This window comes from Rhinopithecus roxellana, chromosome 3 (genome assembly GCF_007565055.1).
Source record: "Rhinopithecus roxellana isolate Shanxi Qingling chromosome 3, ASM756505v1, whole genome shotgun sequence".
In the NCBI taxonomy this organism is placed as follows: domain Eukaryota; kingdom Metazoa; phylum Chordata; class Mammalia; order Primates; family Cercopithecidae; genus Rhinopithecus; species Rhinopithecus roxellana.
The window spans coordinates 34,268,197-34,412,375 of record NC_044551.1 but is presented as its reverse complement, the minus strand read 5'-3'; the positions used below and the strand labels follow the sequence as shown (position 1 = coordinate 34,412,375).

The following is a 144,179-nucleotide window of genomic DNA, read 5'->3' as shown; positions in this document are numbered from 1 at the left end:
TGCATATGCAATTACTTGTTTATTGACTCCCTTCCTCACTAGAGGGAAGGCTCCCTGAGGCTAGCGGCCGTGTCTCTCCACTTATCATGTCATCCCCAGTGCTAGGCCCAGTGCCTACCACATAGAAGGAGCTCAATAAATATTTCGTGATTAAAATAATTCAGGGAAATGTTTGAACTAGGGGAGCTGAGGTTATGTAATGCATTGAAGAAAGAAGACTGTAGTTGTACCCAAGAAGCTGAGAACGAGTATGAAAAGAGGGCTTGCTTTTCACTCTACTCCCTAAATAGTGTGAATTGTTCATTATGTGTATTTATTCATTGGGAAAAAGTTTTGGGTTTTTTTGTTTGTTTGTTTGTTTTTCTTTTTCTTTTTGTTTTTGGAGACAAGAGTTTCACTCTTGTTGCCTAGGCTGAATTGCAATGGTGTGATCTTGGTTCACTGCAACCTCCACCTCCTGGGTTCAAGTGATTCTCCTGCCTCAGCTTCCAGAGTAGCTGGGATTACAGGTGTGTGCCACCATGCCCAGCTAATTTTTGTGTTATTAGTAGAGACAGGGTTTCACCATGTTGGCCAAGCTGGTCTCAAACTCCTGACCTCAGGTGACTCGCCTGCCTCGGCCTCCCAAAGTGCTGGGATTACAGGTGCACACCACCAACTCGGTTAATTTTTGTATTATTTATTTATTTAGTTTTTGAAATGGAGTCTCACTCTGTCTCCCCAGGCTGGAGTGCAGTGGTGCAATTTCTGCTCACTGAAACCTTCACATCCCAGGTTTAAGTGATTCTCCTGCCTCAGCCTCCCGAGTAGCTGGGACTATAGGCAACCGCCACCACACCCAGTTAAGTTTTGTATTTTTAGTAGAGACAGGGTTTCACCATCTTGGCCAGGCTGGTCTTGAACTCCTGATCTTGTGATCCACTCACCTCGGCCTCCCAAAGTGCTGGGATTACAGGTGTGAGTCACTGCGCCTGGCCATTTTTTTGTATTTTTAGTAGAGACAGGGTTTCGCCATGTTGACCAGGTTGGTCTCAAACTCCTGACCTCAGGTGATCCACCCACCTCGGCCTCCCAAAGTGCTGGGATTACAGGCATGAGCCCGTGTGCCTGGCTGGAAAAAGTTTTAATCAGAAGCACAAAGAATAAAAAAATCAGATGTCCTGCCTATAAATAAGGACATTTGAAACTAGATCTTTGGACGCTCTCCACGTACCCACTCTCCCTTCTCACTGATATTTGGGAAAGTGACTTCAAAAGTCAAGTGGTCCATTACCCTAGCAGGTAAGGCTCTGCCAGTTGCTTGCATTGCTAAACGGGAAGTTTTCTCTCTCCCAAAGATCCATAGGAAACTACATTGTATTCTGATTTTTCCTTGTGCTTAAAAATGCTACAACAGTCATGGCGCGGTGGCTCATGCCTGTAATCCCAGCACTTTGGGAGGCAGAGGCAGGCAGATCACAAGGTCAGGAGATCGAGACATTCTGGCTAACACGGTGAAACCCCGTCTCTACTAAAAATACAAAACAAAATTAGCCGGGCGAGGTGGCGGGCGCCTGTAGTCCCAGCTACTTGGGAGGCTGAGACAGGAGAGTGGCGTGAACCTGGGAGGCGGAGCTTGCAGTGAGCCGAGATCGCGCCACTGCACTCCAGCCTGGGCGACAGAGCGAGACTCCATCAAAAAAAGAAAAAGGAAGGAGGAAAGGAAGGAGGGAAGCAGGGAGGGAGGGATGGAAGGAGGAAAGAGTGAAGGAAGGAAGGAAGGAAGGAAGGAAGGAAGGAAGGAAGGAAGGAAGGAAGGAAGGAAGGAAGGAAGGAAGGAAGGAAGGAAGGAAGGAAGGGAGGGACGGAGGGAGGAAGGAAATAAATCTAACCTAGCTTTGCTCACAGAATAAGGGTTGCTGCTAATTCCCTGCTCCTCTTTACCCTGGCCCTCTCCACTGGGACTTGGTTCAGGTTTCTCCAGCCTGACTGGTTCATCTTTCTGCTTCTGAGCTACCGTCATGGGACAGTAGCTTTGTAAGCCTTACCCTTACTCTTAGGATACATTTTTTTTCTGTTGCTTATGTTCTTTTCAGCTTCCCCTGTGACCACTTGTCTAAGGCCTTGCCTTGGCCACATCAGGGGATTTGGGAGCCAGGCCTAAGAAGCCTGTATCCTAGCTACCTTGGAAAAGGGGAAAGGACCTTGGTGAACAATGAGCTAGAAATAGACAGGAAGAAGTGTCTGGTGTGGAAGGAGGCAGATGTGAGCAAAGGTCATAGCTGCTTTTGCACCTCAGCTGGAGAACGTTCGCTACAGCTGAGCCTTATTAGAAGAGGCTTCAGACTGCGATGGAGAGAGAGGGAGAGATTCATTAAAGAAAGGAAACAAATCTGTTTTATGCCTGCTGCCAGCCAGGTATGATGGTATGATGCATTGTGGTTGGTTGTTTCAGATCATCTAATCTTCATACAACACTTCTTTTTTGTCTGTTTTTTTTGAGACAGGGTCTCAGCTGGAGTACAGTGGTGCAATCATGGCTCATTGCAGCTTCGACCGCCTGGGCTCAAGCAATCCTCCCACCTCAGTCTCCTGAGTAGCTGGGACTACAGGCACCTGCCACCACGCCTGGCTAATTTTTTTTTTTTTTTTTTTTTTTTTTTTTTGAGACGGAGTTTTGCTTTGTCACTCAGGCTGGAGGGCAGTGGAGCGATCTTGGCTTACTGAAACCTCTGCCTCCCGGGTTCAAGCAACTCTCCTGCGTCAGCCTCTGGAGTAGCTGGGATTATAGGCGCCTGCCACCACACCCAGCTAAATTTTGTATTTTTAGTAGAGATGGGGGTTTCATCATGTTGGCCAGGCTGGTCTTGAACTGCTGACTTCAGGTGATCCACCCACCTCAGCCTCCCAAAGTGCTGAGATTACAGTTGTGAGCCAACATGCCCGGCAACGCCTGACTAATTTTTAAATTTTCTTGTAGAGACAGAGACTCACTATGTTGCCCAGGCTGGTCTCAAACTCCTGGGCTTAAGTGATCCTCCTGCCTGGCCTCCCAAAGTGTTAGGATTATAGGCATGAGTCACCATGCCCAGCCTCATAATACTCTTGAGGGCAGTAATTATTAACCCACATAGCAGATTGAAAAATTGAGGTCCAGAGAGAGCCCCACAAAGGATAAATGATGAAGCCAGGATGTATTTTCAAGGTTACCCCCAAAACCCATTATTTTCCAGGGTTCTTGCATCTCTCTAAGGGCTAGTGCTCAAGCCATATTGCCTGGACACTCTTATCAGCTCTGCCTGGTCAGGCATGAGCTCTGTTCTCCTGCAGGTAAATCAGACTTGGCTGCTAAGTGGGTATGGCTGCTTCACAGACCGTTCATTAAATCATTCATTTATCAGCCACCCTAATATGAACTAATAGAGTGTTTAAATTTTAGAGTTGGACTGCCTGGGATTTACTGGGTTTGTTGTTGTTGTTGTTGTTGTTTTTCTGAGACTGAGTCTTGCTTTGTCACCCAGGCTGGAGTGCAGTGGCACCATCTCGGCTTATTGCAACCTCCATCTCCTGGGCCCAAGCAATTCTCCTGCCTCAGCCTCCCGAGTAGCTGGGATTACAGGTGCATGCCACCACGCCCACCTAATTTTTGTATTTTTAGTAGAGACAGGGTTTCCCCACGTTGGCCAGGCTAATCTCAAGTTTGTGACTTCAGGTGATCCTCTTGCCTCAGCCTCTCAAAGTGCTGGGATTACAGGCATGAGCCACTGCGCCCAGCCTGTATTTACCAGTTTCGTGATATTGAGCCTTTTAAGCACAAAAAAATCAGTATCATTAAAATGGCATACTGCTTAAAGCAATCTACAGATTCAAGGCAATTCCTATCAAATTACCAATGTCATTTTTCACAGAGTTAGAAAAAACATATGAATTTAAAATTCATATGGAACCAAAAAAGAGCCTGAATAGCCAAAGCAATCCTAAGCAAAAAGAACAAAGTCAGAGACATTGTATTATCTGACTTCAAGCTATACTACAAAGCTATAGTAACCACAACAGCATGGCAGTGGTACAAAAATAAGCACATAGATCAATGGAACAGAATAGAGAATCCAGAAATAAAGTCACACACCTACAACCAACTGATCTTTGACAAAGCTGACACTAATAAACAATGGGCAAATAACCCCCTATTCAATAAATGGTGCTGCGAAAACTGGCTAGCCATGCAGAAGAATGAAACTGGACCCCTACTTATTACCATACACAAAAATTAACACAAGATGGATTAGAGAGTTAAATATAAGACCTCAAACTATAAAAACCTCCTAGACACTAGGCGTGGTGGCAGGCGCCTGTAATCCCAGCTACTGGGGAGGCTGAGGCAGGAGAATCGCTTGAACCTGGGAGGTGGAGGTTGCAGTGAGCTGAGATAGTGCCAGTGCACTACAGCTTGGTGACGAAAGGAGACTCCGTCAGAAAGAAAGAGAGAAAGAGAGAGAAAGGAAGGAAGGAAATTAAAAAGTGTGCAAAGGACATGAACAGACACTTCTCAAAAGATGATTTACAAGTAACCAACAAACAACCATGAAAAAATGCTCAATATCACTAATCATGACAGAAATGCAAATTAAAACCACAATGAGATATCATCTCACACCAGCCAGAATGGCTACTATTTAAAAGTCAAAAAATAGGCTGGGCGCAGTGGCTCACGCCTATAATCCCAGCACTTTGGGAGGCCGAGGCGGGCGGATCGCCTGAGGTCAGGAATTCGAAACCAGCCTGGCTAAAAGTGGTGAAACCCCGTCTCTACTAAAAATACAAAAATTAGCTGGGTGTGGTGGTGCGCACACCTGTAATTCCAGCTATGTGGGAGGCTGAGCTAGGAGAATCGCTTTAACCTGAGAGGTGGAGGTTGCAGTGAGCAGAGATCATGCCACTGCCCTCCAGCCTGGGCAACAAGAGTGAAACTCCGTCTCAAAAAACAAAACAAAAGTCAAAAAATAGCAGATGGCGAGGATGCAAAGAAAAGGGAACAGTTTTACAGTGTTGATGGGAATGTAGATCAGTGTAACCTCTACGAGAAACCGTATGGATATTTCTTAAAGAACTAAAACAGGCCAGGCACGGTGGCTCATGCCAGTAATCCCAACACTTTGGGAAGCTGAGGCAGGTGGATCACCTGTGGTCAGGAGTTTGAGACCAGCCTGACCAACATAGTGAAACCCTGTCTCTACTAAACACAAAAAATTAGCCAGGCATGGTGGCGCATGCCTGTAATCCCCATGCCTGTAATCCCAGCTACTTGGAAGGCTGAGGCAGGAGAATTGGTTGAATCCGGGAGGCGGAGATTGCAGTGAGCTGAGACTGTGCGAATGCATTCCAGCCTGGGAAACTAGAGCAAAATTTTGTCTGAAAAAAAAAAAAAGGACCACACACACAAAAAAAACTACCATTCTCCCACCAATCCCATTACTGGATATCTACCCAAAGGAAAAGAAATCATCTTATCAAAAAGGCACCTATACTTGTACGTTTATTGTAGCACTCTTTTCAGTAGCGAACTCATGGAATCAACCTGTTTGTCAATGATAGATTGAATTTTTAAAATATGATACATACACACCATGGAATACTACACATCCATAAAAGAAAAAAATGAAATCATATCCTTTGCAGCAGCATGGATACAACTGAAGCCTGTTACCCTAAGCAAATTAATTCAGGAACAGAAAACCAAATAGGTAACAAAAAGTTAAACAAAAGGTACGCAGTGACGTACAGGTAGAAACAACAGACACTGAGGACTCCAAAAGAGCGGAGAGAGGAAAGCAAGGGATGAAAAACTTCCTACCAGGGATGGTGTTCACTCTTTGGGTAGTGGGTTCATTAGAAGCTCAAACCCCAGATTTATAAAATATACCCATGTAAGAAACCTGCACATATACCCTCTGAATCTATAATTTTTAAAAAAGTTTATCATTTGAAGAATAATTGTTTTTGTTTGTTTGAGATGGAGTTTTGCTCTTGTCACCCAAGCTGGAGTGCAATGGTGAGATATCAGCTCACTACAACCTCTGCCTCCTGGGTTCAAGTGATTCTCCTGCTTCAGCCTCCTGAGTAGCTGGGATTACAGGCAGGCACCACCATGCTTGGCTAATTTTGAATTTTCAGTAGAGATGGGGTTGCTCCATGTTGGCCAGGCTGGTCTCGAACTCCTAATCTCAGGTGATCCGCCCGCCTCAGCCTCCCAAATACTGGGATTATAGGCGTGAGCCACCGCGCCCGGCCTGAAGAATAAAATTTTTAAAAGATGAAAAAAAAAAAAATTAAGTGACCACTTTGTCTTTCTATGCCTTGGGTTCTTCACCTGTGAAATGAGGTTTGGACTGTTGGAACAATTAAGTGAGATGATACATATGAACTGCTCAGTACGGTCACTGGTGCATAGAAGAAGGTACTCAAAGATTCGGTATTCCTGACTGAGTGCCTTCTATATGGTACGCATGGGGCTTGCGTTTAGAGATGAGCAAAACAAGATGTGCTCCTTGTTCTCTGGTCTAGTGAAGACGGAAACAAGAAGTAAATAAAAATAAACACAAATAAAGCTATGTGGGAGTACATGCTTCCTATGGCTAGGTAAGGAAATTGTGATCTGAAAGTCGCTAAGGAGGTGAGGAGAGGGCACAATGTTCCAGGCGGAGTGAAAGGCATGTTCCTTGGCTCTGAAGATATTAGATCATCTGGGCTTTTGAGACCCTTCCTGTTAGAATCTCTGAGCCTAGGCCAGGCATGGTGGCTCACACCTGTAATCCCAGCACTTTGGGAGGTGGAGGCAGGTGGATCACCTGAGGTCAGGAGTTTGAGACCAGCCTGGCTAACATGGTGAGACCCCGCCCCCAACATCTCTACTAAAAATACAATAATTAGCCAAGTGTGGTGGTGGGCACCTGTAATCCCAGCTACTTGGGAGGCTGAGGCCAGAGAATCACTTGAACCCGGGAGGCAGAGGTTGCAGTGAGCTGCGATTTCACCATTGCACTCCAGCCTGGGTGACAAGAGTGAAACTCTATCTCAAAAAAAAAAAAAAAAAAAAAGGAATCTCTAAGCCTACATGCTGTTTTCCACTATTCCAAGGACAAAGTTTACATCTTGAAAGCTGATCACTGAACCAAAGCCTTCACAAAAGCCGTCAGTGGTTTTACCAAACAGACATTCTTCTGTAACAGCGACTAACGTGATCAATACTGGGTCCAGGCAGGTGAGCAGTTAAAAGGGTGAGTTTTGGATTAAGGCCTAACTGGGGCTAGGTCTTCAATTTTTGGTGGGCTTCAGGTCACCTGTGGAGACTTTTCAATACATCCCAGGGCCACATCCCTGGGAAATCTCAAGTTGGTGACTTTAAGTAGGGCCTGGTAATCTTCATTTTTCTCATGCTTAGCCAGGGATGAAAATGATAGCATTGTCATTTTGAACTCTGACTCTACCTCCCTCCATCTGGATGACCTTGAGCAAGTTATTTAACCTCTTTGAGATTCAATTTCTTTTTTTTTGAAACGGAGTCTTACTCTGTTACCGGGGCTGGAGTGCAGTGGTGCGATCTTGGCTCACTGCAACCTCCACCTCCCGGGTTCAAGCGATTCTCCTGCCTCAGCCTCCCCAGTATCTGAGATGAGAGGTGCCTGCCACTATACCCAGCTAATTTTTTGCATTTTTAGTAGAGACAGGGTTTCACCATGTTGGCCAGGCTGGTCTCTATCTCTTGACCTCGTGATTCACCTGCCTCGGCCTCCCAAAGTGCTGGGATTACAGGCGTGAGCCACTGCGCCCGGCCTAAGACTCAATTTTTAATGTATAGAATGAAAATACTAATATCTACCCATAGGGCTGTCATAAAGATGGAATGATATTAATATATAAGAAATGCTTATTGATGTATCCTTGGCATGTACTAAACATCCCAAACATGGCAGTCATTTTTGTTAGCTTTTTTGTATAACAATAGAATATTCTTTTGGTAAGATCGGCAATGGGAATGATTTATTATAGAAATCATTCTTATATCCTGCAGATTACCAAATGTTTCTTATATCCCATGCCAGGTAGACTGGAGACATTTTCAAATCAAATTCTCTTCTCAGGAAGTTTCCTTTGAACTACTGAGATGGAGTTTCACTGTTATTGCCCAGGCTGGAATACAATGGTGTGATCTTGGCTAACTGTAACCTCCGCTTCTCAGGTTCAAGCGATTCTCCTGCCTCAGCCTCCCCAAGTAGCTGGGATTACAGGTGCCCGCCCCCACGCCTGGCTAATTGTTTGTGTTCTTAGTAGAGACGAGATATCACCATGTTGACCAGGCTGGTCTCGAACTCCTGACCTCAGGTGATCCATCCACCTCGGCCTCCCAAAGTGCTGGGATTACAGGCATGAGCCACTGCGCCTGGCCTATTTTTGTCATCTATAATCTCTACAGTTTCCTGGGGGAGAGCATGGTTTTTCCTTTTTGTTTCAGTTGGAATTTGGCTCCATCACTTACTAGTTATGACATGACCTTGAAGAAACTAGATCACAGTTCTAAGCTATGGAGTCTGACAAATCAGTTTTGGAGCCGTGGCTCAGCCATTACTGGCTGTGTTACCTTGGGCAAGTCACTTCTCTCTCTTTTTTTTTTTTTTTTTTTTGAGACGGAGTCTCTCTCTGTCGCCCAAACTGGAGTGCAGTGGCTGGATCTCAGCTCACTGCAAGCTCCGCCTTTAGGGTTCACGCCATTCTCCTGCCTCAGCCTCCCGAGTAGCTGGGACTATAGGCGCCCGCCACCTCGCCCGGCTAGTTTTTTGTATTTTTTAGTAGAGACGGGGTTTCACCGGGTTAGCCAGGATGGTCTCAATCTCCTGACCTTGTGATCCGCCCATCTCGGCCTCCCAAAGTGCTGGGATTACAGGCTTGAGCCACCGTGCCCGGCCGTCACTTCTCTTTTCTTTCTTTCTCTCTTTTTTTTTTTTTTGTTACGGAGTCACTCTGTCGCCCGAGCTGGAGTGCAATGGCGCGATCTTGGCTCACTGCAACCTCCGCCTACCAGGTTCAAGTGATTCTCCTGCCTCAGCCTCCTGAGTAGCTGGGATTACAGGCATCTGCCACTACGCCCAGCTAATTTTTGTATTTTTAGTAGAGATGGGGTTTCACCATGTAGGCCAGGCCGGTCTCTAACTCCTGACCTCAAGTGATCCACCCACCTCAGCCTCCCAAAGTGCTGGGATTACAGGTGTGAGCCACTGTGCCCAGCCCATGCTTGACTTCTAACGCTGAAGGTGAAACATGCTCAGTACTAACCTTCTCCACCTCCAAATTCAAATCCTGAAGTTGCAGATTTGGAAGATGGGGAATTAGGGAAGCTATGATCATGCTGCTGCATTCCAGCCTGGGCAACAGAATGAGACACTGTCTCAAAAAAAGAAGACTGGCATGATCTCCCTGAGGGCTGAGCTTCTGAAAGTGAGCCAGGAGGTGGACAAGTCAGAAATCAATTGTGGTTGTGTGTAATGGCTCACACCTGTGATCCCAACACTTTGGGAGACTGAGGCAGGAGGATTGCTTGAACCCAAGAATTTGAGAGCAGCCTGAGCAACATAGTGAGACCCCATCTCTTTGTTTGCTTGTTTTTGGGACAGTCGCACTCTGTCGCCCAGGGTGGAGTGCAGTGGCGCAATCTCGGCTCACTGCAACCTCTGCCTCCCAGGTTCAAGGGATTCTCCTGCCTCAGCCTCCTGAGTAGCTAAGACTATAGGCATGCGCCACCACACCTGGCTAATTTTTTGTATTTTTAGTAGAGACAGGATTTCACCATGTTGGTCAGGCTGGTCTCCAAGTCCTGACCTCAAATGATCCACCCACCTCGGCCTCCCAAAGTGCTGGGATTATAGGTGTGAGCCACCACGCCCAGCTGTAACACCCCATTTCTACAGAAAAAAATTTAAAAATTAGCCTGGGCAACAAAGCAAGACTTTGTTTCTAAATAAATGAATACATACATTTTAACTCAGACATGGTAAGCTCAGACCTAAATCCTCTGTCCTGTGGGAAAGAGGAGGAAGTGGAGTGGTAACTTCTTAGCCTACCATGGTCTCCCAGGGCCTTGAGCACTGTCTGGAAGATGCAGATGAAGCGTTGGAGTGGCCCTAGTATATATAACCTTGGCCTCCACTGGATATGGGGCACTGGAGTTTTCTCTATGTGCTGGGTTCAAGCACCAGAGCTTCCTGACATTTCCCATCAGAAGGGAAAATGAGAAAGGTGGGTAGATGGAAATCTCTCTTCCATATTCATGCAGAATGAACGCAGATGTGTTGATTTCCTTTTAAGTACTTGTGTCACTTCAACTGTAATTACCTTTTCCCAAATTCAAGAACAGAGTGGGGTGAGGAGAGTGAGGAAAGGGTATGAATCTATAATAAGATTCTAGAAGAATTAAAATCTCATCAAATTTTACCCAAATGCACACTGCAATCACTCTTTGGGGCAATTACGGGGAGGAAGAATTTATAGAGAATAGGCCTTAGAGTTTATCAGATGTGGGTACTAATCCCACAGCTCCCCCTTATTAGCCAAGTGGCTCTCAGAGCCTCAGTTTCCTCATCTGTTAAATGGAGATAATAATAGCACTGGCCTCATGAGTTATACAGAACTGAATAGGACAAAGCATAAATTAGCCTAGTACCTGCAGGGTAGTAAGTTCTTAAGAAGTGTCGCCAGGCGTTGTGGCTCAGGACTGTAATCCCAGCACTTTGGGAGGCCGAGGCAGGTGGATCACGAGGTCAGGAGATCAAGACCACACTGGCTAACACAGTGAAACCCTGTCTCTACTAAAAATAGAAAAAATTAGCCGGGCGTGGGGCAGGCGCCTATAGTCCCAGCTACACAGGAGGCTGAGGCAGGAGAATTGCTTGAACACGGGAGGCGGAGGTTGCAGTGAGCCGAGATCACACCATTGCACTCCAGCCTGGGGGGGCAACAGAGTGAGACTCCATCTCAAAAAGAAATGTCAACTGCTCTTATCTGGGCAAAGCACTGTTTTGCATAGTTGACCTTTTAAATTTTATCGGTATTAAAAGTGATTTTTTGGCCCAGCGGGTTGGTTCATGCCTGTAATCCCAGCACTTTGGGAGGTAGAGGTGGGTGAATCAACTGAGGTCAGGAGTTCAAGACCAGCCTGGCCAGCATGGTGAAACCTTGTCTCTACTAAAATACAAAAATTAGCCAGAGGCAGTGGTGCGCGCTTGTAATCTCAGCTACTCGGGAGGCTGAAGAAGAAGAATTGCTTGAACCTGGAAGGCGGAGGTTGCAGTGAGCTAAGATCATGCCACTGCACTCTAGCCTGGGCAACAGAGCAAGACTCCCTCTCAGAAAAAAAAAAAAAAAAAGAAAAAAACTAATATTTTTAATAAAATAATAATAGTACATAATAATAGGGGGTTTTTAGTGACCTTACCTGGCACAATGAAGAGTTGGCATCCCCAAGCTTGTCTTTCAGGAACAAAATGTAGATAAACAATACCTTCCAGACAAAAGTGTTGTAAGAATTAAAGGAGAGAGTCTGGGCATGGTAGTTTATGCCTGTAATCCCAGCACTTTGGGAGGCCGAGGTGGGTGGAACATTTGAGATCAGGAGTTCGAAACCAGCCTGGTCAACATGGTGAAACCCTGTCTCTACGAAAAATACAAAAATTAGTCTGGTGTGGTGGCGGGTGTCTGTAATCCCAGCTACTTGGGAGGCTGAGGAAGGAGAATTGCTTGAACCCGGGAGGTGAAGGTTGCAGTGAGCCGAGATAACTGCACTCCAGCCTGGGTGACAGAGTGAGACTCCATCTCAAAAAAAAAAAAAAAAAAAGAACTAAAGGAGAGAAATATGCAGAGGTGCCCAACACAGGCTGGCTAAGCTTGAATCAGATTGTTCTTTTTCTTTCTTTCTTCTTTTTTTTTTTTTTCTGAGATAGAGTCTAGCTCTATCGCCCAGGTTGGATGCAGTGGTGCGAGCTTGGCTCAGTGGAATCTCTGTCTCCCGGGTTCAAGCGACTGTCCTGCCTCAGCCTCCCAAATAGCTGGGATTATAGGCGCCCACCACCACACCTGGCTAATTTTTGTATTTTTAGTAGAGACAGGGTTTCTCCATGTTGGCCAGGCTGGTCTCCAACTCCTAACCTCAGGTGATCCACCCACCTTGGCCTCCCAAAGTGCTGGGATTATAGGCATGAGCTGCCACGCCCGGCCTAGAATCAGATTTTTCTACACCAGCTCTGCCCTGTAGCAAAATAACATAAGCCATACATGTAACTAAAAATGTTCTGGTAGCCATATTAAAAGCATAAAAAGAAATCGGTAAAAGTAATTTTAATAATGTTTTTAATTTAATTTCATTTATTTAGCTATTTTTTGACAGGAAGTCTCACTCTTGTTGCCCAGTCTGGAGTGCAATGGTGCGATCTTGGCTCGCCGCAATGTCCATCTCCGGGGTTCAAGCGATTTTCCTGTCTGAGCCTCCTGAGTATCTGGGATTACAGGCATGTGCCACCACGCCTGGCTAATTTTGTATTTTTAGTAGAGACGCGTATCTCTCCATGTTGGTCAGGCTGGCCTTGAGCTCCTGACCTCAGGTGATCTGCCCGCCTCTGCTTCCCAAAGTGCTAGGATTATAGGGGAGAGCCACTGTTCCCAGACTATTTACTTATTTATTTTGAGACAGAGTCTTGCGCTGTTGCCAGGCTGTAGCTCTGTGGCACGATCTAGGCTCACTGTAACCTCCAACTCCCTGGTTCAAGCGATTCTCCTCCCGAGTAGCTGGGATTACAGCCATGCACCAACACACCCAGCTAATTCTTTTTTTTGTATTTTTATTAGAGACGGGGTTTCACCATGTTGGCCAGGATGGTCTTGAACTCCTGACCTCAGGTGATCCACCCGCCTTGGCCTCGCAAAGTGCTGGGGTTACAGGCATGAGCAACCGAGCCCGGCCAATAATGTATTTTATTTAAAATACAATATGTAATGAATATTTCAATATGTAATGAATATTTTAAAAAATCAATGCTTTGTTTTGTTCTGTTTTATTTTTGAGACAGGGTCTTACTCTGTTGTTCAGGCTGGAGTGCAGTGTCACAAACACTGCTCACTGCAGCCTTGACCTCCTGGGCTCAAACCACCCTCCCCTCTCAGCCCTGCAAGTAGCCAGGACTTACAGGTGGATGCTACCATGCCCGGCTAATTTTCTTTGTATTTTTTGTAAAGATGGAGTTTCACCATGTTTCCCAGGCTGGACTTGAACTCCTGAGCTCAAGCGATCCACCCACCTTGGCCTTCCATAGTGTTGGGATTACAAGCGTGAGCCACCAGGCCAGGCCAATGAGATATTTTGAAATATTTTTAAGATCTGGTGTGTGCTTTATACTTACAGAACATCTCATTTTGGACAGGAATATTTCATGTGTTCGATACCCACACAGAGCTGGTGGACACTGTATTGGGCAGCGTAGCTCTGGAAGGTATTGACAGCTAAGCTATAGAGAGACACTGACTCAACTATTTCCTTTCTTTTCCTGTTTTGAGTCTCTAATTAAACTCAAAAATCGCCAGGAGCAGTTGCTCACACCTGTAATCCTAGCACTTTGGGAGGCCGAGGAAGGTGGATTACCTGAGGGGAGGAATTCAAGACCAGCCTGGCCAACATGGCAAAACCCCCTCTCTACTAAAAATACAAAAATTTAGCCAGGTGCAGTGGCGTGCACCTGTAATCCCAGCTACTCTGGAGACTGAGGCAGGAGAATGGAGAGAATTGCTTGAATCTGGGAGGCAGAGGTTGTGGTGAGCCGAGATCACACCACTGCTCTCCAGCCTTGGCTACAGAGCGAGACTTTGTCTCAAACAACAAAAAGAAACCCAAAAATCAAGCTATGAAAATAATCTTTCCAATTCACTTTACTCACCCTGGAATGTCCTTTTTTCCAAGTACTTGGTTCCTAGGCTGACAAAAAGGAAGCCCTTGGACTCTGGGTGAGTCTGGCAGTGGGATGCAGACTTTCTCTTTTTGTCTTTGACTTTTAAATATTGAAATAATAGAATCTACTTATGAAGTGCCAGGCACAGTGCTAAGTGATTTACACACACTATTTAATCTTTACAATGATCCTATGAAGTAGGCTCTATTGTTATGTTGTCAGCCGGAGCAAACAGGCTCAGAGAAGTCAAGTTCCAAAGTCACACAGCAAGGAAATGGTAGGACTTGATCTCCCTGAGTCAGAAGGCAGTGCCTTTATTAATGAGTTCTTAGGCTAGGCAATTCTTTATCATTAGTAAATTGCAGAGTTAGGATTCACATGATTCACATTCACCTCTTTTTTTTTTTTTTTTTTTTTTTTTTTTTTTTTTGGGGGGATGGAGTCTCCTTCTGTCCTCTGGGCTGGAGTGAGGATTCAAATTCACTTTGGACTCCAAGTTGAGCTATTTAAACACACGTTGAAGTCCCAGGTTTCTCACTTTAAAAAGGAACAATAATAGTCACCTTGCAGGGTGATTTTGAGGATTAAATGAGCTAATTTACTTGCAAATCTGTACCGGAACTAGAAGTCTTTTGACTGGCTAAGGGAGTTCTAGTTCAGGCCTTTCACTAAAGGTTTATGAGCTGATTACCATCAATTCCCATCACCTTTAGTGACACTCATGGAAACTGTGAGCCCCGTGCTTAGCCCAAGAGTTCAAGAAATTAGAAAACCTGGACCAGGACAATGGCCCTGCACGGCCCTGAGTGACGGAATGCAGTGAGCCCTAGGCCAGGAGACGGGGGTGCCTGTTTTAGTCCTTGCTGTCCCTTGGAAGGGCTAAGAAACCTTGGGCAAGTCCCTTCTCTGTAAGCTGAGGGAAGAGGACCAGATACAATATGAATTCCTCCCGGTTCTGACACTTGAGCTGTGCCCAGCGTCGGTCCGCCCCACCCTCCCTGACACACAGCGTTTAAAGGCCCGGGCGCCTCCGCCTTGTGACTCCAATGCACGTGGTACTCGGTCCCCCAGTGGGCGGAAAACTAAGGGGTGGCCTTATTGTGAATGAATATCAAGCAATAACCGCAGGGTTGAGGCTTCAGACAGAAGTCACTATGGTGACCAAAGCCGAACGAAAGAGTGCAGGCTCCAAGAGCCCTCCAAGGTCTCCTGCCTTTCATTCCAGAGCTCTGCCGGGCTCCCTGCACCGCGAGCTCCGCTAAGTGCCTCAAGGTCACGGGAACAAAGAAAGGACAACTAAATTGGCTTCATCTGTTCCCTTCCTAGTCCGCATCCACAGAGCTGGATGGAGTGGGCTAGGTCTGGGCTGAATTCGGATTTGAATACAGGAGCCCGCTCATACGGAAGGTGGTTGCCTCTCAAGGTTCCCAGGCCAGGGGTGGGTGGGCGGGGGTGGGAGCCGCACCATCTCCATTGCCACGCCACAAAGACAGCCAAGACCCAGGCCTCGCCTCCGCTGGAGGAGGAAGGCGCCTTATGAATCATTTAAAGTCCATGAAAAACTCTCCTGGGACTTGCTTTTCGCCTTCACCCAGCAGAGATACCAGGGCAAGAAAAGAATGTGTCCTGACCCAAAGGAGAACAAAATGTCCAGGCTGGTGGAGCTCTGGCTTCTCATCTGGGAACTCTCTTGTCTCTCCAACCCATCAGATCCTGGGGAACCCAGTCACGCCTGTTTTTCTGCACACCCTGTCTAGAAAACCCACATTTGGGATCTTCCTATTACAAGGCGACCCAGGCCCTATTTTATTCACTTATTTATGTGTGTATTTGCCAAAAAAGCAATTCGAAGATTCCCCCCTAAGAAATACATGTTCACTGTAGAAAATTTAGAAAATTAGGATAATTGAGACATGTAGATGGCCAAAAAGAAAAGCAACTCCACATTAATCCTACCACCTAGAAATAACCATTTACTTATTTGGTCATTTATTTATAAATTCTATGAATTATTTTTATTTTGAGACAGGGTCTCACTCACTGCTCCCTGCAGCCTCGAGCCCCATGCTCAAGCAGTCCTCCTACCTCAGTCTACCAAGTTGCTGGGACTACAGGCATGAACCACTGTGCTGGGCCTACAAATATATGTATGTGTATTTTGAGACGGCGTCTCGCTCTGTAACCCAGGCTGGAATGCAATGGTGTGATCTCAGCTCACTGCAACCTCCGCCTCCCGGGTTCAAGTGATTCTCCTGCCTCAGCCTCCCAAGTAGCTGGGACTACAGGAATGTTCCACCACACCCAGCTCATTTTTGTATTTTTAGTAGAGATGGGTTTTCACCATGTTGGCCAGGTTGGCCTTGAATTCCTGACCTCAGGTGATCCAGCCACCTTGGCCTCCCAAAGTGCTGAGATTACAGGCTTGAGCCACCATGCCTGGCATTTTTTTTTTTTTTTTTTTTTTTTTGACACATAGTTTCACTCTGACACCCAGGCTGGAGTGCATTGGTATAGTCTCGGCTCACTGCAACCTCCGCCTGCTGGGTTCAAGCAATTCTCCTGCCTCAGCCTCCTGAGTAGCTGGGATTACGGGCATGTGCCACCACCCCTGGCTAATTTTTGTATTTTTAGTACAGACGGGGTTTCACCATGTTGGCTAGGCTGGTCTTGAACTCCTGACCTCAAGTCGTCTGCCCACCTTGGCCTCAAAGTGCTGGGATTACAGGCATGAGCCACCATGCCCAGCCTCCTACAAATATTTTTTTTGAAGGCCTATCATATGCAAGGCACTGTACTAGGAATGGAAGTACAGAGATGAACAAGGCAGGTCTCACAAAGATTTTTTTCTATATAGAACTGTTCACACATACCTTCCTAAAAAATCTCTGCTGTTCTAAAACTAAACAAGTACAAATAAGGTAGAGAATAGGAATTTGGTATAAAATTGAACCAAAGCAACTTAGAGCTAAATATTCTGGTCATTTTGTGTTTGTCTATATAGTCGAAGGAACAACTGGAGGTAAACATGGAAATAGCTGCTTGGGAGTGAATGGCTATGAAGTAAATGCTAAGGCCAGTGCCTGGGCCCCAGTTCCTGGATCAGAATTTACATTGGCTGGACCAGATGATGTCCACACTCCTACACAGGCCTCCAGACCCTTGAAGAAGATAATGAGAAAAGTTACTGGCTCACGCGTGTGATCTAATTTAACACAAACCTCACAGCAACTATTTGAAGTAGAAATGACTATTATATTACTTGATTCCCCCAAGCTCATCTGGTGGCTGTCTCTGCCTGGCACATAGTAAGTGCTCATAAATCGTTGGATTAATGTTGGCTCTTATTATGGAGACTGTCCTTAGTATTGAGATTTACCTTTGTAATATGATGGCTCTTTCACCTGTGGTGTAAAGTGAGAATCTGTTATCAGAAGCAGGTGGTAAGGGATGTGTGGTATCCATATAGAGCAGGAAGTTTTATTTATTTATTTATTTATTTGAGATGGAGTTTTGCCTTGTTGCCCAGGCGGGAGTGCAATGTCGTGATCTGGGCTCACCACAACCACTGCCTCCTGGGTTCAAGCAGTTCTCCTGCCTCAGCCTCCCAAGCAGCTGGGATTACATGCACCCACCACCACACCTGGCTAATTTTTGTATTTTTAGGAGAGATGGGGTTTCACCATGTTGGCCAGGCTGGTCTCAAACTCCTGATCTGAGGTGATCCACCTGCCTCAGCCTCCCAGAGTGCTGGGATTACAGGCATCAGTCACTGTGCCTGGCCCATCTGAAATGTTTTGTTTTAATTTCTTCAAACTTTTAAGTTGTGTGATATCAGTTTCTGAAATTGCTGTCAGTGATCCCTGCTTGTTCGTATACATGCCCTCGAGGAATCCTCTCTCCTTGTAAATAGCTGGACCTGGTGACTTGCTTCTGAACAAAGTACAGCAAAAGTGCTGGGATGCCTCTTCCAAGATCAGATGACAAAATACTGTGACTTCTTTCTTGCTTACACCAATTTTTCCTCTGGCTCTTCTTGTATGCTTACTCTGATAAAGCAAGTTGCATGTTTTGAGCTGTCCTGTGAAGCAGATCTATGTGGCAATTAGTTGAGGGCAGCCTCTGGTTAACAGTCACCAAGGAACTGAATCCTATAAATCAGGGGTGTCCAATCTTTTGGCTTCCCTGGACCACACTGGAAGAAGAAGAATTGGGCTACACATAAAATACACTAGGCCAACAATAGCTAAAGAACAAAACAAAACCAAAAAAAAAAAAAAAAAAAAAAAAAAAAAACAAAAACAAAAAACGCAAAAAATCTCATAATGGCCGGGCGCGGTGGCTCAAGCCTGTAATCCCAGCACTTTGGGAGGCCGAGACGGGCGGATCACGAGGTCAGGAGATCGAGACCATCCTGGCTAACACGGTGAAACCCCGTCTCTACTAAAAAAATACAAAAAACTAGCCGGGCGAGGTGGCGGGCGCCTGTAGTCCCAGCTACTCGGGAGGCTGAGGCAGGAGAATGGCGTAAACCCGGGAGGCGGAGTTTGCAGTGAGCTGAGATCTGGCCACTCCACTCCAGCCACAGAGCGAGACTCCTCAAAAAAAAAAAAAAAATCTCATAATGTTTTAGGAAAGTTTGCGAATTTGTATTAGGCTGCATGTGGCCCATGGGCCACTGGCTGAACAAGCTTGCTGTAGATGAAAATGTGAGTGACCTTGGAAATGGACTTTCAAAATACATATGCCCAAATATATATATTTTGGAAGAAATTTATCGTAAGGAATTGGATCACTTGATTGTGGAGGCTGAGAAGTTGCAAAAACTGCCATGTGCAAGCTGGGGACCCAAGAAAGCCTGGTGTTATTCCAGTCCAGGTCCAAATGCCTGAGAATCTGGGAAGCCGATGATGTACATCCCAGTCCAAGGACAGGAGAAGACTAATGTTCCAGCTCCAATAGGCAGGAAGGCAGGCAGCAGAAGGAGTGAATTCCTCCTTCCTCTGCCTTTTGCTTTATTCAGCCTCTCAACAGATTGGATGATGCCCATCCACATTGCTGAGGGCCATCCACTTTACTGAGTCCACTGATTCAAATGCTAATCTCATCTAGAAACATCCTCTCAACACCCCAGAAATATGGTTTAATCTGGGTGCCCTTTGGCTCAGTCAAACTGGTACATAAAATTAATCATCATATGGACCCTTCCCTAGTTAAGCTTTCAGATGAAACTACACCCCCCAGCTGACACCTTGATTTGTAGCCTTGTAAGAGACTGAAAGAGAGGACTTAGTTAAGCCTTGCCTGAGTTTCTCACCCTGAGACATGGTGATGAAATAAATGTATGTTGTTAAGACACTAAGACCACTAGCAGGTATAGATAACTGATATCAATTTAATTACAGAAAAGTACATATAAGTGCAGAGCTTGATGAATTATTACAAGCTGAACATACCTGTGTATCCAGTGCCCAGATCAAGAATGAGAAAGTATCAGAACCCCAGAAAACACCACTCATATTCTCTTTCAGTCACTAGCTATGTTGCTCCCCCTCATCTCCTATCAAGAGTAATCCCCAGGCAGGGTGCCATGGCTCACATCTGTAATCCTAGCACTTTGGGAGGCCAAGGCGGGTGGATCACGAGGTCAGGAGATTGAGACCATCCTGGCTAACATGGTGAAACCCCATCTCTACTAAAAAATACAAAAAATTAGCTGGGTGTGGTGGCGGGCGCCTGGCCTGTAGTCCCAGCTACTAGGGAGACTGAGGCAGGAGAATGGCATGAACCCAGGAGGCGGAGCTTGCAGTGAGCCGAGATAGCGCCTGGGCAGCAGAGTGAAACTCCGTCTCAAAAAAAATAAAAATAAAAATAAAAATAAAAAAAGAGTAACCCCATTCTGACTTCAAACAGCATAAATTTGTTTTGTTTGTACCATATATAAATAATATTGGTCAGGTACAGTGAGTGGCTCATGTCTGTAATCCTAGCACTTGGGAGGCCAAGGTGGGCAGATCACTTGCAGTCAGGAATTCAAGACCAGCCTGGCCAACATGGTGGAACCGTGTTCCTACTAAAAATACAAAATACAAAAATTAGCCAGACTTGGTGGCAAGTGCCTATAATCCCAGCTACTCGGGAGGCTGAGGGATGAGAATTACCCGAACCCAGGGGTGGAGGTTGCAGTGAGCTGAGATCACACCACTGCACTCCAAACTGGGTGACAGAGCAAGACTCTGTCTCAAAAAAAAAAAAAAAAAACATATAATATGCACAAAATAACTTTTTAGCAGATTCTCAGAGAGATCCCCCATTCATGATACATTGAGAACTACTGACTGACGTGCGCACACACACACACACACACACACACACAGAGGCAGAGATGACGAATGACATAATTGTCAGTAGTTATCCATCACAGCCTTGGTCTGGGAGCAGGTGATCTAATTCTAGAGGAGAATTTTTTTTTTTTTTTTGAGACAGAGTCTTGCTCTGTTGCCCAGGCTGGAGTGCAATGGTGTGATCTTGGCTCACTGCAACCTCTGCCTCCCGGGTTTAAGTGATTCTCCCACCTCAGCCTCCCAAGTAGCTGGGATTACAGGCATCCACCACAACGCCAGGCTAATTTTTGTATTTTTATTAGAGACAAAGTTTCACTTTGTTAGCCAGACTGGTCTCAAACTCCTGACCTCAGGTGATCCACCCGCCTTGGCCTCCCAAAGTGTTGGGATTATAGGCGTGAGCCACCACGCCTGGCCTAGAAGAGAAATATTTATTATCTCATCAGAAATAGGCCCAGAACAGGAGGAGCAATCCACTTAGCCCCTATGGTTTGATGGCCATGTTCTCCATGTTATCTTTTGTCTATAACTCTATTTCCTGAGAAACCAGGCCCAGAGAAAACCACTAAGCCATATTTAGCCACAGTTATTTCTCTCCAGGGACCAATACCCTGTGTTTGGGTTTTTACTCAGGCTTATTCAAGTTTGGTTATTGAGGATCAGCACCCCTTGAGTATGATCAACCACAGATACGAGAATAAGAATGAGTTTTTGGACTTAGTTGCTAACAACTATTGAACTATTTTTACTATAATTGAAGGTCTACGCTAAACAGTTTATATATGTTACATAAATAAAAAAGCAGACCAGGCTGGGCGCAGTAGCTCATGCCTATAACCCCAGCACTTTGGGAGGCCAAGGTGGGCGGATGGGTGGATCACCTGAGGTCAGGACTCTGAGACCAGCCTGGCCAACATGGAGAAACCCCATCTCTACTAAGAGTACAAAAATTAACTGTGCATGGTGGCGGGCACCTGTAACCCCAGATACTTGGGAGGCTGGGGTGTGAGAATCACTTGAACCTGGGAGGTGGAGGTTACAGTGAGCTGAGATCATGCCACTGCATTCCAGCCTGGGTGACAGAGTGACACTGTCTCAAAAGAAAAAAAAAAAGAGAGAGAGAGAGAAAGAAAAGAAAAATACAGACCGGGTGCAGTGACTTATGCCTGTAATCCCAGCACTTTGGGAGACTGAGGTGAGCAGATCACTTGAGGTCAGGAGTCTGAGACCAGCCTGGCCAACATGGTAAAACCCCATCTCTACTAAAAATAAAAAAAATTAGCTGAGCATGGTGGTGGGTGCCTGTAATTCCAGCTACTCTGGTAGCTGAGGCATGAGAATTGCTTGAACCTGGGAGGTAGAGGTTGCAGTGAGCTGAGATTGCACCACTGCACTCCAGCCTGGGCGACAGAGCAAGACTCAGCCTTGAAAAACAAAACAAACCCCCCCCCCCCAGCAAACTCTATTGGTAAGTAGTTATTATTACGATGTTTTACAAATGAAGAAATAGGTTAAGCAATTTGCCTAAGATCATGCTCAGATCATACAGGTAGTCAGAGGATGACTGGGGAGTCAGATACAGTTTTATTTTTTATTTTTATTTTTTATTTTTTGAGACCAAGTCTTGCTCAGTCACCCAGGCTGGAGTGCAGTGGCGCGATCTCGGCTGCACCTCCAGGGTTCAAGCAATTCTCCAGTAGCTGGGATTACAGGCCTGTGCTACCATGCCCAGCTAATTTTTGTATTTTTAGTAGAGACAGGGTTTCACCATGTTGGCCAGGCTGGTCTCAAACTCCTGACCTCAGGTGATCCACCCACCTCGGCCTCCCAAGGTGCTGGGATTACAGGCATGAGCCACTGTGTCTGGCCTATTTTTTTTTTTTTTTTTTTGAGACAGAGTTTCGCTCTTGTTGCCCAGGCTGGAGTGCAATGGCGTGATCTTAGCTCACTGCTACCTCTGCCTCCCAGGTTCAAGCGATTCTCTTGCCTCAGCCTCCCGAGTAGTTGGTATTACAGGCAAGCACCACCACGTCCAGCTAATTTTTTGTATTTTTAGTAGACATGGGGTTTCACTATGTTGGCCAGGCTGGTCTTGAACTCCTGACTTCAAGTGATCCAACAGCCTCGGCCTCCCAAAGTGCTAGGATTACAGGCATGAGCCACCGCGCCCGGCCTTGTGTGTATTTTTAAATGATATTCTGAAACTTCCATGATTGGGATCTTCTACTGGCCTTTCCCCAGGAGCCACTTGGTTTGAAATAGGCAGAGCATATGGTGATATTTGTTTATTGCTATTTTCAGCCTTTTCCGTGTAAAACCGAAATTCTGACTGTGCAATTTACCAGGCGAGTAACCTTGGGCACCCTCTTTGTGCCTCGAAATTTTAAGGATTGAGATGATATGCTATAGTGTTTGTATTAGTGCCTGGTACATGGTACTTAAAAGACACTAGCTGTAATTATTCTTCAGGACTTTATTTTTTTTTTTACTCTCAATGCTAGCAGCTTTTCTTCCCTCTCTCCTGTAGGCATTCTCCCAGAAAAAAAGGCTGACTCTGAGGTGCCATTTGAGAGAAATAGGTTCAGTAGATTCTTCCAGAGATAACAAACAAGAGACTTGACGTGCGAGTAAGAGAAGTAGGGGCGTTAGGACACTGAAGTGAGAGAGCTTTTCCTCTTGGCATTGGAGAAGCCAGGAAACAAAAAGGCTTTTGCAGGGACCAGGTGCGTCCACTTTGCAGTGTATTTGGAGAGAACAAGCGTTCACATATCAGTCCAGCAATGTCTCAAGACTCCTTTCTGGAACAGTCATCAGTTTAATCCAGTGAGGATGGTGTCTCTCCTCTTTCATGAGCATTTTCCTATTTTTGAAATGTTAATAAGTAGGTGCTTTGTTCCTAGGAAGTGGAGAGAAGTCAAGGAAAACACTCCTCGTACTCTTTATGGCAGCTGGAGTGGCTGCTGTGAGCCAGCTGCCATGAGGTTATGGAGAACGTCTTGAATATTCTATTCCCCAGCCCCTAGTGCAGTGACTAGCATAGTAGGCACTCAAAAAGTGTCGGTAGGATTGTATTTCAAACTTTAGTTGTCTTTCCCAGAGAAGCCTGTCGTGCCCACACGCAGTCGCAAGAAGTCCGCGCCTAGAAATAACATTTATTCTAAGGATCTCTGCGCAGAGATTCTTGGGAAGCGATTCCCCTCCCGCATTCCCTAGTTACTCCTCCCCTCGGCGCCTTTGAAAGAAGTGGCACGCCACATGATTGCCTCCTTTCTCCCACCTCCGACTGATAATGGGCAGGAGCGTAGGCCAACCATAAAACTTTATTTCCTCTTCCAGCCAATAGCAAGAGGCGATGAGTATATGGCTCCTCTTTTGTGACTTCCCCCGCCCCCTTGGATTCCGCCCCCTATTCCTCCACTCAGATCCCACACTTGACAACACATCTGGCCAATGAGAAGTTCCTACTCTGCGTGGGAAGGATGGACTGACTAGATGATAGACGTCCATCCCTGGCCAATGGAATATCACAAGTGCGGGAGGGGTGTAGAATGGAACCAATGACGAGGTGCCAAAAACGAGCATCAGGGAAAGGGCGGGACGAAAGTGTTCGCGGGAGGGAGGGGAAGGCCCAGGGAACCAAGCAGCGCTGCCGCCGCCGCCGCCGCTGCAGCCGGAGTTGGAGGAGGGAGAAGCCAGGAAGAAAATGGCGGCCGTGGCTGCAGAGGCGGCAGCGACTGCAGCGTCCCCCGGGGAGGGGGGCGCCGGCGAGGCCGAGCCGGAGATGGAGCCCATCCCCGGCAGTGAGGCCGGCACTGACCCCCTCCCGGTCACGGCCACTGAAGCGTCTGTGCCGGATGGCGAGACCGACGGACAGCAGTCCGCTCCTCAGGCCGACGAGCCGCCGCTCCCGCCTCCACCGCCGCCGCCGGGGGAGCTCGCCCGCAGCCCAGAGGCGGCGGGGCCGGAGCTGGAGGCTGAGGAGAAACTGTCCGTTCGGGTGGCGGAGTCGGCTGCAGCTGCGCCTCAGGGAGGGCCCGAACTTCCACCTTCTCCTGCATCGCCGCCGGAGCAGCCCCCGGCACCCGAGGAGCGCGAGGAGCTGCCGCTGCCTCAGCCCGTAGCCCCGGCGCTCGTGCCGCCGGCGGGCGGGGACTCCACGGTGTCGCAACTGATCCCGGGCTCGGAGGTGCGGGTCACGCTGGACCACATCATTGAGGACGCGCTCGTCGTGTCGTTCCGCCTCGGGGAGAAGCTCTTCTCCGGGGTCCTCATGGATCTGTCCAAAAGGTACCGCGCCCGCCCCCAGCACGCTCCGGTCCGCTGGGTCCCCAGGGAGGGAGTGAGCCGGGGCGGCCCCCTCTCCCCGAGCCCTCTCTTCCCTGCTCCCCGGGGCCCCGCCCTCTGGTCCTGCGCGGCGCGTGGCGCGCGCTCCGAGTGGGGCAGGCGCGCGAGACCGGGAGAGGGCGGTCCCGGCCCCAGGTGGGCGCCTGCGGGGCAGGTGTGCCACCAGGTGGGAGGGCGCGGGTGCAGATGGGCTCACAGGTCTCACCCCTCACTCCCGGCCTTCTGCGACTTGGCCTGGACTCACCTTCACTGTGCGGGTGGGTTAATGCAAGATGCAGATGGATTTTTGCAGAGAACGGCGTGTTGGACGCGGGGAGGGGGCCATTGCTTGCGAGGAGGCACTTGTCTGTCCTCAAATTAACGTTTAACTTTAGCAGGGTTAGAGAAAGGGGTGTGTACATTGGGGATCCCAAAAGGTTACCTGTCACTCCTTACAGGGGGAAGCGCATTTGTTAAAATGAACCTTTTAACTGTGATTCTTACGGTTAGAAGTCATTCCCGTTAGGTTAACCATTCAACAGAGAAGCATATTTTGCTAATTTTAATGATAGTTTTAAGAAAAGTGTAAAGAAGAGATTGGAGACTTTAAAAAAATCCTTTAATGTCAAGGTGGTGTAGCATAAAAATGTTCAAATAACTTCTAATACCTGGGATACCGTTTATATAATAAGGACAAGAAGGTTGAGTTCATCTACAAATTTGACTTAACCAGCACATTTTCATTTTTTGATTTAAAATGTTTTTGGGCTGTGCTTTAAACAGGGGAAGAGAACCTGTTCTAAGTCTGGAGTTAACCTTTTTATTCTCTTCTTTTGCAGATATGAAGTGCAGAGACTCCCATTCACGCCTTTCCATTCTGTTTCCTACAACAGCACACACTCTGATGGTATCTCACCTGTTTGTCATGGCTTATTAGTATGTTTTACTCTTAAACTGCTTGCTCTCCCATCAAGACACAGGAATCCTTCTTTCCCATTTGGGTAAAAAAGCCATTTAAAATTTCATATTAAAGTATGGTGTTTGCGGGGGAAAGATGAGAGCAGTTACTCTGTATTATTTAATCTCAAATATCTTTTTTTTTTTTTTTTTTTTTTTTGGGAGACGGAGTCTCACTCTGTCCCCCAGGCTGGAGTGCAGTGGCGCCATATTGTTGCACTGCAACCTCCGCCTCTTGGGTTCAAGCAATTCTTCAGCCTCAGCCTCCCAAGTAGCTGGGACTCCAGGTGCGCACCACCACGCTGGTCTAATTTTTGTACTTTTTAAGTAGAGACAGGGTTTCACCATGTTGGCCAGGCTGGTCTTGAAATCCTGACCTCAGGTTATTTACCCGCCTCAGCCTCCCAAAGGGCTGGGATTACAGGCATGTGCCATCGTGGCAGGCCTCAAGTATCTTTTTTAAAAATAATTTTGAATTAGGGCATTTGCACTTCTGTTTATGTTTGTTTGTTTACTTATTTAATAGAGACGGGATCTTGCTGTGCTGCCCAGGCTGGTCTCAGACTCCTGGGCTCAAGCGATCCTCCTGCCTCGGCCTCCCAAAGTGCTGAAATTACAGGCGTGAGCCACTGCGCCCGGCCTGCACCTCTGTTTTCATAATTAGAAAGCAGAATAAGGTGAGTGTGCTTTCTATTGATGTATTTTATTTATTTACTTATTTTTTTTTGAGACGGAGTTTTACTCTTGTTGCCCAGGCTGCAGTGCAATGGTGTGATCTCAGCTCACTGTAACCTCCACCTCCTTGGTTCAAGCGATTCTCCTGCCTCAGCCTCCCAAGTAGCTGGGGGCTAATTTTGTCTTTTTAGTAGAGATGGGGTTAACCATGTTGGTCAGGCTGGTCTCAAACTCCTGACCTCAGGTGATCCACCCACCTTGGCCTCCCAAAGTGCTGGGGTACAAGCATGAGCCACCTTGCCTGGACTCTGTTAATGTCTTTAATAGTGAGAGACACTCAGTGGTGTGTATGCTGTTGAATGAAACAGAAGAGATGGCCAGTGATTGTGTGAGAATCTGGATTTCAAATCTGCAAAAGGAAGGTGCAGAAGGTAAGTTGTTTTTGGAAATGGAATGGATAAGTGCTCATTGTGTTAGTGCTTTATTTTTTAAAAATTTTCTTTGGTAGAGAATTGCAATTGAGTTTTGGTCTCTTGCTATCAGTGCTTAGAAACAGCAATTTCTTTTGTTGGAGGAGCTATTCCTAATATGAACCTTTTCCATTTGAATATTCTGAAGTGAAAGGATCCTATTATTATTATTATTTATTTATTTTTTCCAAGACGGAGTCTTGCTCTGTCACACAGGCTGGAGTACAGTGCTGCTCACTGCAACCTCTGCCTCCAGGGCTGAAGCAATTCTCCTGCCTCAGCCTCCCGAGTAGCTGGGATTACAGGCGCCCATTGCTTTGGGAGGCCAAGGCAGGCAGATCACTTGAGTGCAGGAGTTCCAGAGGAGCCTGGGCAACATGGTAAAACCCTGCCTCTACAAAAAAAAATATAAAACTTAGCCAGGCATGGTGGCTTGTGCCTGTGGTCCCAGCTACTTGGGAGGCTAAGGTGGGAGGATCTCTTGAGCCCCAGAGGTGGAGGTTACAGTGAACTAAGATCATGCCACTGCAGTCCAGTCTGGGTGACAGAATGAGTCCCTGTCTTAAAAAAATAATTGTGGAAATGTTGAGGAAATAAAACACAGTGACTCTAAAATTTAGCAATTCAAGGAATTCTTTTTTTTTTTTTTTTTTTTTTTGAGGCGGAGTCTCGCTCTGTCGCCCGGGCTGGAGTGCAGTGGCCAGATCTCAGCTCACTGCAAGCTCCACCTCTCGGGTTTACGCCATTCTCCTGCCTCAGCCTCCCAAGTAGCTGGGACTACAGGCGCCCACCACCTCGCCCGGCTAGTTTTTTTTGTATTTTTAGTAGAGACGGGGTTTCGCCGTGTTAGCCAGGATGGTCTCGATCTCCTGACCTCGTGATCCGCCCGTCTCGGCCTCCCAAAGTGCTGGGATTACAGGCTTGAGCCACCGCGCCCGGCCTTCAAGGAATTCTTATTGGACTAATGACTGACTAGTTGGATTTCCTTTTTTTTACAGTTTAATCCGGAAAAACGGACCAGCCAGTATATTTTGTAATTTGCACTAATATTGATTGCACACTTTCATGTGCAGTTTTGGGGTTTACTGATGGATCCAGGAGATTTTTTTTTTCTTTTGTTTTGTTTTTAAGAGGTTGGGTCTCGCTGTGTTGCTCAGGCTGGAGTGCAGTGCTAGGATCATAGCTCCCTGCGTTCTTCCACCTTAGCTTCCCAAATAGCTGGGACTACAAGTGCACACCACCACGCTTGGCTAACTTTTTTTTTCCTTTTTTTGAGACGGAGTCTCACTCTGTCACCCAGGCTGGAGTGAAGTAGTGTGATCTCAGCTCAGTGCAACCTCCATCTCCTGGGTTCAAGTGATTCTCCTGCCTCATCTTCGCGAGTAGCTGGGATTATAGGCACCTGCCACCACGCCCGACTGATTTTTGTATTTTTAGTAGAGACAGGGGTTTCACCATGTTGGCCAGGCTAGTCTCTAACTCTTGACCTCAGGTGATCTGCCCACCCCAGCATCTCAAAGTGCTGGGATTACAGTCATGAGCCACCACGCCCAGCCCATTTTTGTATCTTTTGTAGAGATGGGGGTCTTAACTATGTTGCTTAGACTGGTCTCGTGCTCCTGGGCTCAAGCGATCCTCTGATTTTGACCTCCCAAAATGCTGGGATTACAGGCATGAGCCATTGCAGCCAGCCAGCTATATTTTCATCCAAACGAAACCTTGAGATCCAGCATAGAGACATGACTGCCAGTCTGTTTCAGAGACTAGGCTGGAACCCAGGGCTACTGAGTTTGTGCTGTTTTTTTTTTTTTTTCTTTGACAGAGTCTCGCTCTGTCACTCAGGCTGGAGTGCAGTGGTGCGATCTCAGCTCACTGTATCTTCCGCCCCCTGGGTTCAAGTGATTCTCCTGCCTCAGCCTCCTGAGTAGCTGGAACTACATACCACCATGCCTGGCCAATTTTTTTGTATTTTTTAGTAGAGACGGGGTTTTACCGTATTGGACAGGCTGGTCTCGAACTCCTGACCTCCTGACCTCGTGATCCGCCTGCCTTGGCCTCCCAAAGTGCTGGGATTTTAGGCATGAGCCACTGCACTTGGCCACACCTGGCTAATTAAAAAATTTTTTTTTGTAGAGATGGGGGTCTTACCATGTTGCTCAGGCTGGTTGAACTCTTTTTTTTTTTTTTTTTTTTCTTGAGACTGAGTCTCGCTCTGTTCCCTGGGCTGGAGTGCAATGGCACAATATCGGCTCACTGCAACCTCGGTCTCCTCGGTTTAAATGATCTTCTGCCTCAGCCTCCCGAGTAGCTGGGATTATAGGCATGTTCTACCACGCCCGGCAAATTTTTGTATTTTTGTGGAGACAGGGTTTTACCACGTTGGCCAGTCTGGTCTTTGAATTCCTGACCTCAGGTGATCGGCCCACCAGGTGCTGGGATTATAGGCATGAGCCACCGTGCCTGGCCTGAACACTTTTTTTTTTTTTTAAACAGAGTCTTGCTCTGTCACCCAGGCTGGAGTACAGTAGTGTGATCTTGGCTTGCTGCAACCTCAGCCTCCGGGGTTCAAGGGATTGTAGTAGAGACGGGGTTTCGCCATGTTGGCCAGGCTTATCTCGAAGTCCTGACCTCAAGTGATCCTCCTGCTTCAGCCTCCCAAAGTGCTGGGGATTACAGGCATCAGCCACTGCACCGGGTCTGAACTCTTGGCCTCAAGCCATCCTCCCACTTCTACACTCCCAAAGTGTTAGGATTACAGGCGTGAGCCACCGCACCCAGCCAAGATAGTTTAGACTCTACTAAGGCTATATTCATCAGTTGTTTGAAAGTAATTTGTATCTTATTTGAATTGGCCATTGAATTCAACCTCTAGGTAAAAAATTAGGAGCTTTCTACTGAGTGCCCATTATATGCCAGACATTGTACTTCATGCTTTAGTTTTTTTTATAACCTTGGTAGTGTTTTTAATTTACACAGAAGGAAATGGAAGCTCATTTAATTTGACCAGTTAACTTGTAAGTGGCAAAGCAAGGATTCAAATGTAGGTTGATCCCATTCTAAAACCTCTGCTTTTTCTACTTGAATATTAGAAAGCTAGTTGGGCTAAGTTTTAGTTTAAGCAGAAAGTAAAGAATGGCATGTTTCTGAAAGTTGCATATTTCTGAAAGTTAGTGCTTCTCTTGATTTCATTGCCTGTGTGGAGATAATATAAAGGATATGGGTGTTGGAGCCAAGCAGATTCTTTAGTTGGGTGAAAGCCGTGAAACCTGGCTCTGGAAACTCCGCTAGTTCCTTAGCTGAATACAGGGGAATACATAGTAAGCTCTGAAGTTTTGGTTCTTGCTTCTCCAGTGAGATTAACATTTGGGAGACTAAATGTGTAATGTATTTCTGCTTTTCTTCAGTCTTCAGAAGGGCTAGTTATTGCTTTTATAAATTTCTTCCATATTTTATGCTGATGTTATGCATGGTACAGAAATGTCTTTGTAAAATTGGAAGAGCTATCTACTGTGTGGAAAAGGTGTTTGAGTCTAGAACACAGGATTTAATATGTGTGTGGATGACTAAGAGTCTGCTTTTGTAATCATTTGAAATGCTTCCCTTCCCTGTTGTATTATTATTTTTTGCATTATTTTCAGACTTACTTGGTTGGAGAACACATTTTTGAGGAGAATCATTCTGTGAAAAAAAGGAGCTGAACACATGTAACTCAAGAAAGAAAAGAAAGTGGTACTAAATAGTAAATTATTGACCTGGACAGAGTGTTAGGGTGCTTGGGCTTTAATTTTTTTTTTTTTTTTTTTTGAGACAGAGTCTCGCTCCTGTCACCCAGGCTGGAGTACAATGGCGTGACTTTGGCTCACTGCAACTTCTACCTCCCTGGTTCAAGCAATCCCCCTGCCTCAGCCTCCTGAGTAGCTGGGATTACAGGCACACGCCACCATGACTGGCTCATTGTTTTGTAGTTTTGGTGGAGACGGGGTTTCATCATGTTGGCCAGACTGGTGTCGAACTCCTGACCTCAGGCAGTCCTCCACCTCAGCCTCCCGAAGTGTTGGGATTACAGGCATGAGCCACTGCTCCTGGCCTGGGCTTTAATTTCTAATATTGGTACTAGCTTCTCCTATTAGCACTGTGACTTTGGGCGTATCATTGTGTCTTACTAAGCTCCATTTCCTAGTTCTTAGGCTAATTGATTTAGCCTTGGACAGTTCACTTAGACACAAGCAAACTTTGTGCCTCAATTTATACGTAAAATCAACAGAATGACCAGGTGGCCTGATGTTCCCTGTACCATCCTGGTTTGTTACGTCCTTTCTGTCTTCTAGGTAGTTTTCTTTGGCCCGTAAATGACACAGTGATTTTGAGGATATTTTTAGTATCGGGTTAAAATCACATTTTGTTTAGCATTGTATTTACTTAACACTGGATGCCTGGCCGGGTATGGTGGCTCATGCCTGTAATCTCAGCAAGTTGGGAGGCCGAGGCGGGTGGATCACCTAAGGTCAGGAGTTCAAGACCATCCTGACCAACATGGCGAACCCCCGTCTCTGCTAAAAATACAAAAAATTATCTGGGCATGGCGGCATGCACCTATAATCTCAGCTACTCAGGAGGCTGAGGCAGGAGCATTGCTTGAACCTGGGAGGTGGAGGCTGCAGTGAGCAGAGATCGCACCACTGCACTCCAGACCAGTTGACAGTGAGGCTCTGTCTAAAAGAAAACTGGGGCTAGGCGCGGTGGCTCATGCCTGTAATCCCAGCACTTTGGGAGGCTGAGGCGGGTGGATCACGAGGTCAGGAGATGGAGACCATCCTGGCTAACATGGTGAAACCCCGTCTCTAGCCGGGCGCGGTGGCGGGCGCTTGTAGTCCCAGCTACTCGGGAGGCTGAGGCAGGAGAATGGCGTGAACCCGAGAGGCGGAGCTTGCAGTGAGCCGAGATGGCACCACCGCACTCTAGCCTGGGCGACAGTGAAACTCTTGTCTCAAAAACAAACAAACACACAAAGGAAAAAAACTGGATGCCTTTAAGTGAAGCATGCATTCTCTAGCTTACTCTGTGCTCCTCCACTGGTGTTTCTTTTTTTTTTTTGAGACGGAGTCTTGCTCGGTTGCCCAGGCTGGAGTGTAGTGGCGCGATCTCGGGTCACTGCAAGCTCCGCCTCCCGGGTTCACCCCATTCTCCTGCCTTAGCCTCCCAAGTAGCTGGGACTACAGGCGCCCGCCACCTCGCCCAGCTAATTTTTTGCCTTTTTAGTAGAGACGGGGTTTCACCGTGATAGCCAGGATGGTCTCGATCTCCTGACCTCGTGATCCGCCCGCCTCAGCCTCCCAAAGTGCTGGGATTACAGGCGTGAGCCACTGCGCCCAGCCTCTTCTTTTTTTCTTTTTTTTTTTTTTTTGAGAAAAGGTCTTGCTCTGTCACCCAGGCCAGAATGCAGTGGCACACTCTACAGCCTCAACCTCCTGGGCTGGAGCAATCCTCCCACATCAGCCTCCCAAATAGCTGCAGCAACAGGTACATGCCCCCATGCCCAGCTAATTTGCGTCTTTTTGGTGGAGACAGGGTTTTGCCTTGTTGCCTAGGCTCATCTGCCTCAGCCTCTCAAAGTGTTGGGATTACAGGCGTAAGCTACAGCACCCGGCCACTGTTGTTTTATATTTTATACCCAGCTCTCTTCGTTTAAATTACCTGCCTGCTTCTGAGCTCATTAGCAGTGTCTAATGACAATAGTCTAAATGCTAGCAGATGAGAATAATCAATTAACCCTACAAATTCAGTTTGGGTTTTCCTGTTCTCATTTTGTCCTTAATCTTAGCTTTTTAAATTTTGACATATAATAAGCATCCCTTCAGGATTCTAAACTGTCTTAATGATTATTTTATTTATTTGTTTAGAGACAGGGTTTCGCTTTATCACAGAGACTGTAGTGCAGTGGTGTGATCATAGCTTACTGCAGTCTTGAACTCCTGGACCCAAGCGATCCTCCCACCCCAGCCTCCCATGTACCTGGGATTATAGGCTCATGCCGCTGTGCCTGGCGAGTTAAGAAAAAAAAAAAAGCCAGGCGCGGTGGCTCACGCCTGTAATACCAGCACTTTGGGAGGCCGAGGTGGGCGGATCACCTGAGGTCAGGAGTTCAAGACCAGCCTGACCAATACGATGAAAGCCTGTCACTACTAAAAATACAAAAATTAGCCGGGCGTAGTGGCCTCCCAAAGTACTGAGATTACAGGCTTGAGCCACCACGCCCGGCCAGTGCAGATATCTAAAAAGATAAGACCTTTAAAAACAACAATCTTACTACCATTATTGCACCTGAAATAATAGCAATAATTCTTTTATATCATCAAATATTCAGTCACTGTTAGAATGTCAGACTGTTGACAGGCATCTTAGGAGGCTCACACAGGTGGATCCCTTGAGGGCAGGAGTTTGAGACCAGCCTGGTCAACATGGTGATACCGTATCTCTACTATAAAAATGCAAAAATTAGCCGGGCCTGGTGGTGTGTGCCTATAATCCCAGCTACTCTGGAGGCTGAGGCAAGAGAATCACTGGAACCCGGGAGGCGGAGGCTGCAGTGAGCTGAGATTGTGCCATTGTACTTCAGCCTGGGTGACAGAGCAAGACTCAAAAAAAGAAGAAAAAAAAAAGGGACTGTCAGAATTAATAGCTCAAGACTGTTCAGTTTTCAAATTAGGATCCAAATAAAGCTCATACATTGCAATTGGTTGATTTTCTTGTCCTTTTCATCTGTTCATAGTTCTGCTGTTACTTTTATTCACTTGCAATTTACTGTTAATCCACGGACTTTGTAGAATTTTTTACGTTCTGGATATATATAAATTTTTTCCCAGTTGCATCCTCTTGCAATTCCTTGTTTTAAAATAGTTATTTTCCCTTAGGAACAAACTGTAAGGGCAAGAACCACAGTCTTATCAAGGCCTCTCTTAAAAGCCTCTCCTTGTTTTGGGTCAGTAGAAATGATTATGGATATCTTACCTGCTGGCAAACTTTTAGATCTATCCCTTAAACACAGTCCCAAGTTTAGTAATTGCAAACATAAGAAAATTGAACCTCTCAAGACTGTTTGCAAAGAGCAAAAGTCTTCAGTCCAGGCTTCTGAAGAGGTAGTTCTTCACATCTCATAGTTACAAAGCCACCTGGAAATCCTTAAAAATCTTCTTGCAGAAGCTTTTAAATGGGAGGAAAAAAAGGAGAAAATCCTGAAACGTCTTTCTGAATCATTTTTTTGGGGGGGAGAGGGGGACGTGACAGGAAACAAGGAATCATGAAGTAAAGGTTTATGCTTGACAATGCTTGTGTAGCCGGGTGCAGTGGATCATGACTGTAATCCTAGCACTTTGGGAGGCTGAGGCGGGTGGATCACTTGAGGCTAGAAGTTTGAGACCAGCCTGGCCAACATGGCAAAATCCCATTTCTACTAAAAATACAAATATTAGCCGGGTGTAGTGGTGTGCACCTGTAATCCTAGCTACTCAGGAGGCTGAGGCACGAGAATTGCTTGAACCTGGGAGGCAGAGGTTGCAGTGAGCTGAGATCGTGCCACTGCACTCCAGCCTCCGTGACAGAGTGAGACTCTTATCTCAAGAAAAAAATAAATAAAAACTTGTATGGCTGGGCATGGTGCCTCTTGCCTGTAATCCCAGCACTTTGGGAGATTGAGGCAGGAAGATCACATGAACCCTGAAGTTTGAACCAGCCTTGGCAACATACTGAGACCCCATCTCTTAAAAAAATACTTGTGCATTTTAATTTTGTGGTATATGTGTATTAAAGGGTGTAGCTAGCTGTATTTCAGAGTTGATGTTTTTACAAATACCGACTTTGTGTGTGTACACGGGGGTACTGTTGCATTAAAAATAATTGATGATTTCCTTAGGAAACTTCAGTTTTCACTAAGTTCTTAAAAGCAATTTGTAGAAAATTTACTTGTTTTTTTGAGGAAATATAAACCAAGACAATGATTTCTTTTCTTTACAGAGACCATGAAACGTATGGTGCAATAGCCCTTCTTTTGGTGGGAAAAATATACAGCCATTCTGGTGAAGCAGTGAGTAGTGGTATCAGTAGCTTATACTACAGTGTCCAGGTTGAGAACTTAGGCCCTCGAGTAGTATGCTTGAATGATTGTGTTGTGGTACATTACAAGTAATATTTTTTTGGTGATTATTTTGCTTCTATGCCAAGATGTCAATAAAGGCTTTACACAGTGAAACAGAAGAGGCAAGTGCCAGTCACTCCATGACCCACACAGCTTTAGGTCGCCCACTACTGTGCAGTATGTGTTGAGAGTGAGCTCTTCCATTGCATGTTGCATTAATACGATGTTTTTCAGAAGTGATTATTAGTTGAGCATTAAACCTGGTTTCATTCTGAGTCTAAAAGAATCCTCCAGGCCACTCTGTCTATGGGGTTAGCCCTGCTCTGTCTAGGGAGAGGCTCCTCTAGAAAAAATAAAAAATAAAAAAAAAAAAATAAAGAATCCTTTAATAAATTATGGAATTAAAAATAAAACTTAAAAGTAGATTTTATACACTAACTAGATGTGTTATACACAAACTATGCCCAGGTATGTTTTATTGGACTTGGGGTTTCCTTTTTTTTCATTTTTGAGATGGAGTCTCGCTTTTGTCGCCCAGGCCAGAGTGCAGTGGTGTGATCTTGGCTCACTGGAACCTCCGCTTTCAAACAGAGAATTGTGCCTCAGCCTTCCTAGTAGCTGGGATTTCAGGTGCCTGCCACCATACCTGGCTAATTTTTGTATTTTTAGTAGAGACGGGGTTTCACCATGTTGGCCACGCTGCTGTCGGACTCCTGACCTCAGGTGATCCTTGGCCTGCCAAAATGCTGGGATTACCGGTATAAGTCACTGTGCCCGGCCTGGACTTGGGTTTTTTTTTTTTGTTTTTTTTTGTTTTTTTAGACAGAGTCTCGCTCTGTCGCCCAGGCTGGAGTGCAGTGGCACGATCTCGGCTCACTTCAACCTCTGCCTCCCAGGTTCACGCCATTCTCCTGCCTCAGCCTCCTGAGTAGCTGGGACTACAGGCTCCCGCCACCATGCCTGGCTAATTTTTTGTATTTTTAGTAGAGATGGGGTTTCACCATGTTAGCCAGGATGGTCTTGATCTCCTGACCTCGTGATCCGCCTTCCTCAGCCTCTCAAAGTGCTGGGATTACAGGCGTGAACCACTGCACCCGGCTGTACTTGGGGTTTCTAATGAGGTTTTCAACCTCTTACTGTAAATAAGACTGTACTTTACTGTGTACTATTTTAAAGTAAAGCTCTTATTGAAACAAGGTCTAATCTTCCTAAGATCAGGTTTTCTGTGGGGACTGCTAAAGAGTTAATGTGCTTATCTTCACTGTAATGGCTGAGTTAATTTCATATTGATAGAAAATGAAAGATGTATTAGTAGTTATTTTTGTCTATAAAGTGCATCATTATTTCTTGGTATTCATTTATCCTGTTTTCCCTAAATTCTTGAGTAAATTCAGACACACAGTACCAGGAGAATAGAAGCTTGCTGTAGTGGCAGGTATTGCAAGAAAGTAATTGGAGATTAAGTTACGTTCTAGGTAGATTTAATATAGAATGCCTTTACTAAACACTTTTGGGCAGTGGTTGTCAAAACAAATGTGCATAGATTTCTGAGTTTCATTCCATCATTTTGCATTTTAAACAAAGTGATTCTGACACAGAAGATTCTTGGACCATTTGGAGATAACTGATTTTTAGGGGGTAGTTTGCCAAAGTATTTAATAGAACAATCAATTGGTTAAGCCTATTTTAAAGGTTTCCAGTTAAGGCTGGTCACGGTAGCTCATGCCTGTAATCCCAGCAGTTTGGGAGACCAAGGTGGGCGGCTCATTTGAGGCCAGGAGTTCCAGACCAGCCTGGCCAACATGGTGAAGCCCCGTCTCTACTAAAAATACAAAAAAAATTAGTCGGGCGTGGTGGTATGCACCTGTAATCCCAGCTACTTGGGAGGCTGACACATGAGAATCACTTGAGCCCACGAGGTGAAGGTTGCAGTGAGCTGAGATCTCCTCACTGCAAACTAAGCAATCATATGTGGGGATGGGCAGCTTAGGTGGCTGATCTAAATCCTTGTTGGAAAGCTGCTAATTAGTCTTGCAAATGATTTCCTGAATCTATAAGTTTAAGTAGCCCATAATTTTCATTTCTTTACCCTTGAACCAATTTTATGTAGTTGGCTTACTGTAGAATAGTGGATTTTAGCCTTTTAAAACTCATAATCCCTATAATACTTTTTTTTTTTTTTTGAGACGGAGTCTTGCTCTGTCACCCAGGCTGGAGTGCAGTGGCCGGATCTCAGCTCACTGCAAGCTCCGCCTCCTGGGTTTACGCCATTCTCCTGCCTCAGCCTCCCGAGTAGCTGGGACTACAGGCGCCCGCCACCTCGCCCAGCTAGTTTTTTGTATTTTTTAGTAGAGATGGGGTTTCACCGTGTTAGCCAGGATGGTCTCGATCTCCTGACCTTGTGATCCGCCCGTCTCGGCCTCCCAAAGTGCTGGGATTACAGGCTTGAGCCACCGCGCCCGGCCAATCCCTATAATACTTAATTTCACTTTTTTGCATATTTCTTGTTTTTTTAATGTTTTTTTTTTTTTTTTTTTTTTTTTTGAGACGGAGTCTCACTGTCGCCTAGGCTGGACTGCGTGCAGTGGCTTGATCTCAGCTCACTGCAAGCTCTGCCTCCCGGGTTCACGCCATTCTCCTGCCTTAGCCTCTCAAGTAGCTGGGACTACAGGCGCCCGCCGCCATGCCCGGCTAAATTTTTTATATTTTTAGTAGAGACGGGGTTTCACCGTGTTAGCGAGGATGGTCTCGATCTCCTGACCTCGTGATCCACCCATCTTGGTCTCCCAAAGTGCTGGGATTACAGGCGTGAGCCACCGCCCCTGGCCTGTATGAGGTTTTAAATTTTTATTTTTTCCTGCATATTTCTACCATCTAAGAACGTTGCCACGTTTTAGTTTCTGTATTTTATAGTAGCTACTATGTATTTTCAATTTCTATGCTAAGTCCTGTGCCAAATACTTTGTTTACATTGTTTCATTTAACTCTGGCAAATCTGCTGAAGTAAATTCTATTAATCCCCATTTCATAGATAGACACCAAGGCTCGGAGGTTACTTAAGCAAAATTGCCTAAGATTGTAAATGTTAGATAATAGTAGATATATGCAAGATGGCTTTTTGAATGATACACAATTCTCCAGGGTTTGAAAACCTTGTTCTAATTAAAATGTACTTAACTATATTTTGCCATACCACTTAGTTTATGGTTTTGCTAGGGAGTTAACCTGGCAGTTAGAAATAAGAGTTCTCTGTTCCTCACTCACCCAGGCAACAGCTATTTGCTGTAAACATTAATTACTCTTCAGTTCAATATAGTGAACTTTGGACATTTTTGGAAATCATATTTCTTCTATATGGTCCTGGGTCTTAAGTTAGATAACATGCTGTTTTGCCTTGATTGGCCTGGACCTGGCAGTAGTGAAACCCACTTGTTCATAAGAGGAAATACAAATTGTCAGCTTTGAATCCTGTTAAGTACAGGTCAGTGTTTAGTCAGTGCTGGATGACTGAATTTGAAAAGGATTTAAAGACTAAAATAAAATAAGTTGTTAGGTAACCTTTCTTTGAGGATTTTTTTTTTTTTTTTTTCAGATGGAATCTCATTCTGTCACCCAGTCTGGAGTACAGTGGTGTGATCTCGGCTCACTGTAACCTCTGCCTCCTGAGTTCAAGCGATTCTCCTGCCTCAGCCTACCAAGCAGCTGGGACCACAGATGTGTGCCACCATGCCTGGCTAGTTTTTTTGTATTTTTAATGGAGATGGGGTTTCACCATGTTGGCCAGGCTGGTCTCCAACTTCTGACCTCAGGTGATCCTCCCACCTTGGTCTCCCATAAAAAAGATTATTTTATGCTGCATTTAATTTATTTGGAAAACGTCAAGTAGGTTGCTGTAAGTGATGTATTAATACAAAATTGAAATCAAGATTGTCTGATCTTAAAAATATTTTGCGGCCAGGCGCAGTGGTTCACACCTATTATCCCAGCACTTTGGGAGGCCGAGGCGGGTGAATCATGAGGTCAGGAGATCGAGACTGTCCTGGCTAACATGGTGAAACCCCGTCTCTACTAAAAAATACAAAAAAAAATTTTCTGGGCGTGGTGGCGGACACCTGTAGTCCCAGCTATTCAAGAGGCTGAGGCAGGAGAATGGTGTGAACCCGGGAGGTGGAGCTTACAGTGAGCCGAGATCGCGCCACTACACTCCAGCCTAGGTGACAGAGCGAGATTCTATCTCAAAAAAAAAAAATATATATATATATGTATATATTATATATATTATATATATGTATATGTTATATATATTTTTATGTATATATTATATATATGTATTTTGCCCACTTGGTGACTGTTACAATTTTCTTGGATAGTTATTTAAAAAGGAATTTCCATTTAGGGAGTTAAATAATTTGAATACTATACAGATGTTATTTTTTCTTTTGTAAAGACTGAAGCATAAGTGTTTTCTATATAGTTGTTTCCGTTTTTATTTTCAAACTTAATTATGCAGGTAAGGTTTTTTAGAGGATTGTTTGAAGGCATGTGGTTGGGAGCTTAACATGTAACTTATTAGAGTTTAAACTTTTCCCCTCTAGAGCTGCCTGTGATTTATAAAAGAAGATTGATAAATATACTTTTTTTTTTTTTTTCTTTTATTGAGACAGAGGCTTGCTCTGTTGCCCAGGCTGGAGCACAGTGGCACGATCTCGGCTCACTGCAACCTCTGCCTCCTGAGTTCAAGTGATTCTTGTGTGTCAGCTTCCCGAGTAGCTGGGATTACAGGTGTGTACCACTGCACCTGGCTACTTTCTTTGTATTTTTAGTAGAGATGGGGTTTCACCGTGTTGGCCAGACTGGTCTTGAATTCCTGGCCTCAAGTGATCCACTTGCCTGGGCCTCCCAAAGTGCTGTAATTACAGGTGTGAACCACTGTGTCTGGCCAAGATTGAGTACTTTCTTATGGTCAGAAATATCTTTATTTTTTCAGCCTTTCTCCACACCAGTTGATTTTGTAAGATGCTGTTTTTAATATTGCTAAAGTCATCTTCCCTCCCACCCCCTAACTATTTGAGTACTCTGTATGTAGACTGCCCTTATAATACTTGGAACTTTTAATTAAAAAATTATCCAATGCCATACAGTAAATAAAATCAAATACATTTTGATATAATAGCTACCAAATATTTTGCCCACCTGCTACGTTCTAGACCCTATGGTATAAGCACTCATGTATATGTATTGTTATTTAATCTTGCTGAAAATTCTATCAAGATTGTTGACTACAATTTGAAAATACAAAAAGTTCTGAAAACTGGACTTCTTTTGTTTCTTTTTTGGTGATAAAACCTAACCTGACCTGCAGTGATGTAAGGCTATTTTCCCTATTTATCCATCCCATTTAGTGTGAGTATGCTTTCATTTTATTTCAGTGCTGAAACATTAAATGCTTGATAATGGCATGCTTATTATCTTCTGAAAACCAGAAAAATTGTGAATTCTGAAGCCTGTCTACCACTTCAGGATTCAGACAAGAGCATGCAGGCCTGTTAGCTCCCTCACTCTCTTGGTGGAGAAGAGAAGTTAAGTAACTTAATGAAATGAGGGGAGACTGTGGTTAAGAACCTGACTTCAGGCCACTTCCTGGATACATATACTGGCTCTACTGGGAGAGCCACTGGATCGCTTTCCTTGGGAAGGTCACTTTCCGTTTCTGTGCTTTAGTTTCTTCAGCTATAAAATAGGGACAGTAATAATACTTTACTAATAGGTTTGCTGTGGTGATTAAATCAATGAATGTAATTACACATTTAGAATAGTGCCTTGTATATAGTAAGCGCTATATAAGTATTAACTATTATTACTTTTTTTTTTTTCGAGACGGAGCTTTGCTCTTGTTGCCCAGGCTGGAGTGCAGTGGCATGATCTCGGCTCACCGCAATCTCCGCCTCCCAGGTTCAAATGATTCTCCTGCCTCAGTCTCCTGAGTAGCTGGGATTACAGGCGTGCGCCATCATGCCCAGCTAATTTTGTATGTTTCTCCATGTTGGTCAGGCTGGTCTCAAACTCCTAACCTCAGGTTATCTGCCTGCTTTGGCCTCCCAAAGTGCTGGGATTACAGGTGTGAGCCACTGTGCCCAGCCAAACTGTTATTACTTTTATGAACTAGGTGCTAAGTGGCAGAACTCTAATAGGATGAATGTGACAGTAGTTTTTTCTTTTTATTGATTTTTTTGAGACGGAGTCTCACCTGGTTGCCCAGGCTGGAGTACAGTGGCGTGATCTTGGCTCACTGTAACCTCCGCCTCCTGGGGTCAAGAGATTGTCCTGCCTCAGCTTCCCGAGTAGCTGGGCCTGCAGGTGTGCACCACCATGCCTGGCTAATTTTTTCGTATTTTCAGTAAAGACAGAGTTGTACCATGTTGGCCAGGCTGGTCTCGAACTCCTAACCTCAAGTGATCCTCTTGCCTTGGCCTGCCAAAGTGCTGGGCTCACAGGTGTTAGCCACTGCGCCTGACCCGACAGTAGCTTTTGAAGTCACTTAACATGGGTTTCCTTTTGAATATCCACTGAACCTGCATCCTGTTGTACTGTGGCCTACAGTATAATAGGAGCATCTTTAAAATGCTTTGAAAGGATCTGTGGAAGTTTCAGATAATACCTGTGAAGTATTACTTTCCCTTTTTTTGTTTTTTTGAGACGGAGTCTCGCTCTGTCGCCCAAGCTGGAGTGCAGTGGCGCTATCTTGGCTCACTGCAAGCTCTGCCTCCTGGTTTCACGCCATTCCCCTGCCTTAGCCTCCTGAGTAACTGGGACTACAGCCGCCCACCACCACGCCCATCTGATTTTTTTTTTTGTATTTTTAGTAGAGACGGGGTTTCACCGTGTTAGCCAGGATGGTCTCGATATCCTGACCTTGTGATCTGCCCGCCTCGGCCTCCCAAAGTGCTGGGATTAGAGGTGTGAGCCACCACACTCGGCCTACTTTCCCCTTTTAATTTGGAAGAATGACAAAATTTTACTAGGGAATGAGGTGACAGTTGCTTGCACAGTGGAGTGTGGGGGTGTTTCTTAATCTTTTTTTCTCATTAGCACCTGGGGCTGATGGCTTATGAGGAAATTGTTACAGTCTTTTAGTAGGTAAGTTTTGTCCCTATAGTCCCCTTCTGGCATGCTTGCTTTCTTTTTTCCGTTTTTCTTCTTTATTTTTTGAAATGGAGCCTCACTCTGTCGCTCAGGCTGGAGTGCAGTGGCGTGATCTCGGTTCACTGCAACCTCTGCTTCCCAGGTTCAGGTGATTCTCCTGCCTCAGCCTCTTGAGTAGCTGGGACTACAGGCGTGTGCCACCACGCCTGGCTAATTTTTTATATTTTTAGTAGAGACAGGGTTTCACCGTGTTAGCCAGGATGGTCTCTATCTCCTGACCTTATGATCTGCTCGCCTCAGCTTCCCAAAATGCTGGGATTACAGCTGTAAGCCACCGTGCCTGGCCTGTTCTTTTTTTTTTTCTCCCTTAGAGACAGGGTCTCTGTTGCCCAGGCTGGAGTGTAGTGGCATGATCATAGCTTACTGCATCCTTGTACTCCTGGTCTCAAGTGATCCTCCTGCCTCAGCCTTCTGAATAAGAGGGACTATAGGCCTGTGCCTCCACACCTGGTTAATTGTTTTATTTTTAGTAATGACAATGTCTTGAACATCTAGGCTCAAACAATACTCCTGCTTTGGCCTCCAGAAGTGCTTGGATTACAGGGATGAGCCACAGCGCCTGGCCACCAGTATGCTTTCTAAACATTATGGAAAAGGGCTCATATTTGAGAATATAATGGAAAGGAAATTATTTTTGTGCTCTTCTTTGTAATTTTTAAATGATGGGATCAGACTAGAATAGCTGTGCTTAAGTTTTTTTTTTTTTGAAATGGAATCTCGCTCTGTTGCCCAGGCTGGAGTGCAGTGGCGTGATCTCGGCTCACTGCAAACTCCGCCTCCCAGGTTCAAGCAATTCTCCTGCACCAGCCTCATGAGTAGCTGGGATTACAGGCACCCACCATCACGCCCGGCTAATTTTTTTGTATTTTTAGTAGAAACGGGGTTTTGCTATGTTGGCCAGGCTGGTCTCGAACTCCTGACTTCAGGTGATCCACCATGCCTGGCCACATTTTTAACAAAGTAATTTAGACACATTTAATCACATCACTAGACAGAAGACTTCGCTAGTCTCTCTCTCTGTTTTTTGTTTTTTTTTTTTTGAGGCAAAGTTTCACTCTGTCATCTAGCCTGGAGTGCAGTGGTGCCATCACGGCTCACTTCAGGCTTGACCTTCTGGGCTCAAGCGATCCTTTCACCTCATCCTCCCAAGTAGTTGGGACCACAAGTGTCTGTCACCACACTCAGCTAATTTTTTGTAGAGATAGGGTCTCCCTATGTGGCCTAGGCTGATCTCAAAATTCCTGGCCTCAGGTGATCCTCCTGCCTCAGCCTCCTAAAGTACTAGGATTATAGGCATGAGCCATCACTATCACTCTCAGCCAGTCTCCTCTTTTTCTTTTTAAGTTCTTTACTTTTTTTTGAGACAGAATCTCACTGTGTTGCTCAGGCTGGAGTGCAGTGGTGCATCTCAGGTCACTGCAACCTCCGCCTCCCAGGTTCATGCGATTCCCTTGTCTCAGCCTCCTGAGTAGATGGGATTATGGACGCACACCTCCAGGCCTGGCTAATTTTTTTGTATATTTGGTAGAGGTGGGGTTTCACCACTTTGGCCAGGCTGGTCTTGAACTCCTGGTCTCAAGTGATCCACCCACCTCGGCCTCCCAAAGTGTGAGATTACAGGCGTGAGCTACTGCTCCCATCCAGCCTTCTTATTAAGAGACTGGTTGTTCTCCATCTATCACACTCTTAAACTGACAGCCCTCTCCACTCAGGCACACTCACCAACATGCCCTCCTCTTTTCCTGCCAGATGGATCACCTTTATTTTATTGCTTATTTAAGCCTCTGAATCCTTAGTAATATTCAGAATGGATAACTAGTCTTCATTTACCACTCTCTGTTTTGTTCTTCACTTAATCTGCTTGAGCCTTTCTAGGTCCCATTCCCTACAAAGCCCATTTCCTGATCACTAATCCACGGTGATTTCTTTCCTTCCGAAGACTGTAACCTCATTTAGCATTGACTGGTACATTCTGGTCTCACCTACTGAAGCTGTGACCTAGGGTTGAGACTGTTTTATACCATCAGACCAGTTAGCATACTTGTTTTTTAAGCGTTTTATTTATTTTTAAGAGATGGGGGTCTCAATATGTCTCATATAGAGTTATGCTTAGTGATAATTGAGGTGAATTTGCTGGCATTTGCACTTAAGTGGGATAGATTTTCTTTTTTGTGTGCTTTCTTTGCATAGAAGTATTGGTGGAACTAAGTAAACTGAATTCATGCTTTTTACTTTTTTAGCTTCTTATTTTTAGATAATTTAAAACATAGCAGGGAATTCTTGTAAAGTCTTTCTAGAGAGAGTCATTTGTAACATTTTGCCACATTTAATTTGTCATTCTCTATGTAAATAAATTTGTCTCCTGAACTGTTTGAGGCTGAGTTGAAGACATCATTCTCCTTTACTTATGCTTGAGCATTTCTTTTCTAAAATCAAAGGAAAACTGTAGCCACAGTATAGTTTTCAAATTAAAGAAGCATTGATAGAGTACTTTACTTTGTATCTCATGTTTCATTATTTCTTCAATTTTTCCAATAGAAATTTCCTTCAATGTGTTTTTTCTCCTCTAGTAAATGATTATGTATTACATTTACTTGCAATATAATTATGTAGCAATTATGTAATAAGGACTGTTCCTCAGTTTGGATTTACCAGATATTTACTCCTGAGAGGGTTAGGTTAGGCAGGCAATGTTGGCGTTCTCCGGAACACCACATCTGCAGGCCCATGATAGCCATGTGCCCTCACTGGCAATGTATACTTTGATTCTCTCTCAGGTTAGGGTGTTGTGCTGTTTCTCCGCTATGTAATTACTGTTTCCAGTTTCCCTTGCACTAATAATTCTTTACTGTGCCAATGTATTGCTTCTCATAAAACTTTCCCCTCTATATTTAGCTAGATATACATTTTTTTCATTGTTTCATATTTTATTTTTTATTTTTTATTTTTTTGAGACGGAGTCTGCCTCTGTCGCCCGGGCTGGAGTGCAGTGGCCGGATCTCAGCTCACTGCAAGCTCCACCTCCGGGGTTTACGCCATTCTCCTGCCTCAGCCTCCCGAGTAGCTGGGACTACAGGCGCCCTCCACCTCGCCCGGCTATTTTTTTGTATTTTTTAGTAGAGACGGGGTTTCACCGTGTTAGCCAGGATGGTCTCGATCTCCTGACCTCGTGATCCGCCCGTCTCGGCCTCCCAAAGTGCTGGGATTACAGGCTTGAGCCACCGCGCCCGGCTGTGTGTGTGTGTGTGTGTGTGTGTGTGTTTTTTTTTTTTTTTTTTTTTTTTTTTTTTTGAGACGGAGTCTCGCTCTGTCGCCCAGGCTGGAGTGCAGTGGCCGGATCTCAGCTCACTGCAAGCTCCGCCTCCCGGGTTCACGCCATTCTCCTGCCTCAGCCTCCCGAGTAGCTGGGACTACAGGCGCCCGCCACCACGCCCGGCTAGTTTTTTTTTGTATTTTTTTAGTAGAGACGGGGTTTCACTGTGTTAGCCAGGATGGTCTCGATCTCCTGACCTCGTGATCCGCCTGTCTCGGCCTCCCAAAGTGCTGGGATTACAGGCTTGAGCCACCGCGCCCGGCCTATTTTATTAAATGGTTGGTTCTTTCTGTGTTGCCCAGGATGGCCTCGAACTCGGGTTCAAGTGATCCTTCTGTTTTAGCCTCCTAAATACCTTGGACTATGGGCGTGCCTGCCTTAGATACACATTTTTAAAAGGTTTTTGAAATTGTGAAAAAAAATAACAAAATGTATTTTAACCATTAAGGATACAGTTCAATAGTGTTAAGTACTTTCACATTGTTGTGAAACAGATCTCCAGAAGTTTTTCATCTTGCAAAACTAAAATTCAATAGTTTTTAAACAACAACTTCCCGTTTCTCCTTTTCCACCTGCTATAAACTATTCTACTTTCTGCTTCTGTGAATTTGACTACTTTAGATACTTCTCATGTAAGTGGATTCATGCAGTATCTTTTTATGATTGGCTTACTTAATGTCCTCAAGACTTATTCATGTTGTAGCATGTGCTATGACTTCCTTTTATTTTTATTTTTATTTTATTTTATTTTATTTTATTTTATTATTATTTTTTTTGAGATGGAGTCTTGCTCTGTCGCCGGGCTGGAGTGCAGTGGCCGGATCTCAGCTCACTGCAAGCTCCGCCTCCCGGGTTTACGCCATTCTCCTGCCTCAGCCTCCCAAGTAGCTGGGACTACAGGCGCCAGCTACCTCGCCCGGCTAGCTTTTTGTATTTTTTAGTAGAGATGGGGTTTCACCGTGTTAGCCAGGATGGTCTCGAACTCCTGATGTCGTGATCCGCCCGTCTCGGCCTCCCAAAGTGCTGGGATTACAGGCTTGAGCCACCACGCCCGGCCTTTTTTTTTTTTTGGAGACAGAGTCTCAGTCTGTCACCCCAGCTGGAGTGCAGTGGCATGGTCTCTTTTCACTGCAGCTTCTGCCTCCTGGGTTCACACAGTTTTTGTGCCTCAGCTTCCCAAGTAGCTGGGATTACAGGCATGCACCACCATGCTCCACTAATTTTTGTATTTTTAGTAGAGATAGGGTTTCACCATGTTGGCCAGGCTGGTCTTGAACTCCTGACATCAAGCAGTCTGCCTGCTTCAGGCTCCCAGAATGCTGGGATTACAGGTATGAGCCACCACACCCGGCCTATGATTTCAGCCTTTTTAAGACTGAAAACATTATTTTGTATAATATATTTGTATATCTATATATCTCTGTCTAGCTCACACTTTGTTGTCCTTTCATAGGTCAGTAGACACTTGGGTTGCTTCCACTTTCTACCTTTTTGGCTAATATCTCTTTGAGATCCTGCTTACAATTCTTTTGGATATGTACCCAGAAATGGGATTCCTGGATTGTATTGTAATTCCATTTTTAATTTTTTGTGGTAAAATTTTCTTTTGCATTTAGCTGTTTCATTTTTTCTCAGGTTAAACTTTGACATCGTAACCAGTCTTACAAAGAGATGAAATATGAACCACAATAAGCTTGCTTCAATTTTACCTCTTCTGTGATTTAGTCTGCTGCTGTTTGTAAGGCAAGGTAGTTTCTAAAATCATTGGCTCAAAATAAAAAATGAATCTGGGTATTATTATTTTTTTTCTTTTTCCTTTTTCTGTAGAGACACCATCTGGCTATGTTGACCAAGCTGGTCTTGAACTCCTGACCTGAGGCTGTCCTCCTGTCTTGGCCTCCCAAAGTGCAGGCATGAGCCACCATTCCTGCTCATGACCTTTTTTTGGTTTGTTTTTGAGACAGGGTCTCTGTCACCCAGGCTGGAGTGCAGTGGTGCAATCATGGCTCAAGCAATTCTCCCACCTCAGCCTCCGAAGTAGCTGTGACTGCAGGCATGTGCCATCATGCCTAGCTAATTTTTATTTATTTTTTTTATTATTTTGAGAATGGAGTCTCACTCTGTCGCCCAGGCTGGAGTGCATGCAGTGGTGCGATATTTTGACTCACTGCAGCCACTGTCTCCCAGGGCCGTTCTCCTGCCTCAGCCTCCCCAGTAGCTGGGACTATAGGTGTGCACCACCATGCCTTGCTCATTTTTGTATTTTTAGTAGAGATGGGGTTTTACCATGTTAGCCGGGCTGGTCTTGAACTCCTGACCTCAGGTGATCCACCTGCCTTGGCCTCCCAAAGTGCTGGGATTACAGGCGTGAGCCACTGTGCCCGGCAACACAAAGTAACTATTAAACCCTAGTGTTCTTCCCCCTTAAAAAAATTTTGACACTGGCCAGGTGCAGTGGCTCATGCCTGTAATCCTAATACTTTGGGAGGCCAAGGAGGGCCGATCAGTTGAGGCCAAGAGTTTGAGACCAGCCTGGCCAACATGGCGAAACTCCATCTCTACTAAAAATACAAAAGTTAGCTGGGCATGGTGGCACACACCCACTTGGGAGGCCAAGGCATGAGAATTGCTTGAACCCAGGAGGTGGAGGTTGCGGTGAGCTGAAATCAGGCCACTGCGCCGTAGCCTGGGTGACAGAGTAAGACTCTGTCTCCGAAAAAAAAAAAAAAAAAAAATTTTTTTGGCACTTACTCCTAAATTATTAAGAAGACATTTACTTTAAAAGAGTTTTGAGGCCGACTGTGGTGGCTCACACCTCTAATCCCAGCACTATGGAAGGCAGGCTGATTGAGCCCAGGAGTTCAAGACTACTCTGGACAACATAGGGAGACTGCTTCTCTATTAAATTAGAAAGAAATTTTTTTTTGTTGAATAACAGATTCACAGAAAGTTTTATTTTCAAAGAATTACAGATTTGCAGACAGTTGCAATATTTTTAATTAAGCCATAATACCTGAATTGTTTTACTTTAGAATCTTTGAGTAGTGGTTAAAGACTGAAAGTGGATAAGGGTTAGGAGTCACATTAACACATGCCTTTATGCTGTACAAAGTGGGTAGAGTATCTTATTACTCAACTTTTTGGGAGTATTTGTAGAAAGTTCTTTTGGAAAACTTAAAGCAAGGGATACCAGTCAGCCTTTCACCTAAACACTTGTTCAATAAAATCTTGGTGAGCATTCACATGAGACATAAATGTCTTCCCTTAGGAAAAGCTAAAGCCAAGGTGCTTGCTAAAATACCAGATCCCAGTTCCACTGTAGGAAAGTTTTATGATTTGTGTTTTGGGCAGGGCTTAGGAATTTCCACTGCAAATACTCCGAGGAGTTGTGATGTATTTTTTCACAGATTGTACTTGAGGAATTAGGGTTTTATTTTTATTTTTCTTTTTTCTTTTTTCTTTTGAGATGGAGTCTTGCCCTGTCACCCAGGCTGGAGTGCTGCAGTGCAGTGGCATGATCTCGGCTCACTGCAACCTCAGCCTTCCCCCAAGTAGCTGGGATTACAGGCGTGCACCACCACGCCTGGCTGCTTTTTGTACTTTTAGTAGAGATAGGGTTTCACCATGTTGGTCAGGCTGGGAGAAATTAGGGTTTTTACGGGACTGTAGTTTTGTTTCTGCTTTCTATTCTTATTAAGTTTATAGTTTCATAGGTTAGTGGCTCTCAAACATTTTAGCCTGGTTAGAAATCTGTTTTACATCTGGATCCATATATCCTTATATACATGTATGAAACAGATTCATTGCAGTTACAGATATTTACTTCTACTTTTACACTCTGATTTTATTTTAATCATAGTGTGACCCCTGAAATTGATTTCAAAATTAATGTCTCCATCCTTAGTTTGGTAACATTGCCTTAGGTATTATCTCTGTAAGGGTGACAGCATGAGTACTGAGATGAAGCGAAGACATGTGATCCCCATTTCTTAAAGTGATTTATCTTTTTGGTCCTTTGAGGATGTTTTATTATTATTTAGATACATTTTTCTGCTTTGCTAGGCATTCACCACCCACACACAATTACCGGTTTTATTTCCCCCTTTTCCCCCTTTTTGTAGTTTTCACTACAGTTTTCACTCATCATTATACAATTAGGTGCTTCTTCCTTATGTTATTAAAAGCATTTAACACTTGGGTATTTTGTATGCTTATGTGGGAACAGCAAAGAATAAAAACAATCCAGTTGCGAAATAGTAACATTCTTACTGAACTTCATAAAGATAAACATATCAGATTCCATTACTTGATATAAACAGCTGTAAAGTAATTGGCTGGGCTATACTTGCATTGAGAGTATGAATTAAATATATGGGAAGGACCCTAAACTCTAGCAAAATTGGCTTGTTGCAGTGGCTCTCGCCTGTAATTCTAGCACTTTGGGAGGCTGAGGCTGGTGGATCACTTGAGGCCAGAAGTTCAAAACCAGCCTGGCCAACATGGTGAAACCCCATCTACTAAAAATATAAAAATTAGCCTGGCATGATGGCATGCGCCTGTAATCCTAGCTACTCAAGTAGCTGAGACATGAGAATAGCTTGAACCCAGGAGGCGGAGGTTGCAGTGAGCTGAGATTGCGCCATTGCACTCCAGCCTGGGCGATAGTGAGAGTCTGTCTCAAAAAAACAAAACAACTCCCCCACCAAAAAAACCTCTAGTAAATTATTAGGTGTTTTTTGTTTTTGTGTTTGTTTTATTTATTTTTATTTTATTTGAGACGGAGTCTCTCTCTGTCGCCAGGCTGGAGTACAGTGGTGCGATCTTGGCTCACTGCGACCTCCGCAGTTCAAGCAGTTCTCCTGCCTCAGCCTCCCGAGTAGTTGGGACTACAGGCGCGTGCCACCATGCCCAGCTCATTTTTGTATTTTTAGTAGAGATGGGTTTTCACCATGTTGGCCAGGCTGGTCTCAAACTCCTGACCTCAGGCCTCCCAAAGTGTTGGGATTACAGGCGTGAGTCACTGCCCCTGGCCTTTTTTTTTTTTTTTTTTTTTTTTTTTTTTTTTTTTTTGAGACAAAGTCTTATTCAGTTGCTCAAGCTGGAGTGCAATAGTGCAAACATTGCTCACTGAAGCCTTGACCTCCCGGGCTCAAGCAATCCTCCCACCTCAGCCTCCCAAGTAGCTGGGATCACAGGTACACACCCCCATACCAGGCTAATTTTTCTATTTGTAGAGACATGGAGTCTTCCTGTGTTGCCCAGGCTGGTCTCAAACTCCTGGACTCAAGCAATTTGCCCACCTCACCCTCTCAAAGTGTTAGGATTACAGACGTGAGCCAGTGCCTCAGGCTTTAGGTTATTAGTTTGAAAATAAGATTAAATCACTTACATGAAGCAAATTAAATAAAGTAAATTTTAGCCAAGGAAAATGGCTGCCGTGTATTGACCTATTGATCTTTATCTGAGTCCTTTAAGGTTGAAAATAGTGTTTTATTTTACACATGCAAAAATGAGTTTAGAGGATACAAACAGTTGATAAAAGCTGTGAAAATTCACCTCAAACATTAAGGTAAGTATGGTTTAGTTAGTCCTAATAAAAGGAAGGGAGCTGGGTATGGTGGCAGGTGCCTGTAGTTCCAGCTACTCGGGAGGCTGAGGTGAGAGGATTGCTTGAGTTTAGGAGGTTGATGCTGCAGTGATCCATGATTGCACCACTGCATTCCAGCCTGAGTGACAGAGTGAAACTCTGTCTCTATAAAAAAATTTTATAAATCAATAAGAGGAAGGGCACTTCTCTTCATTCAGCTATTGAAACATCATGTGAATGTGTGATGCAGGCAAAATGATGCCTTCTTACGAGTTAGAAAATGTTATTGTTAATGCAAGTAGTGGTATTACATCAAATAAGTCACATTGTTTATGTTGGTTCTACATTAAAACACAAGAAGCACCTCTTTTGTCCTGTGATCTTTTGAAAAAGTGGTTAATGAGCTCCTGTGTACTGTGTAAGAAAGCGTTAAATGTTTAAAGTTACTTTGAGTTAAGTAGTCAGGAAACAAACACTTGGTTACCAGAAGTTAGAATGGAGAAAGCAACTTTCTGTGCAGTCTGATACAGTAGGAGGGTACCTTTCTTTTTTGGACTAGCCGAGACGTAATCTTTTCCTACCATAGGTAAAAAAGCCTTTCCTTTTTATGTTTTGTAAGTATTTGCTGTAAGTTACTGGTTTGTGGTAGCCAAGCTAACAAAGACTTTGGGAAAAAGAGTATTCAGGTGCTAGAATAGTATCTGGTGTATGCTGGCTCTTTGTAAATCCTGCCCACGTTTAGGTTTGTCCACAGCTGTTAGTACCTAATACCAAGAGTTCTTCCTAGCAGAGGTATTCTGAACCTTTTTGGGAGCATAAGGACATTTCTGGCTGGACACGGTGGCTCACATCTGTAATCCCAGCACTTTGGGAGGCTGAGGCGGACAGACTGCTTGAGCTCAGTCATTCAAGACTGGCCTGGACAACATAGTGAAACCCTGTCTCTACAAAAAATACTAAAATTAGCCAGTCATGGTGACGTGTGTCTGTGGTCCCAGCTACGTGGGAGGCTGAGATGGGAGGATTGCTTGAGCCTAGGAGGTTAAGACTGCAGTGAGCTGTCATGGTACCACTGCACTGTACCCTGGATGACCGAGTGAGATCCTGTCTTTTTTTTTTTTTAAACATTTTGGAGAATCTGGACACTGAAGATTTGTAATGTAGAAAAATAGACATATATAGAACATTGGCATCTAGTTTTGCAGGTTCCACGTGACTGACTACCCGAAGCCAATCTTTGGGTTTAGATCTAAGCCCTTTGTCTTACAGGATTGGCATTACAGTTGTATTGCGTTAGATACTGTTGGAATCAAATAGTGCATACAGTCAACATGCTAACATATATAGTGAAATTATTTGGTAGCGTGATTTGATTTTATGTGAAGAAAACTTAGTATAGCAAGTTTATTTTAAGGTTTATTTTAAGGATCAGGTTCTTGGTATTCAGCCCAGGCACGTTAAAACCCTGTTATTTCTTTTTTTCTTTTTCTTTTTCTTTTTTTTTTGAGACGGAGTCTCGCTCTGTCGCCCAGGCTGGAGTGCAGTGGCCGGATTTCAGCGCACTGCAAGCTCTGCCTCCCAGGTTTATGCCATTCTCCTGCCTCAGCCTCCCGAGTAGCTGGGACTACAGGCGCCCACCACCTTGCTCGGCTAGTTTTTTTTATTTTTTAGTAGAGACGGGGTTCACCGGGTTAGCCAGGATGGTCTCAATCTCCTGACGTCGTGATCCGCCCGTCTCGGCCTCCCAAAGTCCTGGGATTACAGGCTTGAGCCACCGCGCCCGGCCCAAAACACTGTTATTTCTAACTCTATCAAATAAGGTTATTAAAAACTGAGAATTTTAAAGATTTGTATTAGGTACCGTGGTGTGCAAACAGGGTCTGGACCCGTAACAGAGTTTTCAAATCAGTTTAATGGGTCTGACTAGCCTTAAAACAAATGAAGTAGACCAGAGTAGAAAAGAAATTATGTATCACAAAATACACAGTTAAGTACTTGGTGAAACTTTTGCTTAAGTTTGTGTATTTATGTATATATGGATGCATGTATACATTCATAAGTGTTTTTATTGGATTGCAGTGCAAATATATTTATTAATATGAGATCATTTAAAAAGTTAGAAAGCCACAGCTCTGTAAGTATTTGCTTCGGAAGTAGTTTGAGTATCTGAGTTCTTGATATTTTTGTGTTTTGGGAGACAGAATAGGTAACTAGTTAGGATGCAAGAGTAAAAGAGCAACTTTCTTTGAATCTTCAGTGATTAACCAATAAATTTGAGATGGGATTTTACTCATTAAATAGTTTTGGATAGTTAAGGCTGCATTTGCTTTGTGGAAGTTTTGAAAGCTGTTATAACCAGAGGAAGAAATATATGTGTGTTTCACAAAAGTTATAGTTGCATTTACTGAAAATGTTGTTTATGGTTCAGTGAATGTAATATATGTGATGCTTAACATAAAGCTGTCTGAGAAAACATTCTTTCTGATTCAATACTGGAAATACCTATTTTAAGTATAGTCAACTATTCTTGCATTGCTTAGGGCAGCTGTTTGTTTTTACCAAAAATATAGGACCTAAAGAAATGAAGGTCTCTGGACTTTCGGGGGAAGAGATAGTAGATTTTTGTGTTCTTGTTTTTTAATATGAAGTAGTTTTCGGGAAAGGTTATGTAAATAAGCATCAGGTGTTGTTTACGTTTAAGAAATTGAATTATAGATATTAACTTAATGTCTTCTTTTTTTCTTCCATTTCTTTCAAAGGTTTGGGCCCCATGGTATCCCTGTGACAGTATTTCCCAAAAGGGAATATAAGGATAAACCAGAAGCCATGCAGCTCCAAAGTAATACATTCCAAGAAGGGACAGAAGTCAAGTGTGAAGCAAATGGTGCTGTTCCTGATAACCCTTCTCCTGTCCCGCATCCCGAGCTGAGTTTGGCTGAAAGCCTGTGGAATTCCAAACCACCACCTCTCTTCCATGAAGGAGCACCTTATCCTCCCCCTTTGTTTATCAGGGACACATATAACCAATCAATACCTCAGCCACCTCCTCGGAAAATTAAGCGACCCAAACGAAAAATGTACAGGGAAGAACCCACTTCAATAATGAATGCTATTAAACTACGACCCAGGCAAGTTCTGTGTGATAAATGTAAAAACAGTGTTGTTGCTGAAAAAAAGGAAATTAGAAAAGGTAGTAGTGCAAGTGACTCTTCTAAATATGAAGATAAAAAACGGAGAAATGAAAGTGTAACTACTGTGAACAAAAAACTGAAAACTGACCATAAAGTGGATGGGAAAAACCAAAATGAAAGCCAGAAAAGAAATGCTGTGGTTAAGGTTTCAAATATTGCTCACAGCAGAGGCAGAGTCGTAAAAGTTTCTGCTCAGGCAAATGCATCAAAAGCTCAGTTAAGTACTAAAAAAGTTCTCCAGAGTAAGAACATGGATCATGTGAAAGCTCGGGAAGTGTTAAAAATTGCCAAAGAAAAGGCACAAAAGAAGCAAAATGAAACCTCTACTTCCAAAAATGCACATTCAAAAGTCCATTTCACACGTCGATACCAGAATCCTAGCTCAGGTTCCCTTCCACCCCGGGTTCGTTTAAAACCACAGAGGTACAGGAATGAAGAAAATGACTCTTCTCTGAAGACAGGACTTGAGAAAATGCGGAGTGGCAAGATGGCACCCAAGCCCCAGTCTCGCTGCACCTCTACCCGCTCAGCAGGTGAGGCCCCTTCAGAAAATCAGAGTCCCTCAAAAGGCCCTGAAGAGGCCAGCAGTGAGGTTCAGGACACAAATGAAGTGCATGTGCCTGGTGAGCAGGATGAACCACAGACATTGGGCAAAAAGGGCAGCAAAAACAATATCTCTGTTTATATGACCCTAAATCAAAAGAAATCTGACTCCTCCAGTGCTTCAGTGTGTAGCATTGATAGCACAGATGATTTGAAATCTTCCAACTCTGAGTGTAGTTCTTCTGAAAGCTTTGATTTTCCTCCAGGCAGTATGCATGCACCTTCCACCTCCTCCACTTCCTCCTCTTCAAAGGAAGAGAAAAAGCTCAGTAATTCCTTGAAAATGAAAGTCTTTTCCAAAAACGTCTCTAAATGCGTCACACCAGATGGCAGGACCATATGTGTAGGGGACATTGTTTGGGCCAAGATATATGGCTTCCCTTGGTGGCCAGCCCGTATTCTTACTATAACTGTGAGCCGGAAAGATAACGGCCTTTTAGTCCGACAGGAGGCCCGTATTTCATGGTTTGGGTCTCCAACAACATCTTTCCTTGCTCTTTCACAACTCTCCCCCTTTTTAGAAAACTTCCAGTCACGCTTTAATAAGAAGAGAAAGGGCCTGTATCGCAAGGCTATCACAGAGGCAGCTAAGGCTGCCAAGCAGCTGACCCCCGAAGTGCGGGCTTTGTTGACACAGTTTGAAACGTGAACACGGACAGTAAGGTAGGCAAGACCATTGGAAGTCACCACAGATTTTCTAGTCTAGTTAGGAATAATTTCTACAAAATAGCTTGGCCAGATTGGAGAGAAAAGTTGCACTCAGTTGGCTGGCTTTTTAATACTTACCTTATAGCCATTTTTAGACTGAGAAGCTTAAACTGAACATATAATCAAATTTTGTGTTAAGGAAATGAGATTTTAGCAGTATTTTTCAGTTTTGAAGTTCAAAACCATCCCAAGGCATAGGAGCCATAGCCTCAACTGAAATTGAATTTTTGTAGGGACTGTTAATTGCCATTTGTACCTAATACTGTATATATACACATATATATACATATATATATATGAAATATAGCCTGTCACTGTGTGACACAGGTTGCATATTTGGGATTGCAGTAAGGGCTTGGTGAGCTGGGGGAATAGTGTGGATATTTAATGACTACTTGTTTTTTAAATAATGAACACAGCCTTCTTATGAGCATAATGGTGTAAAAGTTAGATGGTTAGGTGTTTGACAAACAGATGCTTGCTATTCAGTTACGGACTGGGGAAATAGCCCAGTGTTTGGGATTAAAACTGTCAAGACTGGATAGGTGTTAGTCATCACTGTCTTTCGTCCGGTGGGGATTTAATAAATACTTTCAAGCTTCTGGTTTGGGAGTTTAGATAGGTTTGATTTTGGATTTGTAAATAGTTGATTGCTAAATTTGGTCAGATTTCTCCTGACTGGCTGTTCCTAAATTCTTAGGATATGTCCCAGTAAAATTACACTTTGTGAATTAATTGTCGTATGTGTAATTGTTGCATTTTGGATGTACCTAATTTGATAATTAAAACAAAATAATTTCCGTTTAAGGTATCTGTTTGCAGGTCAGAAAATGAGAAAATGTAATTGTGTAATGCTTTGAAATGTAAAAAAAAAAAAAACAAACAAAAAAACTAAATAAAATCAACTAAATCCAAATTATTTGTGTGTGTTTCTCAAAAAGCTTTGAAAAATTTCAAGATGGTAGAAAATTCTTCTTTGTAAGAGTGTTTAGAAGAGATGAAAAATCAAACTTTTATTTTGCTATTTGCCCTATCAGGGAGTATATACTTATCTGAGATAAGAAAACTTCAAATAATGAGAGATGAATCACTATATTCTCAAAATAAGATTTTATAGTATAGAGGTTTGATAATGCTTTTAGATTTGATACCCCCTTCCTGCCAATTTCTCATGAATGTGTGAATTTTAATTTTTAGCCTTAATATTTCATCACATGCTTCCTTTTTTTACATTTGGGTAATTACAACTGGTCTCTTCTGTTTGGTTTTCTGCCTCATATATCACTGCTTTTGGGGCTAGTCACTTAGCTTACTATTTTTCTACATGGTCCATCTGTCCCTAAGATTTGATTTCTTATTTTCCATTTTTAGCTTTGTATTAGTAGTGAGAAATATATCTGATTTGCTGTGGAGGCAAGTTTATCTCAAGATTTTTAAAGTTGCTTTCATACGTTTTGTGTCTTAACAACTTTTGGATATCTAATTTCAGTACTTTTAGAAATTTAAAAGTGTTAGCAGTTTTTGTGGATTTCTAAATCCAATTTGAAATAGTTATGGAACGCATAATGAAAAGATTAATGGAGGTTGAAAATCAGTCTTGTCAGCTTTCTTAAGGTTATGAACTGGTTACGAATTTCTGCAAAAGCAAGTGGAATTTCTTCTGGGGAACTCAATGCTTTTTGATTATTATAAACACACAATTTAAAAACATGTTTTACTTGAGTAGAACATATTCTTTCCTGCAAACAGAAACAACTATACTTAAAAAATTCTTTGATTGAAATTCACAGTGTGGTTGAGAAGTTATAAGGAACTATCCTAAAAGATTTTCCAAGTATTTGTTTCAGATTAATGAACTTGTTAATTCAGGTGTTTTTAAAAGTTTGAAATCTAAAGTTCAGAAAGACTTAAAAGTCACCAAAACATGTAATTCCAAGGCTGTGTGTAATGATCCGGGTGAGTTTTATCTTAACAGTGGTTTGAAGTGGACATTACTAATATGATCAAGTGCTTGGTAAATGTGCTCTTGTGGCATAAACCAAATTTGATTTGTTTCAGAAGCCATGGGGAGAGAGAAGAAAGAAAAAAAAAATCATGATTGTTGAATATAAAAATAACATTCAGTTTTGTAGAACACACCTTTGAGGAAAAGGTTGAGTGTATCACAAATGATATTATGCCAAATGACCCCTTCACTTTAAACTGGCAGTCTGGCATATTTCATTTGTAGTGTCAGTAGGGAAGCAAGTTTTAAAGAATCTCTCTAATCTTAAATGTGTATTCTAAACTCTAATAGCTGAATATTAAAAACCTTTATTCCAATGGAAATGTCTTAGATACATTTGTCCAGTATCTACTGCAGATGGAGATATAGTTGAATTGGGTAGTTATAGCCACTTTATATTTCTCTTTGAAACGATAAAGGCACTTATTCTTGATATGGAGATAACAGAAGTGGGTATTTTTTTTTCCCTTTGCAGTGGGAGTAAACTGGCTTAGACCAAATCTGCGGCTTAAGTAAGTCGTGGCTAAAACAAAGGATTGGCAAGGGGAGAAACCAAGTGAAGGAAGAGTTGTGAAAGCTAAGAATATCTCTTTCTGGAAATTCTCAGAAATGTAAAGCATCAGAGTATTTTTCACTTTTTACTTTCTAGAATTTATAGACCAGGAAGCTGACTAATCATTTGGAAGGAACATCCATTCAACTCTCATTTACAGATGTGGAACCAAAGACCACAAACAATTATCTGTGAGAGGCCAGGTGCGGTGGCTCATTCCCATATTCCTTGAAGTTTGGAAGGCCAAGGTGGGATGATTGCTTGAGGCCCGGAGTTCGAGACCAGTCTGGACAACATAGATCCCTGTCTCCCCTGCCATCTCTGCAGAAAAATAAAAACTTTTTTTTATGGCATGGTGGTGCACACCTATAGTCCCAGCTATTTGCCTGTATCCTAGCTACTTGGGAGGCTAAGATGGCTTGAGCTCAGGAGTTAGAGGCTGCAGTGAGCTGTGATCACACCACTGCACTCTGGTCTAGGCAAGAGTGAGACCCTGTCTTTGAAAAAAAAAACCCTATATATCAGTGAGGTAGCGAAAGTGGGATTCATTAGTCTGAAGCCTTTTTGTATGACTTAGTGGTGTGTCCCTGGATGGTTTTGATGGAGAAGAAATCTGTAAATAGTAACTGTAGATTGGTACTAAGTTGAAAAAGCAGGAATTTTGATGTGATAACAGACTGGAGGCAAAGAACAGGAAACTGATACTAAAATCAACTAAATGAATAGATCTTCATTAGTGAGCCTGAGTATCTAAATTGCAAAATATTAAATTGAGTTACACTCCTATTTAAGCAGGTTGTACTTTTCTAAAAATTGGTTATGTTGAAAAGGTCACAAGTCTGAAGAATAACTGAATTGGGAATTGGAAATACCTTAACTCTATAATTTGTATCTAAAATTAGGTTTTCCCTTTGAAGTTGTGAATTTTCTATGGTCTGTGCTGCATGCTTTCCCTTTTATTAGTACTTACAGCTGAAGAGATGGGCAGATGTCTAGAAAAATTAATGTTTTGATTCATGAATTTGTGCCTAGTGATGGCCTCCAATAGGGAATTTTCCAGAGAGAATGAAGACTCATTTTCTAAGTTGAGGCAAATGTAGTTTTTGTTTTGGTATTGTTCTTATATTACAGCTATTAAAACAATTTCTTAAAAAATGCCAGATATGGCCAGGCACGGTGGCTCATGCTTGTAATCCCAGCACTTTGGGAGGCTGAGGCAGGTGGATCACCTGAGGTCAGGAGTTCAAGACTAGCCTGGCCAACATGGCAAAAACCCTGTCTCTACTAAACCCTGTCTCTACTAAAAACACAAAAATTAGCTGCGCATGGTGGCATATGCCTGTAATCCCAGCTACTTGGGAGGCTGAGTCAGGAGAATTGCTTGAACCCAGGAGGTGGAGGTTGCACTCCAACCTGGGTGACAGAGTGAGACTCTGTCTCAAAAAACAAAACAAAACAAAAAACATGCTGGATGTAAGGGAATTCAGAAACAGGATGCTATGCCAATTTCCAGGAGAAAATAAAACAGTGAGGGTGTATTAGTTACCTTTACCTGGTTCTGATTTAGTTAATAGGCCCTTCATTTTCCAGATATACAGTTTGTGTAGATTTACTGTATTCATTCAACAAATGAACAGGATTAAAAAATGAAAGCATTAGCTAATAGTAATATGTTTTGTTGTGCCATTTTCAGTGAAGGAATAGGAAGTTTAAAGTCACAGTGATATAGCTGATCTGTATATTTTTAGTTTTCCAGGGTATTTTGTTGTCATTACCATGGATAATTGACACTAACATAAGATAAACAACTCTTTGTCTTATCTTAAGTAAGAGACCTAACATTTATAGATCCAAACAGGTTTTTTTTTTTGCCTTTCCTTGTGGCATTGTGTGGAAATCACTTTCTCCTTGTTATATTAATGGAGCACTGTGATTTTTTTGTGTGGTATTTGAAAAATTGTGGTTAAATAGATGTAAAATTTATCATCTTAATCATTTTTAATTATACAGTTCTATGGCATTAAATACATTCACAGTGTTGTTCAGCCATCACCACTTTCCATCTGTAATTTGGTTTTGATAGAAATCTTTTAAATCTGGGATGGCATTTTCTAGACGGTGTTGGAAATTAAGTTACAAGAGTGTTTTTCTTGGTCAGTGGTGTGATTGGAATATGCTGCTGGCATTGTCCCACTTCCAGGATTCCTTCCTGATCAATCTGTAGTCCTATACAAGGAAATGCCAGTAGCTTACAATGCTAATCGGTGCCCCCCCCCAACTTTTTTTTTTTGAGATAGGGTCGCACTCTGTCGCCCAGGCTGGAATGCAGTTGCGAGATCACATCCTTGACTTCCTGGGGTCACACAGTTCTCCCACCTCAAGCCCCCTACCCCCACCATAGCTGGGACTACAGGTGCGTGTCACCATGCCCGGCTAATTTAAAAAAAATGTTTAGTAGAGACAAAGTCTCCCTTTGTTGCCCTGGCTGGTCTCAAACTCCTGGGCTCAAGTGATCCTCTCGTCTTGGCCCCAACAAAGTGCTGGGATTCTAGGCATGAGCCACTGTGCTCGGCCAGTGTCTCCATTTTTAAGAACTGTAACTGCCAAAATTTTAGGTGAATTAATGTGACTGTACTTACCGAGTAGTTAGTTGGTTTTGGTTAAAACTGTTCCCTTCCAGTAACGTAAACTTTTATATCAAGGCATATTTGTTTTCCATTAACTTTACCGACATAAAAAGTGGAAAAAGCAAGTAAATTTCAAAAAATAGTATATATATTATTAAAATATGGCAAAAACTGTGATGGTATATAAAACTTGGAAAGTGGTTTAATTCCATTACTAATTTAAATGATTTCCATATTCAAAATTGACAAAATATTTATGAGACTGAACTTGGTGGCTCATGCCTATAGTCCCAGCTACTCCAGAGGCTGAGGCAGGAATATGGGGTTCCACCATGTTGGCCAGGCTGGTCTCAACTCCTGACCTCAGGTGATCCGCCTGCCTCGGCCTCCCAAAGTGCTGGGATTATAGGTGTGAGCCGCTGCGCCCAGCCCATAAAGCTTTGATGTTAAAAACAGACCAATTGCAAACTCGGTTTAAAGGTGAATTAAATATATATATATTTATATATTTTGAGACAAGGTCTCACTCTCCCCCAAGCTAGACTGTAGGGGTATAATCATGACTCACTGCAGCCTTAACCTCCTAGGCTCAGGCGATCCTCCTACCTCAGCCTCTTAGCTGGGGCCACAGATACATACCATCACACCTGACTAATTCAAAAAAATTATTTGTAGAGACAGGGTCTCACTATGTTGCCCAGGCTGGTCTTGAATTCCTGGGCTCAAACAGTAACTTCCGCCTTGGCCTCCCAAAGTGGTGGGGTTACAGGTATGAGCCACTGCACCCAGCTAAATATTGTTTCTTCACATTTCTGATATTCTGGCCAGGCGTGGTGGCTCACGTCTGTAATCTCAGCACTTTGGGAGGCTGAAGCGGGTGTATCATGAGGTCAGGAGTTCGAGACCAACCTGGCCAACATGGTGAAACCCCGTCTCTACTAAAAATACAAAAATTAGCTGGGTGTGGTGGCGCATGTCTATAATCCCAGCTACTCAGGAGGCTGAGGCAGGAGAACTGCTTGAACCTGACCCGGGAGGCGGAGCTTGCAGTGAGCCGAGATCACGCCATTGCACTCCAGCCTAGGCAACAAGAGTGAAACTGTCTAAAAAAAGAAAAAAGTTGAAAACAGTCATTATTTAAATATGGAAGTTTCTTTGTATCATAAGAATGTGACGGTTATAAAGGCTGGGTGCGGTGGCCCACATCTGTAATCCCAGCACTTTGGGAGGCTGAGGCAGGCGGATCACCTGAGGTCAGGAGTTCAAGACCAGCCTGGCCAACATGGGGAAACACCATCTCTACTAAAAATACAAACATGAGCTGGGCGTGGTGGCAGGTGCCTGTAGTCCCAGCTACTCGGGAGGCTGAGGCAGTAGAATGGCGTGAACCCAGTAGGCAAAGGTTGCAGTGAACCAGGATCACGCCACTGCATTCCAGCATGGGTGACAGCACGAGACTTCATCTTAAAAAAAGAGAATGTGACATGTGACAGCCGGGCGTGGTGACTCACGCCTGTTAATCCCAGCACTCTGGGAGGCCGAGGTAGGCAGATCACAAGGTGAGGAGTTCGAGATCAGCCTGACCAACGTGGTGAAACCCTGTCTCTACTAAAAATGCAAAAATTAGATGGGCGTGCTGGTGCGCACCTGTAATCCCAGCTACTAAGGAGGCTGACGCAAGAGAATCGCTTGAGCCCGGGAGGCAGAGGTTGCAGTGAGCCGAGATCGTGCCATTGCATTCCAACCTGAGTGGCAGAGCAAGACTCCATCTCAAAAAAAAAAAAAAAAAAAAAAAAAAGTTGGCAGTTACTTCCTTATACTGCCTGGAAATCTGAGTCTTAACCAGAAACCATCATTAAAACATCTCATAACTTTTTCTATCCTGGTTGTCAGTATCCACAAGGAAAAGCCAAGTACTATATAACTGAAGTGTTAGCCTGTTATGATCACACTTTTTTCCTCTTCTCAAATAAAAACCTTGTAATTTTAATGCATATCAGGGGCTGAGCGCAGTGGCTCACGCCTATAATCCTAGCACTTTGGGAGGCCAAAGCCGCTGGATCACCTGAGGTCAGGAGTTCAAGACCAGCCTGGCCAACATGGCGAAACCCTGTCTCTACTAAAAATACAAAAATTAGCTGAGCGTGGTGGCGGGTTACTCAGCTACTCAGAAGGCTGAGGCAGGAGAATCACTTGAACCCAGGAGGCGGGGGTTGCAGTGAACCAAGATTGTGCCACTGCACTCCAGCCTGGGTAACAGAGCGAAACTCCATCTCAAAAAAAAATAAAATGCGTATCAGGTTTTAGCAAGGGCTTCTTGTTTTTTTCTTTTGTTTTGTTTTTTACTATTTAAGGTAATTTTGTACCCCACAGTGTCCCTCATTTAGATTCACTTAAAAGCCACTGAAGAAGCCTAGGAGTGTCAGGTAAAATATGATGGAATTTTTTTATTGCCTGTGGAAAAATTTTTTGTAATGTGAGAATGTCATCGAGTTGAGTGTAAAAGATAGAAATGGATACTCAGGAATATATTTATGACTTGCCAGTGATGCAGGTGAGTTTAAGCATTCATTAACATTTTTAGGACCAAGCGCCTTGGCTCATGCCTATAATCCTAGCACTTTGGGAGACTGAGGCAGGAGGATCATTTGAGTCCAGGAGTTTGAGACCGGCATGTGCAACATGGTGCAACTCTGTCTCTACAAAAAATACGAAAAAATAAGGTGGGCTTGGTGGTGCGCGCCTGTAGTCCCAGCTACTTGGGAGGCTGAGGTGGGAGGACCACTTTAGCCTTGGAGGCTGAGGCTGCTGTTAGACATGATTGTGCCACTGCACTCTAGCCTGGGCGACAGAGTGAGACCCTGTCTCAAAAAAACACAAAAAAGATTTTTGCAACAGTCGTGATTAATAGCAGGTTTTATTGAGCAAAGAACCATTCCCTTTCACTTTTCAGGCACATGGCTCAAAGTACAAGCTCTTGAGCCAGATTTGCTGAATTCAAAGCCTGACTTGGATCAGCCACTTACAAACTATGTGATCTTAGGCAGGTTACTCCCAATATCATCACCTGTGAAATAGGGAGAATAATAGTGTCTCCTCATAAGGTAATTGTGAGAATTTAAAAGAATATTTAAGCCTGGGCGCGGTGGCTCAAGCCTGTAATCCCAGCACTTTGGGAGGCCGAGACGGGCGGATCACGAGGTCAGGAGATTGAGACCATCCTGGCTAACACGGTGAAACCCCGTCTCTACTAAAAAAATACAAAAAGTAGCCGGGCGTGGTGGCGGGCGCCTGTAGTCCCAGCTACTCAGGAGGCTGAGGCGGGAGAATGGCGAGAACCCGGGAGGCGGAGCTTGCAGTGAGCTGAGATCCGGCCACTGCACTCCAGCCTGGGCGACAGAGCAAGACTCCGTCTCAAAAAAAAAAAAAAAAAAAAAGTATTTAAAGCAATAAAAAAATTTCTTGCATGAGGCTGTGTAAATACTTGCTATCATTACTACCACTGCAATCACTTTGTGTTGCACAGTCAATTCTGGTAGCTTTTGATACTATCATTCTGCAGCATATACTCAGTATAAATGAAAATATGTTATAACAATATTATTCGTACCTGAAAATTTCGAGAATCATAGTATGATTATTCACAAATCTCTGGAAGTAGCATGAACTCACTGGTTTTAATAGGCATTTGTAGAGGTTAACTGAATCGAAGGTCATGAGGATTATGGTTAAAGGAGACCTGTGTTAACATATTTCAACTCTTGCCCCATTCATTTATTTAACACACAAATTTCAGTGATCTGGTACTCACTTTCCTATTTTCCTCTCCCTTATGCCAAGCACAGGGCCTGGCATGGGGAGAAATTATTGTCTTGTGAATGAATGGTGAGCAATTCTGGTTCAGACACGTCCTAATGACCGATGACCATCTCAGATGCCCTGCACATCCCGAATCCTTTCCATGACACATGAGAAGTATCTGAGCTGGTAGGGCTCAATGTAGTGGAGGTCCTATTAGGAGAACTTCACAAATGTGCTAGAACTACAAAGCCACATTTGTCAGCTTTTGGGTAAATTAGCTGATTTGCATAGATGCCGTGTTTCCCTGGGACCATAGCATTTTACTGTTTTAATGTTTTGCAGTATGGTGAAAAAGGATTTGAACATTTTCATTTTTATTGCTGCTTGTATGATTGAGTAGATTGTCTCCTCTTTCTAGGAGGGAAATGCCACACATTCCAAGGCCTTGATCTGTGTGTGGTGTGGCCACATTTTCCCGAGGATAGTCATTTTTACCCATGGCTCATTTTGGGGATGTTCTTAATCACAATTCTGTCATCTCCCGCAACAGTTTAGTTTTTAGCAAGGAATCTGGCTGGGAGTGGCACATCTTGGTGTGCGTCCTGGTATACTGGGAAGAAGTACGTGCAGTTTGTCTAAAACTCTAGTGAAAGAGCTGGTTAGAAAAATAGCACTAAGGTGAGAAAGCCAGAAGGGCTATTGTAAGAGGAGACACTGTTGATGCTTTTCCTGATTGTTCATGTTGCATCATGCTTTACTGTATTAAGAAAATTCATTTGGAGTGTTCAGTGAGAACAGGTACGTGTCAATGCTCTTAAGCTTTTAGTTTTTAATTGTGGGCTTTCTTTAAGAGCATAAGCTCTACTTCTTTTGTGCACACTAAGAGGGAGATTGAGGGTTACCCTGTTCTGATTTGCCCTGTTACAGTTCTGCTGCTTCCCAAGAATAGTTGCCATTGTTGCACTTAAACTTTTCTCTCAAAGGACAAAATAAGTAATTTCCAATGAAATTGCCGCCTTTTCATAGGTCACTCCCTCCACTTACTGCGTCACAGCGGGGTCTCCTTGGCTCTTCCTAATGGATATCCTGTACTAGTGGTAAATTTCTAAAGAAAAGCCTCGAGACCCTAAAACATTGAGGGAAAGATTATCTTAAACATTAGCACAAAAGACTCACAGGCCAGGCACTGTGGACCAGGGACTGGCTTGTTAATATTTTGGCATTTCGGGGGGTTGCAGGTGAGGAATTGCGCAGGGAAAGATGAGATCATTCTTTGATACATCTTGACTCTCCTTGCTTAAAGTTGAAAAGGAGATTCTTTAGAATGATTGCTGAAACCTAACAAGTTTTACTTGTAGAGGGAGAAGTTCAAAAGATAATTTCTTTAGTGCACTCAGATTCCCTTATTGTGTGATTGCTGTTGGGTTATAGTTGATAGTATATTAAGTTTTTCCATGAACAAAAGGATAAATACCTCATTATTAAATCTCACCTAAAAAATTATTTTCCCCTGAGTTAAAATTCAGAGGGAATTATTTTTCTAGATCAGGTATATATAAAATCTTTTCAATGAGTCAGAAAAGCCTTTTATAAGGTTTTCATTATATACTGCTGCTTCTAATTTTAACTTAGGATAAAAAAAAAATTATTATAAAGACTAGATGTTATCTAACTAATGATCCCAGAGTTGACTACATTGATGTGATAGGTGAATTGTTTTTTATAGTTAGGAAAGTAAGCAAACAAGCAAATATGTTTAAAAATTAGGCTTAAGATAGCAGTCCTTCATTTAAATTATGCTTAGTATTTGAAGTCTGTTTTGAAAGCTTAAGTGTCATAAAAAAGCTTATCTTGTTATAACTGTTATTTCAACGAGGTATTACCTCACACAGTAAATTTAGGTCCTGAATAGTATGCAAGTGCGGTTATTGGGATTAAAGTGGAAAGGGGTTCAGGCAGTGCTTGGTCATTTTGCTAAAAAGGGTCAAAAGAGGCTCGGTGTGGTGGCTCATGCCTATAATCCCAGCACTTTGGGAGGCCAAGGCGAGTGGATCACCGGAGGTCAGGAGTTTGAGACCAGGCTGGCTAAAATGGTGAAACCCTATCTCTACTAAAAATATTAAAAAATTGCCAGGTGTGGCAGGCGCCTATAATCACAGCTACTTGGAAGACTGAGGCAGGAGAATCACTTGAACCTGGGAAGTGGAGGTTGCAGTGAGCCAAGATCACGCCACTGCACTCCAGCCTGGGTGACAAGAGCGAGACTCTGTCAAAAAAAAAAAAAAAAAAAGTCACTGAGCTCATTAATTATATAGTGTGGACAGGGATGACAGGTTCAGCCTTATCTTTGAATACTGACTGAGAAGATCAGGACTTCTTCAGCACTAGGCTAATGTGAGATTAGTAAGAAATTTTTGTTAGGAACACCCAGTGTGAGTTAGCATTTCCCCTTTCCTTTGTAAGTTTGCTTGGAGGGCAGAATCTTGGTGTGCCCCATTGCATCTTGCTGCGGATTTGACTTGAGCCGGAGAGTGCCCTCTCTGGGCCAAGGCTGTTGTGTCTACACGGCTCTTAAGTCTGTTTTCATTTAGTACCAAAGCTTCTCTTTCTGTGAAGCCAGCAAGTTATCCAGAATAAATTTGTTATGAAAATTCACCTGAATTTTGGTCTTATTTTAAAACTATTTTTGGTAAAATGGATGGATTAAAAAAACTCGAATGCTTTATTTTTGTTAACTTGGTTTTTTCTACCATAGGTCTCAACAAATGGCAGCTATTACATCAGACAGTGACGAGTCCTGCTGCTCCCTTACAGTGTCTGACAGACCACTGTGGATTCAGACTGGGAGCATTGAAGTTAACAGTGAAACGGGCAGGTCTGTCTGTTTTAAGCCCTGCCACAAAGTGAAGAGGGCATCATGTCATCACTTAATCATTCCTGAAGTAGATTAGGCTAGACTTAAAAGAATTCATTAGTTCTTTTTCTTTAGTTTTCATTGACCTTGGTAGCCGGTGTGCCTTGTGTAGGTGATAGTTTTAATGAATGAATATAACTTTCCATTGATACTACCTGCCATGCCAAAAAATAGGAGTCTCCTGTTAGCTTCCGTGAATTGAGAGCAGATTCTCTTAGGGTGGTAGAAGTTGGATGTGACCTTGCAGAATTAGGTCAAATAGCAACTGAGTCTCCATGGAAAGTCAAAAATACTGGATTTCTTTTATCTTTTCACTATCTCAGTCTTTTTTTGTCACTTCTATATTCATTAAACTTCTTAGTCATTACTTCTTAACTGTATATATATATAAGAATATATATGAACACATATATGTATATATATTCTTAGTGAGTCAGTCTCAAAACCATTATCATTTACATAAAGCAACTCAGAATTCCAGAGGATGGTAAAAGATAGTGCTGAAATATAGTCTGTTTCTTTAAGTACATTTATTAATAACCCCTGAGAGGATGGTAAAAGATAGTGCTGAAATATAGTCTATTTCTTTAAGTACATTTATTAATAACTCCTTGGATAATGCCTAAAAGGCTTATTTTGGGCCCTTATAGGGTAGGAAAAGTTCAGGGATTTCTGTGTGTTTGCACTGCTTTGAAACTTACTACTTTTATTGCTTCCTTGAAGTGAGGCTGTTTAACCCTTTGGTGTTTGTACAGCTAGTGAAGAACTGTATAGTTGCATGGAAGCTGTAATTTGCAAACTGGATCAGAATGGCAAATTTTGGATTAGAGATTGCAGTTGGGATTTTGGACACTTACCTGCGTAGGAGTGGTAGCTACCCTTACGATGCATATCTCTTGAGGGAATAGTGTTTTATTTTTCTGCACCTCTCATAGGAATAGTAAGATCTGCTTGAGTCCTTGCCTTTCCTGCCATAGATTTTAACTGAACTTGAACAGGCCTCACTAAAATTGAAGCCAAATATTGAGAGTCATAAATAGAAGGAAATGGAATTGTATATGGGATTGGGTGTTTACCTTTTTTTCTTTCAGTTTATAAAATGGGAACATTTGCTTCCAAAGTTCTGTGTGAGCCTAAATCTATTAGTATTGCAATCATACTAGCACAGTATCTTAGTTTTAGAAAGTAAAAACTGAGCTCAATGTCAAATTTCAAGACAGCATAAATCATTGTTTTTTTGTTTTTGATTTTTTTTCCAGAAGCAAGGATTACATTCATCTTTCATTTTGATGTGTGTAGTATTTGTCCCTAGAGGTCACTTTTCATTGCTTGAGGAGAAACGTGATAGAATACCCTGTGAAATGTATTTTGTAGGCCTTAATCTACTAAGCGAAGGAAGCATGGGAACACCGGAAGGCAACACAAAATCAAGTTAGTTCTGTCAAATCATGGGGAAGATACCTCCTGTGAAATGTTTGGAAGTTAAATAATGGGAAGGATGGGGTGGTTTTTCTGTTTTCCTTGTTGCATTGTGTTTGTTGTGTCTGTTATTATTCCACTGAAATACCATTTTTGGTTTAAAAATGCATTTGACCAAAAAATTCATCTTTCTTTCCACGGATCATCTCTTTTGGAATTGAAACTCGTGTTGGTACTTGGGTTTTCAGGTTTGAGAGGCATAACCAGGGATTGTAGAAGGTTTCCGTGGGCGTCTTTCTACTTCGTAGTATTAGAGGGAGGTTGGTAGTGTTGGTCATTCTGGTCATGCTATTTAGCAGTAATTTTTATAAGCCCTGCCCTTTATAAATACTGCGCTTGGAGTCCTGCTTCTTGTTGGAGGTATGGTGAAGAGGCCTCTGCTGGTAATCAGGTTTGCTGGTGTAACAAGGGATACTGGTCAGTCTAACCAGTGTACATGTGTTGTCTTCTAGTATCAAAATGGTGCTCTTGATGCCTTCTGATATGCTGTGTCTACTTCTGGGGAGGCACCCTCCACTCCCTTCTTTTTTTACTCTCTGCAAGTATGTGGACAGTGTAACCTACTGCTGATTTGTACATAGCCTAGCTCTGTTTATAAATTTGCTAAAACTGTAGGCTAGTCTGTGCTAGTAGAAGGCCGTTGGTGCTTCATAGCAGTCCCCAGCAACTAAGCTGACTCACAGCATTGTACTGTGAAATGGCGATATAAAGAACAAAGTTAAAATTCCCCTGTTACTAGGCAGATATTTATAAGCAAGGGTATTTTTAAAAAAACACTCAAGTGCACATTGATTATGTAAAGATGACAGCCATTTTACTTGTGTTGGAAACTGGCCTGATAATACTTCAGAAATAACATGAATATTTCTGCTGGTTTAGAGTGGCAGTAAGTTGTTTTCGCAAAACAACATCGGTCAGGTTTAACCGATTTAAAAGAAAAAATCAGGTGTGATCCCACAGTCCATGTAGGGCTTAAACAACAAGGACATCTTTTCCTCATATAATTACTTGTGCTTAACTACATTTTCTTCCTTTTCTTTACTATATTTCAGCACAAAGACATTAGCAGGCTGCTGGTTTCATGGACCTGTACCACAATGACACAGAGAACACCAGAGCATCAGGACTGAATGAAATTGGAGTTTTTAAAGCTGCACTAAGAAGTAAATGTTAAGGCAGTGGTTAAAAACAAGTCTATAAAGGGGCACTTGCAAATTGTCCTATCTTAAACCGAAGAAAAGGTATTAGGGAATATTTTATAAAAAGTAAACTATTGCAATAAATCATGCATGAGATGAGGAGAAAAATGATGTGAATTACACACACAAGAACTCACTTGAATTTTATGTATGAAGAAACACTGACAGTAACTTCTTTTGAATGTGAAGTTCTTATCAGTACAGTTTGGACAGGCCTAAAAGACATGGGATGATGCAGAAATGCTGAATTATTTTTCATACTTAAACTTTGTGCTTTCTCCAAGGTTTAGGTTAATCAGTTCAGATACAAGCAAAGGTATTTCTAAAATGGCTCTTCTATGAAACAGCAGTAGTCACATATGCCAAGGCCAATGTTTCCTTCAGGGTGCCAGTAGAAACAACAGAAAATAACATCCTGCTGAAAGGATGGCAAAGTGCCCCACCCCATCCCACAAACAAAATTTGGATCTTTTCCTTCTTTAATAAAGCAGGGCTGTATTATCTTGAATATATGTTTGCTTGTTAGAACATATTAAGATATATTTATTGCCACTAGTATTTAACATTTTGTGCACATTTTCATAATTACATTCTTACCTTTCTTTTTTTTTTTTTTTTTTTTTTTTTTTTTTTTTTTTTTTGAGACGGAGTCTCGCTCTGTCGCCCAGGCTGGAGTGCAGTGGCCGGATCTCAGTTCACTGCAAGCTCCGCCTCCCGGGTTTACGCCATTCTCCTGCCTCAGCCTCCTGAGTAGCTGGGACTACAGGCGCCCGCCACATCGCCCGGCTAATTTTTTTTTTTTATTAGTAGAGACGGGGTTTCACCGTGTTAGCCAGGATGGTCTCGATCTCCTGACCTCGTGATCCGTCCGTCTCGGCCTCCCAAAGTGCTGGGATTACAGGCTTGAGCCACCGCGCCCGGCCACATTCTTACCTTTCAAATTTTGCCTCAAAGAGGATAGGCTAGTGTTGATCTTGGAGTGCAAATGTATAACTCCAAGAGCTAGTTCTTAATTCTGCTGAGTTGGAAAGCCTTTTGTTATTGTCTGTATCCTTACTGGTTTTGTCTAGTTCAAAAAAGGTGACAAGGTCTAAATTTTGATGTGAACCTCTCTCCACAGAGAGCCCCTCCTAAGTGCAAGAAATTCTAACAGGTGTCAGTAGGACTTGGCCCTGGGGGACAAGTGGCAGGAACAGGATCCTTTAAAACAGTGTCAAACTTTTCATGCATGGAGCATGAATTCTTACTAATAGAGACTGTAATTTTTTTCTTGTCTTTGGTAAATATTATAAAAAACCTTAATTTTTCTTTTTTAATGAATGGAGAAAACATGAGAAAACCAGATGGACCTGTTAGTACTACATTTTTAAGGCATTTTATATTTGATGGTGCCGTACTTTTAATAATAATAAAACAAGTTTTTTAGTGGCAATACTGATTTATTTTTTAAACCAGAAAGATAATCCATATTGATTACTTATTACAAAAAAGGGAAAATATGCCAAAAAATATAAAACCTTAAAATTCATATGAAGCAACATAACAGGTAATAACTGAGCACTTGGCTCAAGTAGTCAGGCTTTCCATAATGTTACTGTGTAAGTTTGGAATTACCTAATAACCCCAGACTCAGGATTAATAAAGGGTTCTGGGTGAGTTTTAAAACATTTAATATACCTATGATTTGTTTTACAACTTGAAGAAGAGGCAGACAGTCTTGTGTCTAATGAGCTTAATGCAAATTCTAATTATACTGCAAATAATTTGAAGTTTTTATTGCATTCTACAATTGTCTGTTTGGAAAATTACATATTATGAAGTCATTATATATTTTATCAAGTCAGAAAAAAATCAGCTCAGGAACTGTAGCAGCAGGGAGTTCTAAAGATGACATGAACTATACTATAGGGGTGCCCTACTCTATGTGGCCTAGGGCTTTGGTTTGGGTCAGTCTTGTTCTTTCAGATACATAACACCAGCAGTACCTTTCAGGCTCACTTCAAGAACCAGATAACTCCCAAACCATGGTGGAATTATACATGAATTGTATAATCAAGATTTTTAATTAAGCTTTAGAATTCTTTATTTGTGTAGAGTGATGGAAATGACCAAGAAGTAATAATATAAAGCAAAAGAATTGGGAGAGATCAGGTTTTAAGTATATAAATATATATTTTTTTCTCATGGCATATTCTCAAAGGTGTTTTGTTGCAAACCGGATTTTCCTTTTTTAAAAAATGAAACTTGGTGGTATTTAAAATCTAGACCTACCACGTTGCTATTTCACTTTCATTGCTTTAGTTGCTTAATATTTAAGCTTTGCTTCATGCTACCTTTTGTCTGTATTTCAATCTTCATAAGCCTATTTTGTTTTGTAGACTTGAATGATAAAAATTGTTTCTCATCTTAAGTATGCTCAGAGTTTTAAATGTTAATGTTGTGTAACCTTTATCCAATAAAGTCTTTGATTTTTTAAAAATTTAGTTATTTAAAAACTATGTTTACTTTTTAGGAGTTAGTTTTTAAATTTTTTTTTTTTTTTTTTGCTATTAAAATTCAATCACTGGCTGTACTTTAGGGAGCTGTTTTGAGTAGCAGTGCTTCCTAAGGAGAACAACCTGTAGGTTTCTAATCACTGGGAGATTTTATGGGACCTCTTTATGACCAAAGATAGAGAAAGGGTGAACAGTTTAATTAGGACCTTGTGCACAAACGTAACTGCTTTTTGACAGAAACAACCTACCCTTCAGCGTTGGATGTAATTAAATGCCTGCTGCTGGGTTTGTCTTGTTTTCCTTTGTTTTAATTTTAAGGAATCCTGCCCTTATGGACAGATGGTCGCTTCTTGAAGAGCCCAGCACATTCAGTGAGAGGTCGAGGGTTTGGCCTAGGAATCAGAAACACTTGGTTATCAGGAGAAATGAGCCTTTTCAAACCTACAGACAGTTCACAGGACTGGCCCAGCAACTTAGGTCAGTGTACTTTCTTTTCTGTTTCAGAAAGGCAATCCTTTGGCTGCCTGTTATTCCAGAGTACATGAAGGCTTTAATCTCAAACATTCTCCCATTTCAGTTTATCTAAATGAGTGTAAAAAAGAGACCACAGGAATCTGGCTCTGCTAATACCTTGTTTCTCTCAAACGTCTCACTAATGAAAATGGAACAGAGAGAACCAGGGAAGATTAACAAGCCATGTGCCCATTGTCTGAGGGGGCCTACAGGAGACTCACACTGATCCTGGTCATGTATATCAGTATATTTATAGACACGACTCCTACAAGATGCAGGGAATGAGTGATGCAACCCATAGATGCAACTGAAAATCTTACCGATGCTGGCCTTCACATAAGAAAGCGTAAGTTCACTTTTCCTCTTTCAGGTAAAGATTTTTTTTTTTTTTTTTAATTTAAATAATAGAGACGAAGTCTTGCTTTGTTGCCCAGGCTGGTGTCAAACTCCTGGACTCAAGTGATCCTCCTGCCCCGGCCTCCCAAAGTGCTGGGATTATAGGCATGAGCCACTGCACCTGGCCATGATTCTTTTCTCAGAATAAGAAATTATTTGAATAAAGAGTTTTTTTTTTTTTTTTTTTGAGACGGAGTCTTGCTCTTGTCGCCCAGGCTGGAGTGCAATGGCATGATCTTGGCTTACTGCACCCTCCGTCTCCCGGGTTCAAGCAATTCTGCCTCAGCCTCCCGAGTAGCTGGGATTACAGGCATGTGCCACAACGCCTCGCTAATTTTGTATTTTTAGTGGAGACAGGGTTTCTCCATGTTGGTCAGGCTGGTCTCGAACTTCTGATCTCAGGTGATCTACCCGCCTCAGCCTCCCAAAGTGCTGAGATTACAGGCATGAGCCACTGTGCCTGGCCAGAATATGTTGTTTTTTAAGGATCCTTTTCTCTAGTGGTTAGCATGCTGCCAAATCTTTGCTTTATTGGAATGAGATTTATTTATTTATTTATTTATTTATTTATTTATTTATTTAGAGACGGAGTCTTGCTCTGTCACCCAGGCTGGAGTGCAGTGGCACGATCTCGGCTCACTGCAACCTCTGCCTCCTGGGTTCAAGCAGTTCTGCCTCAGCCTCCCGAGTAGTTGGGATTACAGGTGCTTGCCCCCATGCCTGGCTAATTTTTGTATTTTTAGTAGGGATGGGGTTTCGCCATGTTGGCCAGGCTAGTCTTGAACTCCTGACCTCAAGTGATCCACCTACCTCGAGCTCCCAAAGTGCTGGGATTATCGGCGTGAGCCACCACACTTGGCTTGGAATGAAATTTCATGGCCTTAACAATTCCTTTGCTTTGGTACCAAGAAGGTAGTGAGCTTGGGGTGAAGGAGAGTATGATTCAGGAAAACTGTGCCAGAAGAAGAGGGAGCTGGCCAAACACAGTGGGAAGACATTGTCTTTAAGTGTTAAGAGTACTTTCAGGGTTAGCCCTTTCATTATTTCCTTGTGAGGCAAGTTTGTAGAAGCAGCTGTCTAAAGGAGGGAAAGCGGGTTGGTGATGTTCAAAGAAAGATGTTTTTGACTGGGCGCGGTGGCTCACGCCTGTAATCCCAGCACTTCGGGAGGCCGAGGCGGGTGGATCATGAGGTCAGGAGATCGAGACCATCCTGGCTAACACGGTGAAACCCCATCTCTACTAAAAATACAATAAATCAGCCAGGTGTGGTGGTGGGTGCCTGTAGTCCCAGCTACTCAGGAGGCTGAGGCAGGAGAATGGAGTGAACCCAGGAGGCGGAGCTTGCAGTGAGTCGAGATAGTGCCACTGCACTCCAGCCTGGGCAACAGAGCAAGACTCTGTCTCAAGAAGAAGAAGAAAAAAAAGATATTTTTATACTAATAACCTGCCTTAGTCTAAAGAGGTAGGAGACATGGATTCTGATATCAGTTCTGTCAATGACCTTTGACAGCAAAGTCACACAGTAGCCCCATTGGCAAAATGGGGTGTAGAAATCCATGTTACCAAGCTCTTCAGTTCCTACTCAGCCAAGGCCGAAACCCCTGGGAAGATGTCAGGAATTTTTTTTTTTTTTGAGACGGAGTCTTGCTCTGTCACCCAGGCTGGAGTGCAGTGGTGCGATCTCCACTCACTGCAACCTCCGCCTCCTGGGTTTAAGCGATTCTCCTGCCTCAGCCTCCCAAGTAGCTGGGACTACAGGCATGCGCCACCGCACCCGACTCATTTTTGTATTTTTAGTAGAGACAGGGCTTCACCATGTTGGTCAGGTTGGTCTTGAACTCCTGACCTCGTGATCTGCCCACCTCAGCCTCCCAAAGTGCTGGGATTACAGATGTGAGCCACTGTGCTGGGCCAGGAATTTTTGTTGTTAATTAGAATATAATCCACTGTTTCTGAGTTTTGTTTTAGCTCAGTGCCTAAGTCCTCTGGATCCTGAGTAGGCAGCTCAAAATTTGGGCGATCTTCTACGTAAGTTGAACTGTAACATCATTGTGGAGTGCCCTGACGTAAAAGAGGAGGCTGACATGTTAGTGCCCAGAAAAGCACAGCCAGGGCCTTTAGTAAGAACAGCCTTACAGAAGACAAAGATGGATGGACCCTTCACATGCCTAGATTCGTCTTTCTTAACATCTGTAGGAAATGAGACGGGCCAGACAGGCTTCTGTAGCACAAGCTGAAACTATAATCTCCAGCCTCTGATGCTAATTCAGAATCCAATCAAAGTACCACACTGCCCTAGGAAACTATCAAGCCTTTTCTCCCAGTTAAGTTGATGGGCAAAGTTGCAAACAGCATTTAATTTTGGGGCAATCAAACCATGCCTTACAAACTTGAGATCAAGTACTGTGTATAGCCTACGAAAGCCTACTCCTTTGATTTTTAATTAGTATTTTCCCCACCTTTGTTCCCTTACTCCCATCCCTGAGGAGTTTCAGTTTTGTGGATTTCTGACTTTTGAGTGGGAGGCACCGAGTGGAAGCTGTTTGCCACTGGCTCAGACAGCACGTGGCAGTTGCTGGGTGTGAGTCCAGGTGGGCATGTCTCTGACGTGGACGTCAGTCTGGTACTGTAGGCCGCAGAGGGACAGTGAGATTCCAGTATCTTCAAATCCACCTCTTCACATTTGAAACCAAGAGTTTCTCCAGCAGCCTTTTTGGGTGGGGGTTCCCTTCACATCTGTCATGACGACTGATGGCTGATGAGCCCAGTGCCTAGTAGTGGTTCCCACCTTAATAGACCATATTTTTCTGCAAGCGGAACCGGCAGCTGGGACTGATGGAAATGAAGACTCGCTGACACTGGGTCACTGGCACAGATCACTTGCTGTGGGCTTCCTCGGCAGTGAGGTAGCAGACCCTGCTGTCCCTTAGTGAAGGGGGAAATAGGAGCTTCCAGTTTCCACTTGAGTGAAAGGAAAAAGAAGGCAGGGAATTATATTTCTAGTTCTGGCTGATAGAACTTAACTTTTGTATGATGGCACTTATTCCTAGCTTGCAGATCTCAGAGGACTGGGCAACTAGAAGAAAATTTTATATTACTTTTTTTTTTTTTTTTGAGATGGAGTTTTGCTGTTGTTGCCCAGGCTGGAGTGCAGTGGCACGTTCTCGGCTCACTGCAATGTCCACTTCCTGGGTTCAAGCAGTTCTTCTGCCTCAGCCTCCCGAGTAGCTGGGGTTACAGACATGCGCCACCACACCCAGCTAATTTTGTATTTTTAGTAGAGACAGGGTTTCACCATGTTGGTCAGGCTGGTCTCGAATTCCTGACCTCAGGTGATCTGCCCGCCTCAGCCTCCCAAAGTGCTGGGATTACAGGCGTGAGCCACCCCGCCTGCGATATTAATGTTTTTATTATAGAATATCTCAGATATTTGTAAAAGCAGACCAGTAAAACAAACCCCTGTATACCCAACCTAGCTTTAACAAGTACCAACTTGTGGCCAGGAATGCTTTGAAATGTAAAAATAGAGAACATCCTCACTCTTTTTAGTCGTATTGTTTTTGAGACAAGCTCTTGCAGAGTTTAGGCTGGAATGCACTTGTGCAATCCTGGCTCACTGTAGCCTTGACCTCCAGGGCTCAGGCGATCCTCTGACCTCAGCTTCCTGAATAGCTGGGACCACAGATAGACATACTACCAGGCCTGGCTAATTTAAAAATAATCTTTGTAGAGATGGGGGCTCACCATGTTGCCCAGGCTGGTCTTGAACTCCTGGACTCAAGCAGTCCTCCCACTTCAGTCTCCCAAAATGCTGGGACTACAGGCCCAGCCCTCTCACTCATTTTCATAAACTAACTTTTTTTTTGAGACGGAGCCTCGCTGTGTCGCCCAGGCTGGAGTGTAATGGTGCAATCTTGGCTCACTGCAACTTCCGATTCCTGAGTTCAAGTGATTCTCCCACCTCAGCCTCCCGAGTAGCTGGGATTACAGGCACCTGCCATCATGCCTGGCTAATTTTTGATTTATTTATTTATTTATTTTTGAGATGGAGTCTCGCTCTGTTGCCCAGGCTGGAATGCAGGCACCTGCCATCACACCTGGCTAATTTTTGTTTTATTTATTTATGAGATGGAGTCTCACTCTGTTGCCCAGGCTGGAGTGCAGGCGCCTGCCATCACACCTGGCTATTTATTTATTTATTTATGAGACGGAGTCTCGCTCTGTTGCCCAGGTTGGAGTGCAGTGGTGCAGCCATGGCTCACTGAAGCCTCAACCTTGTGGTTCAAGTGGTCTTCCTGCCTTAGCCTGCTGAGTAGCTGGGACTACAGGTATGCACTACCACCCCCAGCTAACACACAAAAAAATTATTTTGTAGTGACAGGGTTTCCCTATATTATCTGTGTGGTTCTGAACTCCTGGGCTCAAGCGATCCTCCCACCTCGCCCTCCGAAGGTGCTGGGATTACAGGCGTGAGCCACTGTGCCCAGCCCGTAAACTGCCCTTGAAGGGTTGTAAGCAGTCGTTCTCATGTGCTGACGTTATTTTCACCCTACTTCTTGGACTGGCTGGTAGCAAGTAATCCATTTTTTTAATTGACTTTTTTTTTCAGAGTCCATGCTAATCTTCTCTGTATCCTTCCAATTTTAGTATATGTGCTGTCGAAGCAAGCACAGTAATCAATTTTTCATTTTCAGAGGCATTAATGGATCTGGTATAGTGTGAGGTCAGGATAGCTCTGCACACAACAGGAGGAAGTCATTGCAAATGATAGCTTCCTTTCCCTGTACAGCTTTTAATTGTGCAGTTCACTGAAGGAACATATTTTTCAGCCACTTCTGGTGGAATGCACACATACTTTTTAAAAGGAAATCCAGGTGATGGAAGGATTAAGCTTGTTACTATCAAGTACCGAGGAAGCAGGCTGGAAAGAATCCCTAACTGAAATCACTTCAAGGAGAGTTGACTAGGATTGTGTGGGTATGTATCAAGTACACATGTATCTGTGGGTATGTATCTGTACAGTATCCACAGATAAGGTTAGAGGAAGAGTTTCTCTTCCCTATCCTCGTCCCTCCTGTATTTCTTAAGGGGAGGGACGAGCATAGGGAGGGAACCGGCACAGTAATGAAGGGAAGTGATCACAGAAAACAACAGGAAGGAATATACAATCCCGCTGGCAGTGACCACAGGCTGCAGGCTCATAAGGCTGCATCTGAATGGGGGCTGCGCAGCTGAGCGCCGGCAGCTCCAGCCTTTCCTCTTAAGCCAAGAGCAATCTGGAGAGAGCACAGATAACAAGCAGAGGAAACGGATGAGGGCTCGTCAAGATATTTCCCATCCTATGTGGTGTCTCAGATTTGCACTTTGGTCTTGGGGGATTATTGGACTCTTCCTCTTAAAGACCTTTTCCAAGATTAAAGCAGCCATTAACTTCCACAGCTGTCTTAACAGCCGTCCTCTTGGGTCTGTTATCATAGCCTTTCCCTTTGACATCCCAAGTTTTGCAGAACCGGTGGTAAAAGGATTTGCAGGCTTGCTTAGTTCTTGGGATCAGACCATGCTTGCAAAAATATATCTTCCATCAGGTTTACATCTGACGCCTGCTGCCAGCTTCTCCTCCCACTATCTATTCAGGCAGTAAAATGCCTCTAAAAAGCTCCTGTGCCTAGTCTTCCTGCACCAACTTAGATCCTAGCTTGAAAGTTGAGTGACATGTTACTTACCAGTAGTCTCAGAGGCCAGTTCAGAGACTGAAGGGGCACCAGAAATAACTACTAAGCCCGACAACATCTTTTTCTTTTTGAGACAGGGTCTCACTCCCAGGCTGGAATGCAGTGGTGCCATCTTGGCTCACTACAGCCTTGACTTCCTGGGCTCTGGTGATCCTCCCACCTCAGCCTCCTAAGTAGCTGGGACTACAGGTGTGTACTACCATGCCTGGCTAATGTTTTGTATTTTTACTAAAGATAGGGTTTTGCCATGTTGCCCAGGCTGGTCTCGAACTCCTGGGCTAAAGCTATTCACCCGCGTTGGCCTTCCAAAGTGCTGGGATTATAGGCGTGAGCCACTGCGCCTGGCCAGCAACATTTCTTAAAGCACTCTCCCCTACTTTCAGTTACATAAAACGTTGTAGGAACTGCAACTCTCAGCATTTATGGATGACACAAACATTCATGTCTTTGGCTTTATCCAAGCAGCTCTGAAGGACAGTGTTTGAGGTCTTGTCATTTTGCCGAAGCTCAGATGTATGCCCAGTGCCATGATGTCCCTAAAGTTATAGGAGCATCTGTAACATGTAGGCTTAAGCAACTCTCCAGCCTCCACATTTAGACATGGTATAACACTGTCTCCTTAAGTACAGTTATTTGTAAAGTGAGAAGATGTGCGTTTTGCAGGGAATGGGGCAAGGAACAAAAGGCTAAAAATCACCAACCACAACAAACTGGCTGCAGTGCTTGTGATGAAAGGGAAGCACACATGGAAAGGCATATTTCTTTTTCTTTCAGAGACAGGGTCTCTCACTGTTACCCAGGCTGGAGTGTGGTGGCTCGGCCCTAGCTCACTGCAGCCTCGAACTCCTGTGCTCAAGTGATCCTCCTGCCTCAGCCTCCCAACTAGCTGGGGCTACAAGCATGTGCCACCATACCTGACTTGGTTTTAAAACATTTTTTGGTAGAGATGGGGTCTCAGTATGTTGACTAGGCTAAGGTCTCGAAATCCTGGTTTCAAGTAATCCTCCTGCCTCAGCCTCCCAAAGTGTTGGGATTACAGGTGTAAGCCACTGCACCCAGCTAGTTCTTAGAAAAATGGTTGAGGTTTTTAAAATAGGTAAATTTAATGGCATGGATCCATGAGTGAAATGAAGGAATGAACCCACAGTGCACTCTACACAGGAAAACCACCATATGAGTATGAATTTGTTTTAGAAATCCTAATTTCCTGGGGAAGTCTCCTGCAGAGGCCCCAACCAGTGGAAAAGCTGTTCCTGTGAAAACTGGAAAAGTAGTTAAGATACAGTGTGGGAATATACAGAAAACACAAGACTTGATGGAAATGTGGCCTGGAGAAGGTGAGGAGACTGAAACCAAAGGAAAAGTTGGGGAATTTTTAATCCTTGGAAATATCCAAGATGCAAAAAATGAAAACTTAAAAACCAGGAGACAGATGCTTACAGGCCAGGTTGAATGTTCAGCATCTGAGAACATTCTACGTGGCCGTGCAAGACAGGCTAGACTGGCTTAGAGCGACCTTCTTTACAGAATGCTTTTTATTTTTATTATGTATTTATTATTATAGAAATGGGGTCTCGCTATATTGCCCAGGCTGGTCTCAAACTCCTGAGCTCAAGCGATCCTCCTGCCTTGGCCTCCCTAAGTGTTGGGATTACGGGCATGAGCCACTGCGCCCAGCCTACAGAATGTTTTGAGCTCCATGGGTATGATTACTGGATTCATTATTGAGAAACCCTAGCTGAGCCCTCCAAATTTGCCAGAACTACACACTTAACGAATAACACTACTAAGAAAGTTTACTTGAATAACTAGGGCCAGAAACTCCAGGGTGAGGTGGCCACTTCGGGCAATACCGGGTTAAGTTACTGACTTTGATTCAGTGACACCAAGCTGTCGTCTCTGTCTCCTACTGCATTCTTTGGAATGTGAAAAATAGCAAGTAAGCCTTTTTTTTTTTTTTTTTTTTTTTGAGATAGGTTGGTTTCACTTTGTCACCCAGGCTAGAGTGCAGTTCACTGCAGCCTCGACCTCCTGGGCTCAAGCAATCCTCCTGCCTCAGCCCCTCAAGTAGCTGGGACTACAGGCACACACTACCATACCCAAGTAGTTTTTTGTATTTTTTGTAGAGACGGGGTTTCACCATATTGCCCAGGCTGGTCTTGAACTCCTGAGCTAAAGGAGTCTGCCCGCCTCAGCCTCCCAAAGTGCTAGGATTACAGGACCTGTGCCCGGCTGAGAAAAAATAGCAAGCAAGCCTCCTAAGCTGACATTTGAATTACTTGCTGGGTCTTAACATTTATGGAGATGACTAGTTTCTATTTATCTTGAAGTAACAGATATTGGTTAGTAGTGAAGGAGAAATCTGAAAAAACAGGCACTAAAAGGGCACAGAATTAGAAGACTTTTGAATAGTGATGGTTGTTCACATTAAAACCACCTCTTGTGGAATATCCTTTAATACCAGTTTACTAAGTCTCTAGTACAGTGGTAGCTGCTGGTACTATTAACAACATAAATGTGGCCCTTTCCATGAACTCATGGTCTACTCAGGAGGCAGACGGGAAATAGTAGATAATATTTTAAAGAATGTTTCTCAGAGTCTCCAGGGCAATTCTAAAAGACCAAAAATTATTTTTTTTGAGACAGGGTCTCACTGTGTTACCCAGGCTGGAGTACGGTGGCGTGATCTCAGCTTACTGCAACCTCCGCCTGTTGGGTTCAAGTGATTCCCCTGCCTCAGCTTCCTGGGTAGCTGGGATTACAGGTGCCTGCCACCATGCCCGGCTAATTTTGTATTTTTAGTAGAGACGAGGTTTTGCCATATTGGCCAGGATGGTCTTGAACTCCTGACCTCAGGTGATCCACCTGCCTCAGCCCCCCAGAGTGCCAGGATTACAGGTTTGAGCCACCACACCCAGCCTCCAAAAATTATTTTGACTCATTGCAATATTGTTGGAATAAGAATATGTACAACGTCAGTGTTACTACTACCTTAAAAGTAAATTCTGGTATGCTTTTTTGGTGGGGGGTGGGAAGCATCATATAACTTTTTAAAATTTTTTGAGATGGAGGCTTGCTCTGTCACATAGGTAGGAGTGCAGTGGCGTGATCTTGGCTCACTGCAATCTCCAGCTCCTGGGTTCAAGCGATTCTCCTGCCTTAGCCTCCCAAGTAGCTGGGATTACAGGCATGTGCCATTGTGCCTGGCTAATTTTTGTATTTTTAGTAGAGATGGGGTTTCACCATGTTGGTCAGGTTGGTCTTGAACTCCTGACCTCAGGTGATCCGCCCACATTGGCCTCCCAAAGTTCTGAGATTGTAGGTGTGACCCACGGTACCTGGCCATAGCTTTAAAATCATACATTCTAGCAGCAATAGGCAAATACAGGCCACCTTCCTACCTTAACACTTACTTTCTACTTTTGAACTCTGAAGATGTTCTATGGTCAAACATTTTCAAAAGGTTTGAATATACCTTTTCTTACAAATGTTAGAAGCAGCAAAGTAACAGTGCCCGATAAAAACTCCTTGGCTTAAGCAAACTCACACCTGCTGACATCCTTTCCTTTCCAGACAATGCACTGCTTGGTCCACCCACTGGGAGCATGTAATGTTGGCCTTGTGTAGCATCCTATAAGATTTCAGTGTGATTGAGAGGAAGAGGAGGATGAAGCCTAAGAAACAAAATTTCTACACTCAAGGCAATGGTGGTCTCGGGCATCTTCTCTTAACCAAAGCTGTTTCTAGATGAACAAGTCTATTTCCTATTCCTTGGAGACATTGATAGTCCTTCAGGAATCTCAGCCCTGATTTTGCTAAGTCTAAGCCATTGAGCTCAAGGCACAATCTGACAGTAGTTCTCAAAATGTAGTCCCAGGCTCTGTAGGCATTCTGGAGACCCTTTCAAGGTGTCTATCTGGCCAAAACTATTTTCATAATACAAAATTAAAGGGTCTACTTTTTTCACTGTCATCCTGTCAATGACTGCACTGTGATCTCATGACAAACTGAATATAGGAGATGTGAGACTCTTGCTGTTTTCTATCAAGTCATGCATTAAAGAGATTGCAAAAATGTCACTCTTCTCACTAAAATGTGTCTTTGAGTTGGAAGATTTTTTCATAAAAATATAAAAAAAATTCATTAAAACTTTTTTTTTTTTTTTTTTTAGAGACAAGGTCTGTGTCACCCAGGATGAAGTACAGCAGTGGGATCATAGCTCACTGCAGTCCTGAACTCCTGGGCTCAAGCAATCAATCCTCCTGCCTCAGCCTCCCAAGTAGCATGAAGCCACTATGCCCAGCTAATTTTTTTTTTTTAAACTTTTTTTTGTAGAGACGGAACCTTGCTATGTTGCTCAGCCTGGTCTGGAACTCTGGTCTCAAGCAATACTCCCACATTGGCCTCCTAAAGTGCTGTGATTACAGGCATAAACCATCCATCGTTCCTGACCTGACATAAAATTATTTATAGTAACATGAAACATGTTATTTTTTAAAGGGATTAAATACTTTAAAATTTTCTATCAATTTTTAATATACTAAATATTGATACAATGCATGTAAGTGGAAATGCTCTTAAAATTTTTTTTGCAGACTATGAAGGGCTCCTGAAATAAAAGTTTGGGCATGGTGGCTCACACCTATAATCCTAATGCTTTGGGAGGCCAAGGTGGGTGGATCACCTTGAGGCCAGGAGTTCAAGACCAGCTTGGCTAACATGGTGAAACTCTTGTCTCTACTAAAAATACAAAAAATTAGCCAGGTGTGGTGGTACATGTCTGTAATCCCAGGTACTCTGGAGGCTGAGGCAGGAGAATTGCTTGAGCTTGGGAGGCAGAGGTTGCTGTGAGCCAAGATCGCGCCACTGCATTCCAACCTGGGTGACAGAGCAAGACCCCATCTCAAAAAAGAAAAAAAAGATTGAGAACCACTGTCTAGCATAATGCTGGCTGCACAGGAAGCACTCAACACTCACTACCAGACCATCCAGCATTCTGCACGGTATTCATACAACTTGTATGATTTTTCACGCACACATTTTTGGGAAAATTGGATGCCAGATTTAACATAGTTTCTTCTGAGGTTCACTTTGACCAAAAGGAAAAAAAAGATCAAAAGCTTTTAGGAACAGATCAGAAGAATCACATAGTCCTTAACACTGGGAGTATGACTAACTACTGCACGTCACTTACAGAATTATATGTGTAATTTACTTCCAAGATGAAACTTGCATGGCAATGCTTTTGACACTCAAACCAGAGCAACTTCAAGCTTTTCACTAGCATCAACTGATGAGTAGAAAAATATTCTAAAAAAATTTACAAAATATTCTAAAAAAAAATACAAAAAAATATTTGACACCTCTGGGTTCATGTAGTTGAAAAGAATATGGTTTTGTTCTGGGATTCATGTACTACCATTCCTTGATGAAGCTATTTTAAGTTAAAAATATTAACATTTGGTCAAAAACAGATTTATAATTATCTACACAAACCTGGTGGGGTCCAAGACAGCTTGTAAGGTGGACTTTCTGAATTCTAGTACATGGCAGAATGGTCAACTCTTCAAGATAAATCTACAAGGCACCAAAAACTTTGGGCAGATTTGTGGAATGTGTTATCAGTAACCCTGCTTGAAACCAACACTGCTCCCAAAGCCAGAGAAGGCTTCTGCCTTAGTTGTCATTACGTGACAAAATTCACAACCCAACCCAGACCTAAGCACAGAAAGCTTTTATTACCACAGAGGAAACCAGGAAATGCTGGAGGCAGCCTCGTTAGCTGTGTGATCAGGGAGGGGACAGGCAGGCGGGAACCCGTCATCAGTCATGTCTGGGCAATCTCCCAACCAACAGGTCTGTTTGGTTCAGGAGAGGCTTTTGCTGGGCTATGTGTCTGTGTGGATCAGGAAGGTCAGCCTCGACAAATGGGCTTCTTCCTGGACATAGGACAGCCAGAACCGGGACACCAGCTGCACAGATACCACCTTAAAATGGAAATCAAATTGGGTTCATTACATCAGGAAGTACATTTCACCCTGATCATAAAAGAGGGAAAAGGGAGCACTAGGCTCTACTGGATAGCCTTTCTTTTAGATAAGATGCTTTTAAAAGTTAAACATTGGCAGGGCCTTTCCCCTTGCTAACAGCAAGCAGCACACAATTCCAAGTCAGCTTGTAAAGCTATTGTTATCTTTGTTATCTGTTATTATTTGGATTTTGAACGAAATTGATGGAGTACGAGCCGGTAGAGGAATCCTGTTTGATCTGGAAATTTTCTGTGGAGAGCCCAAAAGGTCGGAGAACCAAGTTCCCAAGATCTTTTAATTTACCTGTAATGTAAAAGCAAAAACTCAAATGAATACAGGAATGAACAGAAGCAGGAAGGCACCAATTAATCTTGCCTTACCACTGAGTACAAAATATAAAAGTACCTCTTTGCAGTTAAAGAAATGCCTACTTTTAATATGATGAAAGCTTCCAGGAGAGTTCCCAGCCCCTATTCCCCACTCAGCAGTGCAGTCACTTCAGTGCCATCCACCCCAAGCCTGTGCTTCATAGATGAGAGTGGAGTCCTACTGGCTCCCTCTGGGAGATCAAAGCCTCCTGTCCTAACTGGCCAGTACTATCAAAGGACACAGGCTTCTGGGGTGAGTTCTGGGAAAACCAACTGCTGTTCCAGTGAGGCTCAAGGCACCCTGCCAAGCCAGGTCTGCCTGGTAGTGAGGGCAGAGGTCCCTCCAAGTCTCTTTTCTCTAGAACGGCAGCAGCCACCTGCTAAATTTAATTCAACTCAGTCCATTTCCACTGGGCTTGGATTCATAGTCAAGAGCTTCCTGCTTTCCTAAGCAAATCCTTAGCTTCTATACTAGACTAGCCATTTCTTAGAAATGGGATCTTGTTCATTTGCACAGCAACCTCAATAACACCTCAATAGTCCACGCTCCTCTTCCCAAGTTTCAGGCTTTATTTACACATGACTTGAGTGAGATATATAAGCCAGGCGTGGTGGCTAACACCTGTAATCCCAGCACTTTGGGAGGTCGAGGTGGTTTGATCACCTGAGGTCAGGAGTTCGAGACCAGCCCGGCCAACATGGTGAAACCCTATCTCTACTAAAAATACAAAAATCAGCTGAGGGTGGTGGCATGTGCCTGTAGTCCTAGCTACTAGGGAGGCTGAGGCAGGACAATCATTTGCACCCGGGAAGCAGAGGTTGCAGTGAGCTGAGATTGCGCCACTGCACTCCAGCCTGAGCGACAGAGTGAGACTCTGTCTCAAAAAAAAAAAAAAAAAAAAAAAAAAAAAAAAAGTCACGGTATATAGCCGACGGTTCCTGCCAAGCGTGGTGACTCATGCCTGCAATCCCAGCACTTTGGGAAGCTGAGGCAAGAGGATGGTTTGAGCCCAGTTGTTCTAGACCAGCCCAAGCAACATGGTGAGACTCTCATCTCTACAATTAAGAAAAAAAAAACAAAAAAAAAAAACTAACAGTTCTTATGCTGTTTTAAGATATAAGGAACATTTGAAACTAGGAATGTTCCAGAAAATTTTGGTGGGGATGGGTGAATAAACAGTTTCAACCCTTTCTAAACTGCTTTAATTTTTCTTGCAGGTCTGCTTCCAGTGGAGGTGAGAATGGGGGTAGACGAAAAGAGAAATCCTTAATCACCAGAGGCACAGGCTCCTTCCCACTTCCTAGCAGCTTTTCTCACTCTGAGACCTCCCATCTTAGAGTAAAGCCCAGGTAAAGCACTTAAAGATGCATGGCCTTGGCTGGGTACAGTGGCTCACACCAGTAATCCCAGCACTTTGGGAGGCTGAGGCAGGAGGATCACATGAGTCTAGGGGTTTGAGACCAGCCTGAGCAACATAGGGAGACCCTGTATCTACAAAAATTTAAAAATTAGCTAGATGTGGGGGACACGCCTGTTGTCACAGCTATGCAGAGGTTGAAGTAGGAGGACTGCTTGAGCCCAAGGAGTTCAGGGTTGCAGTGAGCCATGATCATGCCATTGCACTCCAGCCTGGGTAACAGAGCAAAAAAGACGCATGGCCTTCACATTTTCCAGGCCTCCCTAATAACTCATGGTAAGAACTTTTAGTCTCAGGCTTAAGAACTAGCCCAAGGAAGCTCACCATGTCCAGAGAAAGGCCAACCCATCTTTGGATGAAACAGTAAATTGAGAAAGCTCCCAGAACCTGGGATGGCCGTTCTCCAGGCAGGCCTCCAAAACCTAAACCTGGGACACATGCGTTCAGTGCTGCTGCTTGTGTCAGGAAACCACCGGCACAAACCCCGGGTGCCTGCGCACAGGAGCGGCACAGCCTTGGGCACGTGTGTATAGCCAGGGGCTCGCAACAAGCAAGAGTAAGACAGGGCAGCCTCAGGGCAACCCGAGTTAGCAACACCAACCAGGAACGCTGGCAGTTTGTCCTGGGGTTGGAAAAAGAGGACAGGGAGGGGGAAAAAAACCCATCAAAAGCAGCCCAATAAAATGTTGGTACTGGGAAATCCTTGGGTCTTGTGATATGGAGTGAGTGAAGTGAGAATGAGTCTCAGGAGCCACTCACATCAGACTCCCGAGGAGGGGCAGTTCCATGGTGGAGAAGCCTCTGGTCCAGGCCTACTCTGGATGGTCCACTGAGCCCAGGGCCACTACGTGGATGGAGGGATCATTGCAAGCTCATCTCCAGTGCCAGAAAAACAATTTAAAGTACAAACTGGAGATTTTACTTGGCATCTATTATGTGAGCCACTGGGATGTCAAGAATAAAAGTAGCTTCCATGCACAGTGATCACAGTCTAGTGGGGAGGCAGACCCAAAAGACTGAGGTGTGCCCAGAGGTGCTTTCTGACCTTACAGGAGCACGAGGAAGCCTTTTCAGAAGAGGCCACACACCGCAGTGCTCTGGGGGATGGGAATCGGTCCCGAGCGATGGCATGTCACCGTGCTCCAGGGATGGCAGCGTCCTCAGGCAGCAGTGGCTTGGTTTTAGGCTGGTCTGCACTAAAGGAGGTTTCCTTCTAGTGCAGAAAGCCCATTCCAAGCTAAGACTGCGAATATTCAAACTGCCGAAGAGAGGAAGAATTCTCTTTCCCAGGCCCTCACTGCCTAACTGGCTAAAGGGCCTGTCTGCCACAAGTCACCTTTGAACTTTTAGCTTGTATGATTCTATGGTGTGGCAGTCATGAAGATGTACCTCTCCAAATGCAGGGGACACAGTGGCTGCACTCTAAAATCCATCAGCACATTCATGCAGAGGCCACCCTTCCCACCTGTGGCTTCCAGCCAGCGCCTGAGCATGTGAGGGGTAGGCCAGGGACTCGTCTGAGGGGCAGCGCTGGCTCCCCAATGGCTTTGTTGAAACTTTCTCAACACCACAGTCCAGTGGAAAACTTTCCCCCTCCCCCGCTCCTCGTTCTCCACAGGGGTCTGCCAGCTCTGCCAACATCCTCCAGCTCCCAGCCCCATTTTCCCTTGCAGGTGTTTCCCCCAATAAATCTCTTGTACTTTTAATCCTATCTTGGCATCTGTTTTTTGGATGATCCAGACTAACACATAGATAATTATTCTTTTTCCTTCAATTCCAGTATCTCTGCCTTTATACCATTCCACATTAATTTCACCAACCATCACTTACAGGAAAAAAAAAAGAAAAGAAAATGCAAAATTCTGCTTTCTAAACAAGACTACATATATATAATACCTGGCAGGTAGCAGGTATGTAATAAAAGATACACAAATAGTCTCTGCATTAGAGAAGACCTAAGGTCACCTGATATAGATTAATTCAACCAACATTTACTCATTACGTGTGTGGCACCTTGCTGTGTGTAGTAGAGATGCAAAGATACATGACATGGTCTATACACCAAAACAAGTTTAGAATTTGACAAGGAAGAAAAGACATACATGCAAAACCAAATTCATGTGTAGCTGAGTTATAAAATGCCAAGAGAGTCAGGAAAGGGAACATTCCTTTGGCTGGGGCAGGAAGAGAGGAAAGGGGTGGAGGAAAGAGAAGATTTGGTTTATCTTTGTCTAAGAGTTTGCACTTGAACCAGGCACCAAAGGCCAAAGGACTGCAACCATATGAGACAGAGGTGGTGTCAGTGCAAGCCCAAACAGTGTGTGCCAATGCACAGAGGTAGGTAGGCGAGCTGTGTGTCCAATGGGGCTGAAGCGGGGCAGGCAGGTGCCTCCTGCCAGGCTCTCCTGAGCCAGGCCCATCAGCCTACAGTTCCCATGCCACAGGAAGCCGCTGATGGCTTGAGAACTGAGTGTTCAGGGTTAGTAATCCTGTGGCAAAATGAAGAATGAACCAGAAGGGGAGACCCTGGGGGTGGTTCTGACAGAAAGTTAGTCCCACATTATGGGAAAGAGGCCATTTATTCACTGAACAAACATTAAAATTTCTACAGTGCTTGGGTAGATGGGCTCTGAAGCCAGAGTGTGGTCAGTGGAACACAAAGAACAGGGCAAAACAGTATGGTAGAATCAACAAGTTTTAAGTGACTGAAAAATTTACTTTTTGCTGTTTATGCCAATGACAAGAGAATGAACAGCCTTCAGTAGAGCTCAGGCTCCTAAATATATGCACACTCACACATTTTTCTGCCTGCTGTTTAGAGTCAGGTTAGGTGCTCAGAAGCTAAAGCAGCTTCCTTGTATCCAAACAGGATCATCTGCCAAACTAGCCTATCTGCCACACTTTCCACTGGTTGTCAAATTCTGTCTTCCTTATCTGGACACTAATCAATGAGGTTTCCTTGTTTCCACCTATAGCACAGGCGGCACCATCACTTAGCCTGAATGTGTCCACATGTCCCTAACTATTAGGATCTCGTCTATCAGACTAGATCCCATGGCAAAGAGAAGAGTACAAAACTACTCGTGCTTAGACCAGAATGTTTAGAAACAGGAATCAGAGTGCTTGCCACTGGATTCAGTTGATAAATATTAATTTCTCTGCCAAGTAGCATATCACAATAACCCAACTGATTTGTAATGCATAATTTCTCTTTGGCGATACTGACTATGTACCAGGCAGTTCACCCTGAGCAAAACCAGGAACGCTGTGTTTTCATCTCCTTAAGATCACTTGGGCGTGGATTCGATGGAACAGCTACTTTGGGATTTTCTTCTCTGTTTAGATGAAACAAATTGCATACAACTGAATCCTAATACCACATTTCCTCCTGTGAGGCAGGAAACTAAGGCATGCAGCTAACTCTAGCTTTTCTCTAAGCAAAAGGCAAATCAAGGGAGCCCAGGGTAGAAAGGATAAAATTCACACCCAATTCAAATTCTTATACAGGCAGACTTCATTTTGTTGTGCTGTGCTTTTTTTGTGCTTTACAGTTATTGTTTTTTTTCACAAACTGAAGACGTGGTAATCCTGCATCAAGCAAGTTTGTCAGCACAATTTTCCCAATAGCACGTACTCATTTCGTGTCTCTGTTTCATATTTTGGTAATTCTCATAATATTTCAAACCTTTTCATATTCTTACGTCTGTTATGGTGATTTGTAATCGATGATCTGTGAGGTTACTATTGTAATTGTTTTGGGGTGCCACGAACTGCACCTGCATAAAACAGCTAACTGAACTAATAAGTGCGGCGTATGTTCTGACTGCTCCTCTGACCAGCCATTCCCTTGTATCTCTCCCTCTCCTCAGGCTTCCCTCTTCCCTAAGCCACAACAATATTGAAATTAGGTCAATTAATAATCCTGTAATGACCTTTAAGTGTTCAAGTAAAAGGAAGAGCCAGACTTTAACAAAATTAATTCAGTGAACACAGGAATAAGAAAGCAAAACAGCCTTATTGCTTATATGGAGAAGTCCTAGGTGTTTGGATAGAAGATCAAACCAGCCACAACATTCCCTTAAGCCAGAGCCTTGGATTGCCACAGCAAGGCCCTAACTTTCTTCAGTCCTACCAAGGTTAAGTGAGGAAGCTGCTTTAAGGAAAGAAGCCGTCTCCATAACATAAAAGAGAAAGGTGGAGCAGCAAAGGCTGATATAGAAGCTGCAAAAAGTTATCCAGAAGATCTAGCTAAGATCACTGATGAAGGTGGCTACACTAAACATGTTTTTAGTGTAGATGAAAGAGCACTATATTGAAAGAAGATGCCAGATAGGACTTTCATAGCAACAGGAGAGAATAATTCAATGCCTGGCTTCAAAGGACAGGCTGACTCTCTTGTTAGGGGCTAATGCAGCTGGTGACTTTAAGTTGAGGCCAGTGCTCATTTACCATTCCAAAAATCTTAGGGCTCTTAAGAATGATGCTAATCTACTCTGCCTGTGCTCTAGAAATGGAACAACATAGCCTGGATGACAGCACATCTATTTAGAGAATAATTTACTAAGCACTTTAAGCCCATTGTTGAGACCTACTGTTCAGAAAATAATATTATTTAAGAAATACACTTCATTGGCCAGGTTCAGTGGCTCATGCCTGTAATCCCAGCATTTTGGGAGGCTGAGGCAGGTGGATCACGAGGTCAGGAGATCGAGACCATCCTGGCTAACAGGGTGAAACCCCGTCTCTACTAAAAAACACAAAAAATTAGCTGGGCTTGGTGGCAGGCGCCTATAGTCCCAGCAACTCGGGAGGCTGAGGCAGGAGAATGGCGTGAACCCAGAAGGCGGAGCTTGCAGTGAGCCGAGATCGCACCACTGCACTCCAGCCTGGGTGACAGAGCGAGACTCCGTCTCAAAAAAAAAAAAAAAAAAGAAAGAAAAAGAAAGACGCTTCATATGGCTACGGCTGCTGAGATGGTCAAAATACCAACATTAACGGGAGTTTGAAAGAAGCTGATTTCAACCCTCATAGATGACTTTGAGGGGGTGAAGACTTCAGTGGAGGAAGTTGCTACAGATGTGGTGAGAATAACAAGATAATTAGAATTTGAATGGAGCTTAAAGATGTCACTGAATTGCTACAATTTCACGATAAAACTTAAATGAATGAGGATTTGCTTGCTGTGGATGAGCAAAAAAAGTGGTTTCCTGAGATGGAATCTACTCCTGGTGAAGATGTTGTGAACATTGTTGAAGTGACAACAAAGGATTTATAATATTACATAAACTGGCCAGGCACAGTGGCTCACTCCTATAATCCCAGTACTTTGAGAGGCTGAGGCAGGCAGATCACTTGAGGTCAGGAGTTGGAGACCAGCCTGGCCAACATGGTGAAAACCCATCTCTACAAAAATAGAAAAATTAGCCAGGCGTGGTGGCATGTGCCTATAATCCCAGCTACTTGGGAGGCCGAGGCAGAAGAATTGTTTGAACTCAGGAGGCAGAGGTTGCAGTGAGCCGAGATTGTGCCACTGCACTCCAGCCTGGTGACAGAACGAGGCTCTGTGTCACAAAACAAAACAAAACAAAAAACCCCCAAATATGACATAACCTTAGCTGATAAAGCAGCAGCAGGGTTTGAGAGGACTGAGTCCGATACTGGAAGAACTATTGTGGGTAAAATGCTATCAAACAGCACTGCATGCTACTGAGAAATCTTTCATGAAAGGAAGAATCAACTGATGTGGCAAACTTCCTTGCTATCTTATTTAAAGATACTGCCACAGACACTCCAGTGTTTAGCAACTACCACCTTGATCAGTCAGCAGCCATCCACGTGGAGGCAAAGCTCTCCAGCAGCAAAACGATTACAACTCCCTGAAGGCTGAGCTCATCATCAACATTTTTTAAGCAACTTTTTGATTTCCCGGTGCATACAGAGGTCACGTTTATATAATACTATAGTGACTTCTGTATGCACTGGGAAATCAAAACATTCTTGTGATTCGCTTTCTTGTGCTGGTCTGGAACTGAACCTGCAACATCTCTGAGGTACGCCTGTATTAGACCTTGGGTAAATTCGAGGGCTGAAAGAAGCCTTACCACGGATTTTCAAAGGAGTGGGAACTATTCTCCTAAGAAGCTTCAGGATAGCAATTAGGAAATGAAGACAGGCCGGGCGCGGTGGCTCAAGCCTGTAATCCCAGCACTTTGGGAGGCCGAGACGGGCGGATCACGAGGTCAGGAGATCGAGACCATCCTGGCTAACATGGTGAAACCCCGTCCCTACTAAAAAATACAAAAACTAGCTGGGCGAGGTGGCGGGCGCCTGTAGTCCCAGCTACTCGGGAGGCTGAGGCAGGAGAATGGCATGAACCCGGGAGGCGGAGCTTGCAGTGAGCCGAGATGGCGCCACTGCACTCCAGCCTGGGCGACAGAGCGAGACTCCATCTCAAAAAAGAAAAAAAAAAAAAAAAAAAAAGGAAATGAAGACAAAAGCAAAGCACTGAAAAGCTGACATTCTCTACTAAGGGAACAACCAACCACAACAAGGAATTGGTTTCTTGTAGAACGTGGCCAGAGTGCAAAATCCTGCAGGTGTACAGTCTGTAATGACAGATATCAGGTAGAATAGTGTGAGAAGTGTGAGAAATGTGGGGTGGGGGGGGAACAGACTCTGGGTTTCTGTACCTAAATGTGTGGCTTCAGCAGCTTTAAGAGGGGTGGTAACAAGTTAGTCTTTCTTGTGAGCCTCATTGAGGGAGCTGATTCTAGGACCTTCTACTACTTGCAAAGCAGAAAAGTACATGATATCCGGGTATAGCCAGAATATGCTGAACTTGGCAATGACATGTTAATTCTATCTCCGCATGTAGCTCTTGAATGTGGCACTCATACAAGATGATATATATATATATATTTTTCTTTTGAGACAGGGTTTCACTCGGTTGCCCAGACTGGCATGCAGTGGTGCCATCACAGCTCACTGCTGCTTTGACCGCCTGGGCTCAAGGAATCCTCCCAACTTAGCCTCCCAAGTGTGAGACTACAGGCACATGCTACACGCCAGGCTAATTTTTTATTTTTATTTTTTGTAGAGACAGGGTCTTGCTATATGCTGCCTAGGCTGGTCTTGACCTCCCAAGCTCAAGGGATCTTCTTACATAGGTCTCCCAATGTGCTAGGATTATAGGCATGAGCCACCATGCCAAGATCCAGATGGTATTCTTTTAATTCAGTTCACAATGTGCTCTCATCAGATTGCTAGTGGCCAGGAGTGAACAACTGAGTGACTTTAGGAATCAGGAGACCAGGAATATGTTCCTAGAAAGTGAAGGTATGAGTGGAAAACCTGGGTTGGATACGAACAAGGCCCACATGTGTGCCAGAGTGGCCAGGGCAGGGGCAGCAGCAGGTGCTGGTGAAAGGAAGGTGGATTACTGGGGCAATGCCCTGTCTTTGTGTCTATGGTTTCTTTGAGGGAAGTAGGTAAGTTTCAAATAGCTGCTGTAGGTCAAGGTGGGGATAGGCACCTGGCAGCTCTTGGTTAAGGTAGGAAGAGTAGCATCTCATGGAATGGTCAGAACACAAACCATACTTGTGTTCTGGGACCTACTCCCTACCCAGGACCTGGGGCAAGGGAAGCTTGGTATCCCCCGCACACCCAGTAAGTGGTAAATGTAACTGACTCTATTCCTCTAGTGGCAACTTGTCCAAATAGAGAGCTGAAATCTGAAGTCTAGTGAATTGGAAGACCACACATTCTGAAATGTCTGCTTTCTAGTTTTTCTCTGCTGTAGATACAACACAAAGAAGAAAAGATAAAACTCAGTGCCATGGCTGCTTTTGCTCAGGAGGTGTCTCTCGGAGCAGAGCTGAATGCCCCTCTTAGCCATGCCCTCCTTTGGCCTTTAACTCCTCACCTGAGCTGCCTCTACACTCTGTCTCTCAACTCATCAGAGTCATTAAAGTTGAGTGTGTATCAGAAACACTTGAGGGGTTAAAACTAGATTGCTGAGTTCCATCCTAAATCTCTGATTCAGTAGGTCTGGGGTAGGGCCTGATATCATGCATTTTTGGCAGGTCCTCAGGTACTGATGTTCTGGGCACCATATTTGAGCTGCAGCCCCAAAAGGTTAACTTGCTTTGCAACTGGTGATTAGAATGTTGATGAGAGGGCGTGTATCAAAAAATGAATTGTAAACACCCATCTCTAGTGATTAGAGGGATAAAGCTGCCTGGGTAGAGCTTCCCCGTTAGACAATGTGAAAAGTAGCCCACGCAGTCTATGTTACGTTTTGGAGAAAGTAGATGACTCTATTTGCTACCTCATAGTTCAATAAACTGAGATGACAGATCAAGGAAGAACCAAAAATATGTACATACAGATTTTATTGACAATTTCACTTGCTTGAAAGACTTCTTGGCTGGGCCAGCAAACATAATAACTTGCAAATGATGACGGATGTCTTTACCCTATATTCTTTTCTATTTGGAATCAAAGTTTGTTTGGAGACCTGTGGCATCATCCCAATATAAATCTCTTGCCCTCCCAGCATGGCTGCCAAAAAGAATGACTCATGTGCAAAGAACTAACCCCCAGGAAGGCACTCCTCCCATAAGGTGACACAGCCACACTTCTCAAGGGACTCCTGAGGGCAGAGCAGTAACATGGGGCGTTTGTCCTAAGAATCTTACAGTTGAGCAGAGGAGCTTCAGGGTTGCTGAAAGTGTCTCGTCAGTTTTACTTTTAAATTTTTTTTTTTTTTAAACTATTTACCTATGTGAGCAAAAAAATTTAATACTGTAAAATTGAAACAATGAAATATATGCATAAAGGCTTAGATATACTCATAAAGGCTGTGTCTGCCATATGAAACCTGACTTCAGATCTTTATGTTCCTCAGACTAACCTGATTATTCTGATTATAAATGCTATACCGTACATTTGAATTTATATAAAACACTACTTTTTTTTTTTTTTCTATATTATGGTTTCACATGAGATTTTTCTTTTCTTTTTTTGGTTTTGAGAAAGGGTTTTGGCTCTGTTGCCCAGGGTGGTACCATCATAACACTGCAGACTTGACCTCCTGGACTAAGGCGATCCACCTCAGCCTCCCAAGAAGCTAGGACCACAGTCTTGCGCTACCACGCCTGGCTAATTTTTAAAGTTTTTGCAGAGATGACGGTCTCGCCATGTTGCCCAGGCTGGTCTCAAACTGCTGGGCTCAAGCAATCCTCCCACCTTGGCCTCCCAAAATGTTGGGATTACAGGCATGAGCTACTGTACCCAGCCAACTTGTTTATCCAGCTATTTAAGAAAACTGTGAAATCATTACATCAGAGAAAAAGCAAATAAAGCATCAATGACTAGTTGCTCAAAAATGCTCTGAGCCTCCTGGGATGCTATGTGCAGGGTTTCTATTTCCATCTCATCACACTATCAACCACATATACCCTTAAGTTCTTTTAAACCTTACATTCCTTGGTTATTATGGCTGTGAGGCTAATTATCCCAGAGAAAAGGACAAAAAAAAAAAAAAAAAAAACAAACACCAAAAAAACAAAACCCAACCCCCCACTCCAGCTGCTGACCACTTTCCTCAAGTGATCGTCTTGATGCTATCATGATCATCTTCTGTGATCAGCAAGGACCACTAGGACTAATGGTCCTAATGTGCCACTAGGACTAATGGCCACCCTGGGTCTCCTGTTCTAAAGATTATAAATGACGGGCTAGAAAGGGCAAAGCAAATAATTGTTCTACCCACTAATAATGCCTATCAGGATTTTTTCCTCAAGGAGTACATAGCTCTTCTTTCTAATGAAAAGGAAATTACAGATATGGAAGAAAAAACAAGTTAAAGAATACTGAACAAATCTAAATAAAAACCCATTTTGTACTACTAAAAGTGATCTACAGATTCAATGTAATACCTGTCGAAACACCAATGACATTCTTCATGGAAAGAGAAAAATCCCAAAATTTGTATGGAACCACAAAAGACCCTGAAAGCTAAAGTGCTCCTGAATAAAAAGAACAAAAGCTGTAATAGGCATCGCACTACCTGATTTTATAATTTTCTTTTTTTTTAAAGACAGGGTCTCACTCTGTCACCCAGGCTTGCGTGCAGTGGCATCATTGTGGCTCAATGAAGTCTTGGCCTCCTGGGCTCCAGTGATCCTCCCACATTAGCCTCCTAAGTAGCTGGGACTACACATGCACACCAGCACATCTGGCTAATTTTTGTAGCGACAGGATTTTGCCATGTTACCCAGGCTGGTCTCGAACTCTTGGGCTCAGCCTGCCACCAAATTGCTGGGATTACAGGTGTGAGCCACTACACCCAGCCCACACTACCCGATTTAAAAAATGTTTAACTGCTTATACTCCACAGAAGTCATCATTTTAACAGGAACTAGCATAAAGATCATGCAGTCCACTGTGAAAAGCTCGCTCAGAACTGCTAAGTGATACTAATTTGCATTCAGAATGTCTAGCCTCCAGGGATCTCACAGAACATGAACCAAAGTTACCTCATCTGTAACAAAGAGGAAAGAACACCAGAAAAGCTCTTGTGGGGGCTGAAATTCCATGTAAAGAGTGATTTCTCTCTTCTAGTATCTACTGTGGGGTAACACCTAGAGCAGTATCTTATTCATGATTTCTATACTCATTAAGGGAAAAGAATCTAGCCATTCAAACTACACATGTGTAACAACACACATTATTTACAAAGCAACTTAAATTGGTTAAGTCTAATGGCAGGTGATTTCATTTTAGAAGCAACTGAGGGAATGAATTCAACTTGAATTTTTTCAAATGAAGAGAATGACGTAAGAAAAACCCAAAGCCTTAGAGACAGAACATTCTGGTGCATTAGAATTTATAAAGACAAGGGCAAATGGAAGTTTTAATTCCATTTGGAACTAACAGTAGGCAGTAAGATTCAGTTTGCACCAGTCCCTTTACTGGACTGGCTTTAAAAAAACAGACTAAGAGACCAATGCCTTCCAGATCCACTATGGCCATTCACAAGGTCATCTTTTTTAGCAAGAAATTCAAATACTAAATGCAAATACTTTTTTTTTTTCTAAAATAGAGCATCATTGTTAGTAAAAATAGGTAAGAAAAATTTTGCTCTTTTCCTTCTTCTCTTTTTTGAGACAGGGTCATGCTCTGTTGCCCAGTGAGGAGTGTGGTGGCACCATCATCGCTCACTGTAGCTTCGAACCCTCGGGCTCAACTGATCCTCCCATGTAGCTGGGACTACGGGCAGGCACATGCCACCATGCCTGGCTAATTTTTTCTAGAATGGGGTTTCACCATGTGGCCTAGGCTGGCCTCAAACTCCTGGGCTCAAGCAATCCTCCTAACTTGGCCTCCTAAAGTGCTGGGATCACAGGAGCCACTGTGCCCGGCCAAGTTTAATTAAATAAGTAAATTAAGGGAAAAGCTCCCCCATCCCCCTCCCTTTTTTGGAAAATCTGGGGAGGGCTCCAGAGCTATCCCGAGTCTGAAGTAGCAATCTTTACAGTCTCTAGCCGGCAGGGGCCAGAAGACTCTGGATAGTCTAGGTTAATGGTTAATGGCCTCCTCTCAATCGACTTGGCTATCAGAATGATCCTTTGGGAAATTTGTTCCCATTTGCTGGATACTGATGTCTGGAAGGCCATAAATGCCAGGCAGGCCCTATTTATTTATTTATTTATTTATTATTTTTTAGATGGAGTCTCACTGTCTCCCAGGCTGGAGTGCAGTGGCGCGATCTTGGCTCACTGCAAGCTCAACCTCCCGGGTTCACACCATTCTCCTGCCTCAGCCTCCTGAGTAGCTGGGACTACGGGCGCCCGCCACTACGCCCGGCTAATTTTTTGTATTTTTAGTAGAGACAGGGTTTCACTGTGTTAGCAAGGATGGTCTCGATCTCCTGACCTCGTGATCCGCCTGCCGTGGCCTCCCAAAGTGCTGGGATTATAGGCGTGAGCGCCCAATTTATTTTAAATTATTTTTCCTTTAGGGCCACATGATTGCAATTTATTAAATGTAATTCAAATAACAGATTTAGAAAATACTCATAAAGGAAAATACATGGCAGATCCTGACCAGCGAAATATCAGACAGGTTACAAGTGGAAAAGACTTAAGTCTGTGTTCAGAAGCCCTCACTCCTCTTACTCAAGCAGATTGTTCGTGGGAGGTTCTCTGATTCCGGCTCTAAAATGGTTTGGCAAATACGAGAAATAACTAAACATGGATCATATGAATCCATTTGCCCTACCCCTACCCCCAGTCTTTTTTCTCTTTACTCCTAATTCCTGTCCTCTCGTGTGTTCTCAAACGCTAAAGGGACTTTGAGGGCCATTTTCTAAATAAAAATTCTCATGATCTTGACTGCATCCTAATGAACCTGAAGGAGTGATTATTCAATGAAGAAACTCAACGGTTTTTATGTAATTGTCATCTGAAATCGAGGTTGGTGGTATCCTAGGATTTTTAATTCCATTTAAGCATAATCCCAGGGAACTGAATTATGCTTAAATTCTTGCAGGCAAGAACAATTCCCAAGAAAATAAAAAAGGAAGTCTGATTTCCGAAAAAGCCAATATCCTCTCAGCCATGCTGCCCCTTCTGGGGTCAAAATAACTGAGAAGTCAGTAGCCCTGTGGTACTGCAGTCCACAGTAAAGGCAGAGTCGGAAACTTTTTCTTCTTTTTTTTGTTTTTTTGAGACGGAGTTTCGCTCTGTCGCCTAGGCTGGAGTATAGTGGCCGGATCTCAGCTCACTGCAAGCTCCGCCTCCCGGGTTTACGCCATTCTCCTGCCTCAGCCTCCCGAGTAGCTGGGACTACAGGCGCCAGCCACCTCGCCCGGCTAGCTTTTTGTATTTTTTAGTAGAGATGGGGTTTCACCGTGTTAGCCAGGATGGTCTCCATCTCCTGACCTCGTGATCCGCCCATCTCGGCCTCCCAAAGTGCTGGGATTACAGGTTTGAGCCACCGCGCCCGGCCCTGGAAACTTTTTCTAACTGTTGTGTTCTCCTCTAGTATTCACTATGTCCCCATCCTAGGTTCCTAGCTGTTTATGATCAAGCGAAAGTAAGAAGTAAGCTTACCTAACATCTCTTCTTTTAGTCTTTCATTACGTTCTTCAATTTGCTTAGGTAATCTCTGAGGAAAAGAAGAGAAACAAGGGTTGGTACAAAAAAATCCTTTGCCTTTATTCTGAATTTGAGAAACACGAGAATCCTAATGTGGAAATAAGATCAAGTTAGGTATATGTCTATGATCCTATTAAATAAAGGGGGGAAAAAAATCCAAGTATTTATGTTTATGGGTGTGCTACACAAAGACAAAAGTTCTGTTTGGGCCAGGTGCAGTGACTCCTGCCCTTATTCCCAGAACTTTTGGAGGCTGAGTTGGGAGGATTGCTTGAGTTCAGGAGTTTGAGACCACCTTGGGCAACATGGCCAAGTGCCACCTCTATAGGAAATACAAAAATCAGCTGGGTGCGGTGGCATGTGTCTGTAGTTGCAGCTGAGGCGGGAGTGCTGCTTGAATCTGGGAGGTTGAGGGTGCAGTGAGCCATGACTGTGCCACTGCTCTCTAGTGTGGGTGACAGAGGAAAAAAAAAAAAAAAAAAAAAAAAAAGTTTTGTTTGGCTCTATTTCCAGGCCTTAACAGAAAGCCTACACTAAAGGAGGGCATCAATACAAATTTAACAAATAAATATATACAGAAAAAAAGTCTGAAAGGATACATATCAGATGTTTACAGTGCTATATTTGTATTTTTAACTTTTCTTATTCATTTGCATTTTTCTTTTTTTTTTAAGACAGTCTTGCACTGTCACCCAGACTGGAGTGCAGTGGTGCAATCTCAGCTCACTGCAACCTCCACCCCCCAGGTTCAAGCAATTCTCCCGCCTCAGCCTCTTGAGTTGCTGGGATTATAGGCATGTGCCACCACGCCCGGCTAATTTTGTATTTTTAGTAGAGACAGGGTTTCTCCATGTTGGTCAGGCTGGTCTCGAACTCCCGATCTCAGGTGATCTGCCCTCCTCGGCCTTCCAAAGTACTGGGATTACAGGCGTAGGCCACCGCACCCAGCCTGGTTGTTTGTTTTTAAGAGACAAGGTCTTACTCTGTTGCTTATGATGGAATGCATTGACATAGTCATAGCTCGCCGCAGCCTCCAACTCCTAGGCTCAATGATCCTCTCTGTCGCCCAGGCTGCAGTGCAGTGGCATGATCTCAGCTCACTGCAACCTCTGCCTTCTGGGTTCAAGCAATTCTCCTGTCTCAGCCTCCCAAGTAGCTAGGACTATAGGTGTGTACAACCACACGTGGCTAATTTTTCGTATTTTTAGAAGAGATGGGGTTTTGTCTCTCGAGCTGGTCTCGAGCTCCTGGCCTCAACTGATCTCTCCTCCTCGGCCTCCTGCAGTGCTGGGATTACAGGCATGAGCCACCACGCCTGGCCTCCCATATATTTTGATAAGCTCCTCAAAAGCACAGAAATGGAATTTAACTGAGTCTGAAGGGATTATTTAGGACTCACTGGGTAGCAACACAAAGAATAGAAGGAAAAATATTTAAAAAAATGTAGGTTTTACCATACAAGCCTCTCTTGCTTGATGTACTGATGGATCTTTTTCTAATATAGATTTATAGTCTTCCAGGGCTTCATCTAGCTTGTCCGTCTTCTCATACAACTCCGCTCTCCTCAATATTGCCCTGATATAGCTGGGGTTTAACTGAATTGCTGTAAGAAGAGAAGAAATAATTTTTATCACAAAGAAAAAAGGCCTACATGTCTTTGGCTATATCAGATTCCTTCATCAATCATCCTCCAAGGGTACGAAAGGAAGAGTCATTTGTCAAGTGCATACCTGATGCTGGAAAACTTTTTCCATAAAGAGCAAGACAGTAAAGACTGTAGGCTTTGTGGGCCAGACAGACCCTCTGTGTTGCAACTCCTCAGTGATGCTACTGTAGCATGAGAACAGGCACACATAGTACATAAACAAAAAAGGGTGGGTGTGTTCCAATAAACTATTTATGGACACTAAAATTTAAGTTTACATACTTTTCACATGATCATGAAATATTTTTCTTTTGCTTTCCAATCATTTACAACTGTAAAAACCATTCTTAGCTTTTAGGCTGTCAAAAACAGGTAGCAGGCTGGATTTGGCTTGTGGCTGTAGTTTGCCATATCCTGGTCTATACTCCAAGTCCTGGTTTTTGCCCACTTGTCATTTACCCAGTCCAGGACAGGCCAGAACACAGAGTTCAAGAGCGCAGTGAAAGAGTGAGAGAGAATTCTTTTTTAGACGGAGTCTCGCTCTGTCGCGCAGGCTAGAGTGCAGTGGTGTGATTTTGGCTCACTACAACCTCCCCCTCCCAGGTTCAAGCGATTCTCCTACCTCAGCCACCCATGCGGCTGGGATTACAGGCATGCGTCACCACGCCCGGCTACTTTTTGTATTTTTAGTAGAGATGGGGTTTCACCATGTTGGCCAGGCTAGGTGAGAGATAATTTGAAGACACAAATTAAAGAGTTAAGGGAAACCAGTCTGGTGGCAGAGTTTATCATTCTCTTTTTTCTAGGTCTTGAGTACTAAGATTACATTTCTAGTTAAATCCTCACTGTTCCTTCAACCCTCAAACTACTGCTCCAGCAGTATGAGGTGGCTGATGCATAATATCTTTTCCTATATCCAGCATCAGCTGTCCTTCTAATAATCCTTTGCTATGTTTTGGTACAACATACTGCATTTCTTCTAATTTCTTGCGAGTTGTTTCTTTTTCTATTAGAAAGCAGTGCTGGCCAGCGGCGGTGGCTCACGCCCATAATCCCAGCACTTTGGGAGACTGAGGCAGACAGGTCAGTTGGGGTCAGGACTTTGAGACCACCAGCCTAGCAACATGGGGAAATCCCATCGCTACTAAAAATACAAAAATTAGCTGGGCGTGGCAGTGTGGGCCTGTAATCCCAGCTATTCGGGTGGCTTAGGCATAAGAATCACTTGAACCCAGGAGGCGGAGGTTGTAAGGAGTGGAGACTGCATCACTGCACTCCAGCCCAGGCAACAGAGCGATAATACTGTCTCAAAAAACAAAACAAAACAAAACAAAACAAACAAACAAAGCAATGTCTTGGCTCTAGAACTTTTTTCTTTTCTCATAATCTATCCTTAATTTTAAAATTCATGCTTCCTGGTATATGTCTGGGCTATAGTGGTAAACAAGACAGATACAGTCCTTGTTCTCATGAAGCCTTATGCTATTCTAGTAGGCAAGAGTAGCCAGGTATATAATTTCAATAGTCATAGTACGAAAATGAAAAATAAAACAAGGTCATGTAAATGCAAGTGAAGTGAGAAATGAGGCAACTTCAGAAAGTGGTCTCAGAATATGAAGAGGGACTATGTGAGAGAGGCCAGCCACGTCAAAGTTAGCTAAGGAGGAGTGTGCCAGGAAGAGGGACCAATAAGAATAACTCTGGCATGTTACCAGGCTGGGGACCAGAGGTTGAAATGTGGGACCATGGAGGACCTTCTTGGCCAGGGAAAGGAGTTTGGACTTTTTCCTGAGTGTGATGAGAAGCCACTGGAAAGTTTTCAAGCAAGCTTCAGACATTCTCTGATTTCCAGTTTTGAAGGACTGCTTTGGCTGCAGTGTGGGGGTTGGGGCAAGACTGAAAGCTGTGACATCAGCTGGAAAGCTAATGCAGTGGTCCAGATGAGAGAAGATGTTGGCTTGGTCTAAGCTGGAAATAGTAGAGATGGAAAACAGCAGCTGGATTAGATTGTCTTTAAATTTGAGCCCACGGAACTTGCTAATTAATTAATTAGCCACGTGGCATGAAAGAACAATCAGGGATGACTCCCAAGGTTTAACTTAAGCAAGGGAATGGATGGTAATGCCATTTATTAGAATGGAAAAAATGAACTGCAAGTTCTGTGTGTGTATGGGGGCTGGGCACGTTATATCTGAGGTGCCTACCAGACATCCAAGCAGAAAGAACAACTTTGCAGTGGGATACAGGACACTAGACTACAGGGCAGAAGTCAGAGCTGAAGACAGAAACTCTGCCATACAGATGGCATGTATTTATTAGTTTTATATTTAAAAATTCATTAATTTTGGCTTTTATCTTTATGAAAATACTGCTTTTGTTTCCCTTAATTGCATTTTTGTTGCTCCAATTTCTTTTTTTTAGATGGAATCTTGCTCTGTCACCCAGGCTGGAGTGTAATGGGACGATCTCGGCTCACTGCAACCTCCACCTCCCGGGTTCAAGTGATTCTCCTGCCTCAGCCTCCTGAGTAGCTGGGATTACAGGCATGCGCCACCACACCCTGCTAATTTTTGTATTTTTAGTAGAGACAGGGTTTCACCATAATGATCAGGCTGGTCTTGAACTCCTGACCTTGTGATCCACCAGCCTCAGCCTCCCAAAGTGTTGGGATTACACGCGTGAGCCACTGTGCCCGGCTTGTTGCTCTAATTTCTTAGGTTAAATAATCCATGCATTTTCCTTGTCAATTTAACTTTTAAAACGACCAATAAAAATTGTGTATATTTATGGTATATAACATAAACATAACATCACGTGTTTTGAAATATACACACAAGGTGGAATGGCCACATTGTGCTAATTTATAGATAGTATTTAAAGCTTCAGAACTGAATGAGATCACTTAGGGAGAAAATACAGAAGGAAAAAAAAAGAAGAGGGTCCCATGCTGGACTAAGATCTAGAGACTTCCAAAATGTTGAGGTTGACATAAAAGCTAATAAAGGAGAATAAGAAGGAACAGCCAAGGAAGCAGGGAAAAAACAAATAGAGTTCATTAAAATTAAGAGAGAGAATTTTAAAGGAGAAAGGAATGATAAACTGTATTAAATGCAGGTAAGGTCAAGTAAAGTTAGGCTAGAGAAGCAACTACTAAATTGAGCAAGATGAAACTGTTGATGACCTTTACAAGATGGGTTTCAATGACATGGATAAAACAAAAGCTCCACGGAAGTGAAGTAAGGAGAAAATGGAAGACTAAGTAGAGAGAGCCAAGTATAGACAATTATTTCAATGAGAGGGATCAGATAAATGGTATAGCAATTGAAGGGGAATATTGGGTCAGGAGAAGGTTTTCTGAAAGAACCCCAAACCTTGAGCTGGGCGCAGTGGCTCACCCCTGTAACCCCAGCACTTTGGGAGGCCGAGGTGGGCAGATCACGCGGTCAGGAGTTCGAGATGAGCCTGGCCAATATGGTGAAACCCCATCTCTACCAAAAATACAAAAATTAGCCGGGCGGGGTGGCATGTGCTTGTAGTCCCAGCTACTCAGGAGGCCGAGGCAGAAGAATCGCCTCCTGGGAGGCGGAGGTTGAAGTGAGCCGAGATGGTACCACTGCACTCCATCCTAGGCGACTGAGCAAGACTCTGTCTGAAAAAATAAAATAAAAAATAAAAAATAAAAAAGCTGGGTGTGGTGGTGTGCACCTGTAGTCCCAGCTACTTAGGAGACTGAGGTGAGAATGAACTTAAACCTATGTCAAGGATGAAAACCCTGGAGCTCCAATATGACCTCAGAAATAAGCTCTTTGCCAAGGTTTATGAATTGAGAGAAGGGAGAGAGACAGAGACAAAGACAGAGAGAGAGAGAGTGTATGTGTGTGTGTGTGGAGGGTGGGGAATGTCGGGGGCTCTCGATACAAACAAACCATATTGATATAAATGTAATTTGCCTATGAATACAATGCATGTATCCATAACGACCATCTCTAACCACACAAGTATTAGTTTAAGCAAATCCAAAAACAAATGTGGAAAACACCTTTGCTGGAAAACACTTTCTTCTCCTTTCCCTCATTTTCTAGGCAAGGCTCCTACACTTCGGGCTGCAGCTGGAAGTAAACTGTTTCATATGGAAATGAACTATTTCTAACAATATACCATGCTAATCACGCTTACAAGGCATTTTTTCACCATTTGGTTACAGAGAAAGAAGCTCTGAAAACCAGCAGCTTGTTCCTAATTTAAACTTCTCAAACCCACACATCCTCACATAAAGGAAATAGGTTAAATAACTTCTTCCAAACAAAACAGTACATTCAGAATTAGTTCCAGTCCAACTTGGTAACAGATCAGAAGTGGTCATCTATATTATAATATAGAAACAGTTTCAGACACTATAAGGAAATACCAAATACAAAGAAAAGAAAGCCAGTAGAGAGGGCACCAAACTAATTAAATAAAAAAATAGGAGTGTCAGAGGCATTTGAATCAGAGTGGCTCCATCTTGAATAGGGGCTAGGTAAAATAAGGCTGAGCCCTACTGGGCTGCATTCCCAGGAGGTTAAGGCATTCTTAATCACAGGATGAGAGAGGAGGTTGGCACAAGATACTGGTCACAAAGACCCTGCTGACAGAACAGGATGCAGTAAAGAGGCTGGCCAAAACCCACTAAAGCCAAGATGGCGATTGAAGTGACTTCTGGTCATCCTCACTGCTTCCTATATGCAAATTATAAAGCATTAACATGCTAAAACACATTCCCTCCAGCACCACGATAGTTTACAAATGCCATGGCAACATTCAGAAGTTACCCTATATATTCTAAAAAGGGACCCTCAGTTCTGGGAAATCTCTGCCCCATTCTTGAAAATCTCATGAGTAATCCACCCCTTGCTTAGCATATAATCGAGAAATAACTGTAAGCATACTTCACTGAGCAGCCCACACTGACTGCAGCTCTGCCTATGGAGTAGCCTTTCTTTTGTTTCTTTATTTCTCTAATAAACTTGCTTTTTCACTTTATGGTCTTGCCCTGAATTATTTCTTGTGAGAGGTCCAAGAATCCTTTCTTGGGGTCTGGATCAGGATCCCTTTTTGGTAACAGCAGGGGAATACACGCTTAGTGTGAGAGGGGATCTAGATAACATATAAGGTTCTCTTCCACTCTATAATTCTCCCAGAAACTATTATCCAAAGAAGAAAAACTAAAAAAATAGAAAACACAAAAATAGTGATTTGCTAGAAAAACTTCTGAGACTAAGCTGCAAGACAAAGTGATTATGTGTATTCTCCACATGAAGTTGGTTAGAGAGGCAAGACACCAGTCTGGCCTATCAGGCAATTTTTGAAAAACAAAACAAAACCCCCAAAACACAAAAAAACTGTAGTGACCCTATGTCTGAGGTGTCGCTATAAAAGTTAGTGGGATGATAAGATCTTTTTTTTTTTTTTGAGACGGAGTCTCGCTGTCACCCAGGCTGGAGTACAGTGGCCGGATCTCAGCTCACTGCAAGCTCCGACTCCCGGGTTCACGCCATTCTCCTGCCTCAGCCTCCCGAGTAGCTGGGACTACAGGCGCCGGCCACCACGCCCGGCTAGTTTTTGTATTTTTTAGTAGAGACGGGGTTTCACCATGTTAGCCAGGATGGTCTCGATCTCCTGACCTCGTGATCCGCCCGTCTCGGCCTCCCAAAGTGCTGGGATTACAGGCTTGAGCCACCGCGCCCGGCCCGAAAAGATCTTAATAAAACTTAGGTATCATATAGCAAAGGCTTGATTCATTGTGAATCTGAAAGGGTAAAAAAAAATGATGTGAAGTAGGTTTGGAAGAATGATGACACCCGAAAAGACTATCAATTCACTAACAGAAACTGTCCCTCATCACAGTTGTCCCCCTTCTCAAAATACACAGATCCAAATGCTCTAACAGCAGCTACAATCTTCAATTTGAATCTCAACAGAAAGTAATTCAGAGACTACAGGAGGTAAATTCTATTCCATGAGTTCTATTGCCAAGATAGCACTGAATTTTTTTTCTTTTGGAGACAGGGTTACTCTGTCACCTAGGCTGGAGTACAGTGGCATAATCATGGCTCATCACAGCCCCAACCTCCTGGGCTCAGCCTCCCGAGTAGCTGGGACTGTAGGCGCATGCCACCATATCTGCCTAAATTTTGTATTTTTGGTAGAGACGGGGTTTCGCCACGTTGCCCAGGCTAGAATTTTTCTTCATGTATTTACCAGTAGAGGAGAAACTGACTGAACTATCTATTCAAAAGCAGTTACTCTAAGATGACTATTATATAGTATCTCTGAAAATACAGAATTATAAAGCTACCTCTTGAAAGGCCCCAGAGGAAGGGTATGCATGTCAAGCGCACACCTGACCCAAAGCCCCTCTGTCTGACATAATGCTCCTGTATGTTAACATGTAGTGAGATAATAAAGCTGTACCTTTGCTGCAGTCATTGATGGCCATTTCTTTCTTGTCCTAAAAAGAAAAATAGTATTAATATGTGTTGCCCTAGTTTTATCTTAGTGGCCCAAAGGCTTAATGACATGATCTTATCACTAATAACTGCTTATGGAGATACAGAATGGTTTTCAAAGAAACTATGTAAAAACCTGAACGTTACTTCCAAGACAAAATTCAAAATGTACGTGGTGATGGCTCTGATCTGAAAGCCTCCTGGTAACACATTATTCAAGTCGCTTCTTTCTGAAAGTGTCTTTAAAGATTGTTCTAACTGACCTATTACATTTGCAAGACACTTTACATTAGAATGCTGACATTGAGAAACTTTGTGACCTAAAACAGGGCAAATGACTGACATGTGAATAACTGAATTACCCCCCTCTCTGGCTAGTGGTTATACTATCATACCCCAAAGTTGTATATTTCAGAAAGTATACAGATGCTCCATCTACAGACACACAGTGTGGCTTGTCATGTAGTCTCAGTTATAAACCTTAATTTATCCACTGATCAAACAAAAATACAAAACACTTAAAGTATTTAACTAATTGAACTTTCTGAATCTAGAAGCATGACACAGCGGAAAGAACACTGGATGTCAAAGACTGAATTCTGGTCCTGGTTCTGACAATAACCTGCTCTTTAACACTGGCCATGCTATTTTCCTTCTCTAGGGCTCAGTTTGTCTCATTTAAAATAGAAGCAGCGTGGACTGGATGTTATATAAGATGTCTTGTAGTTCTAAAATGTCCATTTTCCTGAAATTAGGAATTTTTGTATTACAGAAATAAGTTATTTCTTTTTTTTTTTTTTTTTTTTTTTTTGAGACGGAGTCTCGCTGTGCCGCCCAGGCTGGAGTGCAGTGGCCAGATCTCAGCTCACTGCAAGCTCCGCCTCCCGGGTTCACGCCATTCTCCTGCCTCAGCCTTCCTAGTAGCTGGGACTACAGGCGCCCGCCACGTCGCCCGGCTAGTTTTTTGTATTTTTAGTAGAGACGGGGTTTCACCATGTTAGCCAGGATCGTCTCGATCTCCTGACCTCGTGATCCGCCCGTCTCGGCTTCCCAAAGTGCTGGGATTACAGGCTTGAGCCACCGCGCCTGGCGAAATAAGTTATTTCAAATAAGTGTTCAATATTCTCACAATGCCTACTGTAGCAAATACTAAATATTCTGCAGAATATTTCAGAGCAATGTCAGCGAAATTGTTTCAGGATTCAATCAAAAGCAGTTTGGGGCTGGGTGCAGTGGCTCACACCGCAATCCCAGCATTATGGGGGACCAAGGTGGGAGGATTACTAGAGGTCAGGAGTTTGAGACCTGGCCAACATGGTGAAATCCTGTCTCTACTAAGAATACAAAAATTAGCCAGGTGTGGTGGCGGGTGCCTGTGATCCCAGCTACTTGGGAGGCTGAGGCAGGAGAATTGCTTGAAATCAGGAGCGAGATTGCTGTGAGCCGAGTTCACGCCACTGCACTCAAGCCTGGGCAACAAAAGAAGACTCCGTCTCAGAAAACAAAAAAAAAAAGTTTCAGGATGAAGAGTGATGACTTAATGAGTGTGGGGTATCCTTTTAGGATGATGGAAAAGTTCTGGAACTAGATAGTGGTGTTGGCTATATAACACTGTGAAGGTATTTTAATACACTGAATTGTATACAGTCGTGCACTGTATAATGACATTTCAATCAATGATAGATTGTGTATAAAACAGTAGTCCCATAGGAGTATAACAGAGCTGAAAAATTCCTATCACCTAATGACACAGTAGTCATCATAACATCATGGCATAACTTTCTACTCAGATGTTGGTGTGATGCTGGGGTAAACAAACCTACCGCACTGCAAGTCATGTGAAAGTATAACACAGGCTGGGCATGGTGGCTCATGTCTGTAATCTCAGCACTTTGGGAGGTCAAGGTGGGCGGATCACCTGAGGTCGGGAGTTCGAGACTAGCCTGGCTAACATGGTGAAACCCCATCTCTACCAAAAATACAAAAAAATTAGCTGGGCATGGTGGCATGCACCTGTAATCCCAGCTACTTGAGAGGCTGAGACAGGAGAGTCGCTTGAACCTGGGAGGCAGAGGTTGCAGTGAGCTGAGATAGCACCATTGCACTCCAGCCTAGGCAACAGAGTGAGACTCGATCTCCAAAAAAAAAGAAAGCATAACATATACATAACACTTGATAAAAAATGGCTGTTACTGGTTTATGTATTTACTATACACTACTTTTTATTATGTTAAGAGTGCACTCCTTCTACTAAAACAAAAAGTTTACCATCAAACAGCCTCAGACAGGTCCTACAGGAAGTATGGAAGTATTCCAGAAGAAGGCATTGTTATCATAGGAGATGACAGTTTCATGTATTTGTCGCTCTTGAGGACCCTCCAGTGGGACTAGATGTGGAGGTGGAAGACAGTGATACTGATGCTCCTGATCCTGTGTAGACCTAGGCTACTGTGTGTATTTGCATCCTAGTTTTCAACAGAAAAGTTTAAAAAGTGAAAAACAAAACAAAACAAAACAAAACAAAACAAAACAAAACAAACCCCCACTATTTAATAGAAAAAAGTATATACAATAAGGATATAGCTGGGCATGGTGGCTCACGCCTGTAATCCTAGTGACTCGGGAGGCTGAAGCAGGATGACCACTTGAGGCCAGGAGTTCAATACTAATCTGTGAAACACAGTAAGACCCCATTTCTTAAAAACTTTTTAAAAAAATTAAAAGAAAACCAAACAAAATTAGCTGGGCATGGTAGTGCAGGTCTGTAGTCCCAGCTTCTTGGGAGGCTGAAGTGGGAGGATTGCATGAGTCCAGGAGTTCAAGGCTGTAGTGAGTGATGACTATGCCATTGCACTCAAGGCTGGGCAAAAGAGCAAGATACTGCCCCGGCTCAGAAGATAAGGATATAAAGAAAATATTTTTGTAGTTGTACAACATGTTTATGTTTTAGGCTGTTATTACAAAAGAGTTTAAAAAAATTTAAAAGTTGATAAAGAAAACAAGGCACAGTAAACCAAGGTGAATTTATTAAAGAAAAATAAAAAAAATAAATTTAGTGAAGCCTAAATGTAAGATGTTTATGAAGTCTACAATAGTGTAATGTCCTAGGCCTTCACATTCACTCACCACTCACTCACTGACTCACCTAGAGCAATTTCTAGTCCTGCAAGGTCCATTCATGGTATATACGGTATATGTATGTGTATGTGTATACATATGTGTGTGTGTATATATCTATATATAGATGCACCATTTGAAAAATATCTTATACTGCATTTTTACTATACTTTTTCTGTTTAGATACTCAAATACTTACCATTGTGTTCCAACTGCCTACAGTATTCAGTGTGGAAACATGCTGTACAGGTTTGTAGCCTAGGAGCAATAGGCTATGCTATATAGCTTAGGTGTGTAGTAGACCATACCATCTGGATTTGTGTAAGTATATGATGTTCGCACAATGATGAAATCACCTAATAACACATTTCTCAGAATGTATGCCTGTCGTTAAGTGACTCACGACTGTACTTTAAAATGGCCAACTTTATGTCATCTGTATTTTACCACAATATACAAAACAAAAAAGGTTTCAGGGTCATCTGGGACCTTTTTTATTTCTCTTCCAATGTTCAGCACACCAGTTCAAGTATTAAAAACTCTAAGAAGTCCTTTAAAGAAATCTGTATAACTTTATATGTCAGTATTCCTCCAACCTATCACATTTCTCTAAGTCAAAGACACACAATTTCAGTTTCTGAAATAGAAATAAATCTTTACAATTTATGTGTACAGCTGTTGTGGTGGTATTCTTTGTGTGCCTAGAAGTGATTATTAAGCTGTAGTGCATCTTATCCACTGTCCTCTTCAAACCAAGGAATTACCGAATTTTATTGCAGAAACTTTTGCTTGAGGCTCATAGTCTGCTAATACCTCAGAAGACCCGGGTGTTGTCTGCTGCTTACAATGGTAGTCTCCAAAGTGGAGTGTGTGAAAAAAACAGATCACAACTTTACCGTTCTTTCATAATTTTTATATATAGGTAGCTATCTCTATAAAACAATATACATAATACATAAGGACAAAACAAATGTACACAATATATAAGGACAAACAAATCTAACTATACATATAAAACAATGTATAAAATATATATAAACAGTAGTTAAAAAAAGAAAAAGAGAACCTATTCTTTTAGGGCTCTGCTCTTGTGTAGCTAGCAAGACCTAGAGCTGAAACTCTGCCCTAACTCCAGGTTACCTTTTCTCTCTCCAGATATGAAATGTGAAGTGTGACCAGGGGCACTAAGTCAGGGATGCTAAGCGTGCAAACCTGCCTTTCAGAAATTCTTCGTCTTTACCTCTTAAAGCAGTTGAACCATCATTTCCTTGAAAAACTTAGAATATGCTCCTTAAATTGTGTCAGGGCACTAATCCCAGAAGTTATCAAGTCTCTCATTTTAGAGTCTTCATAAAGTATTAAAAATGCAACTTAAAGCCAGACACGGCGGCTCATGCCTTCCTAGCACTTTGGGAAGCTAAGGTGGGCGGATCATGAGGTCAGGAGTTCAAAACCAGCTTGACCGACATGGTGAAACCCCGTCTCTACTAAAAATACAAAAATTATCCAGGTGTGGTGGCGGGCACCTGTAATCCCAGCTACTCAGGAGGGTTAGGCAGGAGAATCGCTTGAACACGGGAGGCAGAGGTTGCAATGAGCTGGGATCATGCCACTGCACTCCAGCCTGGGTGACAGAGCGAGACTCCAATCTCATAAAAAAAAAAAAAAGAATGCAACTTAAAAAAACAGAAAACTTTACCAACAAAACTATTCTTTGAACAGGAAGCAATCATAGAACAATGCTCTTTTGAGTTTTCCTCAGATGTGACAGACAAAATATTAGCAAGACCATACATCTTCTTAACTCAAGAACCAGACTACTTATGCCAGCCCAAACCTAGAAATAGCAATAACTTGGGCAACTATGGAAACAAAGAATCCCAAATCCCAGGAGCCAACTGGGTATGGTGCATTTCCCCTGATACTGAAGGCGCATCCTTGATCCTATTTCACAATGACAATGTCCAGTCTAAGAATGTGGCAAAATGGAGAAGCAAATCCAAAAGATCAGAATTTTCCAGGTAGGTGTAAAAACTGTTAGATGTTAATTCTGATTGCTGGTGGGATACATTAAAGAATATTGTTTTAAATAAACTTAAACCAATTGTTTTGTTTTCTCTAATACAAAACGTTGCTTTGTATACTCTAAAATTATTTCTTCTCTCATGCCGCATGAAATAGTCCAAAAACACTCTGCTTTGAAGATTGAATCCTACACAAGTTCCGGTAAAAAAAACCGTAACCTTTCTGCATATCCAAGCATTCAAGCACACATCCCCATCCCTGCCCTGGGGCCTTTCAAACAAACAAAAAAACCTTGTCCCCTAAAGTAACTGTAGTAGAGACATTTGAGAATTTCAGACAGTATCCAAAGAGATATCTGATCTAAACAAATGAAAAAACTGCCACTCCCAATCTTGAGCCAGCATCATGGTTACTTAAAGCTATGTTAAATAACCTATTCTTTGCGCTTTGAATGTAAGCAGCCATAGTTTAAAAAGTGGTATTGTTTAAAAAAAAAAAAAAAAACCACTCCCATTTCAATCCAACGATTATGAAGACTCAATAGGAAAATCAGACAAATCAGAAACAAATCTAACTTATTTTTTGAGATGGAGTTTCACTCTTGTTGCCCAGGCTGGAGTGCAGTGCACTGCAACCTCCGCCTCCAGGGTTCAAGAGATTCTCCTGCCTCAGCTTCCTGAGTAGATGGGATTACAGGCACCCACCACCACGCCTGGCTAATTTTTGTATTTTTAGTAGAGATGGGGTTTGACCATGTTGGTCAGGCTGGTCTCGAACTCCTGACCTTAGGTGATTCGCCCGCCTCGGCCTCCCAAAGTGCTGGGATTACAGGCATGAGCCACTGTGCCTGGCCCAAATCTAACTTTTAATACCATCACGGTATAAAACAAATATATTTGTACTCTCACCTATTCCACACTCACCTTGTTATACTAGGTTCTCAATCCTTTGGAAATACAAAATGTTTTTAAAGTTCCTTGACACCTATTTTGCATTTAGGGGTATCTTTTATCCCAACTGTTGGAGATTTCTCCAAGTGTCCATACTTTGAACAGAAAAGTCAGAATCCTAGGAATAACCATCTTTAAAGATGCTTTAAAGCCCAGAGTTTTCACCGGTGTTTCCCTGTGCCTTTGCATGTTTATCTAGAATTCCAGAGGCCTAAAATAAGGATCTAGAGCTATTCTAGGACATGCACTGCTTGGTTCACTGCTTCATTAACCTGCCCTAGTTTAGCTAAAAACTTGCCAGCACTCCTTCCATGAAAGTATTCACTCAGCTACTTTAACGGGGAATGCTAACAGTAATCTGACTCAAGTTTTTCAAAAGATTTTGTATTCTCCCTGTGGCCTTTACATCAGGAACATATATGGGCAGGAAAAGGGAGGCAGCAACCTCCATGCTAGTTTTTGGAAAGAAACTATGGTATGAAAAGACTGCAAGTCCCTGTGCTTTTTAAAAAGAAAAGGTCAAAGATACATACCTGCTTCATCCTTGCTGCAGCTCTATTTGAAAATAGAATCGACCTCTCCTTTTGGAAGCAGCATGGGCACATTTCAAGGGCTCGACTATAAGAACTCTCAGCTTCTATATAATCTGAGGATGATAAGATAAAGGATGAGTGGTCATTATGATTTTATTCCTGATACTACTATATTCCGCAGGATCTCAGAAGCACTGTTTTCCATTCATAGGATGAAGGTTTTGAGTTAAAAGATGGTCACAGTCTATTAAGTCTGGGGCAGTAAAAATCACTTCCTCCTTTCTTCTCTTTAAAGGAACAGTGCTCACTTGTGCCAACCTCACAGGCTGTGCTTGGTGAACTGACAGCTGAACATGCTGTCAGCGACAAGCCCTCAATACTCAGGAGTCCTGGCATTCCCTCAATGTTCAGTTTTCATTTGGCTGGGGAATTCAGAAAGGAGTTTTCAAAGGAGGTTAGAGAACTAGACAGAGGAAAGAGACTAAACTCTGGGATCCATGGCCTGAGATAAAGAAAAAAATTGTATTTGCTTTAATTAAATCTGTTGTGCTTTCATACAGTCAACCTGGCTAAAACGGCATCTGTGAAATGTTTGAAGAGAGACATTTGATAGAGCTAAAAGGAACAATGTAAAAATCAATATTTAAATCAAGACCTTAAAAAAGAAAATGGTGAAAAAGAGAATTATGGTCAGGATACTAACAGAAAATTGCCTATGTACTCCTTTCTCAGGTTTGAAATATTTAATATTAACATACAAAAAGTATGCTTTCAAAATTAGAAGTATTTATTCTATTAGAAAAAAATATTAATCATTACTAAACCAGGAAATAGAAGAAAAAAATTAAAATCTGAAATCAGATAATAGGGTAACTTTTGGGGAAAAAAAGAAAAAAAATAAAAAACCTGAAAGTAACTGGGGGAAAATCTTAACACTCCTAGATTTCTGAAGGATATATACTTTGAGATGTGACAGAAGACTTCTGCTCTAAGATCAACTAGTTAACCCAAATTATCAGAATGAACCTCACCAACTTATTTCTAAGCAAATGTAGAAAATGCAGAAGGACATGAAGAATCTCTCTACTTGAGGCATCCAAAGAAAACGGCACATGAAAGAGCAACCCTTCTGAAGCAGTTTGGAGAATTTAAAAAAAGAAAGAAAGCAGGAGCAACCAAAGCACAGGCAGCCCTAGGCCGTACCAGAGCAGTCAGGCCTGCTTTTACAGCCCCACAGCAGGTGAGGAGTGGGGACTCTGCTTTTACAGCAACGCAGCACATAACCTTTTAACATTCCAGGTTAGTGTTTTCCAAAGCAAGAGCTCAAGAGTTTCACCCCTGATTCTAGATTAACCGATAGCGGATTACAGAAAGACCATGCATGTGCCAAGAGACAAATGGTAACTTGTCACCATCAGATGAATAATTTGGCCTGGTTAAAAATCCAAAATGCCAAGGTACTGGGAAGCAACATTGTATTGTGAAGTTTGGTTTTGGGGCTTCTTCAAATGTTCTTTGGGATTTCTTCACAGACTCTATAACAGGATGAGGAGTCAAGATGACCAGATTATCAGTGCTGAAAGTTATCTTACCTCCTTTCTTAAACTGTTCATTTCCCTCCTCCTTTAGTCTAGTGCTCTCTTCTCTTCTTTTCTGAAAGAGATCGGAGAATTACATAATTTCTCACAATATTATTATAAGTGAACAAAAAGGTGAGCTTTCTTTACACACAAGCCTATTTAATAGGCAACAGTCTGACTTTTGAGAAGTGGATCAGTTTCACCAAAACCTTGTACAGTGTTAGAGGAAGAAAAACACATGACCATCGGGCTAATTATCAATTTTATTCTTGATGTTTAAAACAAAAAACGTAGGTTTTCTTGGCATGTCCTTTGCTTTCTATGTTTCTGGCTTTTGCATGGAATGATAATTATAGTATCACTTAATTTCTACTTACTCAGAAATGAAACTAAATAACATACCCACTGGTGTACATACCAGTGTAAATTCAAATTCTAGCTTCCAGTACTTACTAGTTATGTGACCTTGGACAAGTTTCAGAATCTTTCTGAGCCTTGGTCTCTTCATTTCAAAAACGAAGCTTTAATAGTATTATGGACTACTGTTTAATGGATTAATGTAATAATATATGTAAAGCTGCTCATACAGTGACTAGCAAATAAGGGCTCAATAAAAAATAAGCTATTATTTTCTGTGAAATAAGTACTTTAATCCTTATAGATATAAGAACCCTTCATGGTTTGTGTCATGAAGGAGACACAGTATGCTAGGAGAGCACATTCGCGGAGACAAGCCATGCCTGTAGGGTTAGGGCAGTATACTGTTAGCAGGTTAACACAGGAAAATGTGAAGAAACCTAAATAAATTAGTCTGTCTTTTCTTAGTTTATTCAAACAACACAGAAACTCGCACAGAGGGCCCAAAACTCATCATATACAAAGGCTGAGAGAATATTTTCCTGCAAAGCCAAGTAGACGCATGCTGAGTGTGTGCACTTTCTTCTGGAACATCTTAACAATATAACTGGCACAAGCCAAACCAGAAGAGTCTGCCTGCCTGCCACCTTTTGACAGTGCTTTAAAATAAAAACAACAAAACCCCCAAAAACAGAGAATCCCCCAAAGTCCCCCCTTTTTATTTTTTAAAGAGATAGGGTCTCACTATGTCGCCCAGGCTAGAGTGCAGTGGCTATTCACAGATGTGACCAACACACACTATAACCTTGAACTCTTGGGCTCAAGTGATCCTCCTGCCTCAGCTTCCTAAGTAGGTGGGACTATAGGTGCACACCACTGTGCTGAGTTCTTTCTTCCTTCTTGAAGCTTCTGATTAAGTAATCTCAAAAGGAGGAAATACAGTTTGAGCAGGGTATTTCATGCACAAGAGAAGCCTGGAACCTAAACAACAGGTCTTTTTAACATTAGGAACTGATATGGTCTGTGTCCCTACCCAAATATCCCCACAGGTCGAGGGATGGACCCTGGATCATGGCGGGGTTCTCCCATGTTGTTCTCATGATAGTGAGTTCACTCTCATGAGAACTGATGGTTTTCAAGTGCCACACTTTAAAACCATTTGCTTCCCCTTCACTTTCCGCCATGATTGTAAGTTTCCTGAGGCCTCTGCAGTCATGTGGAACTGTGAGTCAATTCAACCTCTTTTGTTTATAAATCACCCAGTCTCAGGCAATTCTTAATAGCAGTGTGAAAACGGACTAATACAGGAACCAAAGTAAAAATATTCTTTCTCTGGAAAAGATTTGTCAATATGCTATTGATGAGACCGGGTATTTCCCAAATGTTTTATTATTACACTGCGGATTAAACACAGCACTTGATGAATCTCAATGAAGAAACTAAAAGGTAAGTATAGAGTGAATCTAATTTTTATGGTATGTACTATGTGCCAGACACATAGCAGATACACATAAAAATTCAGTTTAAGATATAATGTATCTGAGGGAAGGGCTATTCTAAAGGAATTCAGAAAAAAATAAAATATAAGAACATGGCCATATTTACCTAGTACTACCCATAAGAAAGATGCTTGGATTGTAATGATCTCTACTGTATTGATTAGGGTTATTGGATGCAAGCAAAAGACTATCTTAAGCAAAAAACTTTAGGGGGCAGGCTTACTGGAAAGACATCAGCGCTCACAGAATCAATGGGAGGCTTAAAGAACAGGCTCAGAAAGCAGGTAGAGCTCGGGCGGGCATGGTGGCTCACACCTGTAATTCCAGTACTTTGGGAGGCTAAGGCGGGTGGATCATGAGGTCAAGAGATCGAGACCATTCTGGCCAACATGGTGAAACCCTGTCTCTACTAAAAATATCAAAAAAAAAAAAAAAAAAAAAGGAAAAGTAGCTGGATGTGGTGGCACGTGCCTGTAGTCCCAGCTACTCAGGAGGCTGAGGCAGGAGAATTGCTTGAACCTGGGAGGTGGAGGTTGGAGTGAGCCAAAGTTGTGCCACTGCACTCCAGCCTGGCGACAGAGTGAGACTCGTCTCAAGAAAAAAAAAAAAAAAAAAAAAAAAAAGAAAGCAAGTAGAACTCAAGGAGGCTCTGTCAAGAAGCAGAAGCAGAATGCATGAGTGTCTTTTAGTGAAAGACTTGCCAGGACAGGGCTGCGATGGTAGCAAATCAACTCTAACCATTCCATTTTCTTTGCTTCACTCAATCTGGATTCAAGTTCTTGGTCAGAAGCATCTAATATACCAAGCATCGATCACAAGCCTTGGTTGTCAGAGCATGAAGTGAGAGACATGGGGTACTACCACTCAATAAGATTACAACACAAGAGAATTCCTCCAAATAGGAAGGGGTATTGGATGCTGGCGAGCAAAGACAACATAACAAATTCAGTTAACAGTTATTTAAGAAACAAATTCTTCATAGAGGGGTTAAATCATCAAGTTACTAGAGCTTAATGCCCATCCTTTAGGAGTTTTCAATTTCTTTAGCATTAACTATAAATCTTAAGCTACTTTCTGATCTATAATCTTCTCTTCAGAGCCAACTTATTAGGAATCTTCTATGAACACAGATGAATCAATCAGACCGCCAGATCAGGCTCTTGTGAAGTAAGCGTGTGTATGTGTATTCATGTTTTAGGAGACCAATCATTCTTTGGGAAATTTATTTTTTTTTTTTTTTTTTTTTTTTTTTTTTTGAGGCGGAGTCTCGCTCTGTCGCCCGGACTGGAGTGCGGTGGCCAGATCTCAGCTCACTGCAAGCTCCGCCTCCCGGGTTTACGCCATTCTCCTGCCTCAGCCTCCCGAGTAGCTGGGACCACAGGCGCCGCCACTTCGCCCGGCTGGTTTTTGTATTTTTAGTAGAGACGGGGGTTTCACCGTGTTAGCCAGGATGGTTTCGATCTCCTGACCTCGTGATCTGCCCGTCTCGGCCTCCCAAAGTGCTAGGATTACAGGCTTGAGCCACCGCGCCCGGCTCTTTGGGAAATTTATAACATCAAGTTCCCAATGGGCAAAGCCAAGAAAGGAATTAGTGCTAAGGGCCAGCTGGAGCAGCCAGCTCAAGAAATATTCACCGTGTCTTTATTTTTATTTTCAGAGACAGGCTCTCCTTCTGTTGTCCAGGCTGGAGTGCAGTGGCACCATAAGAGTTTACTGTAACCTTGAACTCCTGGGCTCAAGCAATCCTTCTGAGTAGCTGGGACTATAAGCAAGCATCACTGCCTGCCCCTAGGTAATTTTTTTCTGTTTTTAATAGAGATGGGGTCTCACAGTGTTGGCCAGGTTGGTCTTAAACTCCTGGGCTCAAGCAGTCTTCTCACCTCAGCCTCCCAGTGTGTTGGGATTATAGGTGTGAGCCAGTGTGCCCAGCCCTCATCTTGCCTTTCTAACTTGAAGGACTCAAAGTTGAGCTAGCCAAGTGAAAGGCTCCAGAATGTAATTCTGGAGGTTATTATTATTTTTTTTTGAGACAGACTCTCACTCCATCACCCAGTCTAGAGTGCAGCGGCATGATCTTGGCTCACTGCAACCTCCACCTCCCAGGTTCAAGTGATTCTCGTGCCTCAGCCTCCTGAGTAGCTGAGTTTACAGGCATGCGCTACCACACCTGGCTAATTTTTTGTATTTTTAGTAGAGATGGGGTTTCGCCATGTTGCCCAGGCTGGTCTTAAACTCCAGGCCTCAAGTGACTTACCTGCCTTGGCCTCCCAAAGTTCCGGGATTACAGGTGTGAGCTGAGGTCAACTACTCTTAAGTAAGGCATCCCATTGTTTCAACTGATAAATCACAACCCAGTGGTCCACTGAGTAGTAAACACTGAAAAAGAACTGCTGCTTCCCTCTCCACAGACTGTGCAAATTAAGAGTAATGCAATTATCAGTATCATGCTGAACATCTCCTTGGAAACAGCTAAAAATAGCACTTTGAGGAGAAAGTTGAACTATTTCCCAGCTGTGCCGAGACTGAAATGATGATCCCAGTACCAAGACTGGAGTTTTTTTCTGCTGAATATATTCTTTCTCCAAAGGATGACAGGCATATAGTACAATATTACTGGAATCCAAGGATAGATATGATAAATAGTGTATGGGTCTTCCTTAGCATGCTAGGTGCCAGAAGCACTCACACATACATGAGCCGGCAGCGCTGATATTCTGCAGCACTATCAGGGGAGTCTTTCCAGGTTCTGTTCTATGAACAGAAGCTTCTAATGTGGTTAAAGCCCTTACATACCTCCACAATGCCTTTTAACACATTCCAGAGAGGCCTCACAGGGAAATATCTGATCTTGAATTATACTTCTATAGAAATGGAAACCAAAGAAATTTTATAAGGCCCTTTACTCAGTACTTTCTTCTCCATCACTGAAAACTTAGGGGGAAATAGTGACATTATCCTGCATTGTAAATCATCACAGGAACTGCCAAGGAAAGTCCCAAACAGACAACGCTCTCAACGAATGGAGCTTATTTGAAAAGTTACTACCACTACTGTAAACTTCTCAACTTGGTATTCAAAATTCATTACAACCTACACCAGTACAGCGCTTCACTGCTGAAAATCTGCTGTCACATACATTAGCTCATTTGTTTTTCAAGATAATTTTGAGAGGTGGACATGGAGGTCTTGACTCATTTTACAGATGAGAAAAATCAAGATTCAGAAATCTCTTGTTCACACTACATCAAGCTTCTGTTCCGACCTACTCAACCTATGCAACACAAGTCCTCTTTGCTAGACAGTCTGATCTTGCTATTGTCTTTCAAAGCTCACTATGCTTTTCCCTCATCCCATTTGTTTGCTTATCTGTCCCCCATGTCCTTCCACGGAGCATCTCTTCCATATCCTCCTCCCAACTCTCTCACACCAAATTTTCTGTAGTTTTCAAAGTCTAGTACAAACCATAGCTCCTCCCTGGGGCCACCTTTTACTTCTTTTCCCACATTATCTTTCTTTGAATGCAGACTGTACATACTGCTTTTAGTTTTGTAATTCAATTCTGCCTTAGAGATTGTTTTAAATTATGAACACAACAAAAGCACTGCAAAAAATCTGGAGTGTTACTTAATGCTTAAATGGTTTCATGTGTTGTAGAGGGCTTTTTGGCCCTCAGACCTGGGCAGAAGAGGCTCTCGTCAAGGTCCCCCTCTTGTGGGCCCCACCCATATCCCATACGGCCCTTTTAAACTATGCTCCAGGTAACTGAGTTCTCTAGGATTTCCAGTTCAAGCCTTCCTAGCCCACTTCCAGAACCTGCATGGGTATTTTACCTGGGTTTATTTAACTTTGTTGCAGGTTTACGTAATATTCTGGGTGTAGTATTCTGTACTTTGCCTACCCTAGATCTGGCCATATCTCCAAGAAGTCCTAGATCAATTTTTACTAACTTACTTATTTAAGGACAGGGTCTCGCTTTGCCACCCAGGCTAAAGAGATCATGGCTCACTGCAGCCTCAACCTCCTGGGCTCAAGCAATCATCCCACTTCAGTTTCCTCAGTATCTGGGACCACAGGTGCATACCACCACGTCTGGCTATTTTTTTTTTTTTTTTTTTTGGTAGAGATTGCGGGGGGTCTCACTATGTTGCCTAGACTGGTCTTAAACTCCTGGGCTCAAGTGATCCTCCCACCAGAGCCTCACAAGGTGCTGAGATTACAGGTGTGAGTCACCCCATTCAGCTGAGTCCTGGATTCTCTTAGTGTGGAACAGTGTTTAGAAACAAAGATCTGGTGTCAGTGTGTTCACTGTTACTAGGGTGTTACTGCTTTTAGGCCCTGTCAGTGAAGAAACCCAGGAAATACATCTTCAACAAAATGAAACCCTTATGAGTCCAAAGAACACATACAAGTGAAATCCAACAACAGAGGGTTCTTCCTCACATTCCTCCACAGTGAAAACTCTGGTTCTCAGAAGGGTGACTTTATTAATTTGCTCTATCCTACAATAAACAAGAGTTCCAAAATTACTATACAAATATCATTACCAACAATGAACCTACTATGTAAAAAGTTCAAGGTTTTGTTGCAGTCAGAGTCTGTGTCCAAAGTTAATGGAATTATCTTTTCTATATAATCAATTCATGATTGTTACGTAATTTGTTTCTGTTTATAGTCAATTTTAAGCTTTGTTTTTTTTTCTCATCCTTTCTGATTTAATTTTATTTTTTGAAAATAAAAAACATTATTTACACAGTTCAAAAATAGGTGGAATTTCTGATGTGGTGAAGTAAGGAGGTTGACAAAATCCTTTTCCTTAAAGCCAATTGTAAAACTGGACAGGCCAGGGACAGTAGCTCACACCTGTAATCCCAGTACTTTAGGAGGTCAAGGTGGGTGAACTGCCCGAGTCAGGAGTTTGGACCATTCTGGGCAACATGGTGAAACCCTGTTTCTAGCAAAAAGCCAAAAAAGTTAGCCATGTGTGGTGGTACGCACCTGTGGTTTCAGCTACTCTGGAGGCTGAGGTGGGAGGATCGCCTGAGCCCAGGAAGTTGAGGCCATGATTGTGCCACTGCACTACAGCCTAGGCCACAGAGTGTGGCCTTGCTTCAAAAAATAAAAAGAATAAGTAAACTTGAAGTTGTATTGGAAGAAATTATCCAAGCAAAAAGACTGAAGAAAAATGAACAGGACCCTCTTGACATGAATGGAAGACCCAGAAGAAGGGAAGAAAGAGAAGAACAGAACAAATGTTTGAAGAAATAAAGGCTGATAACTTTAAAATTTTGATGAAAAACGTTAATCTAAAGATCCAAGAAGCTCATCTCAGTGAACCTCAAGTAGACTAGAAAGATCTACATCTGAGGACACCACCATGTCAAGAGTGATGAGAGATAAAGAGAAAATAAAGCCACAAGAGAAAAATGATAAAAGACAACAAGACTACTAATTTCCGACATCTCACCAGAAACAGCGGAGGGCAGAAGGCAGTGTAATGATATATTTAAAATGGTGAACAAGAAAAATTTTCAAGACAGATTATACATTTAACAAAACTACCTCAAGATGAAGGCAAAATAAAGACTTCCACAACGAACAAAGGGAATTTACTGCTGTGAAACCTGCTTCACAAAACATATTAAAGTCCTTCAGGCTGGAGGAAATGACAGTAGATGGTCACTCAAAACCACAGGAGGAAATGAAGAACACCAGAAATAGTAAGCAGATATAAGACTCTAACGTTATTTTCTCTCTTCTTTAACTTCTTTAAAAGACAAAAGATTATAAAATGACACTCAGTGGTTAGGTTTATAACATATATTGATATAATGTACATGACAATGATAGTTCAAAGTGGAGGAGAGGAAATGGAGCTATGCTAAAGCAAAGCTTCTATCAATACATTTCACTGAAAGTAAGTAGTATTAAACTAAAGTAGGGCTGGGCACAGTGGCTCCCGCCAGTAATCTCAGCACTTTGGGAGGCCAAGGCAGGTGGATCACTTGAACTCAGGAGTGTGAGAACAGTTTAGGCAATGGCAAAACTCCATCTCTACAAAAAATACAAAAATTAGCTGGGCATGGTGGTGTGTACCTGTAGTCCAGATACTCAGGAGGCTGAGGTGGGAGGATCACCTGAGCCCAGGGAGGTGGAGGCTGCAGTGATCCATGATTGCGGCCACTGTACTCCAGCCTGGGCAACAGAGTGAGACCCTGTCTCAAAAACAAAAACAAAAAAATTCCGAAAAACTAGACTATAAAAAGATGTGCATGGCCGGGCGCGGTGGCTCAAGCCTGTAATCCCAGCACTCTGGGAGGCCGAGACGGGCGGATCACGAGGTCAGGAGTTCAAGACCATCCTGGCTAACACGGTGAAACCCCGTCTCTACTAAAAATACAAAAACTAGCCGGGCGAGGTGGCGGGCACCTGTAGTCCCAGCTACTCGGGAGGCTGAGGCAGGAGAATGGCGTAAACCCGGGAGGCGGAGCTTGCAGTGAGCTGAGATCCGGCCACTGCACTCCAGCCCCGGCGACAGAGCGAGACTCCGCCTCAAAAAAAAAAAAAAAAAAAAAAAAAAAAAAGATGTGCATTACAATTCCTACAGCTACCATTAAGAAAATAGCTAAAAGTAAACATAGTTAATAAAATCCAAAGTATTATAATAGCATGCACAAAATATTATCTAATACAAAAAGAGGCAGTAAAAAAGAAACAGGAATAAAGAACACATGAGACTTGTAAAAGACAAATGACTAATGTAAATCCAACCATATAAATAAGCAGATTAAATATGAATGGACTAAACAACTCAAAGAGCAGAGATTATCACACTGGATTTAACAAGATTCAATCATATGCTGACTATAAGATGCATACTTCACATTCAAAGACATATACAGTTTGAAAGTAAAAGTATAAAAAAAGACACTGTGTAAACAGCAACCTTAAGAGAAGTAGCTGAAGTACTATCAGACAAAACAGGCTTTAAGACAAGATATATTACTGGAGACCAAAAAAGGGGATATTTCATAATGGTAAAAAGGTCAACAAATTGGGAAAACATAACAATTACAGGTGTATACGTATCTAACAGCAGAACCATAAAACACATAAAGGAAAAACTGACTGAATTCAGAGGAGAAACAGACAATCCAACACAAGTTGAAGATTTCAATACCCCAATATCAGAAATTGCTTAAACAACCAGAGGTACAATACACACAGAAAAACATACAGAAATGTACCACTTAGTATACTGTTGCAAAATATATATTCACAAAACTACTATACAAATTAAGATAGAGAGCACTGCCAGAACCTCAGAAGCTTCCAGTGTACTCCTTTCTAAATTCTCTCACCCTGACATCCCTAGCCAAACAACTTTTCTTCATAACTTGAAGGAGTTAAATAATTGAGGTTGTCATACTTCTATAACATTCTGGAATGTACGCTTGCAACCTTTAGAAAACCAAGTATCTAAAAATGATTTTTAAGAGATCTTCTATGTTCTATTCTAGACCTGAAATATTTTATGGACTATGTTCATTGAATTTTGACTTAATAGCTATAGTTAACAGTTCCTGATTGCTCTTGTCTGCTAGTCATTTAATCCTTATGATCCCATTTTATGCCAAGTTAAATGATAGAGCTAGGAGAGATCTAACATTTCCAAGTTAATGTTTTTAGGTGAGGTGGTGCACACCTTAGTCCCAAGTACTTGAGGGACTGAGGTGGGAGAATCGCTTGAGCCCAGGAGTTGCATTGGCAACGAAGCTAGACCCTGTCTTTTAAACAAAACAAAGCAAAACAAAACAAAACAACAAAGTTCATGCTCTTAACTACAAGACCATACTGTCTTCCACAGGTGTGGAAATAAAGAATTGTTTGCAGAAGTAGAACTGAGTAACGCACAGAAACTGCTGCAAAAAGGTGAACACACAGAACTTATATGCTTCATAGTTCTAAAGAAAAAGTCACTTGTAATTCCCTTGGTGTCAAGAACTAGGGCATTTGAAAAGAGGATGACACTGCTCCAAAACATGTTATTTAGTTCCAGAGTTCTGATCTATAGTCATTTTGAGACCTATGTCAAAAATAAATCTCACTGGGTGTGGCAGCCCATACCTGTAATCTCAGCACTTCGGGAGGCCAAGGAGGGTGGACTGCTTGAGCTCAAGAGTTTGAGACCAGCGTGGGCAACACGGCAAAACCCCGTCTCTATTGAAAAACAAAAATTAGGCTGGGCGCAGTGGCTCACACCTGTAATCCCAGCACTTTGGGAGGCCAAGGCAGGTGGATCGCCTGAGGTCTGGAGTTTGAGACCAGCCTGGCCAACGTGGTCAAACCCCGTCTCTATAAAAAATATAAAAATTAGCCAGGTGTGGTGGCAGGTGCCTGTAATCCCAGCTACTTGGGAGGCTGAGGCAGGAGAATCACCTGAACCTGGGAGGCAGAGGTTGCAGTGGGCTGAGATTGCATCATTGCACTTCAGCCTGGGTGACACAGTAAGACTTCGTCTCAAAAACAAACAAAACAAAACAAAAAATAAAAATACAAAAATTAGCTGGGCATGGTGGCTCATGCCTGCAGTCCCAGCTACTCTGGAGACTGAGGTGGGAAGATCACTGGAGCAGGAAGTCGAGGCTACAGTGGAATTATGGAATCATGCCACTGCACTCCAGCCTGGGGGACAGAGTAAGACCTGGTCTCAAAAAACAAAGCAAAACAAAACAAAAACAAACCTTTTCCTCACTGAATCAAGGGCTTGGACCACAGGACTTAGGTTGTTCTATTATTATTATTATTACTTTTGAGGTGCTAGGATCACTTGAGCACATGAGTTCAAGATCAACCTGGGCAACAAAGCAAAACCCTGTGTCCTAACAAAAAAAAAAAAAAAAAATTAGCTGGGTGTGATGGCAAGTGCCTGCAGGCCCAGCTATGAGGGAGGCTGAGGCAGGAAGATCACTTGAGTCCAGGAGTTTGAGATGCAGTAAGCTATGATCATGCCACTGTGCTCTAGCTTGGGCTACTCTAGTCTCTCTTAAAAAAAAAAAAAAAAGACAAAGGAACTATCATCAACTAGAGAAAATCAAGGCGACATGAAAACTAAATGCAATGGGTCCTGAACAGAAAAGATGACGTTCATGGGAAATGTGATGAAATCTGAATAAGGTCTGTAGTTTATAGCATTGTAATAATGTTTATTTCCTGGTTTTGATAGCTGCACTATGGCTATGTAAGCTGTTAAAACTAGGGGAAGCTGGAATCTGTTTTTTGCTACTTTCTAAAAAATGTTATTTCAAAAATAAAAAGTTAAAATAGAACTCTCCACCTGGGAAATAATTTTTCTCTTTCAAGAGCTAAATACAGCCTCCAGTAAGGACTTGAAATTCCTACCTCAGTAATGACAGTTTTTTAACATACTTAACGGCACATAAAGTGCAGGCACTGTGCTAAAGTACACAGCACAGAGAAAGCTCCACCCATTGCTCCCTGACACTTACATGCCAACCAGAGTATACTGATAAAACACGAAACTACCTAAAATAAAAATGTAAGCATAGTTACACGTCTTCCTGGCTGAATTATAAGTTTCTTGACAGAGAAAACCATATTCTTCAAGAAAACTTCAGCCTGGGCAACATAGCAAGACTATGCCTCTACTAAAAATAAAAAAAAATTAGCTGGGCGTGGTGGCTCATGCCTGTAGTCCTAGCTACTTGGGAAGCTGAGGCGGAAGGATCACTTGATCCCTGGAGGTTACAATGAGCCATGATTGCGTCACTGCACTCCAGCCTGGGCAAAAGAGCAAAACCCTATTTAAAAGAAAAAAAAAAAAAAATTTGTCTTTTTTTTTTTAGACAGAGTTTTGCTCTTTTGCCCAGGGTGGAGTGCAATGATGCAATCTCAGTTCACTGCAACATCTGCTTATCGGCCTCCAGTAAGTACAAGAGATTCTCCTGCCTTAGCCTCCTGAGTAGCTGGGATTACAGGCACATGCCACCACGCCTGGCTAATTTTTTTGTATTTTTAGTAGAGATGGGGTTTCACTTTGTTGGTCAGGCTGGTCTTAAATTTGACCTCAGGTGATCTGCCCGACTCGGCCTCCCAAAGTGTTGGGATTACAGGCGTGAGCCACCGCACCGGGCCAATTTTGTCTATTAATTGCAGGTACTAACAAATGTCTGCTGAACGAATAACTCAATTTCTAGAATTACTCTGAATCTATAGCATATGTGGGTTAATTTTCATTTAACTAACAAAGAAATAAGGGTGGAAACTATTACAAGTGTCCTTTCTGAATAAAATTAGCAAATCAAGGATATAAACATTATAAACTGCTTTGCATAAAGAAGATATTCTATAAAGAAGACAAATTACTTTAAATGCTAGTTAGGATGAAAAATGGTACACTAATATTGCTAAGTGAAGACTCTTCCTGTAAAGCAAATATCCATGACTTGGCTATAATCTTACCTTGTCATTTCCTATTTACTAACATAGTACTCCTATCTGCTTAGATTACCCAAAGATGCCTGATTCCATGGCTGTGTAACTCATTCAATGAGCTAAAACTCATAATACTTAGTATGTAGCCAGACATTGTGCTAAGAGCTTCAAATGGATTGATTCACTTGCTTAAAATATTAGAAGTAGCTTGAATTTAATTTTTTAATGGACAACAAAAAAACCACCCTTCAAAAAACCCAAAAATCCAAGCTACAGAACTTCAACTGATATAATTTAAAATCCTGGGGTAGCAAGGCAAAATGTTAGACAGTGCTCCTCTAGTCTCTTATAAATAAACCACTCTTACAATGCAGTGGCTGAGTAGGGTATTTCTTTTACTTTAGGTCAGTGAATACAACATAAACACACTTGACTTGGAGCTTACAAGTGTATATCCCACCTATCATTATTAAATAGTAAAAACTTGCATGAAATACATTTAAACAATAATCTCATATTTAAATAATCCTACGGTAGGCATGTGCTCAACAGACAAATGGATAAAACCAAGACTGTCGCTCCAGCAAGCTTATGTCCATATTATAAATCTATCAGCAGCTCTCTGCTGCCCTCTGCAGTTTTGTGAGGTAATTGCTACAAAATAAAACAGCATACACTTTACGCCAAGCACAGTACCCAAGAATCACAGTACCCAGAGATCAATCGCTGGAGTAAAAGAGAGAGTAAAGAGAGCTACATACTTGGTCAATTGCTGGAAAATGGAGGCAAATGCAACAAAACCTTCTGCTTTAGTCTTATGTAGGTGGGACGAGAAAACTACACTTGGAATGCAAATATTGGAACGGCTAGGGACACCACTTCTACAAATTATTCTGAAGGGAATTCCTTATCATTAAAAAAATAAACTTTTGGTTTTGTCTTCTTTGAAATCAGATATCACTTGCTTCACATATATAAAGACATATCTGTTCTTTCCACAAGTCACCTTTACAGGTCCTCTAGGGAGGCATGAGGGAAGAATCTTTAGATCTAAGCCACAGTTAGAAACTGCCTCTCAGTAGGTATTATCCTTCTGAGGAAAAAATGACTGATCTATGAGGAATTAATCTTGGAAACAGTCCCTTGTTTCTTAAATCAGAAAATTCTATTTCCCAAAACACAATTTAATAGAAATAAATTTTCTGTCAGGACTGCTTAAATTCGGCCCAACAAGTTGTTTTTAGACCTTGATCAACAGATGTGGGTAAAAGAAAACCTCCCATTCAGTTCTTCCGATGTTGGATGCAGTCAATGTACGGGTTAGGTCAATACTTCTTGTTTTGGAAGCTCAGTCATCTGCGTCCATCTGGATCTGTTTCCCACGGGGTGGCCACAGTTCTTCCTATATTGAAATTACCTGGGAGGCTTGCTAATAAAGCAGATGCCTGGTTGTGGCCTCACAGGTGTGTGGTATCAGACACTTCTCAGGCTTTGCATGGTTAATACATTTCCTGTGATGCTTAGGCACGACAAAGTCTGGAAACCACTGATCTACACAAAGTGACCTTTCTTAATAAACACAGGAAATACTGAATGCCATTTTAATTTTCTACCAGCAAATAATGTAAACATACATTATTTATTAAGTGACCTTTCTTAATAAACACAGGAAATACTGAATGCCATTTTAATTTTCTACCAGCAAATAATGTAAACATATCTCACTAACTTTCAAATATTTTAGAGCAGCGGTCCCTAACCTTCTTGGTTCCAGGGACTGCTTTTGTGGGGGACCATTTTTCCACGGACCAGGGTCGTGGGGGAGGGGGTGTTCGTAATGATTCAAGCATATTACATTTATTGTGTACTTTATTTTTATAATTATGACACTGTAATATATAATCAAATAATTATACAATTCCCCATAACGTAGAATCAGTGGGAGCCCTGAACTTGTTTTCCTGCAACTAGATGGTCCCACCTGGGGGTGATGGGAGACAGTGATAGACTATCAGGCATTAGATTCTCATAAGGAGCCACAATCTAGATCCCTTGCATGCGCAGTTCACAATAGGGTTCACGAGCCCACGAGAATCTAGTGCCACCACGGATATGACATGAGGCGGAGCTCAGACAGTAATACAAATGATGGGGAGTGGCCGTAAATATAGATGAAGCTTCGCTCACTAGTTTGCTGCTCACTTCCTGCTGTGTGGCTGGGTTCTTAACAGGCCACAGGCTGGTACTAGTACATGGCCAGGGGTTGACGACCCCTGTTTGAGAGCAAGCAATCCTTATTTCCTCTGGTTTAAACTCAGGATCAGGCCAGGCAGGGTGGTTCATGCCTGTAATCTCAGCACTTTGGGAGGCCAAGTGAAAGGGCCTCTGCAAAAATAAAAATAAACAAAATTGGGATCGGAAATCTAAGTTCCTTCCAGGATTTGATTTAATCGTTTGTACACAGCATTAAGTTCAACAGTGGTAACTCTATAAGAAGTTGGTAAAAATGACTACCTTAGTTCCAAAAGATGTCCATTAGAAATGAAAGAAAAGGAGGCTGAGGCGGGTGGATCACTTGAGGTCAGGAGTATGAGACCAGCCTGACCAACATGGTGATAACCCCATCTCTACTAAAAATACAAAAATTAGCCAGGTGTGGTGATGGGCACCTGCAATCCTAGCTACTCGGGAGGCTGAGGCAGGAGAATCACTTGAACCCAGGAGGCAGAGGTTGCAGTGAACCAAGATCATGCCACTGTACTCCAGCCTGGGCGAGAGGGTGAAACTCCATCTCGAAACAAAAAACAAAACAAAACAAAAAACCAAAAGAAAACAAGAAATGAAAGAAAAGGAGGCAGGAGGCAGGGCGCGGTGGCTCATGCCTGTAACCCCAGCACTTTGGGAGGCCAAGGTGGGTAGACCACGATGTCAGGAGTTTGAGACCAGCCTGGCCAATATGCTGAAACCCAGTCTCTACTAAAAATACAAAAATTAGCTGGGTGTGGCGGCACACACCTGTAGCCCCACCTACGCGGGAGGCTGAGGCAGAAGAATCACTTGAACCCAAGAGGCAGAGGTTGCAGTGAGCAGGGATAGCACCACTGCACTCCAGCTTGGGTGACAGAGCGAGACTCCGTCTCAAAAAAAAAAAAGAAAGAAAGAGGTGCAGCACACCAACATGGCACAAGTATACATATGTAACAAACCTGCACGTGTACCCTAGAACTTAAAGTATAATAATAATTAAAAAAAAAAAAAGAAAGAAAAGGGAAACAACAAAATCAGAAAGGTTGCTCATGGAGTTAACAGGACTATGCAGGCCACTATGGAAGAAGTTACTGAAAACTTTTTGGAAGCAATCAAGAGAGTATTCCCTGCAAACACATCCACAGCCACAACATTGATTAGATTATGAAAATGATGCAATAAGGTGGCAGAAATGTGGAAATCCAAAAGATTAAGTAACGTGGAATTTAGGAAAAATGACAGAGGGAAGAGACTAAAATATAACTTCTGTTCTAAACTGAGACTTCTAAGCTTTGATAATGGTTCCTAAAGAGAAAATGACCTTAAAGAACAATCCTTAAAATTTTCAGAGCCTAATGTTTAAAAATCCCAGATCCCATGCATTCTGAATCCATGTTCACCATGCGACAGACTTTTGGATCCCTTATGTGTATATGTAAATGAATACCATTTGCAAACCACTAGTGAAAGGCAGCAAACCTACTGAAATGACTAAATCTGCATTTTGGCTTACAAATGAAAATGTTCGTTTGCAGGAAAGAATTAAATCACCAGAACCTGGATGAGTTCAAAGTTCCTTTATCTTCTTCATATTAATAAAGGCCACCACCATCCATCCAGTAGCTGAAGAAAAGGAATCATTCTAAAGTCTCACTCCATTCCTCCAATCGAATCCACTGCAATGTGTGGTCAGCTTTACCTCTGAAATACATCCCGAAATCATTCATTTCTCTTCAGATCCACAGTTCAAGCTACTATTATCTTTGCCCAGGCTACTGCATTAGAGCCTAACTGGTCTCAAATGTTCCATTCATGTCCCTCCTCTATCCTTATACCCCTCCATTCTCTGTATAAGAACTGAATTCTCTTATTAAAATGTAAATAACTCCTGTCTCTCCCTGGCTTAAAATTATCCACCTGTTTCCTTCTGCACTTGGAACAAACTTCAAATTCTTTACCATGGCTTAGGAACTGTTCCATAATCAGACCCTTGCCTACTATCAGCCCACTCTCTTCCTTAATCATTATGCTTCAGCCATAGGCTCTTCCACTCCTTGAACATGTCAAAACACCAAGGTTGTTGTTACTTTAGGGCTTTATTCAACTGCTCTCTTTGTCTGCAATGCTTGCCTCTCAGACGGTCACACACTTGGCTGCTCCCAGTGTCACCCTCCCCCAGGCTCTGCTGAAAGGCCACCTCTTCAGAGAGGCTTTCCTGACCAGCCAATCTAAAGCAGGTCTCTCCATCTGTCTTAGTCCACTCAGGGTGCTATAACAAAATAACACAGACTGGGTAATTTATAAATAATAGAAATTTATTTTGCACAGCTGTAGGGGCTGGAAATGCCAAGAGCAAGGCACTAACAGATTTGGTGTCTGGTAAGGGGCATGTTCTCTGATTCAACATGGTGCCTTCTTTCTGCATCCTCACTTGGTGAAAGGGGAGTAGAAGGGCCCAACAGGTTCCCTCAAGTCTTTTATTGGTATACTTTATAAGGATACTGATTCTTCTAATCACCTTCTAAAGGCTCAACCTCTTAATACTACACAGCAAGGATTAAGTTTAACATGAATTTTGGGGAAAAACATTCAAACCATAGCACCATCCTTCCAACCCAACCCTGCATCACTTCATCTTAAGATTTTGTCCTAATTCCCCAATGAGAGAACAGAAACCCTCTCTGTCTTGTTCACCACTGTATCCCTCAGGGCCTCAAACAATGCCTGGTGTGTGGAAGAAATGCAAATATTACTTGAATAAATGTGATAAAAAAATTTCTGTAACTTGTAAGGCCAATTATTGGCTCTCATGGGGGAGATAAAGACGCTATTCATTCAATAGCTATTTAATGGAGGAAGACTGTGTAAAGCCCATGACAGTGGTCCTCAAGTCTCAGCATGTGCATATGAATTACCTAGGAAATGTACACATGAGGCCTAAGAAACTGCACTGTGACAAGCAGTCCATAAAAGGCGATTTTCTTATAGAATCAATACCAGCATTCTGCACAGTATGTGCCATAGGTCCTAATACTATAAACACTCGCTATGGTCTGAATGTGTCCCTCCAAAATTCATGTGGAAACCTAATCCCCATTGTGTTGGTATTAAGAGGTGGGGCCTTTTGGGATGGGATTAAGTCATAAGGGCTCCATCCTCATGAATGGATTAGTGTCCTAATAAAAGAGGTTGAAGGGAGCTGCCCTGCCCCTTCCGCCACGTAAGAACACAAATGGTGCCATCTGTAAGGAACAGGCCCTCACCAGACACTGAAATTGCTGGCACCTTGATCTTGAACTTCTCAGCCTCCAGAATTACGTATTCATTTATTTATTTATTTTTTGAGACGTGGAATCTTGCTCTGTTGCCGAGGCAACTCCTGCATGCCAGGAGTGCAGTGGCGTGATCTCGGCTCACTGCAAGTTGCGCCTCCCGGGTTCATGCCATTCTCCTGCCTCAGCCTCCCAAGTAGCTGGTACTACAGGCACCCGCCACCTCGCCCGGCTAATTCTTTGTATTTTTAGTAGACACAGGGTTTCACCGTGTCAGCCAGGATGGTCTCGATCTCCTGACCTTGTGATCTGCCTGCCTCGGCCTCCCGAAGTGCTGGGATTACAGGCATAAGCCACCGCACCCGGCAATAAATTTCTATTATTTATAAATTATCCAGTCTAAGGTATTTTGTTATAGCAGCTCCAACACACTAAGATAGCATTTTTTGTATCATAATGTTATTATTGCAATTCTTGTCTGCTGCTACATCTGTCCTTCACCTTAGCCAAGCCTCTCGGAACCAATTATTTGCTTCACATACCTAGTACATCTCAAATGTTAGCTAAAATTTCACTCCTATGGGTAGTCATGTCTACATTTAAGCTTTCACAAACAGTTAAGATTCACTGCTGAAATAAACACACAAATACACTATACTCCCATTGAGAGCTTTTCCTGCTTTTTACCAAATCTTAACTGCTTTCTTCCTCAATTACTCTTGATTTATGAGTTCTGCTGAGAAGTGACACTGTACTTGAGCCTAAATTATCTTCTCAGCCACAGGACAAGTGAGGTTAGCTTGATTAACAGACTTTGGCTATTGTTATTTGGTTGTGTCCACAAGAAGCCTTTAATAATACATAGACTCTATACGGAATAGCACTTCTTTCCCAAATCCTCAGGGGTCGGCTTTATGTGCTTTTGTGGTAGGGCATACACTTTGGTTGTAAAGTAATCAATTTTTACTTATTTATATTCTTAAAATGGTATAATGGAATATAGGCTTACTGTAAAAAAAGCAAATATTACAAAATTGTATTACATATAAATTAAAATTCCCTAATAATCGCACCTCTCAAAAGTTACTGCTTACACTTTGGTGTATACCCTTCAAATTTATATGTATAAACATACTTTCACATAGGTTTAGTTTAACTTAAAAGAAATCATCACTGTTGTATAACCTGATTAATTAATTTGACATTACATTACAGGCAGCTTCCCATGTCAATACCTATGATTCATCTTTAAAGAATTTTTCAAAAAATTATTTATTTATTTATTGAGACAGAGACTCACTCTGTCACTCAGGTTGGAGCGCAGTGGCGTGATCTTGGCTCACTGCAGCCTCCGCCTCCTAGGTTCAAGCAATTCTTGTGCCTCAGCCTTCTAAGTAGCTGGGACTACAAGTGCACGCCACCACACCTGGCTAATTTTTGTATTTTTAGTAGAGATGGAGGTTCACCATGTTGGCCAGGCTGGTCTTGAAATCCTGGGCTCAAGTGGTCTGCCCACCTTGGCCTCCCAAAGTGCTGGGATTATAGACATGAGCCACTATGCCCGGCCAAGATTTATCTTTAACAACTGCATTGTATACTACATAAATATAACAACAAAATTTAAATAATACTCTGGGAAGAACATATTTTTCTCTCCTACTATACACTCCCAATAGTTCTGACAACAGATGAGAGTTTTCTTCCACACTAAACAATTCTCCAGCGGACACCAACTGGGTGTCCTATAATTCAATTCGGTTCTGTCACTATCTCCAGGTAGCCAGTGTCTGATCCCACAGGTTAAGAGCTCAGTCTCACAAGCCTGGCCCCACTTCAGACACTAATCACAAGTCCCAGGTTGTGACCTGTGATTCCGACTGAATGGTTAGCACAGGATTCTAACCACCCTGTCCTTGGGTTCAATAATTTGCTAGACTGGGTCACAGAACTCTGGGAAACACTTTACTTACACTTAGCAGTTTATTATAAAGGATATTATGAAGGATATAGGACAGCCAGGTGAAGAGACACACAGGGAAAGGCAGAGGGAGAAGGGGTACAGAGCTGCCCTGCTCCCTCTGGGTGCCATCCTCTTAACACTTCCATGTGCTCATCAACCTGGAAGCTCATCAGATTTCTTGTTCAAGAGTTTTTATAAGCCAGGCATAGCAGCTCACACCTGTAATCCTAGCACTTTGGGAGGCTGAGATGGGAATATTGCTTGAGTCCAGGAGTTCGAGACCAGCCTGGGCAACACAGTGAGACCTCATTTCAAATACAAAAACATTTAGCCAGGTGTGGTGGAGGGTGCCTGTGGTCCCAGCTACTTGGGACACTGATGTAGGAGGACAGCTTGAGTCCAGGAGGTTGAAGGCTGCAGTGAGCTATGATCGCACCTCTGCAATCCAGTCTGGGCAACAGAGTGAGACCCGGTTCAAAACATAAAAAGAAAAAAGTTTTAATGGAGCTTAATCTCCAGCACTTACCCTCCTCCTTTCCTGGATTTCAGTAGGTGGTGCCAAAAGTTCCAACCCTCCAAACCTCTAATCACTTAGTCTTTTTGGTGACTGGCCCCATCCTTAGGCTATTGATAGGCCACACCCTAAAAGTTATCTCGTTAGGATGAACTCAGATGTTATCAAAAGGGGTACATTAAGAATAACAGAAGAGCCCGGCGCGGTGGCTCAAGCCTGTAATCCCAGCACTTTGGGAGGCCGAGATGGGCGGATCACGAGGTCAGGAGATGGAGACCATCCTGGCTAACATGGTGAAACCCCATCTCTACTAAAAAATACAAAAAAACTAGCCAGGCGAGGTGGCGGGCACCTGTAGTCCTGGCTACTCGGGAGGCTGAGGCAGGAGAATGGCGTAAACCCGGGAGACGGAGCTTGCAGTGAGCTGAGATCTGGCCACTGCACTCCAGCCTGGGCGATAGAGCAAGACTCCGTCTCAAAAAAAAAAATAAAATAAAAATAACAGAAGATACACTATCAGAAAATTCCAAGGGTTTTAGGGGCTCTGTAACAGGAACCAGGGACAAAGACCAAATATATTTACTATACTACAAATACCCTATTTAATACTGTCTAGCTTTCCAAAATTATGAATGCTGCTGCAACACATCTATGTACATAATTTTGTGTGTATTTCTAATAATTTCCTTGAAATAAATGGCTACAAAAAAATCAGGGTTAATGCTGTCATGTCCAATATGGTAGTTACTAGCCACATGTGACGATTTTATTTTAAAATTATTTATGTATTCATTTTGAGACAAGTTCTCACTCTGTTGCACAGGCTGGGGTGCAGTAGCGTGATCATGGCTCGCTGCAGCCTCAACTTCCCAGGCTCCAGGGATCCTCCCACCTCAGCCTCCTGAGTGGTGGGGCTATAGGCTTGTGCCACATGTGGTTATTTTTATTTTTAAAGGCTTTAAAAATTTTTTTAATTAAAAAAAATTTTTTTTGGAAAGACAGGGTCTCACTCTGTTGCCCAGGCTGGTCTCAAACTCCTGGGCTCAAGTGATCCTCCAGCCTTAGCCTCCCAAGTGCTGGGATTATAGGAATGAGCCACTGTGCCTGGCCTGTGTGACTATTTATTTATTTTCTGAGATGGAATTTCGCTCGTCTCCCAGGCTGGAGTGCAATGGCGCAATCTCGGCTCACTGCAACCTCCATGTCCCGGGTTCAAGCAATTCTCCTGCCCCATCCTCCTGAGTGGTTGGGATTACAGGAGCCTGCCACCAGGCCCAGCTAATTTTTTTTTATTTTTGGCAGAGATGGAGTTTCACTATGTTGGCCAGGCAGGTCTCGGGTCGAACTCCTGATCTCAGGTGATCCGCCCGCCTCAGCCTCCCAAAGTGCTGGGATTATAGGTGTGAGCCACCCCATGTGACTATTTAAATTAATTACAATAAAATACAGTTTCTCAGCCATAATAGCCATATTTCAAGTGCTCAACAGCCTGATGTAGTCAGCAGCTACCATACTGCATGGTGCAGGATGTAGAACATTCCTATCATTGTAGAAGAGTCTATTGATAGCCCTATCTAAAGAAATGTTCACATAAAAATTTGGTATGTGTCCCATGAAGTGACAACAATTTACATTCCCAACATGAGTATATGAATTCCAGCATCCTCTCCTTGTCAACATCAGATCAATGTTCTGATCTGATAGATGAGACATAATGTTTTAGTTTGTATTTTTTATTATTATTAATGAGGCTGAAAGTCTTTTCACATTTTTTTGCCATTTATGTTTTTTTAAATCATTGTTGAACTATCTGAACTTTAATCTATTTTAAAAGATTCAAATATAATACTATCCTGTCCCTGATGAGCTATTAAAGCCAAACCATATATGCAGAAGACATTTCTTCATCTGTTTTGCTGGCTTCTTGAAAATTTCGGAAAGATATTTATCAAAATAGCATAAAAACAGCTAATAGATTAGTACCACAGTTAGCTGAAGGCAATTTGTACTCTCATAGATTATTTCCTTAAAGTAGAGTTAGTGGCTTACATTTCTCTAAATAACAGGACTAGCACTGCTGTATGTTACTGTTATGAGATATTCTTACAAATTTCAAATTAGCTATAAAAACACTTTGATATATAAATAGAAAATATTTATGTTTTAAACATGAATACTACTGTCTGATTATATTTATATGAAAGTCTGGAACAGGAAAAAAACCACCTATGAGACAGGAATCAGAAGAGTGGTTAACCAGAGACTGGTGTGGTTGGGAAAGGAACGACTGATACAGCACACAAATGGAGTTTCTGACATGATGGAAATGTTCTCTATCTTGATAGAAATGTGAGTTACGCAGGTGAATACAACTGTCAAACTCATCGCATTCTACACATGAGAACTGATATACTGTTTCACTAAATTATAACTCAATTTTTAAAAGCAGCGAAAAAAGTGAAAGTATTGTTCTACTTAGAATATGACTTACAGGCAATAAAAATAATTATCCTGGCTAGGTCTGGTGATTCACGCCTGTAATCCCAGCACTTTGGGAGGCTAAAATGGGAAGACAGCTTGAGCCCAGCAGTTGGAGACCAGCCTGGGCAACGCGGTGAGACATTGTCTCTACCAAAACACCCATAAAAATTAGCCAGGTAGGGTAGTGCATGCCTGTTGTCCCAGTTACTCAGGAGGTTGAGGTGGGAGGATCCACTTGAGCCCAAGAGGTTGAAACTGCAGTGAGCCGTGATCACATATCACATGACTGTACTCCAGCCTGGATGACACAGCGAGATCCTGTCTTCAAAAAAAAAAAAAAAAAAAAAAAAAAAAAATCCCTAAAGTATTTATAGAACTGAAAGTATGATTTTCTGGCCTAGGAGACACAAAACAGGCTTTACTAAATTAGAGGTGGGGATCAGACTTTGTGACACCTTGAGCCAAACCATTCAACTGTCAAATCCAGAGGGCACTAGAAAATTAATTTAATTTTAGGGCAAAATATATTAAGGTATCAGAAAAGCATTGCTATCTTTTTAACATAGATGCATAATCAGTGTTTCTAAAAAGCCTGAAACCTGCTATAATGTTATGGAGCAGTACTTAATTTTTTTGAGCTGTATTTGCTGTGATAGTTTATGAACTTGGCTCATTTTTGCCCTTTTTCCTCCTGTTCTGGTGGCGCACACTAGCACAAAAGCGAACACGTTCACATGAAAGCTAACTGATTTGATAATGAAAAGTGTCTAAGGAGACAGTGAAAGAGAAGATGCTCCTTCCCACCCCAGGCTACCTTCCCACCCCCACTGTTAGGCTTAGGCTGAACATTTATTATCTCAACTCATTACCAATGTATCACAACCTGTTCAGTGAGTGAGCTCGTTAGTGGCATAAACTACAATCTCATTCACGTTCTTTGTAGACAAACTGAAGCTATTACAGTAACTCTTCAGAAACTAACTTGCTTGTGCAATCAGAAGGAGGTAGGACAGCAGGACTTCAGTCTCCAAAAGTGAAGGCTTGCTCAGTTAACGGTGTGGCCCCAGAGCAAAGAAACAGGAGATTGTACATTTTATTAGTCTATCTGCTTTGTAGGAAGACAGATGTTTTTGTTACTACATTCTACATTACACTCTGGCTTTGGAATCAAACAGATTTGATTTGAGAATTAGTTTTGCAATTCATCAGGCATTTGATCTTCAGCTAATTACTTCACCACTCCAAGTTGTTTCCTTAGGGGAAATAACAGTATATATTTCATAGGCATGTTGTGAGGATTAATGAAAACACAAGTAAACATTTTAAGTCAGCGGACGGCACATTGTAGGCATTCAACAAACGATAGCTAGCTATAATCATACACAATTCTGTTCCTGAAGACCTCCGCAACCAAAACTCCACCAAGATATTCAGGCAGTCATATTTTGCTAACAAGGGATTAGCATAAACAGGAAATGTTCATAAACATAAATGTAGCATAAACATAAAAATGTTCATTACAGAAATTTCAGCAGCCAACCACAGAAAAGGTTATAACAGAAAACTAAAAAGTATATATACATTTTGAAAATAAACAAAAAGACTGTTATGTTACAGACTCCTGAAGTACAAGATGAACATAACTCAAGGTTCACAGAAAATAATGAAAATTTCTTTGCTAAGCAGACACACTCTGTTTCCCTGTCATGCCACCGATTTATCTCAGATCCAACACTACTAAAGCCATAAAAAGACAAAGGGGCAAGTTATTGTTTACCACAGATGAGGTGGTCTACAATACAGTATAGATCACATTTTAAAATGCAGTGTAAGTGGCAGCTCTTGCACAATAAATAAAATAATTACCTGTTTCTCTTCATCCGACATGTTTTTTTCCAGTTCTATTAGGTATTCTTCATCTAGTTCAGAGGAATTCACATCTTCATTAGATTTGTTCTCTATCTTGTCCGCTCCTGGCTCCTCCTCAAATGAGGCACTGCAATCATGAAAACACTCCTCTTCTCCCTGGTCCTCCTGGAGATGGGCCTCATCATCCCTGAGCAGCTTACTCTGGGAATGCTGACTTTTGGGATCAGGAACTGGAAAACCAGCACACTCGGCTTCCTGAGTATCTGTAACCTTCAAACCATTCAACAGATCCTCTGGAACCCTACAGTTCTCTGACTTCTCCCCCATGCTGTCCAGTGAGGGAGGTGACGCTAAAGCTGGGGGGTAAACAAAACAAAACAACTGCTATGTAATGGTGCTTATATTTTTAAAAGTTCTCTTTTAAACCTAAACAAACCTCTGCATTACAGCCAAAAAACACACCGTAACTTCCTTTCACTGGAATTCATTATTTAAAAATATAGATTATAAGTAAAAATAATGTCAAATGTCATTTTAACTGAGACCCCCTTCCTGATCAAATCTGGTACTAGACTTTTTTTTTTTTTTTTTTTGAGACGGAGTCTCACTCTGTCACCCAGGCTGAAATGCAGTGGCGCGATCTCGGCTCACTGCAACCTCTGCGTCCGGGTTCAAGGGATTCTCCTGGCTCAGCCTCCCGAGTAGCTGGAATTACAGGCACCTGCCACCGCGCCACCGGCTAATTTTTGTAGGTAGAGACGGGGTTTCACCATCTTGGCCAGGCTGGTCTGGAACCCCTGAACTCGTGATCCATCCGCCTCGGCCTCCCAAAGTGCTGGGATTACAGGCGTGAGTCAGCGCGCCCCGCCCAGAACTTCTAATAAGCAACAAAAGAAGCCGTTTTTAATGTGACTCTTCTATGTTCCACCGTTCGCGTTGTTTGGATAGCAAAAATTAGGCAGAAAGTAAAACAGTGACAAGAAAAAGGAAGCAGCCCTAATCTTCATTCGGAATGAATAACCAAGGCACGAGTAAGAAATTATGGTCCGTCTTTTCAGCACCACCACAGGAAACCCAAGAATACGTTTCTAGTGTACCTCAAAATAAAATCCGTGCCCAAACTGTGATCACTTTAACCCAAATGCGTGTAGTAGAGCCCCCGCAGCTTACAGTGGAAGGGGAACCTTCGCGCAGGTGACCCGAATCAGAATCACCATGGGGGTCAGAGTCAGGCATCAGAAAGGGTGACTCTGAACCCTAGCTGCCCAAGAGAACACTAGAGATTTAGAAAATACCACTGCTCAGACCCTAACCAAACTCTGATTTATTAGTGTGGCGTCAAGCAAGGGCATCAGAGTTTTTTTTTTTTTTTTTTCATCCCAGGTGATTCTGACGTGCAGCCAATTGCGAACCACTGCTGTAGAAGCTGAGTCAGAGCATCAGCAGCCCAGATATTTGCAAAAATTTGCTAGAGATTTGCAAAAATGTAAATTGCTCTAGTCGCAGCAAAATCACGCCAACGACCCTTGTGTCACGGCAAGAGTCTGAATTCGCCCTAGTATGTTCCAAGAAAACTTAAAAACCAGCAAGACCTTAATACGGAGACTTCGCCTCCACAGCAATGTCTTATTTCTCTTCGCTCCCAGGTCTACTGGAAGAACACAGGAGTCTGAGCTCCTAGGGTTAGGGAAGCGACGCCTCGTGCTTCCAGCAGATTATTCCCTAGCTTCGTTCCTCACAGCCAAGACGCTTAGACCCACGGGGTTACTCACAACCTCACAGCTTCTCCAGTCTCCACCTTCTTAGCCTCTGAGATCTTCTACTTCCGCTCAGTCAGGTGCGCTTCCGTCGATGACGACTAATAGCACCGCTATCGGCAAAGCATCTTGGGAAATGTAGCGAAACTCTCAGGGAGGAAAGGCATGGTCGCTGTGTGACGTCATTGTACGGCGTGACATTTGAGAGATGGTTGCCATCTTGGGTTACGGCAAGACTTCGCGTTACTCTGCAGAAGAGAAAAAAGGACAAAAGGAAGTATGTCTGTGGTGTTCGTTTCACTATTTATTTATTTATTTAATTTTTTTGAGACACAGTCTCAGTCTGTCGCCCATGCTGGAGTGCAGTGGTGCAATCACAGCCTCCACTGACTGCAGCGTCAAACTCCTCGGCTCAAGCGATTCTCTTGCCTCAGCCTTCCGAGTAACGGGGGCCACAGGTGCGCGCCACCACGCCCAGCTAATTTTTTGTATTTTTAGTAGAGACGGAGTTTCACTATGTTGCTCGGACTGGTCTTGAACTCTTGGCCTCAAACGATCCTCCCTCTCGGCCTCCCAGAGTGCTGGGATTGTAGGCGTGAGCCACTGCGCCCGGCCCTTTTTTATTTTTTAAGGGCTAGCCAAGTCAAACAGTGGGAGTAGAGAGGAAACAAAAAGATCTGTAACTAGTTGTGATCACCACTGCACTCAGACTAACCTCAATAATATATATTATATATATATATATATATATTTTTTTTTTTTTTTTTTTTTTTTTTTTTTTTTGAGACGGAGTCTCGCTCTGTCGCCCAGGCTGGAGTGCAGTGGCCGGATCTCAGCTCACTGCAAGCTCCGCCTTCCGGGTTTACGCCATTCTCCTGCCTCAGCCTCCCGAGTAGCTGGGACTACAGGCGCCCGTCACCTCGCCCGGCTAGTGTTTTGTAATTTTTTAGTAGAGACGGGGTTTCACTGTGTTAGCCAGGATGGTCTCGATCTCCAGACCTCGTGATCCGTCCGTCTCGGCCTCCCAAAGTGCTGGGATTACAGGCTTGAGCCACCGCGCCCGGCCAATAATATTTAAGAGTGTAAGGGAACCCTGAGACCAAAAGTGGTTGCCTTATACATTCATTCGAGAAATGTTCATTGAATGTTTATTAGACAGTGGGCATTGTGCTGGGATCACAGAATTGAAATATAGTACCCATCTTCAAGGTAGCCAGACAGGTAACCAGCAATGACAGCAGATTAATTCATTTTCTGTAATTCACAGAACCTATTGC

General features: G+C 42.9%; 2 protein-coding genes and 1 non-coding gene across 18 annotated transcripts; 1 reads left to right on the top strand and 2 right to left on the bottom strand.

The window, feature by feature from the left end:
* The first annotated feature begins 23,882 nt into the window (after positions 1-23,882).
* Positions 23,883-88,820, top strand: PWWP2A (PWWP domain containing 2A). 14 transcript variants are annotated; one of them, XM_030927059.1, is made up of 4 exons: positions 23,894-24,592; positions 53,724-54,688; positions 86,797-86,813; positions 88,049-88,820. In XM_030927059.1, the coding sequence occupies exons 1-4, from the start codon at positions 24,009-24,011 to the stop codon at positions 88,211-88,213; spliced, it is 1,731 nt and encodes a 576-aa protein (XP_030782919.1). In that variant the 5' UTR covers positions 23,894-24,008; the 3' UTR covers positions 88,214-88,820. The 14 variants fall into 14 exon arrangements, 13 of the variants coding, with proteins under 13 accessions (XP_030782917.1, XP_030782926.1, XP_030782919.1 ...); XR_004056317.1 differs by having other exon boundaries at positions 23,895-24,592; positions 86,797-86,928; positions 88,049-88,167; XM_030927060.1 differs by lacking the exons at positions 86,797-86,813; positions 88,049-88,820 and adding exons at positions 67,208-67,327; positions 69,898-70,635 and having other exon boundaries at positions 23,895-24,592.
* Positions 78,019-78,120, bottom strand: LOC115896645. Its single transcript, XR_004056557.1, has one exon. It is a non-coding gene; the product is annotated as a U6 spliceosomal RNA (small nuclear RNA).
* On the bottom strand, positions 84,901-143,011 carry TTC1 (tetratricopeptide repeat domain 1). 3 transcript variants are annotated; one of them, XM_010369917.1, is made up of 8 exons: positions 142,918-143,011; positions 141,143-141,501; positions 116,507-116,567; positions 114,915-115,027; positions 108,255-108,291; positions 101,611-101,759; positions 100,112-100,166; positions 84,901-85,513 (listed from the first exon to the last, which is right to left on the bottom strand). In XM_010369917.1, the coding sequence occupies exons 2-8, from the start codon at positions 141,470-141,472 to the stop codon at positions 85,380-85,382; spliced, it is 879 nt and encodes a 292-aa protein (XP_010368219.1). In that variant the 5' UTR covers positions 141,473-141,501; positions 142,918-143,011; the 3' UTR covers positions 84,901-85,379. The 3 variants fall into 3 exon arrangements, with proteins under 3 accessions (XP_010368219.1, XP_010368220.1, XP_010368221.1); XM_010369918.1 differs by having other exon boundaries at positions 142,921-143,011; XM_010369919.2 differs by lacking the exon at positions 142,918-143,011 and adding an exon at positions 142,738-142,910.
* Between the last annotated feature and the right edge of the window lie 1,168 nt (positions 143,012-144,179).

Excerpts from the sequence above, each read along its gene's own strand:
- PWWP2A (XM_030927057.1), top strand. The coding sequence starts at position 24,009 with ATGGCGGCCGTGGCTGCAGAGGCGGCAGCGACTGCAGCGTCCCCCGGG. Across the intron at positions 24,593-53,723 it reads CTCATGGATCTGTCCAAAAG|GTTTGGGCCCCATGGTATCC; the intron begins GTACCGCGCCCG and ends TTTCTTTCAAAG.
- TTC1 (XM_010369917.1), bottom strand. The coding sequence starts at position 141,472 with ATGGGGGAGAAGTCAGAGAACTGTAGGGTTCCAGAGGATCTGTTGAAT. Across the intron at positions 116,568-141,142 it reads TGTCGGATGAAGAGAAACAG|AAAAGAAGAGAAGAGAGCAC; the intron begins GTAATTATTTTA and ends GATCTCTTTCAG. Across the intron at positions 85,514-100,111 it reads ACTAAAAGAAGAGATGTTAG|GTAAATTAAAAGATCTTGGG; the intron begins GTAAGCTTACTT and ends TTTACATTACAG.